A 138,771-nucleotide genomic window follows, 5' to 3' on the forward strand; every position below is an offset into this window, starting at 1 on the left:
CCCTCAAATCAGTGCAGCATGGTGATTCTGATCATCTCATGCACAAAAAACATCACAAAAAAAGGTTCAGAGGTAATAGCATGGCTCTGTCGACCACACACACACAGGCGCGCACGCGCACACACACACACAGCAGTCTTTATGCACCATGTGTTGCCACATTTTTTTTTCTTAAACTGAGGTAGACTGAAGTTTATTGTAGAAACTTGAATGTGTCACTATTACCACAATCATCATTCAAATTACATTTGGAAATTTAAAAATTTGGTAACTTTCCTGTTATCCCTGCCTTTTGACATTTTTTTTGTTCTCCTCTAATGGTTGGTTGCAGAACGTGCATAAATCCTGCTGCATCTATTATAAGCCAGGCTAGAGAGGTTGTTGTTTTGTTTTTTTTTTCTTGTAATCATTTTCAAAACCTTCAAAGTGGCTTAGTGTGGCCCATAACAGCGGCTGGATATGTAAACTTAGCCTTTCATTATCTTTCAATGTGATCAAACACTGTTTGACCTTCCCCCATCGTGGTAACTGAAAGCAGTATGATGTGATCTGCAGACAGCAGAGACCCTCCTGGCCTCAAAAAATGCTCCAGCAGATCAAGTGTTCTATCAAACTGAAGATGAAGCTTGCTCTTTGAACAAAATGGCAAAGTCCAAATGGGCTGCAAATGGTTAAATGTAGCATTATTAGGTAGTGATGGTCAAAGGCACAAAGGGTTCATGCATTCAATCAAGTAGCACAAAAAAAAAATTCAGCCTCTTGCAGCCTTCTAAATTTTTCCCCCAACCCCAGCCTCTTGCCATCACTTCCTTGTCCTGTTCCCAAAAAAGTACCGTCACAAACTTTTTCATCCCATCTTAAAAGAAAACTAAACGGCATTGCTGCTATCAGAATGTTGGCATCATTCACTATCTTTTGAACATTCATTGAATTTTTTTTTTAAACAAATGATGGTGTTGAAGCCCTCAGGAAATCTGAGGCTGTGTTTTTTTTACCCACCTTACTCCCATCAGCCAGCAGCTAGAAGTGCTCTACTATATTTTTCCCCGATAAGTCTGTAGTACTCCTGGCTGGTGGCTGATCAAATTTTAATTTTTTTTAAAAAAATAAAATGCTCAAGAACTATTAGCTTTATAAAGTATACAAAATACCAAAAAAAAAAAGCAAAAAAGGAACAATTTCTCATTGAGGTACTAAATGCCTGAGGTAGTTTAGTAAAATGCATATTTATCTTTTTATGCCCTGGCCAACACCATTCAACACTTCCCTTAGGTTATTCATGGCAGTGTTATGTAAAAATGCAACCAAATTCTTTTTAAAAAATGCCACTTGTTTCAACATTGGGACTAACACTTAAACTCTTGTCAATACCCTTGCTCTAACCCTAGCCCACCCACAATCCCACCCTCCAAATGTGTTTATTCTTTTACAACTGGACCTATAAGAGCAATGCCTTTTCTTTTTTTTTTTTTTTGTTGGTTTTTCTTTTCTTTTTTTTTTAACCAGTGAACTCAGAAGAGAAAGCTTCATTAAACCAAGTTCTAAAGTTGTTGGGGAATAATAAGAACAATAAAAAAGACTAACGAGTTTATGTTAAATTGTGAGAATAGAACAAAAGGGAAGTGAAGGGGTCCTTATTTTAAAGCTGGGTTTCAAAAGTTTGAGAGAGCCTAAAGAATACATTCTCAGAGACAGCGTTCAACGGTTGCCTGGTCCTCGAACAGGTGATTGGCTTGGTGGATCTTCTGCATAAAACTTCAACAGGTGCTCACCACCTGTCTCTCTGTCACACAGTCTGTCTTTGGTCTGGCATCTGTCTCTGATGGGCCATTTCCTAAACCTTTATTTTCGTCTTGGCTGAGGCTGTCCGCTTTGCAATGTTTTTTGCTGTTGCTGCTGCCTTCTTACCTGAGCCAGTATTTCCTGAATTTTTCTCTGAGCAAGCTGAAGGACACAAAGAAGAAGAAACAACCCATCATGATGCCATGCTGCAGTGACTGCTGTTTACAACCAACAAGAGATGCTACTGGGATTAAGAAAATCTGGAATGACTAAATTTCTAGTACTGACTAGATTACTTGTTAATTAAAATGCACTTGAGATTAATCATGATGTACAGCCTAAATTTTCATTTTTCTCCTCTTTTTGACCTACCACAACTACTTTCTTGGTTAGTTTTCTCATCTGTAATACAGAAAGCATGAGAATAGGAAGATGACTACCTATGTTGAGATTATCGAAGATACAGCCTTCGTTTTACTCCTCTGGAAATACAAATGTTTTATAAGAACCACTGTTGTAATAAAGAGGGTACAATTTTTTTTATACACTAGAGTAACCAGAAGGTCAGACTTGCAGGACTTCCCAGCCCCGCCCCCCCCTTTCTGAACTACAAGTCACCTGCAGCAAAGTATCAAAAGGAATGAGTGTGAGTTAAGTGAAGGAAGGAATCTTGTGATCCTTTTCTTCATGATATTATATCAACAGGTTGGGCAGTGTGGATGAATTACATATCTGGGTGTATTCTTTCCAGATACTATGGTATGGCTTGTGTCTCTGCTCCTTCTGAATTTCAGCCCAATCACAACTTGGGTTTTCTTTTGCTTTTAGCAAAGTTTTAGCAGTGCCAGAGCCTGCATAAATTGACAGAAGAATTTAAGAGACTGTTTTGCATATGTGAACGTGCAGTATTGTTATAAATCTCTCTCACAGGCATGAGGAAAGTTTATTGCAGCAAGACAACCAGAGGAGCCTGGAAAGCAGTGCTTTCTGTATCCTGAAAAAGTCTTCCATCCCTTGGCTCCTGCACATGGCTATGAAAGAAAAACCATGGAAACATCAAGGCAAATACAGAAAATCATTGCAGTCCTCCTACCTGGCATGCATAGAAGTGACCAGTTATTTTCACAACCACCTGATCATTTTCATCAGGTGTCTGGTCACGAGGGACTACAACTTCTGCACTTGTCAAGTTTTGAAGCTCATTTACCTATAAACAGATAGTAGAAGTCAGACAACTTTAAACTAACAAATGTTATGCAACCACCAAGCCTCAAAACCACCGACCATTGAAATATCATCCTCTAAGCTACATTTTTTTAAACCCCTCACTAACAGAAAGCATCTTTATGCAGCAGTGTGCACTCTGCAAGCTGAGCCTCTTGTGTCTCTTAACATAAATTAGCACCAAGTCCTCTGGGTTTGTAGAAGTGTTTTAAATACCAAATACAACACACAGAAGGTGTTAAATACACGACTTAAAAAAAGCAAACAGATGCTACAGTATTTACAGTTGAGTTGAAAAGTGTAAGGTCAGAAAAATCATATAATATAGGGAAGAAAAATGCCTGAGTATTTATACACTTTTCCTTCAAAAACCTATGCAAGATAGAGAACTTTAGAGAAGTTCTGTTAATTCAAATTATTTTCAGCAGCTTATCAGGCTTCCATCATGTTAAGTAGAGGTAAGGTTAGGGTCTTTGTCTCATGAAAATTAATTTTATTTTAGAAATGCTTATCATTGTGTAATTAAAGTTTTAGATGAGCAGCTTCACAGACATGTTTGTCCTTAAACCTCTGGCCACTGCAAGTAATGGAAGAAGCCACAGTGCCTCCTGACACATGACCTAGAGACCCCGTTGCACTCAGGATGGACACCCAAGACTGAATCTTGTCTTTGCAAATATCATCCAGCTCCTGACTTAACACCATATGAAAATACCTGAGCACCAGCAGAGCAACAGCACCTTTTTAGCATTGGAAAATCGCAGTGGTGTTATTTTATACAACAAACTGAGCCTAAGAAATGCCATCAATTTAATTGAAACAAATATAGGTATGCTTTTTTTTGTAATATTGAGGTCTGAACATGTCTTACATTCCTACCCCTTATTTAGAAATTAAATAAATCTTTCTAATATTGGCTTCAACTCCACAGTAGAAGAAAGGAAAATGGGAAAATGTACCAAGTACAGCTAAGAAAATAGCTCCTGCTTGAATGTAACATCAAAGAATTAGTTTAGCTAAAAGTTTAAGCATTATGTGTATATACACACTGAATATGAAACATAACTGAGCAACACTAAGGGTTTTATTCCAGCTACTTACTGTTTTGCCTCCTTTACCAATAACTCTACCAGCAGCATAGGATGGCACTTTTATGTGAGCCTCAAGTTTCACTTCTTCTTTAGGTCCAAAGAAATTTTCTTCTTTAAGTTTTCCATAGATTCTCCCTTGAGCCTGAAAAATTGCTTTCAGTTAGAGAATGTTCTCCTTGGAATCTAGTTAACATCAAAAAATTCCACAGAAAGGTGAATTCTTAGTACGTAATCTTGACAAAGTGTTTTTCCTAATAAATACACTACTTTTCTAAAAAGTCTTTGTACCAAACTAGGAAGTACCAGTGTCCAGCTTCAAGGATTGCTTGACAAACCTGGGAACCACACAGCAATTTAACAGAGATCATTATTATTATTATTATGCTTTTCAGTAGACATATTGCTTTTAAAAGAAACTACCACATTTCTGTAGAGGTAAAGAGTGGTGGAGAGAAGAACTGTCAGGCAGTCCAACAAACCCAAATGTTTTATTACACCCAGAAACATAAAATGCAACTAATTGATTCAGAAACCCATTTTTTTAAGATGCTAAACTAAAAAAGCCACAACACCCCCAACAAGTCATGGTCTAAAGACTCCAACTGAAGCAAAGAGCTTGCTTTTACAATCCATTACAATATATTGTTTAAAAATAAATAAATGTGCGCTTGCTCAAATTTCCAAAATAAAGAATCAAACTGCCCAGATCTAAATAGTTCCCTGGAAACAGTATTATTCCATCCAGCACACAGTTCCTTTTTCTGGGAAACACACAAGTGCCAGATAGCAAGAAGAATGTCCACTGAGAGTAAAGTTGTAAATTTGCTGATTTTTAAACACATTTATTTCCTTATTCACAGCCATTTATCAGCGAATTTGTGAGAAATGATAACCAAATCTTCTACTCTTTGGCTCCTAGATGCTTCAAAAGAACATACATTACTGCCAAATTATAAAGAAAGATGGGATGTGGATTTCTTTAAAAAAAAGAGATTGTATATGGTCTTCCAACATCTCCAGTTTTTCAGTTCTTGAAAAAGTCTTTAGGAAAGGAAACAACCTAACTGGGCTGCAAGCCCCTACATGGTAAAATGGTGGCTGAAATGTGTTGTCTATCCTAGATTCCACTTCACTTTTGCATATCCCAGGTCCAAGGCAACACAGCCATGCACGAATAGTGGTGTCACAGGAATGCCTGAACTCTAGGGAGCACTGCAGCAGAGGCTCTGAAGAGTGGCATGTTCCCTTCCCACTGCCTTGCTAACAACTAGTCCTGCACACTGCAACATCCTCAGGCTGCAGCAGCAGAGGAAGAAAGGGATGCAGCCACTGCAGCTCCTGGGGACATGAATCACAGACAGCAGAGCACAATGGAAGAGCGAGGAAAGGATGCTGAAGTCACGGGCTCTGGGATAACACTGCCTCTTTCCAGAGCTCATTACTCATCTGAGCAGCAGCTATTCCCTCTCCAAGTTGTTGAGCGCTAGTTTATATTCTTGGTGCCCCAACAAGCACTGTCCCAGGAGAGGAGACCCTTCTTAATCAGAGTTTAAGGAGAGCACTAATGAAGTGTGAACCTGGCCCTAAGGCCAGCTTCAGGTTAACAGTAGTGATAAAAGCAAGCACTCAGCTTTGCCTCTGCCCATCCCAGTCAAGAGGGCTTGCTCAAAGAGAAGCTAAAAGACTCGAAGGTCTGGAGCTGAATAAAGTCCCAAGGGATAATCCCTTTCCTTCATAAAACCAGCGTACCCCAGGAGCTTTGACTGTGCTACTACACTGATGCACCTTCGCAAGCAGAGCTCGAGTGTAAAGTAGTGACTGACTGATGCAGTGTCAAACTGCATATGAGGTGCAGAAAAGGGACGTTTTCCTCAGGTTGGAGAGAAGAGCTTCCAGAAGAACCCTGTGGGATTCCCAGTTTATCTTGGGGAGGAAACCTGAGGACAAGCCTTCGCCTACATGAAAAGTCAGGATAAGGGGTGCCCAAATTTCCTGTGGCATGCTACTCCTTGAGGGTAAGTCCACTGATATCTGATGAAAAGAAAGAGTAGCCAGTATCTGACCTTGTGCTGACACCAGACCCTAAGAGTACATGTGGCCAAGCCCACATGCACACAGAAAATATCAAGGAGACAGAGCTTCCTAGTCATGCTTTGCCTTCAATGGCATCTCAAATGAATGTGGTAACTGGGCAACAATCCCAAACACATCTAAGTTTGTAATTACCACTGCAAAATACCTGCCCTGACAGTTTTCCAAAAATCCTAAAGGCATTAATGAAACTGATATCCCTGAAGTTTGTACACCTCCTTCTTGCAAGATGCCCTGAAGCAGAAATACAAAGTCAAAAATGAGAACAGGCAAGAAAACTATGCCAGGATACAAACTCTCAAGTGACTTTCTACATACTCCACTCCACATCTGTGATGATGCCAGGCTGCTGCACTGAGCTGCCTGCATCACTCCTAGCACAGTCAACTCCTTTTGGGGTAACTAGATTTATCCTTTGACATTTAAGGTAGAAGGCCACTCTGGAACTTAATTTGAACACAGATGGGATAATCAGGTTGAGTATCTCCTTGTAGTTGCAGTGCAAATACAGTTAGAAATCTTGCATTTATCTGTAGAACTACCCAAAAAGCATTTTCCATTTGGCACAAAACAGCAACCTGGGAAGACTCAATTTTGTCTTGTCAGCTTTGTTATTTCAATTAAGCACACAAAACTCTTGCACATACCAAGACAGATTAAAAGACTCAACTTAAAGGTGCTTGTAGATAGAAGAGACATTTAGGAGCATAATATGGCCATATTTTTATGCTAGATTTGATTCTTATTTACATGAAACACACAAGTTTTCAGGTGACCAGAATGTGGCCTCTAATAGTATTGTACTACTCATATTCCTATGAGACACCTTTCAGCAGAAGGAAAGCAAAACTCAAGTATTTACTAAAATTCTGAATAAAGCATGCTTGGAACCAAGAGTTTTGTTTTCAATATTGTCCCTTAGGATCCAAAGGCCACTACATACTGACAAGTTTTTGTATGTTGTACCTTGAACTGAGCTTCTGGAGGTCCAGTGATGATAACCATTCTCAGCTTAGCATCTGGTCCTTCAGCAGGGGCAATCTGGAATGGATAAACATAGCTATTGGTAACTGTCTTTTGAAGGAATAGTTTAAAGCCACCTCCTCCCCATTTCAGTCTCACATTCTGTTCAGGAGTGAAAAATTATTCGTTACAGCAGCAGCATCACACTTCAGTCATGACGGGTTTGTTCTCTTTAAAGTGCATTAATTAGCTGTAATGAAATATGGAGAAACTGGCTAAACCACCATGAGCAAATTTACTTCTGAAAATTAAAGACACAGCTACTCATCCACACATGGCAGAATCCCACACAGCGTTTTCATGTGGCTATGAGTGATGTAAGACATGTAGCCTTCAAAAAGACAAATCTGGTTAATAAACTGAGATTCTCATCCCTACCCACTAGCTTGAATAGTCTTTCTAACAAGTTTTGCTCATTAGCAAAAGCTCTCATCCATTCCCCTGAGAACAGAAGATCACTTTACTGTTGTAACTAATCAGATCCAAAACATTCCTCTATATTGGACAATGTGTGACCCAAATAAAAATTAAGCTCCACCAGAGCTGAGACAGAGATGCCTGTAGGGTCTTTAGCAGTTCATGTCACCACAACAGTAAGATTTCTGTGGGTGTTTTTCTCAGACTCCAGTGGCATTGAATAATTCAAGCTAGCCTCTGACATTCCGAATGAATCTTTTGTTTATCACAACTGACATTTCCATTGTTGCATCTTGTATTACATAGCTGCTGTTGAATGAGCAATATATTAAACACTACAGAATTTCATCTCAGCTGTTGGCATAGGGATGTTATTCATATTTAACAGCTGTAGTTTATTTCAGACAAATTACCAGTCACCAGGCATCATTTTCACTAAAGAATTTTGCTAAGGAAAGTTTATAACATTATTCATATTGTACCCTAAGATGGAGAAGGCATTACATACTAGTTATCTGGTTTGCATATCTATTTTTCATTATTTATGATTTCCAATTGGATAGATCTAAAAACACACATTAATTTTACAGCAGTACATTTATATGACATGACGTTGTGAGAACAAGCACAGACTAAATCCATTCATTCTTTGGAAAAAGTATTTCAGAGGGGCAAAATTTCAGGGCACATTTACAGGCAGTTGACTGAACAGAGTTCAGCCTGGCAATTGTCATTCATGTAAAGTGGACAGGTTTGTCTCTCAGTCACCTCTAGCTTTCTTAGTGAACACCAGCACCTTCATTAAAATATTAGGAAAAATATCTTCCATAAAGCCTTCATTACATCCTACGTGTGTCTAAATGTTCTGGGACATATCTTGCTTTGATTTTATCCTAGAATATTCTGTTCTCAGAAGCTGGGGTAAAACATGGCTGAGGGCTGCAAAAGAAACCTATAACTAACATTTCAATGCCTGAAGGGGTAACCTAAGAGAATTCTGTGTCAATTTTGTCTGTCTGCCCTTGGAAAAAGTAGTTGTATACATACAAATAGTATACAAGTGGTGAATTTAACTTCTGAGATTAAACAACTTTACATTCCTAACCAGAAAACAATCTTTTATATGCCAAGCCACAAACTGACAACTTTATACACCCAAACTCAGGAAGGGCTGCTCTGCAAGGAATTTATAACCAAGGAGATGACAATTGTTCACAACAGGTACCAGCAGCACAGGGTGGGCAACAGAAAACCCAAATCTCTGCCTGGCTCTTTTGCTGAATAATTGAGTCTGCTGGAGTCCCACACTGAGCCTGCATTGCCAAGCAGCACTGGAATACAACCTGAGCTCAGCAAGAGCCATGTTCACCTCTGAGGGGACAGCCTGAACACTGCAGCCTCGTACAGAACCCCAGTGCATCTGCAGTTTAGTCTTACATCCTGGGTTATGAGTTTCACCAGATCTACAAAGCTCAGCATGAGCACAGAGGAGATGCAGGAGGATGCAAAAGGCTTTCAGCTGTAACAAGCTGAAAGCACAACTCAAAACAAGCATTATGCACAGACTGACTTCCTCCACAAAAGTATGGTTACTGCAGTTTGGCAAGTTAGAAGTTACTCAGGCTGCACTTCCTCCAGCTCTTAGCTAAAAGCACAGATTCCTTGACTCACAATTTATTATTTCATTCCAAAGTTATGACAGAGGGCAAGTTGAAGTGGTCCTATTTCAACATGCGGGAAGTTTAGAAGTTTCGAATATTTTACCAGTCGCCATATTTAATACATTCACACAGAAGCAAGCCTGATGCTCCCTGTTGCTCTACCAGATCACAGGTTAAGTTGCATTATTTTAATAGATAAGTACACATGCAGCATCCCAATTTTGCAAGCACACCCTTAATCTGTATACTTTTGTTAAGATTTAATCATATTTTCACAAAAAAAGCGTCTTTACTTTATTCTTACTGAAGGAACAAAAGACCAGAGCTTGAGAAAACTTTTATCTGAATTTAAATTAAGATAGAAATGTTAAATGCATGGGGTAGAGGGGTGCCAGCCAGTAGAGGAAGCCTGAGGCCACTGTTAGCCAGATGCATGAGAAATACTGGAAACTCCCTTTCCACTAAACTCTCTTCCAAGGACCAACTGAAGAACTAGTTTGGACGGGTTCTTGGAGGTCCAGGTTGTTCCACATTTCTCTCTCCACCTAGCAGTACCTTCCACGCACTGCTTAAACTTCAGATACAAGCTGCAGGAATGGAGAGGGGAAGAGGAAATACATGTGATGCATCACAGCCCCATGCAACACAGATTTGATAAAGAATTATTGACATCTCTCACTTCCTCCTGTTTCATTTTCCCCCTAAAAATATGGTTATTAGTGCTCAATTAATATAAACGATCTGGGTAGTATAACTATTTAACTTTCTGCTCAAAAAAGGATGGAGTTGGGCAGCGTGTCATTGGTTGACTGGCCAGTAAACAGACCAGCACTAGGCAAACCACACACAAGACTCATTCATCAGGATTCCCCAATTATTTTGCTCTGTATACTTGAATGAACACCTTCCAAGCCAAGCTCAGCTTCACCAAATGCAACTCAGCATAGCCAGCTCCTGCCCTGTGCCCCAGACTTCTGGCAGATCCCTGCCATAGCATTCACTAAACACATCACTCCTCTGAAACAAAAATAAAGGGGGCTGAGAAAAAAACATTTGTTTTATCTGTGCAGTAAAATGTCCATCTAAGAGCATACTAAAGCTACACACTGTACTTTAAATGCACTATTGTCTAAACTTTTCTTTTTTCTTTTTTTTTTTTAATTTAGGCCGAAACATTATCTTTACAGCATAAAACAGCAGAAAAGATTATTTGTAAGAAAAAAAGTGCTCAAGCTTCTAGAGAAGATACTTCTGGTTACAAGGGCATTAGTGACCAAAAGCCAAGGCCTTCCTATGACTGCAACTGGTACTAACCCCTATAGACAGCCAAGAAAGATTTCACCAAACTGACTAAAACTCAAGCTTCTGTTAGAGGTCAGCCTCTGCAAACCATCTTGTTCTTAGCTACACTGAGGTGGTCAATACACAAACAGCTGGATGTTAAACCTGATAACAAGAAGGTTAATGTGCTATTTAAGACCTGACTGGCCCCAGGAGCTTGGAGCAGCACATGGGTGAAGTTACACCACCAACAATTCAGCATGGAGCCGTTTGAGCTTGACAGCCCAGACCAATCCATCTGGCACAGACCAAGGGCCACAAGAGCAGGGACTTCAACTGGGCTGCTGTGTTTAGAAGGGGAATTTACCCCACCAATTTTCACTTTACCTAAAGCAAGGAGAAAGCCTTTAAGCAGTGCATCATTAAGGCACAAGTCTGTTTCTAAGACCACCAAAGTAGTTTTCTTTGCAGCTTATATTTCACACCTCAGGAGACGTCTGAAAACATGCTTCTAATTATCTTGTCTCAGGGAAGATTAAAAGATGATTTATAAACAAATGTACTATTTATCACATCATATTCTAAGCATGGAGTGGAGGAGGATGTTCAGGAAAGCACGGCTTGTGCAAACTTGCTGAAAGTGTCACGTAGAATAGGCAGAAAGTTATAGTTGGTGTAATAATACCTTAATAGATGCGCCTGCAAAACGAGAAAGTTGTTTGATGTGCTGTCCCTGCTTGCCAATAATAGCTCCAACTGCCAAGGCTGGGATGAACAGATGAACAGTTTCAGACTCGGGCTGTTGCTGTGGGGAAGAAGAAAAAATGCAGTGAATGTTTTTGAACATTATGAATCAGACTGACAGGAAAATGGGTGCAGAACAGGCATGCATGGAAATGAGGGGGAAATAAGATTTCCCCCTGTGATGTCTGAGTATTAAGGGTCTGGCTTTTTTTGGGAATCACAAAATCCACAGAACAAGAAAACCAGTTTGAGCCAAAAGAGGATTCTTTCATCTTGTGTAAAATACTCACAATTTTAATGCATAAAACTTTAAAAAACAATTGAGGAGTTGCGTCTTTGTGAGGCTTTCACTCTTACCTGTAGCTGTCTGGATTCGCTTCCACCTGCAAAACCCTGCAGATGAGGCTACTACAAGCAGAAAGAGACTACTACAGCCTGAGCAGGTAAACTCTTTCTAGTTTCCCAGTTATATTTTTAATTTTAGATTGTGCTGAGAGCAGTACAAAAAGCCTCAGAGTTACATATATGCTACAATTTCCTTTGTGTGGGAGTGATCTGGAATGATAGCCAGCTTGAAATCTGCCAGTGATTCCTCCTTTGTAACTTTATGCTACAGTTGGAGCCCTGGCAGCGTTCCTCACACAGGCTAGTAAATTAAACACCGTGTTTCTGAAAAGTGAGAGGACCCCAGCATTGCACCCACTGGATATCAGGCATCACTGCATCTTCCAATTGCTTTCAAGCAGACACCCCAGCTGGAGAGCATGACATAATGCTCCAGATCCTCTCTACGTGCTGCGTAGCAATGATCAAACTGCAGGGTTGCATCTGCCACAGTAAGTCACAGCTATGTTAGCAGCCTCAGAAGAGCCTGTCTCAGAGGAAGGGAGCACCATCAAGTGTCGTAATACGACACGAAAAGACGACACGGACACTGCTGCTCTCCAGGTGAACAAAAAAGGGGCCTTTTATTTTCTGACTCCAACATTTATAGTTTTCCAAAAGTGACAGTGGATTGGAGGGTGACAGTGCCACCTCTCCAATGACACTGGACAGACCAAGAGTCCATCAATTCTCTCCTCCTCCATGAAAGAATGCAAAACATAAGTTGTTTACAGAACTGTGTGTGAGAAAGTTCGTTACAAGAATGAAAACATCAGAAGGCTTAGCAAAGTCTTAGAAAATCAGGGTGACAATCAAGTACACACCATGCTACTGGACCATTGATCCATCCACTTCCATCAGGGCTACCCCTAAAAAGCATTTCACACAAACCTCTCCTTGAACTAGGAGGTATTTAAGACACTACACACCTCTCCTTCTAAAGTTTTTTTTCGTCTGTGTACCCCTCTCATGTATTTTTGAAACCTGTTTTGCTCATCCTCAATAAGACAAGCCAACAAGCCCTTTTCATGTGGAGGTATTCTGAGATAACACAGACATCCTTGTCCTTGCTTTCTCAGTACCCACCATGCACACCAGCACCGAGCACCAGCAAGCAGAGCACGTGGGACCAGCCAAGCTCATTGAGCTTTGCTCAGCTGTGTATTTTGATAGGGATACAGGCACATAGAGAAGCTCACCTAAACAGCTTTTTCTATAATATTTTCAGAAAAAGCCCCACACCACTATATGCAACACAAAGCAAAAAAAGCAGATGCAATCCTAAAAACAACACCCGCAGCTTATTTTTAAATTCCAGTAACTCCTTTCAAGGTTAGGTCTTTCAAGGCAAAGTCCCACTGCATTAACCATAAACAAATTGAACAAAATGCTCGTTTCCAAGTTTTACCACTTCATTTTCAGTAAACACAAGTCAACTGTAACCTCAGGGGATACGAATTCCAGGCACAGCTCCATGTACCAGGTGAAGAAACCCCAAAATAGGATATTGGGAACAGAAACACTTTAGGCTATTGCAACAGTTGCACAGTTTACCCTGTGTTTTCACACATACAAGGCATTAGGATTCAGAGGCATTTCATGCTGGTTTAAACCCACATGGATGCAGCCCTCCACTCCCAGCCTCCCCACTGCCTTGTATGCTTTGAGGCCAGCAGGTTTGCAGATCCAGCTGATTTTTAAGGCAGGCAGTAAGTCCCTGACCCAAATAACCAGAGCAACACACAAGTGGCAGTCTGTGATCAAGGGAGAAAGTAACAACAATTAGAGAATGGGAAAAGGTAGGAGCACCCCTTTTAATCTGCCTACAGATCAGTTTAAAATGACCTCAAAACTGCACCCTAAAACTACGTATTTGTAATGAAAGATACAGTCACTTCAGTATATATGTTAAACCAGTTTCCAGAAGATTACTCATATTCTCCTCCTATTATTACAAACATCCTGAGTGTTGTCATAGTAAGTCCTTTTACATTTTCACTGTGAATCCAGCAAGATTTCCAGCAATTTGGAAATGCCAGTGTAGGTACTTACTTGATCTTAGCACTTCAAAAAACTCTTTCTAAATGCTTGCAAGTTCATGAAGCATTTGGGTTTTTCCGGTTTTGTTGCAAGGACCCATTGCACTGGGTTTAGAGGCAACCTCTCATTCCAATCCTCACAGTTTATCCACCCCCTTGCTTGTTCCTCTTCTTGACCCCTACATTCAATTGCCCACACGTGCTCCAGTTCCTGCAAAAATTCACTGCTGAAGTTTTCCTTTCACATGCTTCTCCAGCTAGCTTCTTCCAGCTAATTACTGCAACACTGCAGCTAAGCAAACGTGTAACTTGACTTGGTTTTCAAGAATTTACACAGCTTCTACCTAAACCCACCTCCAGACACATATCTGTACCATAGAAACAAATCAGACTTCATTATTTTTGTTTGCATATATTTCCTGCCATCCCTCTGTTGCCCATCTGCCTGCTGAGCAGTTTTCCCCTCTCCTACCCAAAGCTTGATTTCAAGCCACTTTCTTGGCTGGATTAAATCCACCACTGAAATTCCTTTTTGCTGCCTCACCCTCAAACATGAAACATGAGCAGCAAAGGCAACAGAAGACAGAAGATGTACATGTGCCTTTCCAACTGTACAATCATCTCACTGTAGCACCTTCCTCCCATCCTTCCTCATAGTTGTGACTTTTTTGATGCATTTCAACTTATTTTTTTCCTAAAGGAAAAAATTTTTTAAAAATAAGTCCTTTTCTGTGAGTTACTGAGGTTGTTTAATACTTAACTTGTATTTTGGTGTAATAGTGATACGTGTTTAAGGAATAGTGGAGAATCTGTCAATTTGCAACTGTTCATACATTGAATTTTTAAAATTCTTGTCTGGAATACCACATTGGCATATACATGTAAGCAAATTAATCTCCAGTATAACATCACACAAGATTTAGAGAAATTATGTTATACACACTGATTTTTAACCACTCAAAAACCAAACTCCTTTTTCTTTTTTTCTTCTGGCAGAAATCAAGTCTAACTAAGGCTTTTGAGAGTATCACAACACCAGCTTCAAATTGCTATCTGTCCATCTCCTTACCCACAATAATTTTTAAATCCTTTTGTATTTACTGGAAACCTAGCCTGCAAAAGAAACACATCAAAACATAATGCAATGACTACACCACCCATCAATCTTACAGATGCTTCTGGGGATCTCAGGATGGAAGAAAATCAGCTATAATTTAATCTTACCCATGCCACGCCACATAAGTCATAGAGCTTTCCAGGAACTCCTAACATGAGTTATATCAGAAATAGATTCCTAGACCTTAAACATATGTTAGAAGCACTAAATTTAGGGAACTGATTTCCCACTCAGTGAAATCTGAGCTTCAACGTTCACTCCCTTATAGCCAAGTCTGCTTAAATATATACTTACAATTTAAAAGGAAAAATATGTATGTGTATATATTTTTGACAGGAGTAAGGTCTCCTGGACAATTTTCTCTTCTTCTCCATTCAGTTTATTTTTCCCCCTACATAAGAAAATATTTTATTCAAAGTCAGCCCAGCCCTGGGAGCTGACAGGAATGAAGAAAGAAAATCTTTTAGAGTAGCAGCCTAAGTTCACTAAGATTTATAGTCCATACATCCTAATTTGCAAGTAACCATCTGCAGTATCTGTGATGCACAGACCACCTCTTCTGCCTCAGCAATATTTGCAGTATGTGCTCATGGCTAGTCCACCCGAGTAAGAGAAGTTTGTCTTGTGCAGCTGTGGCACACATACCACTGAGATATTTACTTCAATGGAGAATCTGGGTTGTTTTGGGGTTCTGTGGGTTTTTTTTCCAGGGGTTTTGTGTTTTAAGAGAGGAGCTCCAGAAGCCAAGATTCTTAGATATAAGAAACAGATTCTTCAAAAGCATGGTGACCAGAAACAATTAGTTCAGCTCATAAATAGCTGAAAATATTTGCTTTGTTTCTGCAAAACTCAGTCTGCTTTAGTCACAAAACAGGGCTGATAAGGAATTTTTGTCTATATCCAGCACACTGAACTAATGAAAACAATTTTAAATGCTGGTTTTGTTCATTAATTGGATTCCAATTTCCATCCAAATGTTGCCTGATGAAAATCAGAAGTTAAAATTAATCAAGCAAATAAGAAAAGCACCATTCATCCTTTTTTAACAGAAAATGGAAAAAATACATTACCCAAAGCAAATGGCAAATTGCATACTTGTATAAATAGAAAGATATATTCAGTGTAAGCAAAGGTACACACTACTCTAAGGCTTTCAGAAAGGTAACTCAAGTACACATATAAAATTTGATAAGTCAACTTAAATCAGATTTCCTGCTTGCTCATTTAAATCATGATTGAAAATGGTGATCTAACACAGAGATGGAAATTAATCTATCCCACTGAATGACACTAAGCAACTGCTGCAGCACTCTATTAGCTCTGACTTTTTACACTGACACAACTCTTTCCTGGAGCAGCTTGGATACCCCTCCTTCCATACCTCCTGCAAGTCCCTGAGCTTCAGCCATCTGTCCCTAGCCTAACAGTACATACCAACTATTTATTTTCTTTTTTTTAATATTTCTCTTTCAAATTCCCACCATCACCATCCTAGACAAACTCATCTGTTGGTAAATCCTGTAACCCCTGGCTGCTTCCCCATTACCGCTGGGCTCACCTGGAGCCCCTGCACTGCATGTAGCATCAGGATTATCCCCTTCACTCCAGCCAGACCCTGCAGCCCTACAGGAGATTTTTTGTTCTGCTGCCAACCCTACCACATTAACTCTTAGGAAACTGACTTAGCACAGCCATCATTTCCTGGTTTCCAGAGCCTCAGCAGGAGTGAGGTTCTTCCTCTCCTTGGGATATTGCCACTAGTCCTTCAGCATGAGGGCTACTGCTCCACACCAGAGCTAGAAGCTGAGGAGTCCCAGCCAAGAATATTTGCAGATTCACTCTTCTTTCTGCAATTCTTGCCTGCAGGGTTAGAAAAATTTGTAGAGACCATCTGCCCTTAGGATAAGGTTGTTATTCTTCTCTCTGCCTACTCCTGGTGCTTTAGTCCTACAAACTGCAGAAAGCCACACAGGAGGAGAGCTTTTCCCTTACCTGCTAGATTGTCAGAAGGAAAAGCATTGCTCCTCATCTCACACATGGGTAACAGAGCCATAGCACAGCCAGGCAAGAATGAGAACTCAGAAAAAGTAAGCTATGACCCTCCAGAGTAGAGGGTGGTAGGTAAAAAAGCAGGTTCCAGGTCACTACAGCTGGGGGAATGGACATCCTATTTTGAAAATGGCATTTGAAAAACAAAATAAAGAACACAGAAAAACAAATAATACACAGAAAAGCCAACAGAGGTTTGCCTCCTCGGTTCTTCCCCAAGACGACCCCTCCTCTTTTGATTTTGGCTGATGATGCTGCTAGGTCAGTCCACAGCTCCCTCAGTCAGCATGAGTCGGGGCTCATAAGGGGGGATGTTTGTTATTTATGTCCCTCAAGTTAATTTGAGCATTAATCTCAGTCTTTTTCTGCAAGCCTGCCAACAGTACAAAATTTTTTCCAGTCGTGTGCGTAAGTGTCTCCATAGACCCTTTGCTCCATCAAATGCATGTGGTTGGTAAATCCTTGGCAACATTTGGGATAATGCTGTAAATCTTTAAAAATATTGTACCCACTGAAGTAAATAGACTTTTAAGCCAGACATGAATGGGAGAAGAATCAGATATTTTCTGGTTTCTAAGCTTGTTATGTTTCACGTTGCAGATTAATTACCTTAGCCCAAGACATTTATTTTAAGTCACAAAGTCATGTTATCCATTTTGAGTCAGCATCAGGATTTTTAGTTATGAAGGAAATAATTAAGAATTGTTTTAAGACTGCATGGAGCTACCATCTAGCCTAGTGAGATACTGGTTTTGGTTTTTGTTTTTTACATAGTAAACAAATCCACTTAGTAGAAGTAAATGACTACAGACAGTAAATGACTGCATTAAAACTTCCTTTTTTTGCCTTTCTACCCCCTTCCCAACAACTATGATTACCAAGACAAGACAGATTTGCAGACAACTCATTCGGTCTTCAGAATACCCTGAGTTTGTCAGGAAGTGAGGTATCATATTATTCAAACCCTGTACCAGATCCAAAGCCAAAATTTAAACCATGTTTTTGCAATGTACTGTGAAGAATTATCCTGGCCCACAGCTATATTAAATGCTCTTATTTATTTAGTAATAAAAACTTGCAGCAAGGGGAAATGAACATTAAGCCAAGTATCCTTGAAGACATTCTAGTTGGATTCAATGCAATGATAAGAAATAAGCTCGAGATGATGGTGAAAGAAATCCTAGAGTATTCATTTTGCAATACTAGAGCTAAAACTTTAAGCCTTCATTGGAAACAAAGGTCTCATTAAGGAAAACAAAGTTTTAGTAGATAGGTCTAACATGATCCAATGATCCACAGTTTCACAACATCCTTGCAGATACCGTGTGGCACCATCTTGTACAATCACTGAGCTGAAGTGCTGCTGCCAGTACAAATCAACAAACTGCAGCCTGAACTCACTGCACCCTCCAAGCTTTTTAGGTCTGCTTCGAACAGATTTAGGTCCATGCTGAGAATCTAAAGCTTTTTGCCACATTCACTGCCAGAAAAGCCAGGACCACAGTCAGAAGAATTCTGCACTGCTGAATTCAGTCAAGCAGTAGCAAAACCATTTACAAGAAGCAAAGCATATTTTTCACTTTTACCTGCACACTACAGCATTGCTCATGTTGCCATGCATGAACTGTGCAGCCACCATCCAGCCAGGGTTTCACCTTCCCACGAGCCCCAGGTTAATCCAAGATGTCCCCCTTTGTTTCTCACACAATGCAGCAGTTACTACTCATGTCACTAGATGAACCAAGGGCACGACCCTTTCTGGGACACACAGCCCATGGAAAGGCCATGCAGCTCTACCCCTTTTCCCCACAATCAGCCCCAGAAATTGTGTGAGTGTCCTCTGTCCATCTAGCTGAGCTTGTCCTCTCCTCTTGGTTGAAAATCTAAGAATGACCCACCCTGTTTACACTTCCATTTTGGGGACTGCCACATTCTGGTTCTTACACAGTGGTCAGTACCTTAAGTGAGATGCCACTGAAATAATTTCACTTTGTACTACTCATTCCACTTCTTGGCTCTCAAATTTAGTACTTTTCATCACTATCCTCTCCGAACCAGGAATCTTCTTGGACTACTAGAAGTCACTAAAAGGACCACACATAGCATAAGTTTTTCCAACATGACAGCCTAGCTAGCAACAAGGGAGGAAAAATCACGGAAGCAGAGAAGGAACATTTTCTGGCAGGCTGGTTATAAGGCATTTTACAAGCAGGAACTGGTTTGACATATTTCTGAACATGGCCTGAACTTTTTGTTTTTGCAAAATCTGACTGGCCACAATGCCAAAAAAAGCAATCTGCCACCTTTTATTCAGAACAGACAGCCAAAATCAGAAATCAACATAAGGAACAGATTGTGAAACTATGTAAGCAGGAATTTTGCTGGTCATTCACAAGCAGCAAGCATAGGTATTCAGTTTTGCAATACTGTATGACCCCCAAAAAGTATAGGTATATAAACACTTCCACTTCAAAAATAATAGCTGTGACACAGCAGTCACAGGGGTACTCAAAATCCATAGAAGTCACCCATGAAATCAGTGGCTTTGGAAGATGCAGGTACTCATCAGCTCTGGCTTATAAAGGCACTGCTCTCAGATTCCATGACAGCTGCCAGAAAAACAGGTTGTGTAAACACAAAGATCACTTATTTTTCCATCATGTTTAACAAACAAACCAGAGATGGAGCCAGATACAAGAGAATAAGGACTTGACCTACTTTTGTTTCTGGCCTGAAGGAGCTCAGTACACCCTAGAAACAAAATATTTGGCACCTTAAGGAATTAAATTTCCCATTCAATTCAACATTCAGAAGGCTTGGAGCCTGGTACTTAGGGCTTGAGAGACTGAGATGGTCAAGGGGAACTCCAGTTAAATCTTCCCATAAGAATCTAAAGGCAGGGAACCCAACATAAATTCTAATTCTCTTGTTCCAAAAAACTACAAATATCTCTACAAGTATTCAAACCTGCAGCGAAGAAGAAACCACTTTTATTTTAAACAGCATGGATGACTAGTGATGCTACTTGCATTATGACAACCTGGGAACTGTAAAAGAAGCTATTAAGAATAACTAGAGGCTTCAATGCCTAAAAAAACTACCAGTGACTTGCTGGATCTTTGCACATCATCTGGTGCCAGTTGCATTTTTCCTTCCCTCACTGAGGGGTTGGTCCATCTCCAGAGGCAGAATAGTCTGACTGCTCTGGACACATGTCCCTGCCAACACAGCATGGCAGAAGCAGGAGACTTTCAACACAGTGGGAAGACCAACCATTTTCTCCACAGGGCCAAGCAATCCCACAATGTTACGCACCATGAAGTCAATTTTTTAGTTGTCAAAAACCACATCATTAATGAATGTAAGAAATTAAGCATCAGTAAAGGTGCATTTCGAGGCACTGAGGTTACAATCTTCAAAAGGAGTCTGATTAGCAGGTAGATTTTTTTTCAGACGGTGCTGTTGTCCTACAGTGCCCTCCTCAAGATTGCATGTGCTGCACATGTATGGTTCTAATTTCACCAATGTAAAATCATTTTGTAAAAACACTGGCAAATCCTTCCTCACCCCCCAAAACCACATCCTCTTTTGGCTGCAGGACAGCTTCTCAAAAATCATCTACTGCTTAACAAGCTGGGCAAATTAGAGCAAAGCCACTTGCAACTACACACATCATAGATGTACAGACATTACTGCCTCTGGGTAGATCAGACATAACAGTTGCACGAGCTAATCCTATCAAACCCAGACATCCAAAGGAGCCGAACTTCACCAAGTAAGAGTCAAAGTACCTGGAAACATAGGACAGTTTTTCCTCTTCCTTGTGTTTCTCATCTATGCTCAGGGCATCAAATGAAGGCCCTCAATGAAGCAATTTTTCATTTTAAATTACTTTTCTTTCCTGCCAAAAGCACAATACAGTTATTTCTTCTCTTACTTCTATTCAATATAGAAGATGTCTTCTTTACTATTATTATTTAGGAAAATGACTGGAGAATAAAGAAGGAATCTTTCTCTTGACCACAACATCTTCTAAGGAGAAAGTTTTCCATTGGCATCTTTCTTACCTGCAATAAAAAGCTTAAAGAGATGGCAAAAAAGAATAAAGGAAAGCAACCTATCAGCCTAACTGTACAAGACTTTTTTTTTTTTGTAATCAGAAAAAGGTGGTTTGATTTCTTGGTTTTGTTTACTGTATGAAACTACCTCTTTGTTTTTGTTGGTTTTGTGGGTTTTTTTTATTTTCCTTTTCCCCCTGCCTCTTCCTAGAAGCTCATACGCATATCACATAATCTGAAAGTTCACTGTGAGGCTAAAGAAAAGGTTAGAAAGAGTGCTTTTTGAAGGCAGAGCTTCAAGGAGCCACAACAGGTGTCCAAAAAGGCCAGCAGAGAAAGCGGTCCCACTGCAAGCAGAGGAGCATCTCTTCACTCTAGCCAAGTTTCACTGGGCAGAAGTTCATGTATCTCTTCCATGACCTTACAGAAGAAGGAGAGCAGCTGGTGTGAACTTCTCTTATGGAGAAAAGCTCTCTACTTCTCACCTTGCTTTATGTTTGAGTTTACCTGCCATGAGACAGAATTTATTCTACTACCCTGTTTCAGGGCATTCAAGGGCAGGATGAGGTCTCCACAGGTTATCCCTTCTTCCCCCATGCCCTCAGGATACCAAATTTCAGATCCAGAGGCTGCAAAAGAAATGCAGTTGGATGTAAAATTAAACATGCAAAGTTCCAATTATAAAAGGAAGGGCGCAACCCACTTAACCCCAGTAGGTGGGCCAGGTGTATTAATTGCATGACTGTACACAGTTGGATTTTAAGATAAGGATTTCTTGTTTGTTTGGAGCTTTAAAGCCTTCAGTGTTGCATGAGAACAAAATTCTATTCTTGAGAGACAAGTATGTGCATATTCTCCCCACAGTTCAGAAGACAGAAGCAACAACTCCATCAAAACAGCTTTGAGCAGTACAACACTACATCTGAAGCAGTTTGGCTGGGATACTTGTTAAAAGTACTTTTTTATTTTTGGTGGCAACATATCTTCTGGAAAACATAAGCATGAGTGATATTCTCTTTTGCAGAACCTTACTCTCCCCTCCTCATAGAAATCCCAGCACTTTGTGCAGGTGCTCAGGTCATGACATTTGTTACAAGTGACAGTGGGCAGACTAACAAAGCTCTTTGCAATCGTGTCAGAGCTGCAACACACACAAGCATTTAAGTGCACAGCTAAGGAGAAAGATTTGAGGATAAACAGAAAGTAGTGTTTTTTCCAGGTCCAAAAGCAGCTGGACAAGACATTGGGTACAAATAGGCACAGAAAGGCTACTGGTCCTTAATATGGTCACACAGGGGCACAGATCAGTCAAAGAAAGACCATTAGCTTGATCTTATCACCAGGATCATAAGAGCAAAATCATGCCCATTTGACAGTAAAAAGAATTTTTTGCTCTTAATACTTTTAACTGAGACATTCAAGTCCTACTTTTTCCTCAAACCATGCAACATTTCAACGATTCTCACATGTTCTGATTTGTTTGTATTTTAGGAGTCCAGGAAAAAACCAAACCAATCTTGGATTTTTGCAGGAAGAGAGAGGAACATTCAAGAACTGAAGCACAATATGCAAATGCATTGCATCCCTTTTCAGCAACTGCACAAAAGGAGTGCTTTGAACAGGCAAACAGAACTTGGACTCTGCAAATAAATTATACTATTTCAATATTAAGAATTGTTGCTAGCAATAGGAAAATTACAAGAAAATGGATGGTTAGCCTGCACTGGTTGTGTTAATCAGACACTGTTAGCCACGTGCAATGGCTATGTGCCCACGTGTGTGTTTGTATCTGTCACCAGACAAGTACCAAGGACAACTTGTGCCTTCCTATGGGGGCTCCACTGCCAGGACAAAGAGTAAAAGTAACACCCACATTATTAGTGAGATACAATCTGCATCTCATCAGATCAACTTAGATGAGGCTTTGGTGCTGTACATCAGGGTTAACCATGGAGTAAGGTCTCTGAGTCACACGGAAATCATTCTCCTGAGTGTGACCCAGTCCAAGGAACTAAATGCAAACTAGTGTTTGATAACACCACCATTTCCTAAGTTTGTGATACCAGAGTGTACCTGAAGCAGCTGGAGAACAATGTTTATGCTCTTGTCAAATGTCTTAAAGGTTTGCATGAAGAGGGATAGGATGAAGCATCACACACATGTTAACACAGCCAAACCTATTTAACTACTCAGCCCCAAGCTCCTGAGTACAGAATGTTTTAGGAACACTTGGCTCCAGCTGTGTGTATGAGCATTCAGAACTGTTGCTAAGCCCTGGCACTGTAACAAAATCCTAGATCTGTCTATGCAGGTTTTTCCTCTTTATACCCATGTTAAAAAAGCAGCAGCAGGAATGTTACAGATAATTGTTTCAGTAATTAAGATGACACTTCAGCTTCTTTGGGAGCAAGTCCTACGCAAGGTCATAGCCACACCTTGTCACTTGAAAGCAGTAGATATGAGCCATCAGCTGCATATGGAAACCCTGCTGCAAACGCCCAAACTCATCCACCTAATTCTTCTGACCCAAGGGAGAGCCCCAGCCAAGTCCATCCCCACAATAAGGTGAAGAAAAGGCCCATACCAAGATATTACAACAAGAGCTTCAAACCCACCCTCAGACACAGCACAGGGGTGTCCTAAGGCTCCCTGTATGGCTTGTAAGCACAGACTTCAGACACTTGGATGTCAAGAGGCCCCTTGTGATGGTGTAGCTGAAACTGCTGGGGAGCACACCTTACAGGAGACAGGGAAGAGCCAGCCCTGTGCAGCCTTGAGCAGAAGGCAAAACTTGCAGTACACAAAAATAAGCAGGACAGCAGCAGGATACACTTCTTTACACCCTGATGCCAGCAGTGTTTTCATAAAGGATTTCCACTAGCCTGAAAGGGATATCCTCAATATCCGCTAATCTCTGCTCCCAAGCATAAAGGGACATGCACTGAAAACGAGGTAAAGGGACTTGAGTTGTCCAAATGCTTTTGTCAAAATAAGAAACTTGGTAACAAATAGCTCATAGGTAAATGGACATAGAGTCTCTCCAGGAGTTCTTAATTTTTTTTCTAAGACCTTCTTTCCCCAAAGCCTCTTTTTGATACATAGATTTCATTTTAGTTTTTAAATCCCTCATGAGTTCTCCTAGATCTCCCCCTGTGGTTACCTTTAGCCTTTCAAATTGTATCAATTTCTCCTTCAAAGTATAGCCAGACTTTTTTTTCTCTTTCTACTTGTGAATGCCCCAATAACTAATTTAATCAGTGTCTGAAAAACTGTTCTACCAGGGGAAAAAATTAGAGGAGATTAAAACTCAGAAGTTACAGAAAATTAATTCATACACAAGCAAGACTTAAAAGTCTTCAAAATGGAAACTAATGCATCCATTAAAGGAATAGACTCATAGTTTTTCTTTTTTTCTCTCCTCAGAGAGCAACAAGCACTCCAAGTAATTTGAGGGGCTGACTCACCTGAAGCCCACAGAACCACCTGCTCTTTTCCAAATACCAACACATTTAAGTACAAACAGGTGAGATAATTCCCCTTGTTCATACATTTACTTTAGAAGCCCTTAGTATCTGCCTTAGGGGCTGTATCAATACCACCCCCAACCTCCACAAAATCTGTTGGAGTTCATCCTCCCAGTCTGTGAGTTTATCCCTTCTTTCTGCACACCTAGACTGCATGGAATGAGAGCCATTTCAGAGGACTGAGCACAAACAGAAGCAAGAGAGTTCAGACAGTGGTCCTTCCAGCTGCACAGTTTCTACACAATGACATTTGTTTCTTGATGCTTTTTTCCAGATGTTGCCATTATCCTGTTTCCACAAACTTTGATACTGCCAGAGATCTTAGCAGGCCAAAAAAGGTGCATTTGCAGGGTAAAGGTGCACTAGCAACAGAGGGACAGACAGGAGTAACCATCAAATTCAGCACTGTTTAGGTGCATATTTAAAGCAAAAGGAACCACAACAGGAGGGAAAGTGGGAAAGAAATGAAAATAAGCCAAGTGATGAACAGAACTGTGGGCTTACAGTATGAATCTCAAGAATAGCAAAGTAGTCTGCAAATCTGGAGTAAAAAGACAGGAAAAGCCACACTTTTAATTACCAATAAAGTAAGTTATATACTTTTACCAAACCACATCTAGTATCTCTTAAGAAAAAAATTGAGGCAATTCATTGGCAGAGATGATACTTTCTATAATACAGTGAAGCAGAAACCTGTGTTGTTTAGTTTAGTCTGCCAGTCTAATTGAAGTGCAGAAGGACTGTGAGGGAGAGAATTTGCTTGTCATAAATGGAGGCTCTGCTATTGACAGTAAAATAACTGAGTATAAACATATTTCTATTGTAGCTTTCATTGAAGCACATTTTTCTGGAAAAGCCACTATTATACTCAATATAGTTCATAATACATTCATAACACCAAAGTTATTCATTCTTACAAACAATGCTACAAAAGAGGAATTCTTCCTGCTCCTCGCACTGAGTCTCTCTTGGCTTCTTCCTCTGGGAAAAATATTTAGACCACAACTACACTTTAGTACAACATAGCTTGAGTTATTTGATGAAGTGTAGTGTGTTGTGCTGCATTGTCACTTTTCTAGTTCATGAAGAGTCTCAGACTTAGCTCTCTAGATGTCACTGTTGGGCAAAGAAGGGGACGAAGTCAAATACAGCAGAGTTTGTAAAGCTCCGTCATCTACTTCTTAAGAGACTTGTTAGAATTGTTTAGAAAATTCACCTTGCGCTGAGTTGCTAACAACCACCAGCACCAGAAACAGGAAAGAGACGAAAAACATCACCTTCTCCTTGTAATGAGATTGTCTTTTCTTGAAAGCAAAGCACCATCTCAGCTCCAGACAGACTCTGGAGCTTTGTGATTCAATGAATCACCTTCTGCTCCATAGCAAAATCCCTCATTTATGTTTACTAATCAGCACAGAATTTGAGTAAGATTCTATTAAACTTTTTCATATATATTTTTAGACAGCAAAGTATCAAGTAAATCACAGCTTTCTGGAGATCACTCCATGCATTTTACATCCTATGTATTTAGCAGTATTGCATTTCAACAGGGCATTTATAAAACTGCTACATTCAAACACACACTTTAGCTACACATAGATCCCCACTTCATGACAAGAGATCATTTCTTTTCCTTCCATACCACAAGGAATAAAATTGCAGATTAGCATTATTAATTGCAAATTCCAGCAATTTTGAAATGCTATTTTATGTGAGAGTTCTTTCAGCAATAATTCAAATTCTATATAAAATGAAATCTAACACTTTTCTAAGCAGCACTATCTTCCAGTGTCACTGAGCATTTCACTAGAAAAGCAACTGCTCCCAACGACAGCCTCATGAAATACTTTTCAGTGTGCAAACAAGAAGGCAGACAACATTTAGAAAAATGACAGAACACAGCTAGCAAAATATCCTTCCAGATTTTCAGGGGAAAAAAGGCACAATATGCAGCATTCCTTTTAGTTTTGAACTGCAGCATTGCAGAGATTAGTATCACCATCCACTAACCATCCAAAATCAGAGCTTCCCTTACCCCAAAAGGTGGATACGAAGCAGCAGCAGCAGCGGAGGCAACACTCACTGCGGGAGGTGGTATTCCTGAAGAAGAGGGTGGGAACAGACCCAAGGCATTCAGATTTAATCCAGGAATTAAATGTGCTTGAAGCTGCAATGGCAGAAGAGTTAAGATTTAGAGTCCTGGTTATTAACTTTAATAAATTCCTAGCTGGCATATGCTACTAACTTTTTGGGATGTTATTTAAAAAATAATCATTTCTCTTACCCAAAGGACTCTCCTTCAAACCAGTTTCCTAGGCACATGTACAGACCAATAACATTAAAAACACGTAGTAGGAAAGGCAGATGGGGATCACTTGCTACAACTTAGTCATCAAAACACATTTCAAATTTTACAGCAAGATGTTCAGATAATAGTACTATTTCCTTTCAGAGTGAAAATTTATCAGAAAAACAGTAGTTTTGTCCTTATACTAAAAAGACAGCCCTGTAGGAACAGAGAAAGAACAGATCATACACAAAGCTCTGCTTTTCTTACACTAGGGGAACACATATGTGACACTATCACCCCATCTTCCCTCCCTTGCAAAAGGTGAAGTGAGATACTTCCAGCAATTGCTGGGAAAGGATCAACTATAAAGTTGCATGTCCCTTGCTTGACCACACCTGAGAAAAGTGACATCATCATGTGGTAGGAAGCCTTTGTTGTCTGATACAAAACTTGTCAGCACCCTTTTCCAGATTATTATTCAAAAATATGAATATGCTTTAGAAATATTTCAGCTAGAGAGACAGATGCTATCTCAGGCCATTAAGATAGGTCAATCACAAGACACTAAAAAACCTCAAAACTTCTCCACCTCAGAAACTACCTTAATAATCACTACAAACTAGACTCGAAATCTGTATGGTAACAGAGGTAGGTTTTTGACTTTCCATACCTTTGCCAATAGCAATACAGTCTCTAACTCACCCTATGTTCCTGCTTGTTATATGAAACAAAAATGCACCACTATTGAATACTTTATTCCTCACAAGTATCTCATGTATTGCAATTTGCTTTGTGTGGAGAAGGCGGGGGGAAAAGTGGGGAGAATATTCACTTGCTAGGACAAGCATGAACAACAGACATTTCTAGAAAGTCAGGAGTACTGTAAACTGAAAAAATATTTCCATTCTAACTGGAAACCACAAGATTTGGATACACACGCATATACAATGCTTTTTCTAACTATCAAAAATCTCAATCATTTCTCAGTATGCATTAATAATTCTTTGGCAAACTGATGAGGTATGTTGTTTTCATTATATAATCACTAATCATCTTCAAATTGCTAAATGCCTTTATCATCTATATCAAGAAAAAAACCTTAATAAGACCTTCTTAAATAAAATAATTAAAAACAGTAGAGATCTTTCTTCCATACATTATTATGCTATTTATGTGATGAGACTGAATCACTATTTTAAAAAACACGCAAGCCAGAGCACATAAGCCACAACAGCAGAAACACACCCTGCTTCAGGTCCTTGCAACAAGAAAAAAATTAAATGCTCATTAATTCTCAGTCTAAATAAACTGCTCAGTTCCCCCATTCAAAAATAAACCAGAAAAGGCTTCCATTAAAATAGCACACATAAATAAATAACAAAAATGCTTGCCCACACTCCCACAAATAAATGAGGCAACAGAGAGGCTGCAACAGAAAATTCTGATGTGATATTAGGGCAAAAAAGTCATCATGAGAGCAGTGAGACAGGGCACAGGCTGCCCAGAGACACTATGGGTTTTCTATCCATGGAAGTGTTAAGGAGAACACAAGTCCCCACACAACCTGGTTTAACTTTGAAGTGTGGCCCACACGAAGCAAACCCACTGCTGGGCCAGGTGACCTCCAGGGGTCCCTCACACCCCAAATCCTCCTGTGCTTTTAATCCCAGAAAGAGCCCACACTCAAAGGAAACTCACATTCATAGCAGCAATATCATTTTCATAGGACTCCCTGATTTTCTTCATGATTTCTTCCTCAGCCTTGGCACAAGTTTCAATACTGCCTTTGACTGTAATGGTCCTTTCTGGATTATAGAGTGTCAAGTCCTGCAATCTGCAAATGACACAGAAGCACAGTTAATTAGCAAACAAAGAAGATAATCCAGATTTATCATTTGAGTGCAACAACATCCAAGCGTGTCGAGTTTGCCCTCCAAAGATTGTAGTATCAATTCATTACAGGGCTCAAACGCAGAACTCGGAGATTATCTAGGGAAACTCTGTCCTCGTGGGAAACACAACAAAGCCCTCACAGCAAGGTTTGGCATGGGGTGGCTGGGACATATTTAGGTGCTGCACAAAACGGAGGCACCACGCCGTGCATGAACACACAGAGCCGCTGCAGGGCAGCGCAGCAATGTCACACTTCACACTCCACACCCCCACTACCACAGGGAGAGGGCTTCAGCCACTCATTTTAGACATCCCAGAAACACACCATAAAAACATTCTTTCCTTGATAACTATGGTGTATTCCTTAAGGAAACTGGAGCAAGCCCAGCCTCAGTGAAACTGCAGGAGGGCCTCCAAACCCTCAAAATGGGAAAAAGAAAAGCTGTGTGCAAGTCAACATTTGCTGCTCAACACTAGTAACTCCTCAGGGAAAAGGAAAGGGTGACATCATTAAACCAGTGCTCAATTTGGCAATAAATCTAACCCACTGGGATAACATGGATTAAACACACTGGGAAGCCATGGCATAGCCATGTACTGAGAAAAGGTGGAGGGGTGAAGACAAAGTCCAGAGCAGGATGCAGGAGTGAGGAAGCCCATGGCAGGAAGAAGAGAGGAAGCAGCACACGAGGCCTTGCCTTCCTGCACAGCAGGCAGCGTGGCAGCCTGCACAGCTCAGCCAAGCAGCGGCAGGCACAGAACACATCCACTAAGCAGTCCTTAACTCTCCAGTGCATGAGCACCAAAGTGCTGCCTCAGGAAGGAAACTGTTGGGAAACATCCCAGAGACAAGTGGAAACGCTTTCCCAAACCAGCTACCTTACTTTAAATTTATGGACAAGCTTACCAAAAAGCCTGAATGAGGAGATCATGCGAAAGACTAGTTAGAAATAGCAAAATCAATGGGCATATATGCTCTCATTTTTGTATTGATTACACCAGATGACTTCAGGGGGCTATTTTAGGCATAGTATGACAAATATAATCTTGAGGCCAAGATTTTAATGCAAATAAACCTTTAACTCACTAAATTAAAAAATACTCTCTAGCTGTTTACAGACATGTTATTTGTGTCATCATCAATAAAGACAAGTGAGTTTCATGGAATGAAGACCATTTTTTCATGTACTCTGTACACATTTTTTCCCCTTTTAGCATTAATGGTCTGTATACTTTTTGCAGACAAAATGTTTATGCAAACACATTCAAGAGAGCATGCTGGCCTTATAAAATCTGTTATTGAAGCACACTTATTTAGGAGCTTTTTCTCTATTTATTTCTCTTCCTCAGACTAATTCCATAAACACTTACACACCTTTAAGGAAGGCCTCAGGTGCTTTCATCCAAATTTGTTTTCCTCTTTTTGAAGAGCCACATTTACTCCCAGCTTCCTTGTCCTCATTTGAGCTATTTCCTGCACTACTTTTTTTGTCTCCTGCATGTATTCACACCTCTTCATACATCTTCATGTGTCTTCCAAACCTTTTCCCTTTCCTACAGCCTGTAAGCCTAATTCTCACCCTTCCTGGCTAAAGCCAAATCCAGGATGCCTTCAAATGCTTGGAAGTTCATGCCAGAACATTCATTATTCAGAACAGGAGGTTCTCTGAAGATATTACTCCAGGGTAAAACTACTATTGACTGCCAAGCTTCTACAGAGATGTTAATCTAATCAGTGATTTACAGATTTCCAGTAAAGGTGAAAACTCCTGTTTAATCTCAGCTAAATTTGAACAGGTCTCAGTTACCCTCACAAACTCAGAACAAAAAAATCTACTACTTTGCAGCAGACTAGCCAATGTATTGTAATTTGGCTGTTAGTGGTCAAGAGGGACAGAACTGCTACTGAAGATACCCTTTTCAGTATTCATTTGCTCTATTTCTTTCCCTCTAGTCCAAAAATTTAATATATACTGGAAACTAAAACATCACTAATTTCACTCATTTTCACACATAGCTCAGAACTGATCCAGACTTATAGTTTCAAACACTCATCATTACATATGGCATAATATGTTAAAAACAACTGACACTTAAAATATAGTCTAACACAGGCTCCACATAGCCTATGTTATTTTTAGGCTTGCTCTTGACTGAGTTTACAATGAAGATTCACTGTTTACAGAAAATTTAACTGAGCTTAAGTAACAGTTTAATCCATATGATGGAAAGGCCTCTGAAGGGCTGTTATCTCAGCCCTCAGCACACAGAATATTTTTCTAAGAACTCTGTACCTGAATGTCCCACAGCACCATTGCTGCCATTTGACACCTCACTGAAAATTAGACCAGCAAAACTTACGGTGATATTGTGATTTTAGTATCTGTGTCCTGTTCAATTTTCTTCAGGTTTCTTCCTTCTTTGCCAATAAGTCGGCCGACAAAGTTGTTGTGTGCCAGTATCTTCAAGGGAATTTCTTCTGTACTGTAATGGAAGTTATGCCTAGTGAGACTTTTGGAGACCAGAGTACAAGCTTTTATGCGTGTTATGGATGAATTTAATTTTCATAGAAATATCCACAACTCCTGTTCGCATGTTTTCACTGGGTGCAGAACAAGTCCAGGTGCAATGGGCTTTCCAGCACTATCACCTATAGCTAAATTGCAACATACCTTCAACTAAATACAGCTCAGACTGAAGTAACCAGAGCTGTTGGGAGGGAAGAAATAGATCTTAAAACTTTTAGTGAGGGCTCACAACTTGTTATGCTCGCTTGGACTAAGAGCTGTCAGTTGCTCAAGAAACTTCCATATTTGCTCCAGCTCACCTCAAAATCACAGCCAGACAACAACTGAAATCATAGAAGCATGCTGGGGCTAATTAAGCAAGTAGATTGTCCTGTAAGGTAAAATACCTCAGTTCCTTTACCGACTTAGATACGGATAACAGCAAATATTCACTTGTTAACAGCTTTAAAGACTACACTTTTAAATTGAGCTGGTGAGAATTCAGGATTTTTAATGCTTCCACAATGAAATGCTTTTTACTCACAATTTAGTATCTTGAGCTTCCTTTTGCATGATCTCCATAATAATTTTACAAGCTGTTGAGCAGCCTTCAGGAGTTGAGTGGATGGTAATTGGTTTCTCAGCAGCACCTGCATTCTCTTTACGATGAATATCAATTCTTGAAAGAAAGAAAAACACTAACTGTAACCACATACTCTATGGTAAGCCTTGTGTATTTCCAACTGTCATAAAACTAACTTATTTTGAGCTAACAGTGACTATATATTACTGCTTGAATTTTGAAAAGCTTATGACTACTTAAGCATATCATAAACACAAATTTGTGTGTTATCAAGAGCCTCTGCTATCCTGATTTTACCAGCTAAACCCCACCTTTGTGGACACTGGGATCTCTTTTTCTCAGTAAACTCCCATCAAGATGTTCAGGGGAGTTGTTAGACACATAATGTGCTAAATCCCTGAAGACAACATCTCATCAAGTTTTCCCAGTGCCTCATCTCCAGTCCCACTGCTCCACTTAGAAAGACTGTGCAGCTGCAGGACAGTCACACTTTGTCCCATCTTATTTTAAATAACCTCAGCAGCAGAGTTTCCCAGCACTCCTCTGCTAGCACTTTGCATTCATCCACAAGATTAGTTTCTTATACTTTTCCAGCCTGATTTTGTCCTGATATTACCTTTACTCTACCCTCTACCACCCTGAAACTACTAGCCTTGTTCTACAACAGGTTTATGTAGTCTAAGAATTTAACAAAAATGAATTATGACCTGCATAAAGACAATGCCTTGGGTATTACTTTTCCCTGCCAATAACTGCAGCTCACATATTCTTTCCACCTCTGATTTTTGGTTTTGCCCCTCTTCCACCTGTAACACTGTTTTCTGACAGAAACAACCATGCTGCTTTTCAAGAAAACTCTATTTTTGCAATTCTTTCAAGTATTGAGAACTCATTTTGTTCCACAACACAGCATTTTCCAAGAAACCCATCTTGGCAATCCTTGGTGGAACTGAAAGTAGATGAAATTTCCTTTTTTTTTAATCTCCAAACCAATGAAAACATCATTCTTAAAGTCACATATCTGTAAAGTTAGCGACCTGCAATTATTTCTGCTCTACCCACCCTTCTTCTAGATATAAAAGCTTTCCTTATGCCAATCTTCCAGGATTTTTATAGTCCAAGAATTAGGTGTTTTATATATCACCTGAAAAATTGGTTACCCATAGAAAAATTACAACTGAGTCTTATCAGGATGCCACAAATCTCTTAAACCTGTGTTGTTAAACACGCTAAATGGTCTCCTGGGTTACATCGTGGTAATGAGAGGTTGGAAGGAGCATCATGATAATCCTGGGTTTGGGGAGGGGGGTAAGCCTGTTTGTTGGGGGTTGGGGTGTAATTAAAGAGGAGTCCCTTATCCTCATTAACTACTCTCAATACAGAGGCTCGTACCCACCCTCATTCCCCTCACACACAGCTCATTCCCAGGTCCTCCCTGCTGCAACCACGGAGCTGGGGACTCCTACAGTGGGCTGCTGAAGGCAGCATTTTAATTCTCTGCTTTTAGGGGTATCCTAGAAAAACTCTTGGAATAAGAACCCCACCTCCCTCTGCTTCTGTGCTGAGCTCTTCCTTATGGGTAGGATTTAACACTCACTGCATGGAAACAATCTCTTCCAGTGTCTCTAGACCCCAGTGCTCTAAGCTTCTTAGGTCACTTAGCAGCTTGCTTTTTGCCTCTAGTGCATTTCCTTAATCTGTGTTTTGGTGTGGTCTGCAGCTTGATAGCAACAAATGTATTTTCCAGAAACAGAGGGGGGTAAGGTATAAGAAGTAGTGAGGGGAGATAAAAAGGTTCTTGGTTTAGGTTTTTTTCCCCACACATCTTGAATTGACAACATTTACAAATCCTAAAAATGCCCTAATCAAACTAAAACTAGAATAAACACTTGAAGTACACTTGGGACACTTGGGTACCTCACCACACTGACTGTATGTCACCCAGAACAACATATTACAGCTCTTTCAGTTTCACTTTTTGTGCCAGAACCATATGAGTACATCTGTAAGCAGAACTCTCCAACAGAGTACCATCCTTCTAGCACTCCTCTTTTAAAGAGGGATAAAAAAGTCAGCTAGTATTTGAACACATCAAGGACAGAATCTAGCCCTTAAATAAATATTGCAAAATATTTCCTGTTCTGTTATCTTCATTTGCTCTCTGACCATGCAGATTAGTAACGAAGTTTTACAAACTGCTTTTTACACAAGCAACAATGACACAACATTAAAGCTATTAATCAGATTTGTAAAGTAACTTACTTGGACTGTGTCTGCTTGGTAATGTTTCTGATTGTTGCTCCTTCTTTCCCGATAATGGCTCCTACAAACTGTGTGGGAACCAGCATCCGTAGAGGAACATCCGACTGTGGTTTCTGCCGAGTGCTTGCGCCAGGTGACCCTTGCCTAGGAGGACCCCTCTGGCCAAAGCCACGTCTTCCCTGGGGATGTTGTTGTGGAGGTTGCTGGGCTGCCATCTCATCAGGGATGTATGCGACTTTCAAGGAATAGTTTTCAAGCTGAAACCCGTTCAGTTTTTCTATTGCTCTGTTTATTTGGAAAGGGGAGGAGAGAGGAGATTAAGAAAAGCCCCACGAGCACACGCAGGGCTTTATGAAATGACACATTACTCAGACGTAGACTTCTGTCCTTTCTAACTTCTGTGGTGAAACTAAAAACACATTCCAAGATTAAAAGTTACATTTGAAATTCTTCAGCCAAGATTTTGATTACACAAAGCCACCGTATTAAGAACTACAAGTTAGCTCTTGCTTGTCCTGGGCTTCTATGCACTTTAAAGGTTTTGCTGGTCCAACCCTATCAGCAAAACCTCACAGGAGACAGAGCTTAAACACTCAAAAGCATTCTTTTGCCTGATTTAATTTAAATCAATTTCCCAAATAGAATTAAAGCTGCACCAGAGGGAAAACTTTTTAGCTGCTATCACAGCACCTTCATTAGGGTTTTTGCCAGCACAGCTATTTGGCTGGAGCTTTCGCAATAACTGATATAGCTGCGACAGGAATGAAAAAAACCACATTTTTATGAAAGAAGAGAGCACCTTCACCTCAGCAGGAAAGGAAGCACTCAAAGCCTGTCAATGGCATCTGAAATGCCCCTTAGACTGCAACAGCACCTTGCAACTTCCTAATTAGTCTTGTTGTAGGTAGGTTTAAAAGTTAACAAGGAAATTAAAGCCCCATGTCTATGTTAAACTCTCCATGAAAGCAAAGTTGTTAGAAGGCATTTAAAATGTTGTTTCAATTTCTCTTCTTCTTTTAGTAAAGCACCACAGAGGGATACTGCCCAAATGTACACAACCCTCTCTCACCGTGGTCCCTCATGCTGAAAACCTCCAGGTCAGTCAGCATTCTCTCTGCTCTGTCCCTCTTCCTAAATAAGGACAAGTCTGCAGGTGTTCTTGGGTCTCCTCTTCATAGGAGGAACACAATTCAACTCAAAAATTACAGATTTACAGGAGGTACAATACCTTCCACTCACAAACAGAGCAGAGTCAATAAGACTAAATATCTAGCAAACAGTAGGAATAACTAAGCTACATGCAACACATTGATAAACCAGTGGAATAAAATAAATACATTTGTCCCAAAAAGGCATTTTAAGTTTTGCTACAACAAACACTACTATTCAGATTATCAGTAATATACTGATCACTGAAATATGCACTAATATGGGGTAGTTTATAAATGCCAGACTTAATATTGGACCAAAGATTACTGACAGATTTTATTTAAAAACAAAATTTAAATTAAAGGCCATCGTGGGAGGAAGGGAGTCTCCATCTCTCATTAAAGAACTCACCAATATTTTCATTAAAAAGCTCCAACAACCATATGCTCTGGAGCAAGGCCTCTGAATTCAAAAACTTAACCCAGCCCCTCCATTCATACACATTTGCAGGACACTACTGCCAGTTTAACAAACATTAGCAACACTTTTATGCCTGCCTCTACTACGGAGATAAAGGATGATGATAGCCAATTGCCCACATTTTTGAGGGCAGCAAGTGAAAAATACTATTTGTCTCCTGGGTGTCCCATTTGACAGTCTGGGTCACAAGCAGCTGTTGAAGCCCAGTTAAGAAAGAAGTGGTATTTGGATACCAAGGATAACAGGTCCCTCATCTCCCAGGGGTTGAGCCAGCATCCTCAAAATACTCCAGTCTGACAATAAAGAGCTTATGAGAAAACAAGTAATTTGTGTCTTTGGAACAATATTTAATAAGGGCTGATAATAAATAAGGCCCAAGGCAATGCCAATGAACAAAGAAAGCAAAATATTGAATAACTGATCACTGTTCATTAAATACTTCCGTTAACCAAATGAGACACAGGTCCTTTGGGAATTGCCAGGAGTGTAATTACTCCCATAATAGAAGAATCCTTTAAAACAAGTGGCAAATGAGCTGGATTAAAATTTGGTGAGGTTATTTCAGAGCTGACATTTTTAATCTTTTACTCCATGGGCTTTGAAGAGCATTTTGTTACAGAATAAAACATGTTTACAAAACAGGAAGAGCAGTGAGCAGACTAGTGAGACTTGTGTTTCTATGGATTTGTCTCAATTTTTAATTTCTCCATAGATTTCCAATGTCTGAAAGGCATTTCACTGAATTGTCTCTCTCTCTGGACACCCTACTTGGAAAAGGGGTCTGAGACATTTCCTTTCTATACACCCTGAACAAACCAATTTCTCATTGGTAGCAAATATCCATGACCTCTGTTTCTCGGTTGAGTTTCACTGAAATCAACCAGAAAGCTAAATTTCTACCAGGAAGGAAAACGGCACTGCCAGACCATCCAGTTGCACAAACCCTGTTTCTTTTGGAATCAAACATCAGGATGTTGGAGAGATGAACACCAACAATTTTGCAAATGTGCTGATAGGCTCCAGATTAACGTCCACCCCAACTCATTTCCCTCCACGCATTTATTTGACAAGTTCAGGCATTGCTTCTTTCCCAAAATGCGTCAGCCTCCTCCGGCTTTAAAACATCTTTGACCAGAATCCCAGCATTAACACAAAACCTGACAGTAAATCAGTGCAACAGACTTCTCACTCTTCCTTAGAAGTGGTTGGGAAAGGAAAGACAAGGCTTATTGTTTGCAGCCAGGCTTCATACCTATCATGCTTTCACAAAAAACACTTTACAGCAACATGTATATACACACACACACATATATATGTGCACCACACTTTTCCTAGAAAGAAGAATTTTTCTTCTTAATAACAATTTATAAATTGCTAAATGGTCCCATATGTCTGTAAGTACCTTAAATTCAAAGCAAACTGAGAAAAGTTCATTTGCCATTGTGGAAAATTAATTATGTCAGCCGTGAACAATCTCTGGCCACCAAAGCCATATGATGACATGGAAAAATAACACACTAATTCACCCTGTGAGTCACTGAGTTCTCCATATTTTACAGCCTGGCTTGTTTTATAATTTGACTTGTTCAAATGATGGAAAGTCAGAAGAATAATCAGTAATGAAATACTGATCTCTCAAACCTTTTGTGGAACTGGTATTTCCTGGGTACATGGTTCCATATTCTACACTGATTTGAGTACACACAGTGGAATGCCAAGGTAACCGATTTGCAGTGGATGAAGAACATACACTGTTCTAGTGCATTTCTTACAGAGAAAAAAACCCAGCTTTTGAAAGGTCCCTTTGGCTGTTGATTCTGGCCTTCACCTTCCAATATTTGACAATTTTCACTAAGCTTTTAAAGTACTGTCATACACTTCAGCTGTTCTGGACTAATTTTCACCAATTTTGTGGCACAAAACATAGGGCTAGAATTAGGCAATGTGATGATTCAGCAGCCCTTCAGCACCATAACAAGCTCAATTTTAGAGGCATCCAGGCACTGCTTTGGGGGCTGGAGAGACAGATATGGAAGAAAACACAGGAAGAGACAAGTGGTTAAGAACTGTCTTCTAGACGGATGCAAAATTCCTGTAGAACAGCATCTAGGACAGCACTTGCTATCAGGAGAGCCAGCCTTACTCTCAGGGGAAGTCTGAGCCTCTGCTCAAAGCAGGTGACCAGCTCTTCACAGCACTAGGTGCATCTCTTTCAGGCAAAGCTATTGTCATTGCTGCAGTCCATCAAACACAGGTTACATCAAGCTCCTTCTGTAAAGCACACACTCCTCTCACTGACTGACCACCTTGAGAGCTCCAGAACACAGCAACACCACCTCTGCCCTTCACAAAGACCTCTGCCTCCCCAAGTGCTAGTGGGTCTCCTTCCATGAGCACAAGTTAACAAAGGCCATGCAGACTACCTCTGTCAGGGAGCACTGCTGAAACAACCCACAAAACATCTTTTACACAGAGGCTAAAAGCCTAAAGACTCACTCAGTGAGGGCAAAGATGAAGAAAAATTCAGTTACCTGCCCCATTAAGAGGTGCCCTCCTTCCCGAAGTCATCATTTAAAATTTATATTTAGTAGAAATAGAAAATGTTTCCATTTCACATACCAGCGAGAGCTGGTACACAGAAATCTCTTAGCATAGTTCTGAATTTTTTAATAAAATTAATTCATTAAGAGACTGCAGCAACTACTGTCTATGCACTGATAAGATGGATAGCAGCCCGGCTTATGCTTATGTGACACCTGCTCAGAACCAAGAGTTCCTACACAAAAATGAAACCCTTAAACAAGTATTCTGTAAATAAGTCACCTGAGTTTTTCCCATCAAAATGACATCTCACCACTGTCCTCTCAAGAGCTCCCTACAAGAGGATGCTTGCCCAGCCTTCTCCCTTGGATGATACTGGAAGATAAACACCCTAGATAAATTATTACAGTAAAAGCATCAAGTCTTGTGCTGGAAATCATTCTTCCACTGATAGCATGATGACACCAAGCAATAGAAGGAGAACATATTTCACTCGCTCATGCAGCTTTAACATACACCACTTTTTTCTCGTCCCTGAACAGATACAATTGCATATGAGTAGACATACACGGCAAATTTTCTTTAGCATAATTTTTTTTTAAGTTAAATAAAAATATAGGTTTCACCAGTACTTCTGAAAACAAAGCCAAAATGAAACCTAAGCTTATAATACACCACTGAATTTTCAGTATTATCATTCCTATGGCAACATTAGCCCTGACCCACAGTGGCATGTAAAAGTATTAGTTATGTGAACCCTCATTCATTCAAGGATACATGTTGTACATACACACACAGATGTGTGCTTCATTGAAAGGGTAATAAAAAAATTTTTGCAAGTATTCTGATTAAGAGGTGATCACTAGTGGACTTCCAAAATCATGGGTAGAGCTAAACCTTGTAGCCTGTACTAGACTCCTACATACTGGAATCTTTGGGGGAGGGAAAGGGAAGGTGGTATAACTTCTGAAGATAGCAGCCATAATTTAGGTGGCAGCACGTCACAAGGACACAGTCTGCATGTCCTGCTGGTTGCAGTCAGGGATTGATACTGGGAGAATGGGGGTAGTCTTTTGGCAAGCATGTCCCAGGCTGCCTCAGCACCTGCATGCAGCTGGTTGGGTTGTGCAGGGTGAACCACAGGCTCCAGGCTCTGTCCCTCACCCTCTTCTCTCTTCCAAATATTCCACAACTCACCACAACATTCAATCATTGCCTATGCCACAGCAGTGCATGTGCTTTGTAAAGCTCTCTCCAGTTTCTGGGAAGGAGAGCACCAGGGACAGTTTGAGAGCTGGAACAAATCTCTCCTCCTCCCAAGTGTTTGCAGGAGAGGAGAGGAGGGATGTGGTGTCAGACCGGGTAGTGCCACCCTTTTCTTTGCTACTCACAGTGCTAGAGAGTAAAGGGTGGCTTTCCAAGGCCCACACCCTGCTCTGCACATCCCTCCACAATGCTCCTGGGCTGCCAAAAGGTACCTGATCTGCCATGCTGGCTCTCTTGCTCTGGGGTCACAGCAGCAGCATCCTGGTTTTTCTGACAAGACGGGCTGTGCGTCTCCAGTTAGGAAAGAGGCACCGCCACAACAGGTCAAAGACACAGACCTCTGTCCCAGCTAGAAGTAAGGAACTGTGCACACCTCAGATTTTGGGTACTGGGTGCTCTAAGACTTCTTTTTCAAAAAGACTGCAGCAATCTTCAGTGTTTTCATTTTCCAAGTTAATTTTGGGTGCAGACCTGAATAGAACGTGCCACAGCTGTAGTACCAGCCTAGAGGAAAAAACCTCTGCCACAACTACTTAGATTTGCAAGACAGAAGACAGCTTAGTTTCCCAGCTGGGTGGAACAGACAAGTTTTAGTCAAAAGTACCGTCCTCCAAGCAATGCATACCTCACTTGCTTAGAACTGCTTATCAAAAGTATCTCCAGATTGTGTTACAGCACCCTCACCGCACACTGCCAGTACACACTCCAACAGTCATGGCAATGCCATACAGATATCCAGCAAGGAAGTAGCCAACTTTGCATGTTCTGTCAGCCAACACTACTGTGAGCTTAGTGGGTGCATTGCAAAAACTACAGCAGAGGTGCAGTTAGAACTAGGGACCCACTGTATGGGGCAGCATAGATATCTTCATGTCATGGTGTTTGATCCAAAAGCCGTGGCAAAGCACCATTTACCCTAAAGAGCTGAATTCCAAACTACAAAGCTTGTAACCAGCTGCTGACTCTTTGCAGCCCTAAACAGCTTTTGATAGAGTCAGTTCTTGTTACTGCATGTCCTTCATAGGATGACCAGCGCTGCCTTTATCAGCTATCAGCGCTTGCACACTGCTCCCTCTCCACTGCCATCCCCCACGGCCAGTTCCAAGAAGCAAAGCTAGGTCAGGTCTGGGAAAACCATTTCACTGAAACAGCACTGCAGTCACTATGGAAAACCCACACACACGCAGGTCCTATAGTGAGCCTTCATTCCAATTCCTCAGTTTTTCTCCCTAAAATTACCTTGATCTAGACACTCCTCCTAGGGGTTTCTAAACATTTGCAAGGTCACCTCCCAAACTCAGACAATCTGAGCTAATATTTTTTGTACATAATATGGACTCATCTGCTTAGAAAACCTGTGTCATGTGAAACCATTCACAAATGCAAATCAATGCTCCTCCACTTTCCCTACCTGTTCCAGGGAACCAAACTGCCACCATTCAACCTGTATTACTTCAGCTCCCCTACAACATGCATGCTGCATGCCAATTTGCCTGCTACAAAATCAAGAGGTTCTTATTTAGTGTCACACGGTTTCTTATGAAAAAGAAAAAAATATCTTAGACACTTCTTCACGGTCTTTGCTTATCTCAGCATTTCATTGGGATTGACCTTAAAATTTAGCACTTAAAGTTAGGGAATAAACTGTTGTTTTCATCTTCAGAAGGGAGTGCATAAGTCCAGGAACCCACATCACAGATGACAGCTCAAAAAAAATACTACACTTCTTTCCATGGTACTTTTAGTACTTCCTTATATTTTCAAAGGAGAAACCGGCACATGTAGTACTAATCTGTAACATTGCACTGCAAGTTCCTTCAGAACTAGAAATACAGCCTCTCTTAATTGCTATGCAACAGAATCAAAAGCCACAGAAGAACCTGAAGAACTTGTTAGAACAATTCAGGTTTTGAGAAAAGGTAAACAGTGAATTCAAGGAAAACATAGTTTCCTTTTGCTCCAGCATACACAGGAGATACCACTGACACAAGTTTCCCGTCACATTTGTTTGTAATACATTTACAAGTAACCTAATGCTTTGAAAGATTAAATACATGTGTTGCATTCAAGCTATGCACAGATGATAATTACCTAATTATATGTACAAATATTATTTCATTTGTAATTTTGAATTAATGCATACCATAAGCACACTCTGCATCTTAGCTGCTGGTTTTAGTTTGCCACAAGGTGGCAGAAATTTCAAAGTTAAAATAGAAAGATCATTGTAGGCTAGTCCATGAGTGGTTTTGTATGACCTGCTATGACTAGAAAGAGAGGAAGTAAGTTTATGTCACCAGGTTAAAACTTAAGAACCACACAAGTCCTTTTTTGTGGTAGAGAAGCAAAATTAAACCTTTAGCATGGTACATAATACAGATTTTTAAAGGAAAAGTATGCACAAACAATGATTAAGTAAAACATTTTTTAAAAATTAATATCTAGATTTAATGTTCTCAATTACTGAAGATACAGGCAAGAATAAAATAGGTGGCCTAAATTTTAAACTTATCAAATAAATTATTTTAGGTATACAGATTACACCTTTTGTGTGTTTGGAAGCAACATTAAATTTTCTAAGAAAAAAGCCCTGTATTCTGGTTAGAAGCTACATTTTTTTTTTTCTCTGTTATTTTTGCTATGATTGTTTGTTAAGAAACAGACACAAAACAATGAATGCTGCAAGAGGGCATCACTAAAACATGGCTAAAAAGCATCATTAAACAGTAACTCCCATCCTCTTTCACTGGCAAATTAACTTTCTGCCCTCCCCAATAAAGTAAATATCTTAAATTTTCCCATTTTTTGAAATTATTAATTTACTTTTTTTAATGAAAGAAAAGATGGTTAAAAATTGTTAATTAAGGTGAATTTCACGAGACTTTCTTAAAAGTCAAGGCTTAATTTATAGTTAAAATGGTGACGTGATCAGAAGCAAAGTCACAAAAAAGTCACAACAACATGAACTCCAAAATGCAAGTTAGGTGACAGAAACCACTAAATAAGATACTTACTGTCTAGCCTGGTCCTTATTGCCATATGTTACATTTACAACTGCAGTCTCCGTGTCAGTGTTCACTAGAAAGGAAAATGCAACAAAAGAAGGGTAAGTTCAATGTGCACTCACTTCCTACTACAGTTTTAAAAGCAAATTGAGAGTAGAAACAGTACCTTGCTCACAGTTCTCCACAGTTCCATACTGAGCTAACAAACTATCCAGCACCTATAAGAGGTAAAAGAAATGAGAGATTTGAATTTCAAAGCAGATTAACAAAACAAAAAAGCCTCTAAAAACCACCAGAATTTTTTAAATTATTGTAGGAGAATACAGATCATTTAAGACATCCATTCCAACAAAGAAAAAAGTATTATTCCAGGAAGAAGAAGCATACATTTCTTGTTTGCTCTCTCATGTCAGAAAATCTGCATTTAAAATTTCACTAATGTGAAAAAACAAAGTATAACTTCAGGAAGGCACACCTCACTGTATATTCCAAACTTTGAAAATAAGCCTTCAATAAAAATAAACCTTAAAAAAAAAAAGTCACCTGTGCAGAGGCAGAAAGAATTAGACAACAGCAAATCCAAAATAAAACTTTCTCCATGTATTCCAAGAACATATATCTAACTTTGTCCCTGTTTGGAGTTACTGGGGTTTTTCCTCCCAGCACACTTAGGTTGTACATAAAAGTGTTTTTCTCTTCCTTAGCGGGGAATTGTCTGTGTGGAGAAGGTAACAAGAATAACCAGCACATGAAGAGCTGTTTCACAATTATTTTGACAGATTTCTCAAAGATCACCATGCCAGGGGAACCACTCACAACAGTATCTTCACCATTATTTGAAAGTCACAACTAATTTTTCAGTAGAAAGCTAGAAAGAAACAGGTAAATGTACGTGACGAGAGGCCAAAGAAATCTAAATTAAGTAGCTGTATTTCACATAGTTTTATTCTTGCCAAATGGAGGATGAAGAAGGGGGAAATACACAAGCTTCTGGGGAAAAATCAGGGTGTCAGAGTATTCCAGTAAAAGCATTAACACACCCACAGTTGTACCACATCTAAAATTCACATGGTATAGAGCTTATTTTCTTCCTGGTGAGAAATAATGTTGCAGAAAATTGTGACTCTGGCAACAACTAGCACAGAGATAAGTGCAGCATTGTGGTGTATTGCATCCTAACATTTTTTCTCAAATTTAACTGATGCTGGAAAAGTTCACAATTTACACCAAGAAGTGAAAAAGTAAGCTTTCACTCCCTTCTGTAAGCAAAATGACATTTCTTCATTTAATCTCTTAAGGGGAAATGTAAGTAAGAAAGGGAGGAAACCCCTTAGGGTGAGGAAGAAAAGAAGGAAGCAAAAATAAAAGGAAGGCAGTAGGCATAAAAAAAGCATCTGTGCCACTTCCCTTTGCTATAACCAGCAATCAAGTGTGCACAAAACCCCAGCCTCTAAAAATGTAAAATTCAATCTATATCTTCATAAGATTAAAATGCCTAAATTATAATCTATCGATCTACCACACACTTTTACTACAATGTAAAAGACATTTCTATGTGCCAAACCTGAAGACAACTTCTAACAGTGCAATTTCCACTCTTTACCACCACTTTACTAAAGTTTAAACAGCACATAGATGTTTCAAAGGTAACATTTCAAACCAGGTATTTAAAAGGCAATTCATTGCTCACCAAGTTTGAGCAATGCATTACTGCTCCTAACTGCAGAATTTCCCCATCCTTCTTGTAGAGACTCTAGTAAGTTTTCTTGGCAAGAGTTTTGTTTTCATAGACAAGTTGTTAATTGTCCTCTCATTCTACAAGTAGAGATTAGCCTAGTCTGAGAGTTTCTCTTTTCAATCCCCTAAAACATAATTTTTCTGCTGCTCCTCGGATCTGACAATTGCAATCTAAGTGAATGTTAGCTCTGAAATTTGCTAAATGTTACTGAAGCAGAGATGCTCCAGGGGATTAAAATAAATTAAAAGTCCCTGGAAGATCCTTTTAAGACAATTAAAACATTGGCACAGATGAGTGGGAGAGTTGTGAGGTCTTGCAGGTCTGCAGCTGTACCTCACACAAGCCAAGAGAACCACAGGATGAGATTAGTGGAAAACCTCCTTCCATAGACTGCTTAAGGGATCCACTGAAACCGGTGGGTGAACAGAGTATCAGGTGGGGTCGGGGATTTAAAACAAGAAAAGCAAAGCTTTTCCTGGCTTAGAGATCCTTTCTGAGATGTTTGGTTGAAATAAGATACCAAAGAGTTCATTAGTCTGATAAAGCTATTCCTTTGTCCCTACAGTATGCCAACACCTGTGCTGCTCTACACCACAGACCGTGCCACAACATGAGCAAATGTGCTTAGCTGTTATGATGTTTGAACTGTGCAGACCAGCTCATGGCCACTCTGCCCCCAAAGCTGAATTGCATTTTCATCCTTATTCATACAGGCAAAGAACAGTGTTAGAATACTAAATGTACCACAACAGTTTGCTTGGTAATAATGAATCGATATGTTGTAAGGTATTTCTATATTTAATTTATATTCTGGGCTAAGCATACTTTTATATTGCAATGCACATATTAAAGTCACCATCTTCACTAAGAAAAGAAATACTTTAAAGCTGAATCCACACTACTTTTAAAAGACACATTTTATCTAAAAATGTTTGTGGATCAGCCATCAGAAACTTTTCAACACACTATCCCTTGCATCTGCTCCCAGGAACCTAAGAACTCAAGGACTGCTTCTCAGTTAAAGCTGAGGAGCAGCCCAGAATGGCCCGTACATCACACCCCTCTCCACCAGGAGTTCTCCACTTATGCTGCTCCTTAATCCTCTTCTGATCCATTTCGGTCAGAGACAGTGTCCATCTGGGCTTTAATCCAAGTGATTTGGGTTCCCACGTTTTTAAAAGAGTTGCTTTACTGAACAGACTTATGAAAAGTTTCCTCAAAGGATTGGAGCTTGCTTTAACCAAAATGAGAAACAATCTTCTTTGGTCAAAGACACTTATTCTCTACAGCACTGTCTTCAGGAGAAACTTGAATTTTCATCACCATCAGCCTCATGCAGCAGGATTTTAAGTGTGATCAACACTGCAGAGGCAGCCTTTTAACTAAAAATGCCCTAGAGTATAAAAGTTTTAGCAGCAGCTGGGGTTATGTGTGAGTGAGTATGAGGAGCAAGCTTCATGGGTGAGAACACTTTTAACTGAACCAGCTGATCCAGTTGGGGAAAGTAATTTCTGTCATATTCAAAGCCAGATCCTCTATTGTAACTCACTTTCAAAACACAGAACTCAATTCCTGCACGTGTTTCTTGATTTACATGTATTTACTGCAACAGTCAGTTTCTAGTCATGTCTTTCACTTCTTCATACGTCCCTCACTATCTTTTCCCTCTCCCCAAATTTTTCTCTCTAGCCCAAAGCCCATAGTTCTGCTGCAAAACAAACATGTTTTGTTTGAGCTGCTCTTCCGTAACACTCTTCATGTACAGCCTTGTTGGGCAATCAGAACAAAATTCAAAGCCAAGTTGGTGGTGCAGCAGCAATTCTGATGAGCAGCTGAAAAGTTTATTTGTACAAATATTTAATCTAAGCTAGAAAAAAAAAGGTCTTTCCTTTTCTTGAGCTCTCCTTCTAGCAGTTGTCTAAATTGGGTCTCCTGCTCTTGTTATAGCACAGATGTCTCTCTCACAAAAAGCTGCAGTCTTATACTGTGGACTTTCATTCATCAGGCTCTAAAAGCCAATTCTGACTTCATTATAAACAGCATTACCCTACACCAAGCCCCACAAATCAACGCTCCTTTACATGGAAAAAAAAAGGAAGGAAACATTACTCTTCAGTGAAACCGAGAGCTTGATGCACACGTTAAAATACCGCAGTTCTCGTACAGATTTCACAGGTTTAGTAGTAGCACTTTGAACAAATCAGAGCAGTTTTCTGCACTTTCAGAACAGACTATTTTATACACATTATCTTTTAGTGCTGTAGGACTTCTGCTGTACACTGTAAGGAAATTAGTCTCAAGACATCTGGTCTGTAAGCACAGTTATCCATACTGTTTCTCTCTCACACACGCACTTAGCGACAGGAATGTCAGAGTGGTGCTGGAGAACCTGAAGTTATTTTCTCCACTCATGTAGACCAAATCCATTAGACCACCACCACCCCCTTGTTTCCATGACTCCTGTGTCATGTTGACAAGGAATTAAAATTAGACAACGCAACTGAAATCATGAATAGCAGAGGCTAAAAGAGACAAAAGTATAAGTGTAATTCTGTTGAAAAACCACATAGAAATGTTTGGCTGCAAAGACTTTGAGTGTACAATGTGATTTAATAAACAAACAATTTTGATTTATTGGGGGGGAGGGGGTGAAAGAAAACAAAAGAGCCAGGTAAGGAAAGGAGGATGTGGGTGGGTAAAGAGTAGTGCTGATATCACAGATACTGAGCCTGGCTGAACCTCGAATGCCAGCTGCATACTTTCTTAATAACTAAGTCCACAAAAAAAAAAAACAAACCACCAAGCAAAAAACCAAAACAAACAAAAAAAACCCCACCATAATGCCATTTTCCATTAATTATATTAATTGAGTCTACCTAGTCTGATGTGGCCCCCACCAGGCCCTGGCGTACTAGAATCTGCAGTGCAGCAGGAGCAGACCTGGCATTTTGTGACTTGCAGGTATGACATTACCTTGGCAGAGGTGCCACTCCTTTCACAACCACACCAGCTGCCAACAACTGACCACAGCAAAAAGGCTCCTCAAAGCACCTTCAGAGTTTGGCATAATTTTTGGTTGGTAACAAGAAACAGTATCCCCAACCATGGTCCCAGCTAGCATGGCTTAACAAGAAAAATAAATTGAAGAAGCCCCTAATAAATTCCTGAAGGTTATTTTTGAAAGGTGGAATTTGGATAACACTGCATTGCCTGAATGGAGGCTGCAGTGGACAGGTGAACTCAGCTCCAGGTCACCCAGCGCATCTCCCAGCCTGGGCAGCCTCTCTGCACCACTGCCACCCCTCCACAGCCCAAACATAGCAACTTTGCCCATTTTCACCAAAGAGGTCAGAGCATGCTGGTTCCTTGTAAAGGCAAAGCAGCATGGACATACCCAATTCAGTCTGCCAGGACACAGTTATTTTTCCAAAACCTCATGAAGGCATTTGAATAGGCAAAGCCAGTCTGCAATGGCTCAATGCGCTGCAGCGTGTGGTGATGGTGTTTTTCATCTTGTAGGCCCTCCAAAACCAGTTTACTGTCTCATGAAACCATGACCCTAGTCTGGAAGAATCAGAAAAATAAGCCTGGAAGCTGCTGAAGTCATTGTTTGCACACACCAGAAAGGCAGCGCCTGAAAACAATAACTCTGGCTTATTTACCACATCCCATACAAACCCTGGAGTGAATTCTTCTCCTGGGAACTTACAGTTATATCCAAATGTTCAAAACTAATAATAAGTTTACCCTATAATACAATTCTGTTTAGGTGGCATTACCAGGGTTTTAAGAATGTAATGCTGAACCACAGAGAACAAAGACAAAATTGTCAAAGGAACTACTAATTGAGTGACCAATTTGGACACCAAGGGCTTGATTTTCCATAGTGCTCAGCACGTCTGTGTGTTCAAAGGGCAGCTTCAAAGCCACTTCTGGTAGTAAGGGGAACACGGCACTTCTGCAAGAAAGACCTCAGGCTCATCACAAGACAAGCTGAAGGCACTGTTAGCAACTAATAGCAACTTCTGCTTAGGGAGGTTAGCTCAGCACCAGAGACCAGAACGTGCAGGATTCAGTTTGCCATGGCAACAAATTCAATTCCCCTAACCAAAAGGGTTTGTCTTCCTCAAATTCCTCGACTTGCTACCAAATTAAGAAAGTGTGTGGTGAATAACTGGGTCACAACTCTGACGGACTGCTCAGGCTGGACTTGTTGGTGGCAGCAGAGCCACCCTCTGGTCCCAGCCAACGTCCCTCCCTATAGTGCTAAGAGCAAACACTAGGTCCCCATTTACCTTGCTGTCACTGCAGGACTTCTGAAATGCTCAATTAAAAGAAATAAGGAGGTAAAGGATGTTGTGGACTATTTCCATTTTGGTGTTTTGAATTAAGCAAAACATAGAAAGCAACTGAAAATAGGTCTCAGGTAGAGCATCATATGTATACAAGTATTATTACTAACTCCACATACCACATGTGTTTAACTATTTCCAGATAATACTGCTAGACCATTTACATTTTTATATATATACACAGACACAACCATGTGTATATTAAAAAAGGTAAAGGAAAGAGAGGGCTAAATGCCTTAAAACCACACTAATATGAAATAACATAAATAACACCTAAAAGTACCTGCCTTGAATCTGCTAAGTCAGAAGTTGCTTAACATATAATTACTATGATGTACCAAGAGAAGGTTGGTTTCTATAAAAAAAAAAGGAATCCAACAAGTATAAGCAGCATGATAAATCATTACAGATAACATCAGCATCAAAACTCCCTCCCTCTCCTTTTTTGTAAAAAAATAACTCATACAATAGAAAAATCCACTGAGAGAATATTCTAATAAAGCTCTGAAAATAGAAGAAATTTTAAAAGAAATTTTTGGGCTACAAAATTAGCCCAGGTGCTGAATACAGCACACAAAAAGTTCTCATGTGCTTTCATGTTCCCACATTATACCCTAAGCTGGAAATAGTCTCTTTAATGTCTGATGAAGAAGAAAGATTAGTGTACATTATGCTAAGGATGCATGAGATGGAGAAAAAAATCATAGTATCAAGGCTGACAAATGGCATTAAATGGTCTGCAAGGCTAAAAAAAGTACTTGAGAAATGTTTAAGAGAAAAGAAAAAAAAACCTCACTTATTAGATGCATGGGTGGCCTCCTTCACAAAGAGATTAAAGGGAGCAGGATAATTCAGTTTGGAAAGGAGTGAGAGGGAATATGATACAGGTATTATGAAATAACGAATCATGTAGTGGTGGCCAAATTGGCAGCTTCTATTCACCCTTCATCTAAATTAAATGAAAACAAGTTTGAAAACACAGAGAATAAGTATTTATGCGACATTATCTGAATACAATTAAGCATCTCACAATATCTGCTACAATACTTCATTAATCTCCCCTCTCTTCACACTAAAGGTGTAACTTCAAGAGCAGTTTCAGATAACACTGGAGTTTATGAACCAGGTTAACACTAACACTCCTGATTCAGTACCCACCCTAATTTCCAGAAAATTAAAAAGCACTGTCACACTGATTGGTCCTTAAAGGCAGGAACTGCTGTTTTATGGAGCTAATTCCCATTCCCAGTAGCTCCTTGTGGGCACTGTTGGGGCCCCCTCCTCCTCAGGCAGACGGGCTACCAGGACATTTCTGCAGCTCGGCATGAGGGAAGGATCACATGCCGGGCTGGCAGATGGGTGTTGTGAAACGTAGTAGGATGCAGCAGCAACACTAGCTCGTGTTCATCTGCCTCCTCTCCAACTGAGGAGGCCAGCTTAAGTGGAAACACTCTTCGCTACTTCTACGATGTCATTTGTAGTTTGCCAAAGGGAAAGAGAAAAAAAAAAGTTTTTAAAGCATTACTATCCCCTGAACACTCATTACCCAACTCCGATTAAATGATAGACTTCACAAAAGCAAGGGAACCAGCAAATCTTAAAAGAATGTTTGGAAAAGACACTGGGATAAAGGATGATTTTTCTGCTTTGCTCACAGGGCTATACCAAGATACAGTCGGTGCCTTATTGGCAGTTTTGACGCTTTCCTGTGGAGGCACCGAGCGCTGGTCTCCATCAGGAAGGCTGTGGCTCAGCCTGACAGCACAAGCTGCCATGCCCTGCTCCGGGCAATGAAGACTAGAACAGAAACATCTATGTTTTTTCCTTTCCCCTTCAACCTTTCAGTCCTCTGAATTTTGCTACCTCCATATCATTACAGAAAATGTGTTCTTTTTAATTGCGAGCTTTATCAGGGAAAAGTGTATTTCTCCTATACACTTTTCTCTCTTTTGTCTGTATGTGCAAAAATAGCACTTTTAAAAGCTATTTTCTGTAGCTATTTAAAAGTCTTGATGCCACTTCATTACTGCTCTGCAAGGCTGGTGCTAGCCTGATATTTTTAGTTTCAGCACAATAATAGTTTGTGCATTCAAAAAAATGCCTTCTGTAAAGCTGGAATCCTGCAATTACAACAAATATCTGTCAGACTAAAAAAAAAAAAAAAATCAATTTTCAAATCATCTTTTGGAACCTATAAACAATTACAAATTCCGAGAAATCTCTCCACAAGGGCAAGGGCACAGGCATAATTTCAAGAAGGGGCCACATGTATGAGAAGTGTTCCCTCTGGTACAGATATGACTGTGCTTTGTAGAAACAGAGCCAAGTCAGAGTTTGATACCAGGGAAATCTTTCCTGGGAAGGCTGTCCCATATTTTATCATGAAGAATTTCTGCTAAGATCTGCTTGCAACTATCCAAAAATGATAGAGGGAATCACAGAGGAAAATCCTGTAAAATTGATTTAGTTCACAGATTAATGCAGATAGAAAGGAAGTATATTATAACTCAGATGGAGATCACGTCTGAGACATTCCCTCTATTGTGCACAAGATGCAAAATGACAAGCTTTCAGGAAAAAGATAAGTCCTTAACAACCACTTCATGAATATCTCAAATCTCTTTATAACCAGGAAACACTATAAAAAGATTGGAAGCATTTTTCTGGAGCGGTAAGATTCCCCTTCTCCCTTTTTGAAATGGTCATCCATAGGATGCATGCTGTGTCTTTGGCTTCCCAGCAGTTCTACTAAGGACAGCACTGCTGTGGACCAGAGGTTTCAGGTTTGGCCTCTAAGCAATGAGGCTCTGACATACAAGAGACTGCTGAAGGGATGGAGTTGTTATTTGCATTTACAGAGGCTTACAGGCACATGGGTGCTCAATGTCCTCATCCAAAACTTTCCCTGAAGCCATCAGTAACACACCATGTACTTCACCTCCCTAGACAGGCTGGCATGACAAAACTCCTACCCCTGAGTGCAGACCATTAGTAGCTGTCCTGTAACTCACAGGGCAGCCCAGTTACTCAAGCAGTTGTAACAGCTATATCTGACATTACACAAGTCAATCCCCACAGCTAGAGAAGACTTTTCCCCTTTTTTTTAACCCACCTCTCCTCATTTTTGTGGCTGTTTCCAGGGAAAAGGGAGGAAAGAGGGCAACCTTACCTAGTCCCTACTGTGAGGACTGGGCGCTGAAAAAAGTAAGTGGAGAGGAGTTGTAGGGAAGACTCAAGAACTGAAGCCTGGGATCAAACAGAAGCAATTATACACACTTTATAACGAGGACTGATCCTGGTGGAGCAAGTACACCACCTTCAAGTGCTTGAGTTACTTGAGCTGCAAAACTCAATTGAAATAAAATCCACAGTAAAGGTTTCCACAGAGCTAACACAGAGATGAAAGCTTTGCAAACAGCAACAATTACATGCTGTCAAAGCCTTCAGACCTCAAAAACATGAGCCTTGGAGCAAAGGGGAAACATAGATTTTTTGAATGCAGAAAATTTCTCTAGTAAAACACGTAATCCAGTGGCTACCTAATCATTTAGTCATAAAAATTAGGGTGCACATATTTTAAACACTCAAAACCACTGTACTAAAATCCGCCTTAAAGTTAGAGAAATATTATAATGAAATTCTGTTAGAGACAAATTTACCGAGATCTGTGAGATTTTCCAGTCTACCTTAAAGAACCCCAGTATTAAGGCCAACTCATGCACTAATCTGACAGGTAAGGTTTACAAATAGCCACAAATTTTTGAATGCAATTATCTAGACTAGAAATTAAGACTTCAAGAGATGCATTATGTTAATAGCATTTCACCTATATGTAGCAAAAGAAAACAATTCAGAGTGTGAATGCTGAGTATTACCTGACAGCTTATGAACTATAAATTACTTCTAAGAGTCAGTTTTGAAGGAGCAATCAAATGAAGAGTAAGATCACTGGAACAATTCAAGGAAAAGGGCCACAATTAAATTAGTTAATTATACCTAGGGTGTAAGAGTGATCTTCACTTCCATCCACTTGCATTCACGGCCTTCTACAAAGTAGTGAGTTTTCCATTTGCAGAAGGTATTCAGTCCCCAGCAAGCTCTCAAACATTGAAGCTTATTGTTCAACCACATTATCAATAAAATTAGAATATTTTCCATAATTTTAAAGGGGAAACAAAAGAAATACAATCACAAAGGAGGCAAGTTTACACTGTTGCACTCACTCTGTAGTAATTATTACTCTACAGTTGTACAGATTTGAAAAAAATCTACCCTCATTCCTTGCATGCATTAGGATTCATAGAGAAAAGAGGGAACATTAAATAATGTGGATGATATAAGGTTTTGAGGTGTTTGCTGTTCTTTTATACACAGAGCTGTCCTTTGCAAAAGTCATCCTTGTGCAAGGATCTGAGCAGTTTGGTTACACCAGACTAGACTGATGCACTTGGTCTTAAGAAAAAAGAAAAACCTATCAACACAAACCTGCTGTTTTCTAGAAGCCTAGACTCAGTTTTGATGCAATCTCTTTCTTCTGCTCGGAACAGACACCACAAATATTTGAATAAGTAGCTCAAGTTGTGTTTCATTGCTGCTCCATAAGTAGCTGCACAAGCCATCCTCTGCTGAAAGTACTACAGCTCTCTACAGCAATGTTTCGCTGAACATTAATAAAAATAATCTGTAGCAGTAAAATTTAAGAGTAAAGGTGAAGAATACTGCAGAGCATAGAAAAGTTGTATGCCATTTACCACTTTCACATTTACTGTACAATAAACTATGTTCCCTTGTCAAAACAACTCCTTCTCCTTAAAAAAAAGCTTAAAATTTAAATTTTTTGACATTTAAAAAGCCAGCACTATTTAAAATAAGGGAAGTAGGAGTGTAAATCCCAGTATACGCCTGTATGAATGCACACTTCATTCTGATTTTTCACTGATTCATAGCTAAATACTCAGCTCAACAGAAGGGGAATTAGATTTTTAGGCACTGAGAGAAAGAGTACTTCAGTGCTTTGCTCTTGACATGGAAAGAAAGAGGAGGCGGTGTAAGAGGAACCAAGAAATCTTGGTTATTCGCCTGTTGAATATTTAGGGAACCACAGATCTTGAAATCCTTGCTCATGGCATCTGGGTAAAAATGAACGTCCTATTCTGAGCTAAGGATAGAAAGTAGATGCAAGGAGCAGTAGTAGAAGACTGCTAGAACAGGGGAAAGCTTTATTTTGAAGCATTAGAGGCATGCATGAGATCAGCAGACCTGTGTGACAAGCAGCACCAAACCAGGGTGGCCCAGAGAGCCTGCAGGTGTAGCCAAGGGCTGCCTGGACATCAAAATGCAGAACAGGCAGCTGAAGGAAGTGCTGCCTGGCTGGGAGGCTGGATGGACACAAGGACCAGTGGCCAGCCATTGTCAGGTCTCCTGGGGATGGAGGCAGGAGTGATCGGGAGAGATTTCTGAGGGAACTTGATCTGTGCCTTGTAGGAAGGGACATTGATGAAGTCTCCAGCTGTTGTGGAAGCAATAAGTTCTAGAGGTGCTTGCAAAATGAGGGGCGTAATGAAAGCCATCCAAAAAAATCTCAACAACAGCTTTTAGGGACAAGCTGCATCATAACCAGGTCAGAGAAGGGAGCAAATAGGAAGACCACAATGCCAGGTCAGTGGCCACACAAGAGCAGCTTACCAGTGCTAGGAACATAGGATGAACAAAAATGAGAAGGATGGAGAAACACAGTAGCAGAAGCCTTAGAAGTCACCTAATACGCACTCCCTTATAACTACATACCCTTACACATACCATATCCCCTGATGCTTGGTTTCAGGGAGATAGAAATAGCTCAGCATGCTTAAACAGTCATATACCAGAAGCCATGAAGCCAGAAAACACAAGACAACACTGACAACATGATTTTCATCACCCAGATATTTGAAAGCCGGGGAGCAGGATGGAGAATCAGAAGCATGACAGCCCAGATCCTCTTATAAACACAGCAGAGCTGTGCTCAGCACACAGGTAACTCCAAGATGGTCTTCAGACCATCAACTGAATAAAGGTGGGCCTGGTTGCACATATTATACTGTAAAGAAAGGTTCCTAAATTATTAATAAAGACCACAAGACACTGAGCACAGCATTCCCAGAGGAGATGAGAGATATTTAAATGTCAAGAAAATAAATACAAAAGCCCAAACCATCCTCTTCCCCTGTGCAACTAGAAGCAAACTTCCCAATAAGCAATGAGAATGTGTCAGAAGCTAAACAAACATGGACACTTTCTGCACCAGCACAGCTCCTGGAACCACTACAAATGGCACCTTTCTGCTGGCTTACTGCTCCAAACTGCAAGGCAGGAGAAGCTGAGGACCTCACAGGGTTTCTTTACTTTAAAAAGAGAAAATGCTCCACACATTGGGGACCTTTTACCAACATTGAATGTCTTCAACTTTAAATGAATGCAAGAGTTTCAGACTAACAGGCTGCCATATTGTCCCCTCCAGGACATCACAACATCCCTGGCAGCAGGGCTGACAACACTAGAGGAGCTGCTGCCAGGCACAGAGGCAAGCTTAGAAACCTGAACACCCTTGGCTAGAATTTAAAGTCTAAACACTCTGTACCACCCCAAAAATACATGCAAGCATTTGGCCATTCTGCCACATAGCAACAGTAAAATCACTTTTCCCTTTTCTCACGCTTGAGAGCATGGTAAACTTCCAAATCAGCACAAATAGTAAGCTCCGTTATGGCAGAAAAAAATTATGGGATGGGGTAACATGGCCGAATGTGCTGCAGCAGCCTGTGGAAAGCAATACCCCATGAGGTCTGGCAGCAGATCAAGAGCAGTCACTTCAGTTGCTTTTCAGATTATATAGCTTTGTGAAATTATTTTGGTAATATTCAGCCTTCTAAAAACCTCTCTATGGAAAGTGGTCTTTTCCAGTCCCTTATTGTTGAGCTCTTACCCACCAATGCACAATGTGCTACTGTAGTTGTGCTGGCTACCATGCCAGCAGCACAGTAGTGGTACATGCTGCTGAACCAATGAGACCAGCCCAGAACACAAGGAATGTCTCCCTTTCCAGCCTCCTCTTTAATTTTAGTGCACACACAGCTCTGCTGCCAGGGCAGGCCATATTTGATTTGTAAACAGACACTCCAACATGCTCATCTTAGCTGCAGGCTCAAACTTATCTGCTGTTATTCCTAACTAGCATGCAGTAAAATTTCTGCATGCAGCCTTATCTGCAATAGTGAACTTTCACAAGAAATAGGCAGATAGTTCAATACATGTTGATGACCATATTAGTTTTTCCTTGAAGAAGCAGGGGAAAACTCAACTCAGACTTTCCCCTTGTCACTCTCCAGCCCAGTTCTGGGGTGTCCAGGAACAAAAAGCACAATTAAGGCAGACACACTTTGCCCCTGCACACTACAACATGCACAGGGTGTGCCCTCTTTGTGGTTAATGAAGGCTTTCATGCCTTCCAATATGATAAAGGAATCACCTCAGGGTTAACGCTCTGAAAAATATGAATAGATGGTGACAAGGAACCATGCAAGCTTTATTCCTTTCATTGTCTCCCATCAGGACAATGCAGGGCACTCCTTAACCTCTATCAGTAGTGACCATCATAGAACAGCTCCTAAAGCACACACCAGGTGTTATCACAGACAGACTTAACTCAGAGATATCACCTTAGACCCTCCTTTTTCTGGCAGCCATTTCAATACGCAGTCTAAGATATCCAATTTCAGTCAACTGGCGTCTTCTAAGGTTAAATTTTGGTTCATTTAACGTTCATTTCTACATGCTCAGAGGCAGACAAGACAGATTTCACTTTCAGTTTGCCTAGAATTTTTTTCCTTGACCCTTTCAGTGGAATCCTCACAAGAATGGACATTCACAAAAACATCAGCAACCTACTTCTAGATGAGAAAATGACCAAGCCTTCTGGACTGATGGACCAACTGCTCCACTCTCAATCTTTCCCTTGAAGCCATCTCAATGCTAACTTACATGCTTACATACTTAAATGCTTTTCTTAATGGGTTTTTTCCTTCCATGAGTCTTGACTAAAACTAGAGGACAAAATTTCCCCTCAGTACATATATAAGAACAGGGCATCGTATGTAAAGGGATCTAACACGAGACAACCAAGCAGCGGGCTTTCCAGAGGGAATTCAAAATCACTTCGACCCTTGTCCTCCACCTCACCCTTATCCATTTTGGACTTTTTAATGTAGGAAAGTTACCTCTGTAAGTCATTTTCTTCCCAGTATCTAGCTAACAAAGAAATTCTGACGTGACAATGATGCAGAACCCAAGTCTCTGAATGACAATGCCTGTATGAGATGATGTTTCTTACTGTTTTGGCTGCATTAAAACTCCCGTTAAAATCTTCAGTGCTTGCGGTATTTTTATATCTTCAGACAAGAAATGAGGAAATAACTCAAGAGATCTCTGTTCAAATTCTGGGAAAAGGAAGCCTGATTTATCTGCACTCTTGACTACATCTGTGACTACATGTTACATAAATACTTGGTATAATTTTTTAAAAAGCCAACAAATAACCATTACCCACTTCCTCTCATCTGTTTCTTGTTATGGTACAGGTAACACCTTCAGCTGGCTTCTCATCACAGGAGAAATGCTAAAAGCAAGCTTTAACAAGAAAAACATGAAGCTAGTGAAGATACTTGTCATATTAACGTGTTAGTACATTCTCCGAAGTAATATTGTAATATGTAATATTGTTCTCCTAGAAATCTCTTAGAAAAACATTCAAATTAGTTTTGGCAGTTGGCAGATATAAGCCTAAGCAAATCCGTCCTTGGGATAACTTAAATTTGTTCACAGAAGCGGTTCAGCCCCCCATTTCTCTGCACACTCCTGCACAGGTCTTCATTGCCATTGCCACAGATGTGGATGGCAGCTGCTAGTGCTTCAATGCATGCAGCTGACTATATACTTTTTCTAGAAGTTAAAATAGCGTCCTTCCACTGTGTACAAATGCATATCCACACACACAACATACTATACATATTCATTCATACCCCTCCCACTTGCAGGGTAGCAGGACTCAGCTTGGAAGAGCGAGCTGACTCAAGAAGCTGCTTGAGGCGTAAGAACACAGGTTGTGGGATGTGCTCATAGCACACACATTTCAAAGAACTTTGCACAGCGTTAGCATAGGATGAATATTGGTCACTTCACTCACAACTGGTTCATTTTTAAAATGACATCTCAGTCTGGTAGGACATGTGGAATATTGTTTACTGAATTCAGCATCTTGTCATAGCATTGTGTTTATTATTATAAACACAGTTCAAGTAGCCTCCTAAAGGTATTAATAGCTAAATATTGCTCAGGCAAAACAGAGAAAATATGACTAGAACTCACATCAGCAGCTGAGAGCAGGACTATCGAGGACAGTTTTACAGCATCAAAAATTACTAATTTAGGAAGAGATGTACAGCAGCTGTACAGTACACAGTAGGCTTTGTGCACATCTTTTTGTAAGACAGAAACACTGTACTCTGAGACCTGAATACCGTACTTTGGACATGTACACACCCTCTACTTGTGTTCCCTTATCTCAATATTGAAGCACCTGTGGTGCTTTCCCCACACACACTATTTCAAAGAGAACAATGCCAACGTGGACACGCAGAAAGCTGCACGCACAGAACATTGGCTTAAAGTTCAAATGCTTTTACTGGCCTTCAGTCTCTGCTGAAGTCCAGTCAACCCAAGCAGCAGTGCTCATGTCACAGTAGGACTGCAGCTGAGGACCAACTCTAGACCTTGCCCCATGACAATTGCAGCTACCTGGTGTCAGAACCAAGACTAGTCTGATGCATTAGGCTGAAGTTGGGTTTGGCTTTTGGTGGGGCTCCCAAATTTTGTAAACAGGTATATGAAACACCACGACTAGAGTTATTCAAGGTCTGAACACCGGGTCATTTCAAGTCAACCTTCGAATATCTACAGAGGGACTATGGGTGAATTTTAGATACTCACCACTCCAGATAGCCTTCCCATATCACCATGGATTTTATACTTATTAAGACATCTACCCTTTCACAACAGGTATTGAAACATTTGATGCACTTGAAGACTTTCATCTTCATGAAAGGCAGTAGAAAGACTTAACACCCTTAGGTCTTTCTTGGTCAGGTTTTATTTCTCCTGCTGGAGATACCCTCAAAGTTGTCCACATACATCTTACAATGGCACACAAAGAGCAAACCCAGGCCTCAAGAGAGACACTTGGGTAAAGAGACTAACAAGACAGAAATAGCAGAGAAGAGGATGTTCTTCTCAAAGGAGGTGGCAGTGTGAAGTAAATGGAAATACCTACAGCCATTCCACTCACAGCGGGAAAATATCATCTGTTAAAACTCTTGTCTCTACAAATATAATTTGATATATCAGTAACTGGCATAGAGTAAGCCTATATTCATCAAATCCTTGAATAAATTTCACTTTTAAATCATCCAAGATACTCCAGAAAAATGAATGCTTAAATTCTGCACTTCATCATTCTCTATTGCTTAGAAACAGTATCAAGGTGTTTGCAAGCTCCTTAGTTTTGTTCTCAGTTTGAGCCAACTATGAAGTGCAAGTTATGCAGCATTAAAAGGCAGAAATGGTGTCATTAAGCAAAACATCATTTGTTAATATAAATCTGTACATGAGTCCATAGGCACAAAACATTATCATCCATCTTTTGTACAGTTGACATACTAGGGGAGCAAATAAGTACAGCTGTGTAACACATTTGCCCTTTAAATACAAAATATGTAAACAAAAAAGCAATATTACAAGGATTTGGGGTTTTTTTCCCTTTATTTTTTCCAAATCTACTTTCTATTGTGTTCTTAAATGGAAATTAAAAGCATTGTACAAGTATCAAATAGGTGTGCAGTGATTTGAAAAAAAAGGGAAAAAGTTCTAGAGCTGGTGGTTGTTAAGGGTACATGGAGCTGATTGCAGCTGTAAATAGAAAAGATAGCAAAGGTTTGGTTTGGGGGTTTGAAGGCTGATATTTTTTACATATGATTTTTGCTTTAAAATAAAAAGCCTCTGAATATGGCCGTGGAAGCCAACCATGAAAAGCAGAGTAGTGGAGAACAAGTGACAACACAAGAACTCCTTACCAATCACAGAAGTGCCATGAGCATTACAGACAACAACCTGAGTTGGTAACAGAGGTGCATCAAGATGCAACAGCACAAACTACATAACCTCTTAATTCTTAGCCATAATCAGCTTTGGAAAATAAAGTTCTTAATAAATTTTATTGTAAAAGTTTGAGGAAACAATTGCAATTTCAGCTTCAAAGCTCTGAAAAGGTTTAACAGCAATATGTAAGTACACATCACCAGCACATGAGCCCCAAGAAGTGCCATGAGCATACCAGGCAGGAAACCATCTGTATGCCTGTCCTTCATTTGTTACACCACGAAGAAAGAGCAGCCATCGGTCACCCCAAACCTTTCAATAAAAGCTCATTTTCTAACCATTAGAGAGAAGGCAAACGGTTCAAGTTCTGGAGTTACCAACTGCAAGCTCAACTAGAACCATAATTAGAAAATTCCAAGTGGTAAATTATGTATGGAGAGGCTGAAATATTCTGGGTTTTTGTGTAAAATACAATCACCTCTTGGCACTGGCCAATAATAATAAAAACTGAATAAATGCCTCATTGTATATACCTCCAAACTATCCCATGAAAGTATGTGTTGTACTGTTGCAGTGGTTCCAAACCACCAATCAGCTGCAAAAAAAAACCACGCAGTTTTCTAACTTGGATGTCAAAACTTAAATTCCATAATCCAGAACAAGCCAACTAGGAGAAGAGCTCAGCACCCCTGCCCTTTCCCAGCAGAGATAGCAAATATTCTAGATGCTCAAAAGTGTGTTCAATCTTACTGATTTGGCTTCAGAAAAATCAAACCCTCACAACAAGTATATTGGGTTTTTTTTTTCTTAGTATCAGCTGCTAAGCAAAGAAAGCATCACCGTTCTCTACCAGGCATCACCAAGAAGAATTGTATCTGTGCAAACTTTAAATGTGCAGGCAACTATACAAACAGCACTCACACACAGCTCCAAATCTAATAATGAGCACGCAGTTGTAAATCTGGTATGAACCAGACCCCACGAGGATACGGCCATCTGTGTGAGGACTTCAACGCACGGTACTGCTGCAGCGTGTCATGTTCCTCCCTCGTCAAAAACACCAGCACAAAACCACGTATGTGGAGCACATGCCTGTTTACAACAATAACTTCCCAAGAAAAGCCCAAAAGACTGCAAAGCTGGCAACACAATCATGTAGTTCAGCCCCACATAGCTGTGTGAAGTGTCGTGGAAATGAGCTCATGGCCTGCAATGCTTGTCCCTACATATGAGCAGAGCCAGACCCCCAGGGCTTCCATGCAGGAATGGCTGGGAGTGGCTGCAGCAGGCAGAGCTGCCCTTTGCACTGCACCTCCAAGCACGTGAGCAGCAAGAGCAGAGAGCCTTGCCTTCTAACCAAGAGAGGAGGGATAAAGGTGGGAGCCAGATGTGCACCTGGCAGCTTCACCAGCAGCAGCCCACATTCTGCTGCACTACCAAGAGCCATTGCAGATGGTGACAATGGGGTGAGAGGCTGGAGAGGGTGGCTGGCCACAAACCTCACAAAGTGAGATTGGGCACAGCTTACAAAGCTGTTCAGCCACTCCACCAAGGGTGTCAACCTGTTGGATGCCAACAGAGGAAGTCCTTTCATGCTTAGAATTTTTTTTAAGCTGTGTTTCTTCTCTTCTTAGATTGTTGCTTATGAGCTGTGAAAGACTTCAGTGAATTATATATTTTCATGCATCATGAGTCACGTTCCTCCCCTTTTCTTTGTCCCAACCATACACTGTTTCTGCAACTGATTCAAAAATGCAGGGACATGCATTTCTCTCATACAACAGGGTTTTCAGAATTATTCATGATTTAGAAATGCACAGCTTAATTTGTACTGCTTTACAGCCTGGTCTCTGTCTTTTAATGCCGTGTAACTTGTTCTTTATAGTGGCTCAAGCTGGGAAAGAAACTAAGCGCAGCTTGCAAACTCCTCAGTTCTGCTTCTAAAGCAATAGAGAATGATGAAGTACAGAGACTAAACATTCATTTTCTCAAGGATCTCAGATTATTTTAAAGTGAAAGTCACTCAAGAGTTTCATGGATATAAGCACCAAGGAATTCCATGCAACACTAAGTGTTGCTTTAAGGCAGGATACAGTGCAAGCCCTAGGAGCTATTCTGTTTGAAAGGGTAATCATTTTGGCATAAACCAAATTATGTGTCTTCCCTCTACCTGGCTACTGCCATCAGGCTTTTTCCCCACAGCACTGGTCACTCTCCACGTGCCACCACTTGAAAAAACACACAAACTGCTCTGAAGGCATCAGCAGCACAGGAGCGAGAGCCCTCCAAAACCCACAAAACATGACCTCCAAGGAACAGCTGAAAGACTTGCAGTCATACCAGCTACAAGAGACAGGCCTGAGGGAAGTCTTGAGCCTGTGGATGGTATATGAGGAAGTGGAGAGAGAGGGGGCATAGGGAATTTCTCCACCTAGAGCAGCAGATCTGCTGAGTTGTAAGCTGGCTACAACCACACCAAGAGAGCGGGAGGCTGATTAGCAAGGCCATATGAGGACGCCATGAGATAGACCACTGCTCTCTCATCAGCACCAACCTAGCAGAGCAAAGCCCTGCCCTACCAAAATCAGTGCTTGCTCACATCTCTTACACTTTCACAGCCTGTCCCTGGCCCACGGATGCTGCTTGCTCAGCCAGCCCCGCTCCCCACACACCACATTTCCGCTGCTGCAGAATTTTCAGGGCTGCCAGACCAAGATGTTTCCACTGCCTGGGCTGGGGGGTGAACAGAGTCCTTCCTCACACAGCAACCACTCCCAGTGCTGTCCCCTGCTCAGAGCCTGCTTTGCCTGTGCCATCCTCACACCACTGCCACACCACATGGCACAGGCACACTGAGAGGACAGTCTGGGGCAAACCCACCCATTTCTTTTGGGCAGCAGATATAAAGACACACAGACTATTGTATGCTCTTACTGTAAAGGTAAAGCAGGGGGCAAAGGAAGCAGGGAAGGAAGGAAGCTACATTAAGCTTTCAGTTAGTTAAAATAAATCTCTCTTCCCCTCCCCTTCCCCCTGGCCTCACATACCCAGCTCTAAACATCCCCCTTCCCACCCCCAGCACAGAGAGTTGTCTCTCAGGATCAGGCTCCAAATGCAAGCTTTGTGCTTCAACCAGGCTGTGCTCTGAGGAATTGCTTCCTGAATGACCAGAGGGAAACACCACATGGTGTCACAGCACACGGGTCCAAAGCACAAGTTTTGTGGAACATATCTGAGGGAAGTACAGCAACCTTCACATGGTGCACACCCAGTGTCACGCCAGTAAAACAGCATGAAATGCTTTCAGGGGCTTAACTAGTTCAGCTTTTTTGGAAGAAAGGTATGACAAAAGCACAGTCAAAAATAGACCAGCTTTGGCTAATATAACTGATTATTCTTTTAACAAGGTCTCAACCACATCTGAAGTGGTTTCAGTAATGGTGACAACAACCAGGACAAAAGACAGCAACATGACTTCACAAGCGAAACGAGTGCTTAAAATACTCAATAAAGCACAAATATCATAAAGTGTACAGATGCCTTATAGAGGCTGAAAACCACCTCTGCTCTCTTTCAGTGACATTATAAAAAGTTACTGAGAGCATTACAGATATGCTGCCCAACTTTGCTCGTACACAGAAGAAATAAAATTGGAAGTTCTATGTATTAGATTAGGACACAAAAAACCCCACCCCAGAACACCTCTTGAGTGAAAACGTGCCTATTCAAACAACTGCTTAAATAAGGGAGTGACTCTTTAGACAGCTAGGAAGCCTGCGAGTTTGTAGCAATGTCAAACTGCCCTATTTTTAGCATTGTGTGTCAAGGGCACATGCCTAGAAAGCGCTTTCACTGCTTCAGCAGTTTACAGGAAAAACAAGGTAGACAAGCACATGCTTATTTACAGACAGATGAGCCCAAATCTTGTGTGTGAATAATCACATGGGACTGCTTCGGTTTTACAGGGTGACTCACCGGGGCAGCATCAGGGCTCCTGACACAGCCCCGGAGCTCAGTGCTAGTGGAAGGAAATGGCTGCATAGCACTCAAAAATCCTGAAGCAGCACGAGAGGGGCTGGGCAGTAAACTGAAAGCTAATGGACTACATTAATGTCTTTCAAGTGAAAAGAAAGTCTTTCAGATAGACAAGAATGATGAAGGGTCTGCCAAAAAAATACCAAGTGAACTGTTGTCAAAGACCTTACATTCCCCACTGGTTTTCTATTTTAGGTTCTACATATGACTAATTTTCAAACTTTTCAGTACCTCTAGCATCATCTGCTCAAAAAACCCCAGAAAAATATTTCATCACTGGATGAAAGCCTGTACAGTCATCTAAGGAAGCAAGAAGCCTTAACCCTGACCACCATTTCTACTGGTATTCAATGCTTCCAAAACTCTAACAATGTGTGTAACACCATAAAGTCACGCTTTACCAGGTAGCTCTCATTTTTTAATAGGAAAAATTATCAAACGAAACAGGTTTTGCCAATACATGTAACACTTGACCCTCTGCTTTCAATTAATATTTATACACCCACTACTGTCTCTAGCCACTGTCACAGACAAGTCTGCCGCATTTTCCACTATCAAGTGTCCTTTATTTGAAATCTCAGCTGAGTCATTTCAAGCAAATTCTTTACTGTGAGGCTCTGACAGACTCACTGAGCATCTTTACACTTAGGTAATAAGCTTTGCAGTGAGGAAGACAACAAGGACTAAAAGATGCACAGTTCCAGAAAACTGAATATAAACTCCTCCTTTCTCCACTGTAGTGGCATGGGGGCACCACAAGAGCTGTGCTTAGGCCATCTACAAGCAATTAAACAAATCTTTGGTCAGCAGCAAGGTCAGATCTCCAAACCTTCACCAACTGCGTCAGAAAGCTAACACAGACGTATTTAAATGAACAGAACAACTATGAAGCACTGCATTGCCTGAAAACATGGCAATAACCAAATAACATAAGATTTTAAAAGGACAAATGTATGTACAAGACAAACAGCATTCTACCTAAGGTTACAGAAGGGTTTCTGTACCCAAGAGTTTTATTCTTCAAAGTTATGTGCATGCCTATCCCACCAAAAAACCTTACAACTTGGTATGTGGTCGGCAACATCCTCATCAGGTTTGGAAGGAGCAGAAATACTAGAGCAGGTAACTAATTAACAGCCCATGGTATGCTCTGCTCATTCTGAACACAAATATGAAAATTATCTGCCACATGCTCTCCAGAGTTCTAGTGGAAGCCATTCAGCTGTTACAGGACTGAAAGTTAGAAACTGGAAGAAAAACAACTTAGGTCAGTTTACTTGAGTTTTTTAACTGCATAGAAAAATCATCACAGGTATGCTGACTTCAACACCCATTTTCACTAGTTTGAGAGACTACTTTAAGTTCTGTTCAAGAGAAGTTAGCAGAACTTTCAAGGGTATCTTCTTTTCAAACTCTCATAGACAATGAAACACTTAAGTGCTGTGTGCTGATCAGCATGGTCCACAGACTACAGATACTCCAACAGCAAGTACACATGACAGCTACATCCAGTGCTATCCATACGGAGTTCAGGAAGGAAGACAAGGTCAACTAGCAAAGAGGTCAAAGGCAGGAGCAGATGGCACAAGATGTGGTCAGACATTGCTCTGAAGGGTTAACAGAATGACAGTGTTGCTGTAATGGCCTCACACGGCCTTGGCTGCTGTGGCTGATGTGCAAACTGCGCTGTTCTTAGGACAGTAAATAAGGACAGCACAGGACCACTGTGTAAAATTCCTGTTACTAGCAAAGAAGAAATATAAAGAAAACAAATACAACTTGGGACTAGGGGGGCTGGGGGGGGAGGAACAGAGTGGAGAGATATTTACATCTCTTTTTGGCTGCATTAGTAAATAAGGTGTTGAGAAACAGAGATCCCACTAATTTTCCATAGGAACAGATGTTTGCTTAACACTACCTCACTTTCAACACTTGCTCATACAGAATACATCACACAAAATATGCTGCTAAAAAATAAGGGAAAACCAAATTAAACAAAAGACAGTTCCAAGTTACTGTGTTGGAATAAGCAAAGTAGGACTTGGATCTAATCCCCATATTGCAGCTTCTCTCTTAAATACGATCATACGCCTGTGCTACTATTCAGGTGATCTGTATAAACCACAGGTGACATGCTCACAAACTAGCCCAGCACAACTGCTGGGTGAGCATCCACACTGCTGAAGTTTAGAGAGCTTAACTGCAAAGATTTGTGGCTGTTCTACTGCTGAAAAATTACCCAGCTAAACCCTACAGCCCAGGGGTGAAGGGTGCAGGTAATCTGCCCTCTAAGCCCAAGCAATTACTAACTGGGTTGCTGCACGTTGACCTCAAAACCTTGATCTCAGGTATGGCATGTGGCTACCTTTGTCCTTCCCCCACTCTCCCCCTCATGCAAAGCACAAATTGTGTCACTCCAGGCCACCTTTAACCCTCAGTTCCAACCAAAGTCTGCCTGCACCACCAGCCCTTCAGCTCTGACCCTCTGGGACTGCCTCATCCAGATGGGATTTTGTACACAGGATCCAAACTGGTCAGTCAGTGCAGCACTCTGTTGGGAAGGGGACCAGGGAGAGCAGGTGAGACTCAGGGAAGAGAAGCAGCAGCAAAGTGGAAAAGCATGAGGAAAGTAAAAGAAAAAAACAGAAAGAGGAAATAGGTATATAACCACATAAATCTGAAGGCATCAAGGTTATGCTCAGGGTTGTTTTTTACCACTTTGTCTCAAACTATTAAGTAAAATTCTCCATTCTGAAATAACTTGCCTAAAATGAAAGCAAATAACTGTTTTAAAAATTTTGTCTTAATACAAAATGCAAAAACCTTTCACTGGCATCTGTTAAAACTGTGTCACACCAAGTGTCCACCAAGTCAATAGCTTGCTTAAAAATCATAGATCAGTGTTTCTAATCTAATAGTAATAATATGCACAGTGTTTTCAAGGCAACTGTTTTATTTTAAAACTTCAGTTAATAATTCTAACTCTTCATTTGAAGTGTTCTGAAAGTGTGGTTGCCTTTTTTTTCTTTCAGATGAGCAGAGGGTCTGACAGAAGGTTAATCCAAAATCACGTACATCGTTTAGATAATGGAAAAGAACTATGGATTTCAAGACCTGATTATACGTACATGAATAGGCAAGGCTGAGAAATGCAGACTGGTTTAGAACCTCCCACAAGACACTGAATTTGGAGTTCCCATTACTTTAAACCCAGACTATCTTTAGAATTAAGTTCTGCTAATTGGAAGATGTAAAAGCAACAATATTACTAAGAGACACATTGCTCAAGTGCAGAATACACCTCGATTAGTTGGTTTTCCTGCAACTCCGTGCATAGACAAGTTTTTGTAGTAAAACACAGGAAATGACACTTCTTTGACATTTAAATGCATTACTTTATCGGTGTAACTTAGTTCTCATATTTATGCATATTTTAGGAGGCATGCATACTGTTCTTAAGTCCAATACGCAGTAAAGTGCTAAGTAAAACACAGTGATTTATATAATGAATCATAAAAAGAAGCCTCTCTCTGAAGAACTAGTATATAAGAAAAGATACAGAGTTCTAAGTATTCTAAAACTTAATGACTGTGAAATTTTTTCTTAAGATTACTACCAGTGTTCAAGAAGAGGAATTTTCTTGCATATAATGCAATTGGCCAGCCAAGAACCACTGAGGTGGCACACTTAAAAATAAGTTAGAATTACACTGGGTTTTAACCCTAACTTCAATACAGTAGGAGGATATGATCTGGTACTGAAACAAGTATCAAAATTTACCATCATTTTAACATCATCTTCATTGCAGCCCTTCTTTAAAGCTGTACCTTTAGTTAACTTTCCTGGCATCAATGTTTCCCAGTTTGTTGCCACTGTGTTAAAGGCAAAACCAAAACCAGCGAGGTAGTCAATCTCAGTTGCACTGCAGAGAACTCTTAGGATTTCACTGAAAGTTACTCCCAAAATAACTTTTAAAAAAAACCAAACCGCACACATAAAAATAGCTCTCACACAAACAACCACGTTTCATTTTTACTATACTTTTAAACCATTAATGAGTCATCACTTAAATCACTAGCTATGTTTATAAAGAATTATTCACACAGTAAACTAGAATTCATAAAATGAAACTGTATACATTTCATATACCATCTTTTTTTCTCCATTAAACTAATTAGAGACACAGGAATTCACTGATTTGCAGGAGGGGGTGTTGAATTTTTTTTTTTTTTTTTTTTTTTTTTTTTTTTAAGATTAGCATTTTGAAGTGTATTTACCACAGAAGTTGTGTTTCACCCTATGGCAAAAGCTCAATGTCTCCTACTTACTTAGCCTACACAAAATTTTCCTCTTTACCAGAAGGGTTTTCCACCAAAAATGAGACCAAGAAAGATTGTGGTGTAGCTGAACAACATAAAATGTAATTAGTGGTAAAGTCTTTGTAGGTTGTGTCATTTCATATTCTTTCCGTGCCTTCATGGGGCAGCAAAGGCTTCATTAGAACACACTCCAAGCAAAGACTGACTCCTGCAATCACTGCCCACTTTGATTAGTCTTAATCTTAGTGGAAGCTCAGCAATTTTCACTGATTGCTTGTTTGAGGGACTCGCGATTTGCGCAATGTTTATTTTGGGCCGTCGCTGAGGGAGGGGTGCAGCCAAATGGGCAGTCTCCCAACCCAGATCACACAAAATCCGGCACTCGCACTCTAGGAACATCTCAGCCTCAGCCAAACGCAGGGAGCCTGCCTGTGTCAGGAAGGGTTGCGCTCGGCAGGACCCACCCAGAGGACTCCTGCGAGATGGAAACTGCCTCTCCACGCCCTGGCAAGACCCACCAGCTGAAGCACAGCCCAGGGAAAGCAGGAGAGGGCGGTGGTGACAAATTTTGTAATGGGGTATCACAGGTTACAAAGTGAGGAGCACAGATGTCCCCCAAGTACTGTAAGAAGCACCTATGAAGAACAGTGCAACACAAAGCGGACTCATCATGAACAAGAGGGAACAGTGCACAACACAATCCAGGAATATTTAAAAAAACCTGTATTCCTCCCCTAAACCAAACTAGAAAATCCAAATGACAAATACCTTTACTTATGGTGGACTTCCATCCGCACATAAACCTCAATTTTGTTAAATTAGTGAAATATGCAGGACACACATTAAAGAAAGAGCAAGTGACCTGCTCATTCAAATGCCTCTGATGATCCCAAAACAGACTTTAACATGGAGAACACCTCTTCCAGTGCAAGTGGTATACATCATGGTACCTGCATCCAATAGAGTCAGTGTCACCTTGCCAGTTGTGCATTTTAGGTAATAGCACATGTTCAATGTTGTCACATTACTCAGTGAACAGTTTGATAAAGTAGCCATTAGAAATAAGAAACACATACAACATTCAGATACACTCCAAAGTTATTCTGTATATCTTATGTCAAGAAAACAGGAAGAAATCATGCCTTTTAGTTTCCCACATTTCTCTCTAATGTTCTGTTTTCTTGCTTCCTGGAGTAAAGATCTTACTGATAGATTGTGAAAGGCTGGGCTGATAAATAAATTTGACAGGTACACGGCAGAGGAGACAACAGCTACAATAGCATGGGACTGCAGGAAAGAGCAAATACCATGTTAATGACCCCTTTTGACTGCAGCTGGAGTCAAGCAGCAGGATTTCCTCAGACAGCATTGCTACATCTGGATAGCTCTCTAAGGGAAATGAAAAGCAATGCTTCTACAAGATATTCTGCCAGATATGCCAAAGCTACAAAAGCATGCAAAAGGCAATGATGATATGAATTGAAATGCCAGCAAAAATAAAGGAGAAGTTAATGCAGCCTGGCACAGTAGTTGCCTCCGTTTCAGGTGACCATCATAACTTGGCAAGGAAAAACAGAAGCATCACATAACATGATCACTAGAAATTAATTACTAGGTAGATGCTAGGTAGTTAAGCAAAACAAGCAGTGAGGTGAAAAAAGCAGTTTCATGAACTCAACAAGGCATGGGAGATCTTAAAAAGTGTGAACAAGCAAAATGTTGAGTGCAGAACTGCAAACTAATACCTTCAGAACTTGGTTCCAGAAGTGATTTGCAGACAACACAATCCACAATCAGTTCTGTACGAGACATTTGCTGTGCTGATAATGTTTAAATCTGTCCTTCCCAAATTCAACTAATGTTCTTCTAAAATCCTAGGAGACTATGACTTGATAGCAATGGATAAGGAATAAGAGTTCTAAGCTTACTTACGGTAATTTCCCTGCTGAATATTTCATTTGGCAGATTTTTGCATTCATAATGACCACAAACAGCTGAAGGAAGCTGAGTATTCTATGGGTTATAGCTTTATACACAAGATAGTCACAACAAAGTCTTACTTTAGGATCTCGTGTTCATGTGATGCTGACTTGCGGCCATTTATCAAAGGTACAAAGATTCCTATTATAGGCTACCACAGAATATGAAGGCTTTATATTGAGAATACCTCCTTGAGCTAGCCCAATATACAACTTCCTGGCAGTTCTGGTTATACAGATTTTTATTTTTTTTTAAGAAAATTACTTCCAGTTTTCCTTAAAATTAAATAGAAGCAGAGATTTTAGACAGAATTCATAGAAGGTATCCATGAAGTTGCAAGTGGTGAAGTAATATATTAGTTCTAAATTAATGTTTGCCACATCACCCACCAGGTATTTCTTATGCCTCCAAACAACTGCAGTGTTTCTGCAATGTTAATTTTCTCACTAGAACAAGAAAAAACAAATGGATCTGAAAATCTATTTCTTTTGGTGAAAGAAATACTCAGTTTTATAATTTCAACTACTTATTCCTCAAAATCTCCGAAAAGAATAGGTTTAAGATTTCCCACCCCTTCGCTTTGGGCATCTTCAAGCACTGCTGGAATGCTAACTGCCTCTGTATCCTCCAAATTTTGGTTATCAAATTATTTGGAAAGAATGACATCTTCAGCTACAGGACAACATGAAAACTGTGGGAAAAAAATCTACACACAGAGATTCAAAACTATTTAGTTCAAGTTCATAAAAGACCTTCTCCATACCAATGTAACCAGGCACTGGTCTCTGGCAAGGAGGATAAAACGCCCTATGTCCTCACCCTGTCCTGATCTTTGAGGGAAGCAAAAGGCCCAGGAAAGCTGTGTGTCCTGCAACTCCCAGGAGGCCCTCTAGCATCCATGGAATACAGCATAAGGAAGTTACCATATAGCTGCTGTGGTTAGAGAGCATGGAGTATCAGGAGGTGGGAGTCAAGAAAATAAAAGCAACTTCCAACAGTTTGTTGAAATGAAAATAAGAGGGAATTGCAGAGGACTCTTATTTGCCAAACAGGACAGGACCCTTGGCTCACAGACTAGGAGACCTTCGCTTTTGGGGCAGTAAGCCACAGGTATGAAGCCTCACCCAATATTTTGCAAGGCTAGAAAGCCATTGGGTAAAGTGCCTGCTGAGAAACACATCCCAGTGTGCACCAGGATGGCTCACAGCACCTACACTTTTCTGCTAACACCAGCATCAGAAAGGTTACCAAGCAGGTAAGATGACAGAATCTTATTTTTTAGCTCACTTTTTGCTCAACCCAGAGAAAGAAACCAAACTGGTGAAAAGCAAATATTTTTCAAGGAGGAAGATGAGGACTTCAAATGAGAGCATAATACATGGACAACCACAGTGGGGTTTTTTCCAGGTAAGGTTATGAAAATGCTTACTTAGCAGGTTTTAAATACAAACAGAGGAAGGGTTGAGTTTGTAGTTGTTGTTGGATTATTTGGGCTTTATTTTTTTACTTTTCTTCTTCACAGACAAAAATTGGGATTTAGCTCATGGTAAAATTTTCCTTTGCTCATTTGTAGAAATACCCCATAACTGTTCATCTGGCATCAGCCTAACAGTCTGGGAAGATCTATCTAAAAGCATTTTGTAAAGTTTAACTGTGCATGAGATGTTAGAACTCAGCTAGAGACTTTAATTTTCAACCTTTTTGTGATCTACATTTTTCTTTTGCCAAGTTTAAGATGTCAAAAAGAAAAGCAGAAACTAATATTCAGTATCTATAATTAACTTCCTAGACACAAATTGAATGTGATTATATCAATGTCCTGAAACCTAGTAGTCAAACGATCCCTCACTTGATTATAAATTTACCATTGCCTGAATGAGAGAAAACTCTTGTGAAAGGAAGTGTGTACCTTTATCTGCCCTATTTAGATGACAAAAGATAAACACTCTTGAGAAGTATTTCTTTTTCCACATTTTCAAAAAAAAAAAAAAAAAATTCAAAGTCTTAACTTTTACAACTAAGAAGCTTTTGCCATGACCCAAGGAAGTGACAGTGAACCAAGTCAGTCAACATGCTGCAGAAGTCAGTCAGCCTTTTGAGGGGCTTCCCCCCTGCACAGATCTCTCTGGCAGAAAAAGTCAGCAGGGCCCACTCTTATGCTTTAGACATTAGCTTTATCATAATTCATTGAAAATTTCCCATTTAGACTGAAGGTAACTTTTTCTCTTATTTGCAAAATGGAAATTTCTTCTGTCTCAAACGCAATCACATGAACTTGGTTAGATATAAGGAGGCAGGAGAGATCATATTTTCTATCACATACAGAGTAGAAAACCATTGAAGTTCTGCTGGAACAGCTGTTTATCATTTCTGGTTGTACTTACTTCTACTAAAACTAGAAATCTAAAGAGAAAAAACTGTCAAACATCACTGTACCATGAAGATTTTTCATTCCACTAATTACAGGGCAGTATACAACTTGCTTACTCCTCAAATGTGACCTTTTTTTTGAATCAATACAGAAAACAGCGTATTACTTGACTTCCAGTCCACCTTTTCATACAACCTGTACCACCTGCTTCTCTGAAAGGGGCAAATTCTACTGCAAGTCAGAAGCTCTGTAGTCTTTTCACTTACGTATTTGATCCGATGGTGTTCATGTTTATTAATAATATTTTAAAGGCCTTAAACACTGCAGAGGTCCACATCTGTGATTGCATTAGCAAGGTAATGCATGTGGGCACCCTTCCTGGTGCCAAGCACTGCAAGGGATGGGCTTCAGGAGCAGCAGCAGGGATCTCCAACAGAATCTCCTGCGCTCTACCACCACAAACCTGCTGCCCCTCAGCCCAGCACAAACACCTCCTGCCTTGCAGAATCCTAGGGTCACCTCCAAGCACCTTTGCAACGGCAGCCTGGCATTGCCAGGAAAAGATTTTCAAGTTTGCCATCACCCCAGCACAGCAAAGATCATATGACCAAACAGACCTTGCTCTTTAATGTCAAGGTCTGCAGGTCTCCCCTGCATTTGGGAAGCTCCCATCAGCTACTACAACAGCTGGTCTCATTGCATCAAAAATGCAAGCAAAAGACTGCATTGTACCTTCCTTGCCAAGCAGAAAGACATCTTACAAGTTCCAAGTAGGAGGCAATGCTTTTAATCCCACAAGGCTCAGAAGATAATACCCGCAGAAGAATCAGGAGCAATGCAGAGTAGTCAATGTAATCCCAGGATGCTGGAGGCTGCAACCCTAACACCCCTTACACTAACACCCTAACTACCTAACACCCCTTACGTTGCAGACTCAGTGACCCATTCCTTGCCTCACCTCTGTGAGGCTGCATTACCTCACTGTCTAAACCATGGAGTAATTAACAGCCACTCCATGGAAACATGAACAATGGAACACAAGGGTGGCCACAAAACAGGTTGGTTATGGCAAATTAGTTGGAACTGTTGACATGCACAAACTCAAAATTAAGTATTCCTACTGCAAGAACAAAATTAATTGTTCCTGTCTTTGCTTTGCAGACAATAATGTTCCAAAGGGATGGAGGAGGTGATTGCCTGCAGACTTTAAACAGGAAGGCACACAGGGCAGTTGCAAGCACATCAATGCTTCATGCATCCCAGGGAAGCTGCAAGATCACTTTGACAAGCTGAAACAAAGCATTGCATAGCTTATATCTATTTTGGAAACAAACCCACACTTCCATGTTGAAGCAAGTTAAGATATTTCATTAGTCAGGTGAGGACACCACTTTGAGAGTTCTTCTATTTGTTTTACAAAGGCAGAGGCTACTTTTAGAACATATAGAGTTTAGTTACATTTAGAACATGACCCAAGAGAGTCACCAGCACGTGCCTTTCCATGGGGTCCAGAGGCACTGTGAGACATTGGTTGAGACTGGAAGCTGTCATGTAGTGAAGTGGTGGAAGTCATGGGCACTTACCTCTAGTATTAGTTAGCAACACCTGATTTTTTTCTTCCTCACAGCCACTGAGCTGGCAAAAGCTTATGCTCTCTTCTGATATATTTTGTAGTCCTTCCACCCTCCTCCTAGATCTCAGAATGAATTCTACAGCCAGTGAGCTCATATACCTGAAGGCTGGCTTTAGTGTGTATACTACCAAAATATTCATACCTTTTATACAGCCACCTGCATATGCTAAAGGTGTTCAGAGTCCATCACAATTCACAGAAGATTGCACAGGTGGGAGAGTCCCAATCACTGATCTATCATGAATCCCCTCTGCACACTCCCACTGCAGTCCCAGGCACAAAGCCATGTTTTCAAGTATTCCCACCACTGTGCTGTTTCTTCTACTACATGTTTGAAAAAAAATGGGACATCACCAGAAAGAGATTACCTCCTGGGTATGAAACCCAAACCTGCTGATGGGTTACACACATGCTAATTACTGAACATTAGCAAGAGGCTGAAATTAAATGGCAACAAGCAAGTCTATAAGGTTGCAGTCACTAAAGTACTTAAGTCATCCCAGCTTGTGATAGCAACCTAAAACAGCAACCATTAGGGCTGCAACAACCAATACCTACAAATCATAAAGTTAGGGATAATGAACTGAGCCTACACTGCCTGCGAGAATACTGCAGGTCCACATGAATCCTGTACCCAAAAAGAAGAAACAAAACTATTCCTGTAGTTGGGGTGTAATACACATCATTTCATTGTTAGCTTGTATGGATGCTTCCCATATATTTCTGTCCAAATCTTCCCATAGATTTGGACAGAACATCAGAGATACCAGAAAACAACATGCCAGAAAAGGAAACAAGTGCTGAGAAGATAGGATGTAAGATTTGCCCAGACCAGAACTTTGCTGAATCTCCACAACGACACCAGCACACGCTAATGGGCAGCAGATTAATAACCACAGCCAAAAGGGCAACAGCTGCTATATGCAATCATGAAGGCTACAGGTTTAATTAAAAATCCAATGCAAAGGGCTGAGCAACACCTTCCTAGAAGCCACTGGCACATCATTATAACCCCTCCACCTCAAAGTACATAGTTGAGGTTGGCCTCCTAGTTGCTGCTCACACTGGGTAACTATAAGTTCAGTAAGGGAAGTATGCGAGCAAATAAGTGACATTGTTGCATGAACAGCTATCTACTACTCACATAACAGCAGCCTGATTTTATTACTAAGAGCAACAAAAAAACCCCAGCACCCAATAAAAGGTGTTGATTTGGATTCATTTCTTACACATGCATTCAATCCTCTATTAGGTTTTATAACAAAGCAGCTGTTTGCAAGGATAGTTTTAATTTGTCTTCCCTTCCCCCAGCAAGTTACTGGTGGGCTACAGTTTTCAGAGTGATTTCCTGTTTGCATTATATCCTAAAAATCCTGCTCATTTGCTTCACTAAAAGGCATGTGCTTGGAAGTGGTTTTGATGGCTTTTAGTCACATCCCCCCTTTTTGATTGCCACAACACTCAATGTCTGAAAATAAGGGAGCTATTTCAAGTTACATTCCCTTCCCTCCCTGCCCACATGTACTTGGCTACCAGTTTGGGACACAGGATCAGAGGGAGCTTCGGGCTTTAGAATAACACAAGATTAACAGACCTTTACCTCTCTTCCCCCTGCTCAGCAGATTTGACTCTGTTGGTGTTCACCTACCTCTTAGAGACTTCCTGCCTATTCTTCATGTCCTTGTTGCAAGTTTTGAAGGCTTCAGCCCAGCAGCCAGAACCCAAATCAGCCATCTCCTGGAGTGAGCACTAGCTGCTGGATGAAATGGGATTGTGCAGCTGCAGGTTGTGTTGGTATGTCTTGCTTTCCTGTAAGACTGTGACATTTTCCTGCGCTTGACACAACAGCTTCACTGCTTGCCTCAGTTGTAGGTCTCCTTTTTTTTCTGCAGGAGATTCTGCAGCTGAGCTCATTTTCTTCCTTTATCCCCCTCATCCAAGAAATAACTCAAAATTTTCCTGTAGCACTGGATGAAAGCAAATAGGAGCTGCAAGAAGGGACACAGATGGGGCCTCAGTCTTAAATGGTCAAGTTCAAGGCTACAACCAAAACTGACTGTGGGAGCGAGTGCAGAGGCAATCCAGCAGTGTACTTGTAACAAGCAGCAATGAAATAGGTTTGTGCCAGGAGCAGCCCCACAACAGACTTGGGTCACTGGAGAGATAGCCCAAGAGCCAGTTTCTACTTGGCTAGCAAATGAGACAAAAATCCCACATGCCTGAGCACAACTATGAGCAGAGAGAGAAGTGCTCACTACCATTGCATTATAGCATCAATACAACTGGAACTAGCCAGACCCTTGGATATAATCACATTTTGTTTCCCTCCCTCCGCAAAAGAGTCAGTTACATAAAGTTAGGTCAACATGTGGTACACATATGATTCAAATGTAACATTTCCTGGCAACCAGCAGCATGCCCAAAGGAGGATCTGCACCACTGGTGATAATGCCGATTTTTGCCATGGCCATCATAAAAAAGAAAAGTCTGCTAATCTCTCGAGACATAAGAAGAAAGCCTTATTCCACTTATTAGCTTTCCACAGGTTTTACTGCAGGTTTTTATTGGTTGGTTGGTTTGAGGGGGGAGGGAAGGGGTTTGTTGTTATTTAAAGGAGCAAAGCCCAACACATACACAGAGGTGTCTGGCAACAACTACCTTCATAAAGTGAAACAATCTAAAATGAATAACGTGCAGATTTCATTTCTCAATTCCAAAACAATAAAAATTTCCAAGAATGGACAAAGATAATCAAAGAATGGGAAACAGCTTCCAAAAAACAGCTAAGCATGCTCTACCTCTTCAGCATGAAAAAGAAAGGACTGAGCAATAAAGGCCATTAAAACAGTAAGGAAAATAGAGAAGTTAACAGAGCTATTTGTATTCACCCTTCCTTCCAATACAGGAGCTGGGAGATAGGCGGAAGTTGAAAGCGTGTGAAATGGGATCGTTCTTCCTTCAACATGTCTTGTGGATGTCATGTTGGCATGGCTCAACAACATGCTTGCCAGAAACTCTGGATTAATTTCTAAAATACGAACTCACTCGGTTTAGGTCAATAGGCTTCAGGGCTGTAAAATGCCAAAAGTCAGTAGATTGCTCTGGTGAACTATCACCATATTCCTGCCCTTATTCCTGTAGCCCTCCCAAGGCACAGCAAAGGTGGGTTACATGACTGTACATTAACCTCTTTTCTGACCCAGTGTTGCCGATTTCCTGGTTTTTATACATAAACTGAGTAGAGTGGATTAAGAATCATTAAGGCCACTTGAAGTTAACATTTTTCTATTCCTTTGGCTACTGTGAACAAGAGCTCAAAGTTTCTTGTACTATTGCCTGAGGAACAACTCTTCTAAATGTTTCCTTCAATTCTTTTTCAAATTATACAATAGGTAAGCCTGAAGCAGCAATCCCTGCTAGTGGCCTCTTCTTTCAAGGCAGGTAACTGAAATTAGTTCAGAACTTCCCTAAGAGCAGGACAGGAATCACTACTCTCTTAATGACACCAATTTTACAACATTTGAAGGGCATTTTTTTTATAAAAACATGTAGCTTTACCAGCAGCTTCATATCAACAGAAAAGGTATGGATGTCTAATTACTTCAGGAGTTTTTGGGCTGCACTTTCAGCATCTAAAACCAGCATTTCAGCAGAAGACTCAACACCAATAGGAACTATTGGTTCCTTATTTGACAGAGAGAAAACTGACTAAGATTTGGATATCCGACAGCATGAATAATTAATTAGGAAACAGTACATTTCCATGAGAAAGACATGGAAAAACTATGTCAATAGCTTTGACAGAGATAAGTAAATTTTTCTCATTAAAAAAGTGTATTACTTTGTGGACCAAAAACTTACTCTGGGACTTTTGCTATGAGGTTGCAAGTTTCAGAACCTACAATTTTCACCAAGCAGTCTCTTGGCAGTTTGGGTTTTACGCTGTTGGAGTACCAGTGGTAAACAAGATCATGCAATTATGTGTGAAATGCAGCTCTTCTCAGCAGTGTGGTGGTGCTACTCACTTGATTTCCAGGCTGCCTCACTTAAGGGTGGTTTGAACAACGGCTTAATTTATCATTGTATTTAAGGAAATTTACTCAGCAATGGCATACAACCTCTAAGATCTATCTGCAGAGATGCAATACCATTTCCAGGCAGGTTTCCCTGCTATATATACAGGTGACAGGCTTGCAGAGGTTCCACACCCAGCCTAAGTTCCAGTAATGATGCTGTACTAAACAATATTAGGGCTCAGAGGATGGTACCCTGCGTGGCCCCTTTCTACCTGCAGGGAAGAAACAAGTGTCTGTGACCTGGCAGCAGAGAAGGTCAACAACAACCTGCATTAACAAGAACACAGGCAATGGATGGAGTAAACTTAATGAATACTGAGTAAAAGGGGATAACCAGACACATGCAAATAAATACTTCTTCCAGTTTTGGGACCTCCAGGGCAAGACACCCATTAAGAATCTGGAATGAACTCAGTGAAGGGTCACCAAGGTGACTGGAGACTGGAACACCTCTCCAGTCGAGGAAAATGGGCATGCTGAGCCCAAAAATGGACAGCTTTGGGGGAAGCATAGCAGCAGCCTGCCCCAGAGGTCACTGAGTAGATAGATCCAGGCTCTCCACAGAGGTGGAGGGTGGGAGAGCAGGAGACTCCAGGCTTAAGCTGGCACAACAGATGTCCTCACCAGGTATAAGGAAAATAGTTCACACCAACAGGATAATTAATCCTTTGAACTGGTCACCCAGAGAGGTTGCATGAACTGCATTTCTAGAGATCTCCTAGAGGGGATGAATCCTTAAACAATATGGCTCAAATTCAATACAGAGTGCTGATTTGAGCAGAAAGTTGAGCTTTAGACCTCCTGAGACCCCAAAACATTAATGGGTTTGTAATTCTCAGGACAAACATATCACAATGTTGGATAAAGTGGTTGCATCATGATTAAAGTGACTCCTTAAGTAGAAATTATAGCTAAGGAGTGCAACACCTTAACGACTGAGTCCTTGAACAAAGGTCTTCACCAACACCTTCCTAGAACTGCAAATAAAAAGGAAAGATTGGTGGCTGGTTTCCCAAAAAGTTTTGAACCAAGAAAATTTTGTATGTCTGTTAAGATTTCTCAAGTTTTGGAGTCACTGTTAGTGACAGGGTAAACAAGTAACTATTATTCTAGGCTTGTGACCAACACATTGTTTTAACAGTACCAAGCAACCCTGTGGTGACAATGCCAAAATTCTTGCACACTAACAGCTGTTTTAGGTATTAGAACTCTTCTGAAAAGTTAAGACACGACAAGTTGTGATTTCCTTTATCACAGAAGACTAAAAACCAGTAAGTTTCAGTAATGAAAACACACTTTTTCTCATCTCAGTCACAGGACACTGGAGCAAATTTGGAGGGGGGAGAGTTTTTGGTCGAACAGTTGCCCTGAAACATTTCTTCCTTTCCTATACCGTTCACTTGGCTATTTCTACAATTGAATTCTGAAAGGGAAGTAAGACTAGTAAGAACAGGCTATAAAAGCAGTCTCAAAAGACAAATATTATGCATATATTAGCTAGAATTTAACACTTAAAACTCACCAGTTTGCTGTGTTTTGACAATTGGAGCCCATCACAACCAAAAGCAGCTTAGACTCTTAAAACCGATATACGGACAACTCACCGAATCACAAAGTTGTGTGGCCCAGCTTAAAAGTCTCAGGTCCAAGTGGAAGCTTTTCTCCACTCCTTGTCCCCTCCACAGCATCTCACAAACCTTGCTCCAAAGTCACTGTAACTTACTGCTCAGTTTGCTCAAGATCATGGTCAAAAAGCTGAGACACCTCACGGCACAGTTTAAAACTTGTTCAGCCAAATGACTTGCCTCTGCCACATGAGTCCTGTGGCTTCCTGAACATCCCCAACACCACATTTCCTGCAGCACAGCCCAAAATCTTCTACTTCCTCCTCTTTTGGCTTAATTAACTAGGCCACCTGGAGTAAGAAGAGCAACTTGCACACCTCTGAATTAGGTCAGTCAATCAGCTCTGATCCCATGAGTCTTCTGATTTCTCTGAAACAGGGTTTTAACACTATGTCTCGTTCCTCTGGTAGGAAAACCAGCTTCTATATCTTCTACGTGCATAGTGCAACAGAGCCCTAACCTCACATCTAACTTCCCTACTCACTACTTAAGCTACTACAATACAAGTTTCCTAGAGAAACCTCTGTGCTAACTAATGCAATGTGACTTTTCTAATCCTACAACTATAACAGAAGAAAAACAAAATACCCTCATTAGGGACTTCTAGGACATTAAGTCTTACAGAGGGGCAGATGTTTGATAAAAGTATCACTATCAACTGTTTTTAGTAGGACTCTGATTTACGTGAAAAAATGCTGTAGCCCAAATCTCAAAGAAAAGTAACTTTCCTCACTGGATTTTTTCCCCTTGTTTATAACAAATGTATGACAATTATCAGCAGTGCTGTAACCAACACATCTGTATGAATAAATCAACCTAAGTGAGAACAATGCTAATTGCATATTTATCCCAGGACCTCCACTCCCTCACTGTATTTTAAACACCTGCAAGTGGTGTTGATTACCTCACATATACCTGTAAATATCACCCTCTATAATTAAGCCAGGCAATTAAAATCCCAACATAAGCCAGTATGTAATCTGAAGTGAAAACTGGGTGGTCTGCCATGGTCCCTTTCATGTATCAGATTGCCTCACCTGCAGCTAAGTCCAGCCAGATAATGGGAAATATATGTGGATCAGGAAAAACAGTTAATTCAGAGTGTGTGTCCCAGGTCAGATAAGAAAGGAAAAATGAATCACCCTCTCTTTTCCTCTTGTCAGAGGAGGAGCAAAGGCAGCCCCCCGTGCTCCCCTGGGTATAGATCCAAGCCAAGGAGGAGGCAGTGCCTTTCTGAGGTTCGGCACTGCCCCAGAAGCTACTCTGCCCTCTATCCTGTAGTTAGAAATCAAATTAAGCATGTGCTCAAGATTCAAATTTTGTTTGATGTACATAATTCTTGATAAATCTCTCCAGTTTCTCATTATAACAGAATTAATTGGGGAAAGGAAGAGAATCTCCCTTCCAAAGGCTTTTCACACTGTCCCCTACAACAAGCTCATAAGGCAAACACTGACAACAGTACAAGAGCAGGTGAGAGGCTGACCTTGGGATCCCTGTCAGGTAACAGTCACTACCAGCCTACTGCCAAACTAAAAGGCTCAATTTCACAGGGTTTGCAGGGAATACACCATCTAGTGTTGTATCAGGTTTCTGCTCACTAAATTTGAAGATGGCACAAAGCTGAAATGGAGTGACAAAATACCTGGTGCCAAGAGCTCAAAGCAATCCTAAACTACAGAAATTACTCTGGAGAAGCCTCATGGGACATTCCCAGGTAAGAGACTTCACAACAATCAATAGCCTAGAAATAAGAGTCTTGAAGACGTTGAAAGAACTTCAACTCTCTCCTTTACCCTCCCAAAGCATCATAGGTCTCCCAAAATGTAAGAGCGCTGCAGAGAGCAGAATAACATGTTCTCCATCCACCGGCTGAGTAGGACAAGTAGCAATTGACAAGAAATACAGCTTAGTGCCTGATGCGGCACACTGTTTTCTGTTTCCTTCTCAAAGATCCCTACCAGAGATTCCCAGACCTAGCAGGCAGCAGCAGATTTGTGCATGCTTAGCTTTCTGCTAGTGTTTTTATAGCTAAACATTCTTTTTAGAGCACTACTTCAAGTTAGGATCCTTACAGGAAGCTTGAGATGAGAGACCCTATTTCGATATATATTGTATACATCTTTACGGTTGAGTCACCTTAGTTCTAGAGTTCTTTTCATTGTACCTACAGCTAATTCCTGCATCTCCTATTTACATCTTGGTTTTATGAGAAATATCTGCTTTATATAATCATAACTTATTCTTTATTGCTATAGTTTCATTGGTTTTCTTTTCCTAAAACCCAGAAGAACCCCACCTGTCCTCTTCGTATCCTGCATCTTAAGCAGGTACAGTTCATCAAGATTAGTTTTCACACTGCATCTCTGAAGAACAATTGATCCACCCCACAGAGCTTAGCTGCTTCATTCAAAGCAGTGATACAAGCTACTACAGATCCTCAGGACAGTTACTCAGTGCACTGTAAGACTCACAAACATTTGCCCAGTGAGAATCAGCCTCCATAATTTTAGTGATACTCAAAGTTGTCTTACAAAACATGGAGATAGGTTTGAGACATCTCCACCTTCCTCGCACGGTCAGAAATCTCCATGCGGAACCCAGACTCACTTTGCAGCTCTAGAAATCCTTCTCCATTACTACTTCTCCTTGGGGAATCTGAAACACTGGAGGTCTCAACATAACTATGAGACTTCATTTTTCATTTCCACGAAAAATTGAGGAAAAGCAAGCCCTGTTTAGTAACATTCTTTTGCTTTCAGAAGAGCTAAATCAGACCTTCCTTCCCACACATTTCTGTCCCTGAAAGCAACCTGCAAGTCTCACAGCAAAGCTAGGAATACACATTCACAGCATTTTTCTTGCTTTCTTTGCTCACTCAACAGGTTCACACTTCACAGGCTCGGCTTTTAGTCTACCTTTTTTGTTACCAAGTTCATCAACACTATCTGTTTATCTGCTCCATCCAAACAGATAAGGAAATAAGCCCACAGAAGATAAGTAGGAACTCTTCAACAGCTACCTTCCTGCTGAGCCAGCAAGTGCCATTTCTGGCACCATCTGTGTCCTGAAAGTCTGTTCTCTAGTGTTTTATTCACTAAACATGGAAAAAATATTTGGAGAGAAAATCTCTCGAAGCATCTTCTACACCCATAGATGCTAGCTTTAAAATGTTTTAAAAGAGAGATAAAAGGGGCTTGCATTGCACAGTTCCTTCTCAGAACTCTGCTCAAATCCCCATTGTGTTAACACCAGAAACAAACTCTAGGTACTTCAGTTTTAAATCACCATACCTTTATCTCCTTCCAGAGGGCCTATAATTTTGTCTTGTAAATACATCTCCAGTGCTGAATGCACACAAGCTAAGAGAGAGAGTACTTGCCATTACAAATTAGAAGTCAAATCAGCTACAGACTGCAGTTCAGGAAAGAGTAAAAAGAGATCTATTTACTTTTCTGCAACAGCCACAGAGCCAGGGTACTTGTTTCCAGTGAGTAAGAGATAAGACTGGTATATGTGGAGAATAGGAAACAAATCCTTCACTGGTCATAATTCTCAGCATCAGTCTGGGCTCTGTACTTCAAGAGTGAGGACAGAAAAGGGGAAGAATACTGCCACTACATATTACACTGTTACTACCCACATACTACCTCTAAAAATGATGCACTAACTGTTTGAGAGCTTGCTTCACAAAGCAGACATTGTTTAAATAAATCATTTTATCTTTTTGCAACAAGATCTGATCGTGCATGAGTTCTCCAAATTACAAATTATGGATACAATAACCTCTATAGACAAATTATGTGTAAGCAGCAGAAAAGGAAGATTATGCATGCAGAAGTCATGATGCTTCTATGGAACTGGTCACTGATCCAGAATCCTCAGAAACAGCCCAGTGAGGGTAGGGGCAAAATGCAAGTGAACTCATGGATGACTAGAAAACTTGACCCTGGCTAATCCTTTGTCAGTCCAGACCCCAACTACAGTCTAAGGTGACTTCTAAATTTTCTTAGCTCATACAGAGATGCTGTCTTCCCTCCACCTCCAGTTTCTCCTATCTGAGCAAGGAGCACAAGAGTACCCAACCCACACATACAGAAACCTACAGAACCTTGCCAAAAATCTTGTGAAGTTTAAATTAATTACCAGACAAGTTTTGTACAAACTTAACCTTGAATGACTTGGAATAAATTAGAATTTTATCTTTTACAGCTGCACTTTTCAAGTGAGCTCTTCAGGATAGCAACCTTAGGGTTTTGCTTCACAGTAGTAACTCAGCAGATTATAGCAGTTCATTATCTGCCCTTTTCTCCACCACTTAGCTCTGAATATGGTCTAAAAGGGTTATCTTACCTTTTTTGCTTATACCATGATGGTCTGATAAGTGCATAGTGAGGTCTTACATAACATAGAGGAAACAAGCCAAATTGCTATGGCTGGTTTTAAGAGTCAGTATTTTAATCAACAATGTCAACCTACATGGAGGAGAACACTAGTTGGAATGTTTTTGTCAAAAGGGGCAGCCAGAAAAGCAAATAGCTACTCTGAATTTCAGGACTGACAAGTCTTGCTAATAAATGCCTGTTACTCTGTGGCCATTTATACCCACTGTTTCCCAATTTGTATGGAATAACTGTGGGCCAGGTGTCTTACCACGAGTTTTCAGGACATGCAGCTACATCCAAAGGGAAGTCAAAATTTCCTTATCACTAAAGTTCAATGTTTTCTCTCTTTTCTTCTACTAAAGGCACAAAATGTTACTAAATAGACATGTATATCTCTTAGAAAGATAAGGGGGTACACCAGTGAAACAGTTTCTCAGTTTTCACCAGAAACGGATTTACTCCAGCATTCCACGAATCTCAAAAGCCAGCTTCTACCTACACGGAAAACAAAGGCCCTATATCAACAGTCAAGGGGCACCTTCCTCAGGTGATGGATCTCAAAACATTCTCAGTTCAAATTAACCTTCAATATTCCCTGAAAAATTTTCTGGTTTTGGAAACCAGGAGGCAAAACTCATCTGTGGTGCTCAGAAGTGGGAGCTGCTACCAAACTCTGTTTCAGATGAGCTGTATTTAAGAATGTTATAGATGCCTTCCTTTTAGGAGGGCCCTGTAGGTGTTTTGCTATGAGCCAAGGGCCATCTCTGTGCACCAGAGGTCCTCGCTGGTCCCAGGCCCACATAGCCCAAGGCATACAGGGACCACAGTGTGACACGCTGGCAACAAGAGCAGCTGAGAATCTCTGAACTAGAGACAAGCACACTGACTTCTAGGGGCACTCCCATGGGCTTTCTATAAAGAGCTTGTTTTTTATAAAGAAAAAAAAAATGAAAACAAGATAGTTACTACAGCTTTTGCAAAGAATGGCACCAGAACCTTTCGAATAGTGGCTATACCAGGAGAAAAACAGTTTACAGGAATCTTAATCTGCTGTTCTTCTCACATATCCTGCGTCACAGTAAAAGGAAAGGTGTTGCAGAGTACAAAGTGTGTTTTGTATTTCAGTATGGAGCGTACATGAGGGCTGGACTAACTAACCTAAGACCTCTTTCATCAGTTGTTTCGCTCTGGTTTTAAGGATTTCACAGCTATTAGAAGTCAGTCTTGATTCAAGTAATTAACAAAGGGGTGGTGAGGCAAGCAAATTGGCACAGAGGGACTATAAAACACAATCTAAGTAAAATCACTCCAGCTGCTACACATGCACACTCACATACTATCCACTCAGAAAATATTCTGCAAGAACATTGCCTCAATAGAAATACCTCTCTGAATACATACATTTCTACTCTTCCCACTATGAAAGACTTGTTTTAAGGGGGAATCATCAAAAACCTTCTTACAGAGTTCAAAGGAAGTTTTTTCAAGGATTTTAACACCAAAAATTAAGATATCAGAACTCAAGGTAAACTGACATAAGACAATTCTCTGATGAATTTAATCACCAGTAACTGTACTTTATCAGCACTGTTTTAAGGACAGACAAAGCTTACCTGCTTAAGTGCAGAGGTGCCAGACCATCAGCACTTACAAAGAAAAGCTTTAAGAAGTTAGTGGACAAACTGTACTTGCCAGACAACCCTGATGTTGGAAGAGAATGCAAAAAAAGTATTGTAGAAACTTTTGTGTCTATAAAATCTGTGCTCAAAGTGTCAGGTCTGTAAAAGTAACTTTAGAGCATGTAGGAAATGCTGAGATGATTTTAACAGGGACAAATTTGACTCTTCCTTGGGAACTTCAAGAAGGCAGTGTTTTAAAAAGATGGGCAGAAAAAATATCTGTCCGAGACCAGGTGTCACAACAGAAACTGCAACAACAGAGAAGAGGGATCATTAAAGTCAGAAATCAGATGGGAAACAGGGTAGATACAATTACAAACTGGTAATCTACAAGCAGTGTTAGCTACATGTGTAAGAAGTCATGAGCAGGTAAAAGCATTTTTAAGTACTCTACTCAACAGCACTTCTGGTAAACTTCTGTTTATTCACATCTCTGAGTTGTATGCCTCTGCTCTGATACTTACTATTCCTACACAAAATCCTCAGAGGAATTTTGTACCAAAAAATAACTCGATTTTCAAATTAGTGAGCCTCAACCATTTCTATTACTATGCTTCCCAGAAGTTTGACATAAAAAAGCAGTTATGAAATTGAAATAAGAGATAACAAGTGGATACTTTTAAGCTGAGGGGTATGCAAGTCTTGGGAAGAGCAGAGGAAAAGCTCTCATGGACAGCTGGCACCAGAAAGACAGGCTGGAGCAGTGAGAGATGGTGTGATACCTGACAGAGACCCTGTGGGTGACAGCCTTGATTCAACAGACCAATGCCTCCATTTCCCTTCAAAGCTAGGGGGCAATCAGGCAGTGCAAACAAAGAAGTAGCTGCAGATGGAAAATCAGATGAAGGCAACAGACCAAGCCCACTGGAGAACAATGCTACCGGAGCTTTATCCCCAAAACCACCACCCTCTAAATTCCCTCGGGCAAGAGGATGATTTAACACTAATAAAACATGAAAAAAACATTTTAAACATATACAAGGCAGAAAAACAGTAAAGAAAACTTATTTATCTGTTCTCACCGTTGGCGATCTACTGCAAAAATTAGAACACTATTTGTGGAGTGTAAATAGCAAGTACATATTATACTGGTGAGAGCCAATAATCAGAATACTGTGAACAAACAATTCACCATAACACCACCAATGCAGAGGAGCAAGGAAAACAAAAGCCCTCAAAAAAAAAACCCCACACCCAAAAAAGGACCAGAAATAAATTTCTGCTTCTGTAAAGGTTTTTGACCAAGTATTTAAATAAGAACTTTTATTGAGTTTGCTGAACTCATACACCAAACACCAGCAAGGTCCAAAATGGATGAGCTTTCAGTCAAAGAGAGTGAGTGCATCAGGAAGTCGGCATTCACCAAGGAATCCATTTCAACATTTTTTATGGTTAACTTGGAAAACAGAAATGAAGGCAGATATCTGAATTGCTTAGAAGGCTCTATTGTTCCCTCTTCCAAAGGATTTTTCCCCAGAACAGAATGGGTGGTGTGTGCAAAACAAGTGAAAGGTGGGGGAAGGGGAAAAGTCCTGTGGATAAAGAGAGAAACAGAAGCATAGTTTTTAAGCAAAAATAAATTTTTTTTTTAGTAACTTCCTACCTCCCACTGCAAGTGAGGCGGGATATTCCTGATCTGAAGCTTCCGACTCCTGCAGATAAATTAAAGAAAATAGTTTAAAAAAAAACCCAGAGAAAACATTATTGCAAGATAGACTATACATAGCAGTGTCATACATTTAAGCATCTGTCATACTAAAAGGGGCAAAAGCAAATACAGAATTCAAAAAAACCAACAGATCGCCGAGGGGGGAATGTCAGGTCAAAACCATTTCAAGTCCAAAGAACTGTTACAGAAATACTTGTTACACATTTGACAGCTGTTACATTTCATGAAGCCTCCACTTTTCTTGAAGAGTATTTCTATTTTAGCTTTAAGGCCTTCAGTATCTAATTCTGTGTTATAAATGGGTGTGATGATCCCATGCATTTGTGCTGGGTTCTCCTTTACACACTTTAAGAGTTTTTTGTTGTTATTTTGTTTTTAGTAATTCAACAAGACAATACATCACAATGTTACAATCCTTCAAGGTAAGGAATATAAATTTGAATAAATACATTTGGTTTAATATTAAGCTTTTCATTAATCTAATGATGGACTATTTTCTAATATTTACATGATTAACATTCTTCGTTCCTTGTTGGGAGGAGAGGGTAAGAATCAGTAAATTTATTGCATCTTCACCCCAAATTTGCATCGGTTTTCACTTATCTACTAAACAAAACATTCACTTTGAAGTGCTACTGCAAAGCCTGGCAGTGTGCTGGCTGCCTTCACAGCCAAGTCCTTTGTCTTCTCCCTTCCCCCAAAGTGAGAGAACAAATAAATGCCAGAGATGCCACAAACCCCTTGGGATTTACAAGAATGTGTAGATTAACAGAGTTTCGGCTAGGCTCAGGTATGTTGAGCTAGTAGGGTCAGCCTGGCCATCCTGGGGAGCTCTGGGGAAGGGAGAGGGGACAAGAGAGAGCAGTCGAGACTTCAAAAGTCTCAACTGCATTTTGGTACACCAAGCAGCTAAAATAAGTGTCTTGTGTTGAAACACTTAGTTCTACCTCCCATTTTAATTGTTCAATAATGGCCTCTATCAGGGAAAAAAATGCTTAACATTTTAAGGATATTTTTATAACAGTTAAATTTATACAAGCCAGTGAAGTCTTCAAGCAAAACAAGTTTTAGGGACGTTCCTGTCTAGCAATAAAATCAAAAGCTTTCCTTTTCGCCCCCAAATCCTTTTAAAATACACTCCTTTCCCTAACACCACCACCTACCCAGGCCTGCAGTGAGTGTTTTACATCTTAAAATGCTCTTCCCAACAGGCTTTGTTCGAGACATAAGCAGAGGTTACAACACAAAGCCACTTGCCCAAACTGCTCCTCATGTGGAGGTGTCATCCCCAACACTGCAGTGACCATGGATCAAACAACAAACATGATTTGGACAGAAAACAGAAACAGGCCTTAGTTTTGAAGCATTTCTCAGCTGTTTTCACTCCTTCTCAAGCAAGTAGGAGCAGATTTCAGCATTTGATCATATAAATAGGCAAGGAAGGGAGAACGAAAGCCCAAACCACATGCAGCCCTGTTAAGGTTTCATTTTCAGTAAAGCAGGGAAAGTCAGGATCTGCCTCACTGTAATAGGGAGAGCAAAAAATTTCCTTGAAGCCTGCAAAGTTTCCCTCAGACCATCATCTCAGCTAGTGATACTGCTGCAAAACAGTCACCCTAAGGTAGTGATATACTGCTCTGAAACACCAAAATAATCTCACACAGCAACCTGGAACTTGGAAGTTGAGTCCTGAGGTAGAACACAAAAGGGGATGTTCATACAACATTAAAAATACTGGGCAATTTTAATACAGCAAAACCCCAAACCACAAAATTGGCAGCCAATACACTATTCAATGTGCTTCAAACCGTGTTGTGCCATCACCCTCTCACAGTTGTAGATCCAAATTAAAATTCATGAGTTTCATAGCAAGGAGCACCATTCACAGAAGGATCGGAGCCCGACAGCCCCCACAGCAATAGCAGGGCTCACCCCAGCCCCACACCCAAGTCTGGCCACCAATGCTCCCGCTGAACAGGGTACATCCGCTGCTGAGAAGGGGGCTGGAGGGGAGGAAGTCCTTTCCAGAAACAATTACACAAGTCTAACAAAGCTACCACCTCACATTTCATTTCAGAAGGAAATCCTTCTGAAAATCTTCTCTACCGCTCAACACCATTTTTTTTGGCCAAAAAAATGCAATTTGTGCTTTTAATCATCTAATGCTGAGGACTGGCACACGGTTTGGTGCTGGGTTTTTTCCTTCCCCTTGTGACTTGAAGGGACTGAAAAAGTTTGATACAATCTAAAACTTTAGCCAGCCAACATTTGTAGCGCAGAAATAACTTGAACATTCTGAAAAGGAGAAGGAAAGGAGACGAGCAAGGAAGAAATGCCACCTTAAAATTGCTAGTTCCCCTGCAACACTCACAAACAGCAAAAGAAAATGGCAAGTAAAGTACAAAACAGGTACAGTCCTGTTGTGCACCTCAATTTATGGCAATAGTGAGACACCTATTGTACAAAACTGAAAAGTCACTTCAAAAGTACAATAGTAGCTATAAACACACCATTTAATTTGGAGCTATTGGCACCTTCATAATCAGTTTCTTGGCTGCAAGTGATTTTAACTTGTCACCTAGCACACAAGTTTGAAATTTGGTGCTTACTGATGCGTGTGAATTTTTTTTTTTTTTCAGTATTTCTGTATTGCAATTAGCCTGGGGGGAAAAAAATAACTGAATAGAGTTTTGCATGGCCAAGAGAGGAATCACACAGAACCAGCATAAGAGATCATGGACACATTTGAGATTTTGCCATTTCATTTGCTATTAGCCCCTGTCGAAGAAGTCCTAATACATTCCTTAAGAATGCCTACAAGTCCACAATTCTTGTACCTCTTTCCCCCTCTACCCGCAGGAAGTAGAGCTAGAAATGACCTAGCTGTTTTTTTGAGCTCGCAGGAGCAGAACGAGCAGAGAGCGATCGTCTCCCACGTGCTGCCAGGACTTGCGGATGCAGCTCCTGCTCGGAGATCGCTCCTCCCGCTCTCTCCCGGGCAGGGCAGCACGAGTGATTCCAGGGATTTCGCAGGCACCCGCTCTGCTGCCTGCGCGTGAGCCCGCAGAAAACCGGCTCTCAAACTCAAGAAAAATCCCAAACCAAATGCAAAAGTGTAGCAAAGGGTAAGGGACGAAGCTGACAAGTCCTGACTGAATTTAACAGAGCAGCAACTGCTTCCACGAGGACGCGTTCTGACTTCAGCAAGCACTCTTTTGCACAGGATCAAAATGCCACACAATAGGTGGGGAAAGGAAAGAGAAAAGTATAGAGGATCTTCCTGGAAAAACACTCCCTTCTCAGGCAGTTAGCCCTTTTAGGATGCTTTCAATCTTCCTCATAACCCTGTTTCCTCCAGAAAGTAAAAATATGCAAAGATTCTACAGCTTTCTTATCCCAGGCAGCGGAACCCTACAGAGGGTTTTGTAATGTTCTGCTTTGAAATAATCTCAAGTTTTATTACTTCATGACTACTTGCACTCACACCAAGTGGGTAAAAATAAAAACCCAGTCCTTTCTCATCCCATGAAGGTATTTTATTACACTAGTTTCATTCAATATTTAGCCCATCTAGTCTTAAATTATTAGTAAAACCCTGCCCGCACCTCTCATCAATGTGGCTCACGTAAGCCTTGTGTACGTACTTTTTCCAGTTTAAGCAGATTTCTTAATTCATTTCTCCCATTCTAAATAAGCATTGCAAATAGATGTCAGCTGAAAAAAAAAAAAAAGTCTGGGCAAATTAAGTTTGTGCTCTGTATAATACTAAGGTTTTGGAAAGCTACTTACGTTCACAGCATGTGAACAGCTATTCCCACTCATTTTTCTTTTTCAAAGATACCCAATAAAAAGTGGTTTGGGTAAGAAAAGAGACTTCTCTGGTTTCTGTACAAGGTTAGTCCATAAGCAATTGTTTGGCAATAATTTACTTTCCTTAAAGAGGAATTGCACACATTCTGATTCTTCTTTTCAGGTACTATCCAGGTAAGAGAATTCAGTTACTTTAAGCCACTGCTGACATCCATATGCCAACATATTTCTTCTGGAGCTTCATATTAGGGGGACACAAATATCTCTGCAACACTGAAAGCAAGTAAAACAAGCAGCCACCATTGTGCCCTTTCACCAGGCAAGCAGCATATTTGTGCTACACGTGTGTGCAGAGACAGAAAGGGCAAAGTGCCATAAAAATGGATAATTTACTAAAAGCCATTTTAGTGATCTCTCAAGAGGTCACCTCTCTTACATCAATACACAGAACAAACATGCACAGGGACACCCGTTGCTCCCAACCCACAAGAACCCTCCACACATATGAAACAATACTAAATATGTCTTAGGAAGAGGGTGGTGGGAGAAAGAAAATGCTGAAATTGTGGCTTTTCTTCTTCATTATTTTTATGCACACCCTTTCATTCTCTCTCTGCCCTCAATATATACACCAGGATTTTTTCCTTCAATAGATCAAGTTCCCCTTTAGTTAAAAGGGTGTCAAAATTGTCTATTTTTGCATCCCTGTATTAAATCTCACTATACACTTTCACTAATACAATCCCACTCTATATTTTATATGACACTTAGCAAAGGCAAATCACATCAGATTGCACCCCCCCGTAGGGGAAAATAATTTTAAACAAGAGAAGATAGACAATTATAAGCAAAGAACAATAAAGTATCATGCTCACAGTCACATTTTTTTATATATCTCACAGATGTGTCAAAGTTTTACAGAGGGAAACAAATTTCAGAGGGAAACAAATGCAAGTATCAAAGTGACTGCACTTACACACAGTTGTACCTACACTATCACCAGACCCCTTCTCACCCTCCTCCCTCCCCCCCAGAGACATACTGCCTCCTACTCCTTAATTCCCATTTCTCAACAATAACACCACTTAATGGTCTCTTATTTCAGCAGCCATATGAACTACACACAACATTAATGCCTTAAACCCACAGAGCACAAATATACTCCTTTCAAACAAGAGCCTATGGAAAAAGACTTAAACATGTTTGAAAGCAGATCAAGTGAACATCGACAATCTTAGTCCATTCAACTGTTTGAACTCAATACCTATGGGATAGAAAGCAAATGGTCTACCTTTGCCACTCTTAAGAACATGCAAAGAGCAAATGCTTGTTCATTTCCTGCGTTCTAGGTCTGTACTGGCATGCTGGTTACCTGGAACAAGTCACACCACAGGTGCAGAGTGTGCCATTACCCCCCAGCACTGCCTCCCAGCTTATGGTGCCCCAGCTCTGACAGCTACACGTGATGCCACTGCAAACCCACTCACCAAAACAACCCCTCTTCTCTCTGAGCTCCAAAGAATGGCACAAAAATTGTCAGTTCTCAGCCTTACTTCACTGACAACCCAAACTGAACATAGACAGCTGGAGATGAAATGTTAAAAAAACACCACACAGCAAAAAACCTTCCATGGAGTATGGGTAACGCCATACGGTAAGAAACGAGTTCTGTATAAAAAGTCCTGACAGGAACAGCCATAGGAACAAAGTTAGCAACCCTTCTATCCAAATGGAAAACTGCTGGTAATCAACTGAATTTATAGGGGAAGGGAAAGAGGTGTCTTATTGTTTACTCTGCAGCCAGCAAAACGAAAACAGGCAGGGAAAATCCCACACAAAAGCTACCCCCACACAGAGTTCATTAGTTTCTCCCCCTCAGATTGCTTCAAGTAGCTGATGCTTGGGCACAACAGAGTGAATCAGTGTTTTTAATGCTCTTCTAGTGGGGAGAAAGAAAAAAAAAAGCCAAATTTACAGGACAAAATAAATAATCCTTAACTCTCAATTCAGATCAGTGTGGTTGGGGGAAAAAACAGTAATTTTCTAGTTACAGGGTGTGGGAGGGGGAATTGTCATTATTTTCTTTATGGTAAATGGAGGTAATGATACAGACTGAGCCACTGGAGTGGCTTGCTTGTCCTGCAAGAGGTGCTGCAGTCTCTGCCTGCCCCCCCTATTCACACTGAAATTTCTTGGACTTAAGCAATCTTTTCACCCCTAAATTGTTCACATTTCATTCCTGAAAGTACCTCACAAACAGCAGTAATTCCATTCAATAAAAGCTTATTGAATGAACATTCTAAGCCATCTTTATCTGTAAAATTCTGTATGCATATACTCATGCAGTTTTATATCTCAATGTGCTTTTACCTAAAAAGTAGTTCTGATAAATACAAAACCAAAGGGTCACTTCCTACCTAAAATGAAGGTACTCTGAATTTCTTTCAAAAACAAACTCAGGTTCAGTTAACTCATAAACAGAGGTGTTTGTATCACTTATATTAAAAGGTATTTAACTTCTAGTATATGTTACAAGGCACCCTGATGGCAATATTACTACATTTTGTCAAATCAAGCCACTAGCTTGTGAAACATCCAGTTCATCTTCAACTTACCTAGAAGAAGAAAGGAGGAGGGTTTCAAATACTGACTAGTTAAGAAACACCACCGCTTTTTATTTCTACACACTGATTTGGTCAGCACAATACTTGAAGAGGAAACGTTATTGCTCCAATTTCAGACCCAATTCAGCAATTGAAGGGGACAAAACTTGGCTAAACCACAGGCAAACTGCAGCAATACTTCTCTTTGTGTTGACTCATTTAATCCCAGACCCAGATTTAAAAGCAGTCTGTACTACCACTCAGAATAAGGATTTTCCATAAAATTCAGACAAAGAAAATTTTTTCTCAAAGGTCATGCAAGACATAATAGTTGGCTCCTAACTACACTTTTCCCCTTTCATCTTGCACGTACAGCCCAGCAAAGCGGCCGCTTTGGAGAGGTGCATTATCTCAGCATTCAGAATGAAAATATGACTCTTGGATTACCTCACAGATCCCTCTGCGCTGACGATCAAATTTCCTACCACTGCCTGCAAAACATGGGGTTTGTTTACTACCTCTCCCCGGGGCGAGCCGGCAGAGAGCCGCGCACGGGGCCAGCACAGCCGCGCAGCTCCGCGCCCAAAGCCGCCGGCCCACCGAGCTGCGCTCTCCTGGCACGAGGAACTCGCACACTCTGAAAGAATCTGCAGCTTTGTGAATGGACTGATGGCTCCACAAGTACAGCCAGAAGATTTATATGGGCACATCCAAGTCACATCATGTAAAACAGGCAAGCTGTAAGCCCAGCTGTAGCTCTTGTGTTTATGTGGATTACCTGGATAGTAGGTTCTCACCTGTTATCATCTGCTTTTGGATTTTAGCCCAACAATTCTTCACATCTCTAATTAGACTAGAAGCTTATATTAATTATTTGTGAATTCCCTTGAGTGGACCATAAAGGCATTTTTAAAAGAAAATTCTGAAGATTCTGCCATCACCATATTAATGTTGAATTTCTCATTAAAAAATGAAAAAACATTTCATTTTTCAGGTGTTGTTAACAGAAAAGGCTGTTAGGATATATATATATATATATATATATTTTAGTAAAGAATTAAACACTGCTGTACATCTAATGGGAAGTTTTAATGTCCTTCAGCAAAATGGGCCTGCCTTTGTGGCTTGTGACATTTATTGTTGGGTTGGTTTTGTTTGGTTCCTCTCCCTCTTTTTGGGGTGGGGTGGGGGTGTATGTTGTTTTTTCTACATGTCACATTCTCTTTCCCTCCTCCACTGAGCAGGGGTCTCTATTCCTTAAACAACTGTACTATGGAGCTGATTTTGTTCACCAAACTTTTTCAAGTTATGGTCACTTGCCATTTATTCTCTCACCACGCAACTAACTGGGATGTGGATAAAAGTGAAAACACTCATGAGGTGCATAAAAGATTGAAAATAATCATCTTTAAAAGCAAAAAGACTTCTACACATGCAAAAATATTTTGTTTACTTAATATCCTTAATGGAACACTGCACTCAGCTTTTATCTTACTTCTCCCCATCCCTTGTTTTCTTCAGCCACCAAAATAGCCAAAGGCTTCTTCTCTCCCATCACCTGTTTTCCCCGTGCCCACAGGGCTCTGCTACTTGGAGCAGTCACTGCTTCCATTATGAACCAGCTATGAAAATCTACATCAGCTGTAAGAAGCAGCCCCAGACTGAAATTTGCATAGGGTTCCCCTGCAGTATGTGGCCACACAAGGGGCTAGGGAGCAGTAGAATACAAAAAAAAATTCAAAATTCTTTTTTTTTTTTTTTTTTTGTAATTTACAGCAAATACAGCTCCCATCAAAGAACCCAAGCAGCAAAAGGAATGGTGAAGGATACTTCAGAGTCATTTCTGAAGCAAAAAAAGATACCTGGACTGCAATAATTAAAAACCCAACAAGATACTTTGTTCTAAGTAGCTGCTGGGTAAAGCCTCACAGTGCTTTTATTTTGCACCTCTACCCTACTACCATCTCTTACTCAGCAAGAGTTTGCAAACCAGTTAGAAATTCAATGGAAATAAGTAACTCATAGCACATACTATGTAAAATTTTGGCAACTTTTTTTTGGTATGGGAGGTATGGCACCAGATTAGATCTCATCTAACAATAACTCAGTGATTCACTCTTCTCAGACTGAAATATCCAAATAAAATTAGCAGCACTCGTAGACGAATTCAGTAGCCACCATGCTGCTGAGACCAACTGCTCAACCACGAGCTGTGTGCACAGAGAACATCGGAAATGCTTCCCAGATTCCTTACACCACAGCGATAGACAGGGAGTCCAACCTATTTTGGTCTCCTTCAGGTCACACTTAAGTGAAACTACAGTTGCTCATACTCAATTTGAGTTCACTGTACGCTCCAGATTAAACAAATTCAGTTGTGGTGAGGGGGGAGGGAGTGGAGGGGAAACAAAATAGCAAGAGTTGCTCCTCCTATACACTTATTTAATTCCAAGACCCCTGATACACAATCTCAGCATTTGCTACTTTTTTTTTCTTTACTATCAAATATCAAATTTAAAGCATTCAGGTTGAGAACAAGCTATTTCAGAATTTAAACTGAGCGTGGCATTAGGGTAGTTGAGGGACTCATCCCACTCGACCACCATTTCACTGTTCCACCCCACACATGCAATTTTTAAAGAAAAGCCTGTTTGCTGCCTTTCTCAGGCTATTCTGCAAAAACTGATGCAAATTAATGTCCAATTCCTAAAAAAGAATCTCAGTAAACAAAGATCCCTGTGGGGTCTAGAAAATGGAAACACAAACACTCATGCTGCTGAAAACACCATCTAATTTCCAAAAGCTTATAAGCTATAACAAGAATAAGTGAAACATCCTCTTAGTCTGGTTTTAAGTGCATATGTGAACTTCAGCTACCATACTGGCTCCCTGACATTTTCAAGTCTCTTCCACTATATAAAAGGATAGCAACAAGGGCAAACTTCTTCATTTAGGCAACTGTATATATGATAATATCTAAAAATATTACTAGTCCTCGTGCTTAAAAGAACAAAATAAACTAAAAGTAAAATTAACAAATGCACAGAGCAAATCAACACTTCCAAATGTACAGCCACAGGTTTCAGGCTCTTTCCAGTGTTTAGAACCACTCAAAGCATTTAGAGAGTGTGTGTGTGCGCGTGTGCACATGCACACATGTCTTTCCCTCTGCATCCACACTGAAACTTCTATTTTTATTCCTCTTTTTCAGAAATACATATATTAATCAACTTTGCAAGAGGACAGTTTAGACTGACGTGATAATTGAGCATTTGAAAGATACTATGCTCATCATCTGATGTTCCAACAAAGCCTAACAATGACCTGCAGGTAATTTGCTCACACAACAAAACTCTTTTTTTTTTTTAATTAAAAATAATTTCTACCTTTCAATCTCAAGACAAATCAGGAAAAATTTTAAAAGCGCTGGAAAGACAAACTGTTTCTTCTAAATCTTCTAGACCACACTAACAGGAAAAAAAGTGGAATACTCCACCAGCTTTACATCAGACATTTCAAGTTTACTGTACATTTCCCATTACCTTTAAAATAAGTGAGTTCTTCTGTCTCAATAGTTTCAGTACAATAAGCCTTATTAACACAAGTTTAAAACAAACTTTTAAAGTATAAATTGATGCACGTTGTAGCCAAGACTGCACGGATACCAATTCTCACTTTGATGCTCTAGTCATCATTTCACTGATACACTTAGTTCAACTAATGGAATACCAGCAAGAAGAGCACTCGAGTGCTGTCCCTCACTAGTGGCAATTCCACGTGGTCTTAAACTGATTAAGTGACCTAAATCAGATGAGATATAGCACCTTCACTAGCAGAGTGCTAGAACCCTTAGAGTTTGCACTATCACCACCAAACAGCTTTCCTTCCTTTCTCTTGCCCTGGCAATACCCAAAAGTCATCAGAAGTAACAACTCTGCTGTTTGACTTGTCATTTTTATGCTGAGTGTCAATGGATACAGAAATTTCTTTTTCAAATGCCTTTGCTTCTTCTGTATTTCTGTTACTTCTTACTTCTATTATTTGTTACTTGCAAAGAGAAACAAATTTGGTGGATGGCTTCCAAACATTATTTTCACTTTTTCAGTAATTTTTTCTGAAGAATTCTCCTCCACAAATTCAATGCCATTCACGTGCACAAATAATTTGTGGAGAGAGGACCACCAATGAAATTATTTCATAGCTATACTTTCAGAAAAATGTAACATGTTATTTAGAAGACCTGCACAGTCTCCCATCAAAAAATTTTATACCCTTGATGTATAGAATGTGTAATCCTTCAGCTGGTACATGGAACTAAAGAGACACATTTTGCACACATAAGCAATATTTTTTACATTAAGGTGTGATCTAAAGACTGGTAAGTGAAAAAATAATTATTTAATTGACATATTTTAAGAAGTTGTTACACTAGTAAATCCTCATGCACAGTAAATAATTTGTACTGCCATAGTTAAAGCATCACAGATTGTGTGTAGAGTCTCTTGCAATATTTTATATTGACTTAATAGAAATGCTGTTAATTATATCTTGCATTAAACTTCATTTTTAAGAATTACCAAAACAATCTTCTGTGCTTTTGTCATAGCAGCTTTGATTAGTGCACACAGGCTTACATAGTATAATATATGAAAGCAATCCCTGAGCTTTCATACCAGGGCTTGATTAAAGCCTTAGAGTATCATTTCATTCTGTTCAACTGGAAAAGTCAACAACTAAAATTCAATTGTTCACTGACTTTAAATTACGCAACATTTCAATTCTACAATTTCTTTCAAAGGGAAGTTATTCTGAAAAATTGTTTGTATACAAGAGGTGTCAGTGTAGTTTCTTTAGCAATCTTTACAGTTAATATACATTAATTTCCTCCACATCAGTAATACTATTAAAAAATCCACCCTGACTTTAGGTAGTGGTATATATAGCAATTACAGGATAATTTCATCACCTTGCAAATAATTTCACTTTTTTAAAATTTATTTTTCACAGAAAACAGGATACAACACCAGGTTTTGAGGATGAATATCACAGACAGCACTGACTTTTTCACTGTCATTGTAGATTGAATATGCTGCCACGACCAGAGAACAAAACATAGAGTTTACATTTCTGCACTGGAAAGTACACACTTTACATAGCATTTAACATTGACATTGTTTTAGTTCACTTCACATTAAACTAAGCAAAATTGTAATTTTTGATTAGTTACTTTTAAAGAAGAGAAAAGGCTTATATCATGCTACAGCTAACCAGTTAAATCATAAGTATAATTTATAAGTTAATCATCATTAACATCAAGATTATTTACATTTAGCAAGTTGCAGTTTTTTAAACACATGGCATTTTGCTGAGTATTTAAATTAAGATTATGAGCAAAGTTCACATGAACGAAGATGATAATTTTGACCGCATTTAATAAATTATTTAGCAGATAATTAGTTTGAATTTAGTTTGTATACAGATGTGCAAACTTATTATCACAAAAGACAGTAATTACTATCTTATTTTTACAATCAAATGGTACTGATTCATAAACAGAGATACCCAAATTAGGTGGTACTTGCTCCCACAAACAGACTGAGTTGCTTTTACCTGAGAGCACGGTTTAGCATAGTTTAAATACACCTCTCAAAGCTTCTAAATTCAGCCATTCCACCTGGATCTAGATATACCCAACAACTGAGGATTTTAGAACATTTTTTTAAAGACCTGGAGAAAGTTAAAATAGCAAATATAAAAAAAAACTCAAGGAAGACTGTGGTGTTGTAAGGTATTTAACCACAGATATAAGTCATCCTTCTTTGGGGGTTACTAACCACTTTTTGCTAACACTACTTCTTGTTCATCTTTACTCCCCACCATCATCCCCCAAAAATTCAGCTTATTTCAAACGATGCTGGCACCAGCTTCGTGCCTAGAGCTGGACTATGCAATGAGACAAAACTACCAGTAACAACCAGAACCCGAACTACCAAAAACCCCAAAACAAAGCCATCACTGCCTCCTCCTCCAAACCTCAAAAACATGCTTTAGTGCTTCACAACCACATTCACGTTATACACAGAGAGCCAAGGAAGTTCACAGAGCTCAATGTTAGAGGGAAGAGAGATCAGGACACCTCCTCAGCCCCCCCAAACCAGGCCAACCTCTCCTTATCTCGCCCCAGTCTTAACAGATAAGTGACACACCACAGCCACCTCCAGAAAACTATCACTGCTCTAATGCCATTTGTTCCCCTGGAATTTGCAGGCTTTCATCGTGGTAAAACATGGTTGAGTTTTGGACAGACTTTTCCATGCTTTGCCCTTCTTTTTTAACTTGTACTGCCCTTTTCTCCCAAAGGTACCACCCGAAATGATACATCCAGTGTCACAAGTGTGAACTATGTCAAAGAGAGGCTTTCTGGAATACAAAATCACATGTGATTTCTACCAGCAGTCTCTAGCTTAAAAAGTTAATCTTAACTTCAACTTTCATTTGAAAAACCATTTTTTGAAGAGTTCCAGCACCAAGCACAGCACTGCTATACAGCAGGAGACAGAAATAATCACATGTGTGGTGCTGGATCTGAACAGAAGTCTCAGTTTCACGTTAAGATGCTGAGCTTAGCATGTGCAAAACCAGTAACAGTCATTCTGGGTGAACTCTGTGGATCAGGTGACGTGAGCCCACGGGCCAGGAAGAAAAGCAATATACATAAGCTTATTATTTGCCACAGAGGCAGGCAAAACCCAACCGTGGCCAGTGAATGAAATTCTGTGATTTGAGCAAAGCTAGTCAAACACAAAGGTAGAGCAATCCTTATAATTTCAAGACTTCAGTTAATGACAAGTCTTCAAACTCTTTTCCCAAGACTACTTTCAAGAAAAATTGGTAGCTTCAACTATAAATAGGTTAAACACAATTCTGCTCGTGCTTTGAGTTCAATTGAACAATTGTCATAAAGTCCAGTTGTACAAAGGGTGTGTACACCACTTTTATCTAAAGCTTACCATTTCTATGTTGAATGCAGAATTTGGGACATATTTACATGTCAACAATCACTTCTTGTTTAAGACTAGCCAGTGCAAAAGAATGGGTAGAAATCACATTATTTATAAAAATCCTCTCTCAAGTTCATGACAGAAAAAAAAAAAATTGTGAATAGAGGTATATAATATATTCTAAATAAATACAATAAACAGCAACCCTGAGCAAGGCATCAAATAAAACAGGAACTCACCATTTGCTATTAGGACTCAGACCATCACTGAGGAAAAAAATCTTAGTACTTGATTAAAAAGTATCCTCTACTTTTTGACTATTACAACAATGTGGGGTGTTTGATTGCTTTAGGGGGCAGATTTTTTTAAAGTATTTTAGCAGAACAAGCATTGATCTTCAAATGAACTAGTATTAGCAGGACAAAAACAATTTTACACCACTCCTACTGAGTTCCAGAATTAAACTCTGAAAAGAAATTTAGTAATGACTACATAGTATTTTTTTTAAAAAACCAACAATAAGAGCTGTCCATTTCTTAATTATTTCTCATCCTATGTTAAAAGTTTCTGTGCATGTAGAAAATTCATACCATCAGGTGACAAACAAATACTGAGATACTGCAGCGCTTCTCTCGGGTTAGTAGTAGTGCCTCCTGATCAGCAACGGCAAGTTTTAACACTTTTGGTTAGCATAACACCGAGTTAGGCTGCTGCCCACCACCATCTAGAACTTGTTTAAATAATCAAGCTCCTATTAACACACATCTCACTGTGTGAGAGCTCTTGCTGCTGATCAGCACCAGCACCCACTGAGATCGATACTGCTAAGAGACACTTAGCATCAAATCCCTCCCGCTTGACCCTGGTGAACAGCTCCCTCTGTACACCAGAGCGCTGGTTTTCCGTGAAGAAACATGTGGTTCATTCAGGAATCCTGTTGCCTTGGTAGGAAAGACCCCGGTGCTCTCTACAGCACAGAAGCACAGAACTCTAACAAACTAGCAGCTCAATGGCGAGGGGAGCCTGCGCAAGCTGGTGTACAGTTCACAAAGTCACTTGAAAAATTATTTCTAAATTAGCTGCAATAGTCCAAGATAGACAATTTTTTCCCCTAGCCATTGCCTGCACAAGTTTGCCACCAAACTTTCACCAGAAAATCATTTAAAGCATGTATAACAGAATTCATATTAAAAAAGGATAATATTTACATTATAAATATATCTATTGTCATAGGTTAAACTACTGCCTAAATTCTTCTAGCATCTCACAAATTATGTTTTCCAAGCACCGTCCTAAAAAGACTCTTCTTTGAAATTTTTATTTTAGATGTAGGAGGAAAAATTGAACTATTCTTCCATGATAACTAGGAAGCCACCATCGCAAAGAATTTCCCCAATGCATATAAACCAAACAATCCACTCTATCACCAAAAATGAATTTCTGGGTTATCTTTTCTGTAATTGCTTTAGAACTACTGTTTAAAAAACCCAAACAAACAAACAACCAACTGGTGTCTTTTGCCTTTGCTAGATACATGCATTTTCCCTTTCAATTTTGTAAACTCTGTTTCCCAGGAGTCTCCCTGCTGCACTCTGGGGATTCAGGATTCCCTCTGATGGCAAGGGAGAGGGGGCAGAGAGAGTGCAGGATCAGGCCCTGGGGTGAAAGCCGTGCGGAGCACCCGCACAGCACAACTCACCCGAGACAGGGATTGCCTCACCCCTCCCCTTGCTCCTAGCCAGCCCTCCTGCCCTGATTGTTCCTAGAAAATTAGGACCCGACCTTGATCAATGCATGCTAGATATTTAATGAATAATTCCAAATCCAAGCCCAACAAGGTTTTTACTCCATCTCTGACTGCTCTTTAATGTGAAATTTCAGGAAAATAAGTAACTGTAAATCCAACTAATAACTTAAGCTTATTATTTTTTCCAACAGAAATTTTTGTTCACACACACTAGAGTTCCCTTTATTGGGAATTCTGATTTCTGCACTACAATTTTTAAGGTTCCATTAAGGTGAAGTGAGCTCCATTTTTGAGGGAAAACATATAGAACGTGTACATTTAACATTTAAAAATTAGAAAACAATTTACCAAAACAATAGAACACTTATACTTTCAAAAAGGAAAAATGTATTCGACACATGGTGTAGACTACATATTTTAAAATAACATTCCTAAAGTTCAGCTGAGCATGAAAGTTAATCTTTCAAAAGTGAACATTCAGCTCCAGTTGTGTTCAAGGGTACTGGTACTATGAAAAAAAGAACAACCCAAAAAACCCCCCAACCTTACTATTTTTATAAATTCTACAGATATTTTTAGCTGGTCCCTTCTTAAACTGCAAATTATTTTATGGTAATACAATCTTTTAAAATGCATATGTGGCTATATATATACACACACACACACACAGACACACATATACATATACATTCTCTTAGAAACTACTGATTGGTGAGAAATAATGCAGAGGCTACAGCCACAAGATAATCAAGACACCAAAAAATTTAAAATGGAGTAAAGCCCTTCCCAGCTGAAGATCCTCTATTTCAAGGCGTTTTCATTTCTGTACTTAGCCCCATACCCAAGAAGAGTCAGATCCTTCTTTGACTCTTTATTTGTGATCTTATCTAAATTTTAACTTAATTAAAAGCACAGAGCACCTCATTTTGCATGTTAGTGGCAGTTTTTCATTCATTCAGCCCTGCAAAAGGACAGTTTGAGTAGATGCTGATTCCCCTGCACAATGGAGAGGCAGGCTATAGGGGAAGCACATGGCTGCTGGGGCTCTGTTGAACAGGAGACATTTTATACTATAGGTTCCTCTTGTGCCAGCTGTCACAGTAATACAAGTCAGCAAAACAACAATTAATATTGTAATTTTTCATTTTGAAATTTCAATGCACTGGCAGAAAAAAAATGGAAAACCACCTTTTTTGGCTCTGCTCTTTTTAGTGCCTTTACACATACAGTTTTTTAAGGTTTACTAGGGTCAATTAATATTGATTAATATACACTTCATTAGCTAAGTGTCCCATGACAAGATTTATATATATATAAATATCAAGATATATATATATATATATATATCAAGATTTTCTTCTCTGTTAAAAATATCCATCTTTGAAAACACACTCACAAACCAATATTGCAGATCTGGAAAGAAGCAAAACCAGGAGATAATACAAAATTATCATTTTTTTATACTTACCACAAAAACACGGGAGCTCTTGCTCCCACACAGAAATTTTTCAAAGCCAAATCACATATTCCAGTTGATGACAAGGAACAACTATCACTGAAGTATCCAGATGGACAGACATGCCCAGAGAGGCTGGGTAGCAACCAGCAAGCACTGGACTAACTAGTCTCCCCAGCATACCCCAAACACAGACACACAGGAAGATTTTTGGATGGCACATCCAAGATATTGTCCTCATTTGGACAGCAGAGACAACACTCACTCAGCAAAGATGCAGGGTGAAAAGGAATTCAAGTGCCTACATTTGACATGCCCAGGAAAAAAAAAGAAAGGAAAAAGTATGGAAGCCTGAGACTAAAACTAAAAAATAATGCCCAAGTATTTGATTCCATCATGATTCTAGACAAAATAGCAGAAAGTTATGGTTTTATCTTACCTTTCAACAGCAATTAGCATATAACTTTACATCATTCTATATTCTGCATCATTAGAGATGAAGAATGGACAAACGTGGAGATAGACATTTTGCATATGAAAATAAAAGTGCCTTAAAATATAATGGTCTTGAAGCACTCTCAAACTACATAAAGCACTTTGATATTCCTAAATATATCAAACCTATTCAAACTTTCTAATCCATCCCCTTCTATATACAAATTATGAAGTTGTCATCTGCACTTAGATTTTGGAGCATTCCATTTTTGCAGGTGCTCTCTGTCCATTTACTGATTCTGAACAATCAAATTCCAATAACAAATTTTATTCTTAAATTGCAAGAAAAAAGGTCCCACATCAATGTCGTCTTGTGCCTATCTCACTGGGCTCATGTAAGGATGAACTCACCAGAAGAAAGAGTGTCTTTAGCTGTGGTCCATGCCACTATGTACTTTTTACCAAAATCCCAGGACCATAAAATACTTAAAGGTGAGATGACCCTAAGGAGAGGAACAGGTTCAAGGAGCAAAGAATCTTTTTTATGAGGCTCCCTGAAGGGCTAGCCCTGTTCATGGCTAAGTATTAGGTGTATTTTAATTCTGTCTGAGTCCCTCTCTCACAGGCATTATGGGAAGCATCACATTTGCTGTTAGGTAGGTAAATCTCAGGCCATTTTAAATTTTTCAGGTCAAAACTAAGCATTTGAAGTCCACCCAGTAGCTAGCCAGAAGCCATAAAAGGACTCCAGCACTGTAGAGTCCTATGCTCTGCACTTAAAAGAGTGACTGAAATGAACACAGCCCTATTTTATAAAAATGCCACCTTTAAGGTCTCAAAAATGTGGAAATATTATTACCCCATGCTTGAAGGGAAAAAAAGGAGAAATTAAAAAAAAATCTTAAATATTTCCTGATCATATTTTTACTACCCTTGAATTACACTTCCAAAATGTTATTTTTCATTCCACTCCTTTAAAATTTACCATATCTATGCACAATTTAAAGTCCACTACAAGTACATTTCTCAAGGTACCTTCTGTAAAGGCAAGTGAGCAAAACGAGAACAGCACCAACCTTTCAGGACACACATTTACAGCTGTGTTTCTTGTGTTCCACCTGATTTTTAAAAACTGTAGCAAGAAGGGGTTATTTCTTAATTAATGATCAAACAGCATGAGGAACTATAAAAACTAAATTTCCCACAATGTAACAGCACGGTTGGTGAAGATTATCTGGTTTTGTCATAACAACTCATTGTCTGTATAGGAATAATCACAAGTGGTGTTTCCACTCCAGTTGTAAAATTTCAACAATTAAAACAAAAAAAATATTCTGTTTGTATCAGCAAAGACAAATGTGGAAATGGAATAAAAATTTTTAATCACTATGTGAAGTTTTGGCCCTGCACTGTCAAAAACACTAAGTTTGCACACAGAAAAGAGAGCAGACACAGCTAAGAAATGGCGTATTTTCTAACATGTCTTCTTTCAGCATATTTCTACCTACTTGATATTTACAGAAGCAAAACTAAAAATCAATGCCACTATTTCTTTTTAGTAACTATGACCATTGCAGGCACCATGCATACTTTAGCTTCACAAAACCATTTCCCACTTTCCTGTGCAAATGGGACACAAACCCTCATTATGCTGGAAATTAGCAGCACAATCCAGGTCCCATCTAATGGTCACTGTGGAACACAGGTGGCTGCATAAGAGGAACTTGGGGCCTGTTTTCCTCAAATCAGCCTTTGGACACCTCAGCATCAGAGGTGAAGCCCAGCTGGCAGGCCATCGCTCCCCTATAGAGCAGCATTACCTACAAGGTGCAGCTCTGTTACCCTCTTCTCCTGCTCCCTTTCCCAAACAAATCCCCCAGGAGAGACACAGCGAATTTATTTTCTCAACAAAGAGCCCTAGAGGTGGGGGGAAAAAATAATTAACTTTCCAACTGGAAAAACACCTCGTCATTAGCACAACTGAGGTGTTGGGGAGCATTTTAGGTACCTGAGGGCCCCAGGAGCAGGCAGAGTGGATCGGGACTGGGTGAGAAGCCCACCTGGACGTGAGGCCCAGAGGCTGCGCCAAGCACATCCCCAGGTGCCCGGAGTTAGCACCTGCCCTCCCCCCTCATTACGCACAAGTGACATCAGGGCCATTTGAATAATCAGATTGCAGCCTACATCGCCTTGTGAGATACCAGCTGCTCTTGGATTGCGGCGAGGTAGTGCCCAAAGCCTCGCACCACAAGTTCCACGTACGCCATGGGCAGCCACCGTCCTCCTCCTGCACTGCCGCTTCCCCAGGAGAAAACTCATCCAAGTGGTGGATGTGACTAATGGTGCCCTGCCTTCCCTCGCTGAGTGCGACTGCAGTCAAAAATCATTACAATGCCTCCTCTTAACTTTTGCATGAAGTGACCTAAACCCTTCAATATTGCAGTAGCCTTCTTCCACACCAAGGGGTCTGAATGCAGAAATGCTGCATTCCTTTGGCATTCCCTTGAGATTTCAATAGTAAGTCAGGAATCTGCTCCTGAGCTTATTAAATGCTTTGCACCTCCCCCAAAGTAATTCCCCACCCTTCCATCAAGAAAACCTTGACCAGGGCTCTTTTTTCAACCACAGCCTATCTCCTGGTCTGTTTTTAAATACTTCCAGGGAAGTGGTGTGGGGGGAGGAAAGCCACACACAGCCTCTCTCCTTACTTCCTTCCACAGCAGGTAGGAAGGCAATTTTGCAAACCTGGGTGTGCCCACTTCAAATCAGAAGATCCAGCAAAGGCTGGAATGCAGTGACTACTGGGCCCAAGAATTTCGCCCTGAATAGCAAGCCAGGCACACTCCATGTCTTCCAGATTCAGCTCAACTTTATGGCAACCCTAGCTGACACCACCTCTTGACCTTCCTTTATGTGACAAGGATATGGATTACCAAACCCTTACCCTTTCCTCTTGTGCACCTCAGCTGTCTCTGGAAAAGGATACCCACAAACTACCTTTGTGAGCAATAATGTACACACTCTAGTTTAAAAAAAAAAAAAAATTAAAAATAAAACAACAGAAACCCCCATAAAATCGTGTTTAAGGAAGCTGTGAGGAGGGGAGTTAGGAGTCTCCATGAAGCAGCCTCAAAGCAGCAGAGGTCAATACAATGTATTGAATAATTCCGTTGCACTACAAAACAACTTTTGCTCTTACGAAGTAGTAATTTGACCAAACTATTAATTGTATTCTCATGCTGAAAGACGGACTTGACGCATCCACTTTTTTTTTTTTAATGGCGTCACTTCTCCAGCCATATCTCGCCTGCTGGAGAGCAGGGGGCTCTTTGGGAAGCGCTTCCCGGCCTTACAGCACGCAAACACACTGGGTGGGCCTGGCGAGCAACACCCCCCGCCACACCCCAGCTGCTCCTACACCTTTCCCTGCTGCAAAATGATACAAAGACTTCAAATAAGTTACTTTGAAACCACCTCAACCACTTTCACCAACAATACTCAACATTTGAAAACTGCGCTTTTACACGTAACTAACAACTCTGAATATGCGCCCAGTAAGCAAGGTTTAGAAAAAGAAGGGAAAAAAAGTCTCCAATTTTTTTGACACACTCCCCACCCTCCAAAAAAAAAAATTAGTCATCTATAAAAGGAACAAGAGAGTCACTATTACTTATGGAGGCCACTGGATGAATTTTAAGTGGTTCTCTATGTTAGATTTTGGGAGAGGGGGAGCAGAAACAAAGGGGAAGGAAGTACAGTCGTGAGAAATACAATTTAATTTTCTGTTAAACAGTAGTATAAATCTGAACTATATCTAATGCATTCCAACAAGATAATGCACGATGAAACAGTGTTTCAACAAATAAGGGCTTTGGGAGAAGCAACACGGGTATGCTGATAAAATTACATCTGCAATTTTTTCAATATGCCTATATGCAGGCAACGCATGCCTAGAAAAGTGCTTGAAGTTCAGTGCAGAATCCTTTTCAACAAGTTACAGACAGATAAATGTTTCTGATAATTGCTAATTCACAAATAGGACACAGTACCCAATACAAAGAATGGACTTTTACACCATTTCAGCTGGCAGCTGAAAGAACAGAAAAAAATGCTTTAAAACACATTAAACAATGATTTTTAAAACAAACAAAAAAAAAAGTTGGGAAGCACCAGTGATTTTAAATTTACCATTATATGAGTGTAATGAATTTATTTTCAAAAGCATAAATAGAATGCTCTTTGTACAAGCTTAAGATTAACAAGTGCAAGAGTAAATTAAATAGACTAATAGGAAATCATCAATTTTTATATGTCCCATGGAATTTTCTTCTTAAATCTGAAAGTATATTCCATCTACAACAGTATTTTTCTATACAAAATCTATTAAATGCAGGCTACTGTAACTCAAAACTATATGCATTGCATATTAAAGGAGAAAGAGCACGTACACCATTTTAATTTTCAATTAAAAGTGTCAAACAAATTCAACCATAAAGAGTCACATGCAATGAATTTGTCCAGAGAGGGATTACCCCTTTCCTTAACTAGAGCAAAAAAGCCTCCATACTTTCTCAAGTGAAGCTTTCTTCTAACACTGAACAGATGATCAAACTTCTAATTCTCAAAATACCATGATACAATGCCCGTCGAAACAGATAAACCATCTTTTCCAATCTACTATCTTAAAAAGTCTGCAATTTTAAAAATAATCCTGAAATAGTAGAAGTCCCCTATAATAAAGTTTCACAGACAGACATACTTCCCAGATTGAATAATGGAGTGCAGGAACAAGCACGTGGAAAGTTTGATCTATTTTTTTTTTTTTTTTTTACTCTCTAGTGCATGCCAGGTTTTCTATCATATAAATATTTGTGAAAGAAGCAGGCTGAATTGCTATAGGCAGCATAAAAATACTACTGCTTTATTGCAAATATTGCTTCTTTACGTGAGGCCCAACAAAATTACTGCTTTGCAAAAATTAAACGTATGTTTAGAAATTAAAGATGCATAAATCCTGTCCTTACTGGGAAGGAATCCTCCTCCTGCTGCTTCTATAGACCAGCTCAAAATAGCGATGATAAAATCCTCTCAAATACAGATGAGACTTCTACTATGTGCCTGTAAAATGCTGCAGATTCCAACATGGCAGGATCAAAAAAATATAACCACCAGTGTATTTACAAGGTGCTTTTTGTTGCTGAAGCAGAGTTCACGTGCTTGCCCGTTATACAGTGCACAACACCACATTTCATTTCCTGCTAGCACACAGATTTTAACTCTTCTCAGGGAACTTTAAATTTTAAAATCTACACAATCATTTCCCATCAGACCATAATAATTTGCGTCTCCCACAGAAAAGTGCCTTTATAAAAAAATAAATTAAATAGTACCAATGCTGCCCGGCCAAGACACTACATTATAAATACATGGGGTGATTCTAGAAAACCTCTCGGACCGCACTGAGTGCACGCCTGTGGGTTTAAGAAAGCGGTCCATTTACTACAGGGAAGAGAAACACAAACCTAAGCATTTTTCAAATTGCTTCTCACTGGATAACTAAGGGCAAGGGGCGGTGCGGGGAGGGGGGGCTGGGGGGTGTGGATAAAAATAAATTACCTTTGTCTTTTCGGGACCGAATGTTCAACTTCTATGAGTTTCCCATGCAGCTCCACTTTACCTGCCGAGATAAACAGAAAGGGGAAAATATTCGAGCGCGGCTGTGCGTCCCCGTCTCCAGGAGCGGGCTCGCAGGGGTGCGAAGCAGGAAACGGGAGCGCAACACGTTAGCCCATTCATCGGCAGCCCGGGCAGCGGCGGAGCGGGGCCGCGGCGCCCGGGAAGGCGGCAGAGCCCGGCGCCCGGGGCCGCGCCGCTGCCGCGGGGGAGCCGCGCTGCCCTCGGCGGGGCCCCTTCCCCCGCCCCGCGCTGCGAACAGCCCGCGAAACGCCGTGTGCGGGAGCCGGGCTCGGCCCCGTCTCGGGGAGGGGGAGCGGGGGCTCCGCCACCCCCCGTGCCGCCAACTTCGAGCGATTTTCCGCGCGGAAGCGGGCGGGAAGGGAGCCGAAGGGAGGCGCGGAGCGCAGCCCGAGCCCATCTCCTCCGAAGCAGCCTCTCCCAGCAGACCTGAGCCCATCTCCTCCGAGGCAGCCTCTCTCGGCAGACCTCCGCAAAGCCGCTTCACGCGAAATTTTTTTTTTTTTTTTTAAGCACACAAAAACAGGATGTCGGGCCGGGAGCCGGCGCTGCTGGAGGCGGTGATGGGTGCGTGAGAGCAGCGAAGAGAAACCGAAATAAATAGCAGGGCAGCGCGGGGCGGGGGGGCAGGCAGGGCTGCCCCCTCCCAAGTTTGGAGCAATTCTGCGGCTCGCCCCCAGCCCCGCGGCCTAAGCCGAGCCGAAAGGAGCCTCAGCCCGCTCCGGGGGGAGGCGGCCCCTGCGAGGGGCTGCGGGGGAGTCCAGCTGCGCCCGGGGGGGTGTGTGCAGCCGCTGCCCCGCGCAGGGCTTCGCGCCCGCAGCCCGCCTCCGCCTCACTGCACTCACCGCCTCCCCCCGCCAACCCCCGCCCCAATGCAGCGAGGGCCCCCGGGCGGGCAGGGCTGGCCGTAGGGCTTGGAAAAACATGGGAACCGCCGCGCCGCGGGTCCCTGGGCCCAGGCTCCCGCCCCTCCCCGGCCACTCCCGGGGGCCGCCGCCGCGTAAGCCCCGCGCCAAGGCTCCACGGGAAGGCCGGGCGGCTCCGGCCGTGCTCGGGAAAAAACAGTTCCCACCTCACCTGAGGGCGGAGGGAACAGGAACCCCCCCGGCCCCCCTCAGCACCCCCCAGACCAGCGGCGCGGCCCAGGCCGCCGCTGCAGCCGCTCCGCGGCCGCGGAAGAGCTCGAGAGGCGGGAGCCGTCGGGGCTGCGGGGAGAGGGCGGGGGTGGTGGAAGGGGCCGCTCACCTGAAAGTGCCTCGATGGCCTTCATGGCCCAGCTCTCGTCGGGGCAGTCCACGAAGGCGTACCCCGTCTTCACCAGGAACTGGCCCGAGAAGGGTATCTTGGAGTCCTTAAAGAGACTTTCCAGGTCGAGAGGGCTGACGTTCTCGCCGAGGTTGCCGATGTAGAGCTTGTTCATCTTCCTGGCGGCTCGGGGAGGCGCGCACCGCGGGCTGCAACCCTCGTCTTGCGAGAGGAGGTGGGGAGGAAGGGGGAAATAAAACAAAATGCGATGGAGGAAGGAGAGAGCGAGAGAGAGAGACAGGGAGAGGGGAAAAAAAAAAATCAGATCTGCAGCTTGTGTCCCTCCCTCTCTCTCTCTCTCGGGGTAAAAAAAAAAAAAAAAAAAAAAAAAAAAAAAAAAAAGGAAAAAAAAAAGAAAAAAAAAAAAAAAAAAGCGTGGCCAAACGGGAGCCCTAAGTGCCTGCCGTGCTACCCGGGCGCATGGGGGGCACGGGGGAAACACCCAGCGCCGGGGCCGCGGATGGCGGGCTGAGAAGAGGAAAAGGAGGAGGGGAGGGGAAAAAAAAAACTACTTTTTTTGTCTTGCCCCCAAGCCCCTTTGGCAGCAGCAGGCGGACTATGAAAATGTCACACTACGTGCATGCAGGCGCCGCCTCTCCGTATTAAAAAAAAAAAAAAAAAAAAAAAAAAAAAAAAAAAAAAGAGAGAGAGAGAGAGAAGAGAGCGAGAGAGAAGGGGAGGGGGAGGGAAGGACGGAGAGAGAGAAAAAAATTACTTGAATATTCCGGCTTTTTGAATGAGCCACGTGTTCAAACTACAAATCAACTTCTCACGTGAGGAATCCCAGCTCTTCAATTAGCGAGTGGATGGGGCGCACACACACTCACGGAGGAGGAGGATGGCTGGGGTGAAGGACGGGGAGAGGGGTGGGGGGAGGCTGGACAGGACAGGACAAGTTTAGAGAGGGCCGAAGGGCGGGGGAAATGGAAACCGGAGTTGGGTGGGCTCCGGTCTGCGCCGCCTCTGCCCTTCCGCGGGGGGAGTTCACTCTGCGCACCCCCTCCGCCCAAAAACGGCTGGGCGGCCGCACCTCCCCCCGTGTGAGCGGGGTGTGATCCCGGCGAGGGAGGGGAAAAGGCACCGCAATGCCCGCCCCCCGTCCCGCTCCTCCCCCGCCGTGCCAGGCGGTGGGGATTATTCATCGGGGTCGTGCCTGGGCGATCCCGCTCCCCGGCAGTATGGGTTGGGGGGAGGAGGAAAAGAGAGAGGAAAAAGAGGGGGTGCGATGGCGGGGGGAGGCGGCCGGCGAGAGAGCGGGATCCGCTCCCGCGCAGCGCCGCCGCGGCTGCGTGCTGGGGGGCTGCGGGGCGGGGGCGGGGGGTCCCTCCAGCCCCGGAGGAGCCCCATATGGTAATGATCCCGCATTACTCGCGGTGCCCCTTGCGCTGAGTCTTACGGAAAGGAGAAAGAGGGGAAGAGGGAAAAGGGAAAAAAAAAAAAAAGACAAAGGGGTGGAGGAGAGTTGGGGGATGATGAAGAAGAGAGTCCTGGGGCGAGGGAGCTGCCCGGCCCGGGGAGGGGCGGGGGGGCCGCGCTCCCTTCCCATCTGGGCAATGGTGGACGGCGTGGGGGGATACGCGAAGGCACCGTTGCCCTCGGCTGCTAACGGCACACAAAGGGATTTGGCGACCCCCCCCTCTTTTCCTCCCCCCCTCCCCCTGCCCGGTCTAAGGAACCATTCATAATTCTCCACATTCGTGCAGATACAATGGTGGGCTTGTGGGGGAGGGGTTTGGGGGTGTGGAGCCTTTCCAGTGCAAACAAAACGTTGCCTGAAGATGAAGAAAGGATACGGAAATGAAAGCCAGCACTGTGTTTAATATAGCGATCTAGTAGGTTTTGTTTAATAATTCAACGCACTTTAGCCGAAGGTTTCATTTATTCCGTGGTAGGCTTCTTGTGGTACGTTTTAATAGGTATATCCATGGAAAATGGTTAAATAGTTTTATTAGTGAGCAGTGACTGGATTTCCACATGTCCTGTAGTATGTCTGGAAATCTCTAGTAAAGAGGAACGCTTCCTAGCTTTGTGCCGAACTTCTAACAAGTACACAATTAAAGAGGGGTGGTTTAAATCTCCTTGGAAGCCGTGCAGGGGTCAGGCTTTTGTTACGCACGCTGCGGCCGCCGCAGCTCGGCGATGGTGGTGGTGGTACCCAGCGCTCAGGGGGTGAGTCAGCCGCTGAAGATTTCTCTTGTGGTGGTATGATGATGCAAGGAGACATGGCTCACCATGAGGCTGGAGCCCCAGACCATTGTGAAATCGTCAGGGGCTGGGGGAATGCTGCAGTAAGTTGGAAACACGGCCCTTTTGTTGTGCGCATCCAAGCGGTTGGTTGACCAAAACCCTAATATTTGTAATTTCAACCCATTGTTTAATCTCAGGGTTATTTTAATGAACTTTTAATTGTCAGGTTGTGACTGAGGAAATCAAGTGTTTTGTGTCTCACTAATCAGAATTTAATCACAACTTCCATTTTGTAGGAAATTAGCAAATAATTATCTTGGGGATAGAGAGAAATTTTTTTTTCCTAGGGATTTAACCTGTTTATGACTTTTTGATGTTGCGTGTAGAATTCTTTCCTAAATGAATTTGTATTTCATAACCCCACTCTGTATAGTCTGCTTAAAATAAATAATTGCTTATCTAAGTTAAAAACAGCCCCCTCCAAACAGCTGAATTCTTAGTTAAACTTGTGAAAGGAATTAGTCACTGTGCCTGCAGATTAATTGCATTCTTTAAAAATTTGATTTGTACTGCAGCTATAAGGCAAGCTGCATGTGGTCATTTCTACGTGGTTGGTGTATAGCATTATCTGGTATTTCCTCTTAAATTGCTAAACAGGGTGCATATATTTCATTTAATATTCTGGTCTGAAAATCTGTTTAGTTAGAAGATTTCTTTAAGAAATGAAGATTGAATGTTCATGATAACACTATGCATCTGTTGTCCAACAACATCATAAACCGCTTTGTAATCAGATGGTTGGGGGGAAAAAAACACCTTACTTATTAGCAATCCCCCCCTCTTTTTTTTTTTAAAATATTCTGAAAACCTCTTGCTAATTAGCTGAAATATTTTCTGTGGATCTAAATAATGTATAGCTTTGTTTGTTAAGAAGTGTAGGTTGGTTAGTGGTTTCAAGAGTAATTCCAAATCTTGAATGCCAAAAAAGGCAATTCAACAACAAAAATTGGTTCATGTTGCCTGACAAATCTCCACTTCCCTGCACAGATGAATACAGTTCAGACCAGTTGGGCACCCCCAAATGTTAACGTTGTTGAGAATACAGCTTTAAAATTTGAGATGTAATTTATTTTGGCAGTCACAAATCAAATGCGTGAGCACACAACAGAGCATTCCCACATGTTAATGTATTTTTTGATTTACTTCTGTAAGAAAAGGCACTATTAAAAATTTTATTTTTTTTCCCTGTATTTCATTTGTTTGTGTTTATTGCCCGCAGAAGCCAAGAAGAAGTTGAAATACTTACATAAATATTGCACACAAGGAAGCACAGCCAATCTTTAATTAGCAAGGGCTTTTACGACATTCTGCCGTTTAGAATTAAAACTCAACCATGTGCTTCTCCCCACCTCCGGCTGAGAATCCGAGGGCCTCCGCCGTGTCCGTCCCCCCCTCTCGCACGGCCAGGGGCGGGCAGGGCGCTCCCTCTCTGCCCCCTCCCGAGGCCCGAAGCCCCCCCGCTCGGCTGCTCTCGGCGCACGGTGGGTGGGTAGCACGTCGGACCGCCCGCAAGCCCAAATATTTCCCATTGCATTTATTTTTTTGGGCTCGGCTGGGTTTTGGTTTCGTGGGGATTTTTTGACTGCCGCCGCCCACCCAAGGCTCCCGCGTGGGCCGGTGGCCGAGGCGCGATGGGCGGCGGGGGCCGGGCGGCCGGCGCGGGGCGCGGCGGCGGCGGGCGCTCCCCGCGGGCTCCGGGCGGCCGCCGCCACGACGGCGGGGACGCCGCCGCCCCTGCCTCCGCCACGGCGGCGCGGCCGCGGAGCCGCCGCTCCTCGCGGGGCGGACACCCGCGCCGACGGGACGGGAGCGGACAACCGCGCTGACCCTCCCGGCCCCCGGCCCGGCCCTGCCGCGCCCCCCGCCTCCTCCGTCCGTCCATCTGTCCGTCCGTCAGCCCGTCCCCCCGCCCGCCATCCCCGGGGCGCGCAGCCCCCGCGGGCGGCCATAGCCGCTCGTAGTAAAGCGGCGCGGCGGCGCCGCCTCCCATTGGCTGCGCCCTGCGCCTACCAGCGCCGCCCGCCGCCGCGGCGCGGCCGCCCATTGGCTCCCGCGCCGGCCCCCGGGGCGCGTGGCGCGAAAGCGGCGGCGGGGGCGGCGGGGGCGGGGAGGGGAGGCGAGAGCGGCCCGCGGCAGACGAGACGGGCGGGGGGCGCGGCGCCGCCGGCCGGGGCAGGGCCGGGCCGGGATGGGACGGGAGAGCCAGCCCGCTCCCGCCCTCCTTCCCTCCCGGCGGCGGCCCGGGGCTTTGTAAGGCGGTAAGTGGGTGCCACGCCGCAGAGGTGCCGGTTCCGGGGGCCGCCCTGCCGCAGCCGCGCCGGGAGGACCGGCGAACAAAGGAGCGGCGGCGCGCGGCTTCCTACGGGCACGGGGAGCGCGGCCGGCGCCGCGGGATGCTCGCACCGGGAGCCGCGGGATGCCCGCACCGGGAGCGGCGCGGTCTCCCCGGCCCGGGGGCGGCGGCGGCTCCTCGCTCCCGGGGGTCCCGCCGCCCTCCCCGAGGCGCGCACCGCCAGCCCGCCCGGGCAGCTCGTGGAGGCGGCGGCGGCTCGGTGCCGGCGGCTGGTTCCGCTGCCGGGGCCGGGAGCGGCTCGGTTCGGCTCGGCTCGGCTCCCCGGACACCGGGGAGGCTGCCGGGGCGCGGCGCAGCGCCTGCGGGAGCACCGGGGTCCCGTCCCGCTCCGCTCCGGCTTGGAAGTTTTGATCATAAAATGCTACAAAACTCGATGAATCGGCGACGGAGAGCGCGGCGGTGCCGGCGTGGAATGAAACAAATAAACCGCACGATGCATCGGAAGTTTTAGAGCTTGAGATAAAACAATGTAGCCAGCTCTGTTCGAGTTTCTTTCCAATAAAAAAAGAATTACAAAGAGGTTAGCTGTCTGTGCTCTTTTGCTGACCGGAAAGTTGCAGTTCTTCTTGATTTTGTAATGCAATGTGATCACAGTGTTACTGCAGTGAAATAATACAATTTCTAAATAAGTAGTCCGGTATATGAAAGGTAGTGACTGTGGCTTAGAACGAATCTCTACATGCTGATTTGAAAGTAAGTAATTTTTTTTTCCCATTTTGTCCAGGGATCTCTTTATTCAAGTACTGAATGCTCGGTGTATCTTGTTTTCATCTTCCAAACAGATCTTTGCAAATAGATCTTGCTAAATAAAAATCTGATCACCTACATTTTGATTACATGGAAATAATTAACAGTCTTCATATATATTGTATATAATACATAAACTTTTCACCAGTGTTCACTTCACTTGGCACAGCTGGATTTAAAATGGGATTTTCAGAGGAGTGCTTAACCATATTTCGGGTCGATATCTGAAATCTGAGATCTTTGCAATTGGGTTGGAAGGAGCACGTAGAAAAAATGTGAATATATCATATATATTACAGGCAGACAAAATCACAACTTTATTTGATCAAGTGACAGGAATAATTGCCAATATGGCTTCCTCTAGCTAAAGAATATTTTGTGGGGCTTTTACAAGGAGTGAAGAACTGAAAATGAAGACGCTATTTAAGAAGTAGAAGTGTTTCTCACTAGTGAAGTGTGTTTTAACTTGTTTCAGATGGGGTTTTGTTCTGGTTTTGTTTTCTTACAATTTAGGGAAATCAGAATATATTTCTTGTTTGCTCCTCCTTTCAACAAGGAGATCTTTTGCCAAGAGGAAAAAAATATCAAGTAAGGGAGTAAAATGGGGCAGCAACCCAAGCATGAAATCCCTTTGGCGAGAACAATGAGACCCTCCTCTCCAGAATCTGTTTTGCCTTACTGGTATGATAACGGTGTTTTCAGCTAACATTATCGTAGATCTATTGTGAATTCAGCCCCAGGACCTTCCATATCTTAAAATTATAGAGAAGGAATGTTAAATTTGCTTTTTAATACCTGGTATTGGTTAGCTTTTGATGCCCAGATTTCCTTCCAAGTAGCCATTATTTTTTAATAAGGATATATCCCTTCCCTTTCTCTAAAAAACGCTAGTGTAGTGTTGGCCTTTGAAGACACTCTGCAACAATTTGGTTTTAATATTTTAAAATATCCTAATTTGGATACAAATTAGTTATTTTGTTATATTTAGGAAAAATTTAATATGGTAGCTGCTGAAGTTTCGTACTTTACTTTTTTTGTTTTGTTTTAATTTGTTTTAATAACTTAAAATACCTTTGTTTTGTTGCTGGATCCAGTTCACACAATCGTTTGGTCTTTTACAAATTTCACCAGGAATAAGCATTCCAATTTCAATGTTACATTCATGAAAAGAGCTGTTTAAATTGGCCATTAATATGTATATCCTTTGAAGAATGTGGTCATGAATGTTTGTATTTAAAGCGTGTTTTCCCACTACAATATCTGTTCTGTCATTTGCTATGTATTATTTTTCTCAAGATCAGAAACCATCCTAATGTTAATTATAGTCATGTTTTTGTTTCCGGTCTGTTTCTTAAGAAGACTGAATACTTGAGTCTGTGAATTATGGATTATATGGCAATTTAAAACTACCTGTGAAAGTGAAGGCTGAGCTTGTGGGATTGTTGGCCCCTCCTGCAGACATTATGCTTAGATATGAATGATTTCGTTAGGTCATTTCAGTTATTGTTTATCTGCTCTAAAATAAATTAGGTTCAGTCTTCTGTGTTTCTCATGAAAGCTACACCATGTAACTATTTCCTTTGCTGTGGATTACCTTAATATATTGTACATGGTTTTGGTATTAAATGCTAGGGAACTTTGATTGCAAGAGATCTATTTGGGTAGGTGTTGTCACTATAATAAAATGGCTGGCACAATCTTTTTTTTTTTTTTTTTTTTTTTTTTGTAAGGAAATCTCCATATTTCCCCCCCCCCAGTTTATGGTTTTCTGACAGTTAAATGGTCAATGAAGCTTGACTGTATTATTTCTAAAACATTTTGTGCAGAGTCTAGTGATTTCCCACAGTAAGGTGAAGAACTAAAAGTTCTACCAAAAAAGAGTATTTAAGTAGTGGAAGAGAAATCTGTAAAACAAAAATGCACTGCAACCCCATAAGGCAAAAGCTGTGAAAATAAATAGAAGCCTTAGTCTGAAAAAATTAAAGTGCATACATATAGCATTAGTTTCATGCTAATTAATTCCTGTTTTAAAGCTCAATTTACATCTCAATTGAGCAATCCTTGATACAACTGGAGGCACACAAACATATCTTAGACTAAGTAGTTGTTTCTACAAATTTCAGATTCAAGTTTTCCTTCTGGAAATGTTTTCGGTTTCTTTAAAGTTTTGCAACAGTAAACGGTTTATCTGAGCTTTTAAATGCTCTTAAAATACTACTCAAACCAAAGTTAGGAAATCAAGTAGGAGAACATGAAAAAAGTGATTTATTTAGGTAAACCCAAGCCTGCAAGGCTAGTTTGAGGCTGTTTTTTGCAAGCCTGTTTTGAGCCCATTGTTTGAACGTATAGTCATGCTGTAGGAGTGGGGCTGAGCTCACAGAATGCACACTAACAAAGTACCGTAATGGGGTCACAGAGGCCAGAGAAAAAATTCAGCTTTCTTGCATCAGACCTGTGATAAAGCCCCAGCCTGTATGTAAACAGTGAAACATTCTCACAGGCAACAGCTAGAGGCAAGGCTAATACCTGCCTTATTTGCCATAAGTTAGCAATGTAAAAAAATATACTCAAAGCTGCATGACCAAAGAAATGACAAAATGTGTTTCTTTTCGTTCTCTGAGTGGAAAAAAAAAAAAAAGTCAATTGCATGCTTCAATCCACTTTCTTACACTGAATGATGGCTGCAGGAAAATTCAAAAGTATTTGTGCTCCTTGGTTTTAGTCATGTGTGGATTTCAAATGTTAATATTCAATGCTGAAATGCTAATTTTGAACTGAAATATGGTTTTAGTCAAAATATGATCTTAATTTCTTTCAAAACAAAAATCTCCAAATATCTGTTTTATTATCAATGAAACGTAGATACAAAGAAACTTAATTGAATTCTGTGTTCAAATTGCTGAAGTAAACCCTGAAATTTACACAATTTTACTTAAAGTTCCTGCAGCTTTGACAAATTCGTAAAAACAGAGCTTTCTCTCCTGGAATTGAAATAAAAATAATCAAAATGATTAAATCCCTGTTTGTAAAAAGATAATAACAAAGGGGGACATTTCATATCAGTCATATAATCTAATTATTTGATTAAATATAACTTTTTAATTTTAATTGCACCCTTTTAATACTGCCCTAAGATTTAAGAGTCTAAAACTCACCCAGGAACTGCCAGTTTTGGAAGTGCAGGTTTTGAGCAAGTTGTGGTTATTTACTTAGAGAAAAAGTGTGGGCAGGGGGAGTTAAGCAGGGGAAGTAACAAGACAAGAGTGTTTCCTGGCTCCACCAAGTCAAAGGCCAACAGGTGCCCCCTCAGTTCCTTAGGAAATCTCTCCCTGGCCTGGCTAAAGGTTACACTCCTGAGCTGCAAAGGGGATTTTCAGTTGCTGGCTTTTGAAGAAAGAGAACAAACCAGATCATCTTTCTGGATGCAAAAGCTGTCAACCTAATTTATGGTTTTCCCCGTGTCCTGTAAATAACTTTCAGAAGTTCAAAACAAACTTCAAAGTAGTTCATGGGTGTATTCCAATGAGAAGCAGCAAAATGTCAAGTTTCAAAGTTCAGTTGTCTTAATAATTAGAAAAGAGGGAACAACTCTTTCTTTTCCCATAGAAAAATAAAGTTTACCCCATACGTATTTCCAGAGAGCTTAGAAACTCTTTTGAGCAAAAAGAAGGGAAAAAACCCCAAAAACCTTGACAAACTGAAGCCTGAGGGAATATTTTGTTTTATCTATAAATTATGACTGAAAAAAATGAGTGAAAAAGAGATGAGATTTTTATACCTGAAATCCCTACAAAAACCCTACTGTTTTTTGCCAGCCACCGTTTCCATCTGCTGCAGATAAAGTTGTGATTGACTTAGTTTTAGTCTTGTACAAAATGCTGGGTGTTTTTTTGTTGGTTTGGGTTTTTTTCTTTCACGTTGGACATCTTGTTGCAAACCTATAGCATGAGACATATCTGTGCAGGCATAGTCTCATCCTAAAGCTTCTGTGGAGCCTGGTGAAAGCAAGCCAGGACACGCTTTGCAGTTCTGAAGTTGTAGGTCAAGCAGCAGAAAGCTCTGAACACCTTTGAGTTCTGGTTATCAAATGACTACTTCTGGTTGTAAACATCATGCTTGAAAAACTCATATTCAAATTCTAAAAACATACACAAAATTGAGAATTTTTTTTTCAAAACTGCTGAATTTCTAAGCTAACAATCCTACAATTTTGTTTTGTATCTGCATTATATTTCAGAAGTGTATAGTTTTTCTTCTATACCAATGTTCTTGCTGAAGTGTTAGTTTTCTAATTTTTTTAACAAATACATTTTCTGGTAAGTTGGTTTTTTTAAGATTTTGTTGCACCCAAACCAACTTAATTGATTATATCTTTATTATTTTTAATTATTTTCTTTGTATACACTTTAGGGATACAAACAATTTAAAGTCCTGAAGAAGTATATCCTAGATTAGGAAACAACCTTAAAAAATCAAGAAATACCAACAATATATTACAATAAAAATGATGTTTGGTTGTTTTAGTGTGAGAGGTGAAGACTTCCTTGCAGTTAAATACTGAACACAACACTTAGCCTTTCCAGGGTATTTATTATTTTCCATAACTATTTTTTTGTACATGATCCCTGGAATAAATTTGGAATAAGCTGTAGATATGTGAAAACACTATACCCCTGACTGCATTAGAAATCCCTACCCATGACTAACCAAGTAACAGATGAAAACCTTTCCTTGTCTTAGAATGAGGACCTGCACAATGGTTAGTTGCTATTTTAAACTCTGATCTAGGTGTAACAGATCTAAACAGAAAACAACACTGAGAGAGAATATTTTACCACAATTTTTAAAACTCGCTCCAGCTCTGGCCAATGTTGTCTCCTAACAGTAAGGAGTTGTCCTAAAATAAGAATGGGATCCTTTCTAGCAAAATTCTTCTCTGAAGAAGTTCAACAATTCTCAAGGAAAAAACTCAACAGGGTAATGTGGTGAGAGATACCCTGGAGGGAAGTGGTGGGGCTGCCCTTGACTGCAGCCATCAAGTCCTAAAGGAAAAACAGAGCAATAGTGGCCAGTGAAGCTCATTAGCATCACAGAAATGCTGCCTTTTCTTTGACACATCCTAAAACACTTGCATGTGGGCACAGAGAACTGTCCTTTGGGAATGGGGGAAATGATCATTTTTCCACTCATCATGTAGTATTTCTTCAAACAGGACATCCATGCCCCACCAAAGGAGTCAAATCCACACTGGTGTTGTGGGTACTAGGTGCCTCCAGATACGCCATGCCATTTTAGTTTTAAAATGTAAATTTTTTTTCTATTCCTGGTTTACTTTGGAATTCCCTGATTGGGTGCTAGGTAGAAACATGCACTACTTGCTGAAACCAAACACATTTAATGGCACTGACAGGATCATAAAATAGGTTCTGCAAACACGTGGCCAAACAAAGAGATAATGTAAGGACAGCAGTAGAGCTTGGGGTTACATGGACACTGTTCCCTTACAGCGGGGAGCTCGAATGGAAAACTCGGGGGTGCATCGAGTTCACCTACGTCCAGTGGAGCGTAAACAGCAAGGACTCTGTGATGTACCCAAAACACGAGTGGGGAGGCTCAAAAAATTCATAGAAGATGCTCTCCCCTCTCTTTTTTTCCTTTGCAACAGTTGCCGCCTAACCATTAAATGAGGAGCCTGTCAACGCGTGGAGGACAGGCTCATCTGGGAGTCGAGCAGGGAGGACATCTGCCTGGGGAAGGGGCTTGGGCTGGCGAGCCTGGGCTGAGCCTGGGCTGAGGCGCGGAAGAGGCAGGGCTGAGCCAGCCGGTGCCGGGGCTTGACGCCGCTCTGGACTCCTCGGGAATGCGGGAGCGGTGGGTGGGCAGCAGCGGAGAGCGGGCGCGAAGGCGGCCTGATGGCTTCGGGGTGTCGGGCTCACCTCCCGGCTCCCTCCCCTCCGACAGCCGCTTCCGTCGGATGCTTTCTCTGGGTGGGGTTCCCGCACTGGCGGGACGCGTGCGGCTCGGCCGCGGGCGCGGATGCGCGGCGGAGCCGGGGGCGCTGGGGAAGCCCCGGCCGCCCCGCCGCCCGCAGCCCCGGAGCCCGCTCGGCCGGGAGCGCGGGGCGCGCCCGCTCCAAACCGGGAGCCCCCGCCTCGAACCGGGGCGGTGCGGCTGCGGGCGGCCCGGGGCTGCCCCCGCTCGAGGGGCAGCGGCGAGAGCGCCGGCACCGGGAGCCCCCCGGGAGGCGCCGGCGCGGCCCCCGCCGCCTCTCCTTCCCCGCTGCCGGCCGCTGCTCTCCCAGCCCCCCTCGCCCGCCCCGTGTTCCTTCACACCCCGCAGAAATCCCTCCCCAGCCCCGTCCGCCCCCGCCCCCAGCCCCTGCCCGCGCCGGGGTCGCGGAGTGCCGGCAGATTGCGGCGGGGGGCCCCCGGCTGGAAAAGGGCCGGGAGGGCAGCAGCCACTGCAGGACGAGCCCGCGGTGCCTTCTGGAAGATGCTCCTTTGCAGTAGCCACAAAAGACGAGGGATAAAGACAACAGAGATCTCGGTTTCCAAGCAGTGGGGAAAGGGAAGACGCCAATATTTTCCTTTGCACTGACCTCGCACAAGATGCCCCAACCTCACTGCCAAGGAAAAGCCAAACCACCCCAAAATGTTTGAGCATGTGCAGGCTTTTACATTAACAATTCACACTTGGCTCTATACATATTTAAATTGGGACATCATTAAGCTTGTGCCTATTCAGACATATGCCCCTAGCAGGGATGATGGCTCCTCACATTTTCTTTGTGGTGTTGAAGATGGTGGAGACAGAAGAAGAAGAGTGTGTACATGTGTGGTTCCAAAGAAAGTGGATTTCACATCCCTGTGTAGCTAAAACACACCATTCTTCCCAAGAGCTGTAGGTAAATCTCATCTCAGAAAGACTGATGTTTTAGGCAATGATTTTCAAATGTTTCCTTTTCTGCCAGAAAAAGCCAAAGGGAAAAAGGTAGCAAGCTCTAAGCCAGAGTGCAAGTTGCCCTGTGGGAGCTGTATCCCACAAACAGGCTGGATTCAGCCCTACCAGGGTAGTGGCAAAGTCCCTGCAGACCTGTTCAGAACCTCTTATTTTAATGAAATACAGTCCTATCCTTCCTGGTGCCTTCACATTCTCATTTTCAGGGCGACAGGATCCTTGCTGTTCAACAGAGGCAGCTAGTCGTGAAGTTTGATGTGTATTTACACAGGAAAAGCGTGACAAACCTCTGGTGCTGCTTATTTTCCTACTCTGTCTCTACTCTCCTTTGCCCGACTTGTAGCCATGCCTTTTCTGATTTATCCATGTTTCTTTCCTACCCCTTCCTTCCCTTTACAACTCTTGACCTTACTATTCCACCCAATTTTCTTTCCCCAGCTGTTATTCTCTGCCTTCCTGTCTCTCTACCTTCCTCCTTCCCCTCTTCTCCTTATTGAATGGTTTTTGGTGCCTCTATCCCTCTGGAAGCCCATTTAGGCAATGAACTATGGGATGATGTACTCCTCATGTAGGTTTCCCCATTTGCAGGGTTCCCACTTGCCCCTGAGAACAGATTTGGTGAGTGTCAGGCTTTGCTGGAGCTTTACTGCTGCTTTAGGGAATCCCTGTGAGTGCCAGCTGGGTTTTGGAGGGGGCAGAAAAGAAGCAGCCCCAAGGGGCAGTGGAAGACTGGTTCAATATAATATGCTTGAGCAGTTCCTTCAGGGGATTGTTCTTGAAAAACAGTGCTCAGATATCTTACAATTCTATTTTGACGAGTGATCTCCCATGAGTAGGACTTTGGTGGTGGAAATGTCCCATCAGATGTATGGCTGGAGCAGCTGTGGGCTTGGAAAGCTGCTGCTGGTGGAAATGCTGGGGTCAGCATGCTCTGAAGCTCTGGCAGACACTGGCTACAGCAGAGGCAGTTTCTGCCAAGAGAGTGGCACTATGCTGAAGAAGAAGAAGCACAGACCCTGAGCTGAGAGGAGGAAGTTAAAAGCAGAGGAGATCTTTGTGGGTTTGCAGTAACCAATGTCTGACAGGAAGAGAAAACTCATGCCGGCATAAAGGACAGCAAAAAAAAGCAGGAGAGCGGTAGTCAAAAATCCATATTGTTCACTCAGTGACTAAAGACTTGTCTGTCTCCAGAAGAAAAACAGTGTATTAGCTGCAAGAAGAGAAATAAAACTCTTTCTGTAGCTCACTCTGAAACTGAAGTTTTGCTTTTTTATTAATGACTTTTCGGACTGTAAACATCACCTTCTCCTCCCTGTAAATCTCTCTGCTGTTTATGTAATTTTACAAGTTCCATGGTTATTGATTCAAATGTTAATAGTTTGTACTCAGCAATTTACCATATAAATGGATTCATCACAAATCAACTTTCTGTAATAAGAACCTTCACTGCAGCTGGAAGTGAGGAGGTGACAGTGTTGCAGAGAGATGAGGTAACAGAGAGGGATTGGCAGGAGGAAAAGTCTTAGCACTGGTTCAGAAAGTGGATAAAACACTAAACTCCAGGTAGTGTCATCCACTGCCAGAAGTGATTTCTTGGACAATCATAATTTCTTCTTCATTTTCATCTTCATCTTGCTCGGTCCCACTCTTCTCCACAGGCAGAAATCACAACATTTCCACAGCCACCTGCTCCACAGTGTGTTTGTCCCATGGTGTGTCCCAGAATGTCCTCTTTCCACAAATTGTTTCTCTCCAAATTCTTGATCCCTTCCCTTCCCTTCCCTTCCCTTCCCTTCCCTTCCCTTCCCTTCCCTTCCCTTCCCTTCCCTTCCCTTCCCTTCCCTCTGTAACTTCCTGAGCAATTTCTGAATTTTCCAGTTTGCACTTCTGTCCTCAGCCTTGTACCTTGTTTTCCCCTCTCCTTGCCCACATTCCAGTGTGGTTTAGCAAAGCAACAGGAAATTACTTCCTTATACCTCCTTTCTCTCTTCACTTGTGGTGCATTCATAATTCCTGCTGCTGAAACTCACAAATGCCATTTAGCTTTTGCCACACACCCAAATGACTGGCAAATCCCTCCTCTCTCTCTCTTACACGACAGTTTTCTTCTTCCATCTCTGCCAAGGAGGAGCTGTATTTGATTATAAAGGTGATGCTGGTTTAGGTTAGAGGGGAAGACCACCTTCCCAGCACAGGAAGAGAATCAAAGCAGAGCCTTTCCTGATTAAGCCTGATCCAATGCACCTGGTGAATTTTGGAAATTCTTGGGTACCTCCTAAGAGTTCTACCCACATTCCTCCTGATTAGTAGAAGATTATGGGAAGTTTTTGCATGGATATCACCATCAAGAAAGTAAGCTGGCAGCATGTTTCAATGAGCCGTTGTCATGCTGATATTTAAGAAGCTAACTCATAAAATTATCACTATTGCCATGGAGGCTCATCTTTCTTACTCCAAACAAGTTTGAAATCATAGAATCATAAAATATCCTGAGTTGGAAGGGACCCACAAGGATCAACAAATCCAACTTTTAGAAAGGAGAGTGTGACAAAAAGACCTTGGCAGTGTCTGGAGCTGTCAGAGTTTTTGGGGCTGCTTCTTCCCTGGGGCTGTTATTAATTAGGGACTCAGCACTGGTCCGTGCTGATTTTCAGCAGCGAGCGGGTCAAACAGCTGCTCAGATACATTCAGTTGCCTGTGACGTGCCTTCAGCAAAAGGCAGTGAGACAGCAGAGTGTAGTCACAGTGGAACTAATGAGCTAAAAGTAGAAAGCAGGAGGGGACAAGAGCAGGTGGCTTTAGCAGGCGGGAAAAGGAAGGTTTATATTTCCACATGCCACAGAGGAGGATTTTAGCTATCCGGGTAGGTATTCAAGTAGAAATCCTCTCTGCTGCTAGCCAGGCTCAGCAAGAGATGAGCAGAGATGCTGCTCTTAGACCCTTGTTACCTCCCCATATCCATTTCATCAGTCCCAACGGGGTAAATGGGTGCTGAAGCCCAGAACTGGATACATCGACAGCTGCTCTTGGTTCAACCACTGACTATAGCAACTCCCTTCCTTGGATTTGCTAAGCTTCCCCATGCGGTGTGCTGCCACGGAGGCAGCAGCCGCCATTTACTTTTTCCTTGAGAGGTTGTAGAGGGAATGAATTTCATCTTTGGGACACAGGCTTTGCCAGAGACAGGCATAATTTATCACCTGCAGCCTCAGGACGATGCGCTGGGCTGGCTCACAGGCTCGTGCTGGTGGGGGACACAGCTCCTCCCTTGGCACCGTGAGGCTGGGCAAGCTGGGAGGGCAGGGGGGGAAGCCAGATGCTTCTCCTGGGTGAGACAGGGATCATCGTGACACACACCACAGGTGCTGGAGGGTTGTGACTGTAGGTCTGTCCCAGGCAAACAGGAATCCCATCAGGACAGGAACCATGAGCTTTCTGCTGTGATTCCAGGGACATTTTCCCTATGCTCTCTCCTCTGTGCGCTTTACAGGACAAGTAGGGAAGGGGTAAGAAGTCAGGTGTTGCAGAAAAATTCATCCAGACCAATCCACAAAAGAAAGCAAGCTCTTATAGAAGCTGAAGAGGTTTTTATAGTGTCCCTGTGAAGAGCATAGCTCTGCTGCACATCAAACACCTTAATAACTTCGTGCTCATGAGACATCCCAGTTACACCTCCGGAAACACTGTTCCTGTAAGAGTGCATGAACTAAAGGGTGCATCCTGTACTCAAATCACCTTCAAGCAACAAGTGTTTCCAAACTTGTGAAGGTTGCAAGGGTACCTTCGCAGAGCTCAGCAGCTAGAGCACTCCTGAGGCTCTTTTCTACTTCTTCAGCCTTCTGCCTATAGATTAACACAGGGAATGGTTTTCTTAATGTAAAAATACATGGCTATCCAAAAAAGTTACCTTAAATGCTTGGAGTGTCAGAGGTTTTGCTTAACTTCACATATCCAGTGGCTGAACCAGGCGCAGAAGCCATTGGACCTCCTCTGCTTATTCTCTGCTAATGCAGCCCAGCTCATCCTCAGGGCAGCACAGACCATCTGCATGGAGAGACAGAGTGAGACTTTCTCAAAGGGGATATTTGGTCATTTGGGTTGCTTACTTTAGAGGGTAACACCTGTGACACCTTGGAAGCTTGCAGTTTAAAAATGGAATTCAGTGCTTTTTCAGGGCAGAGGAGGGAAAAGCAGATGAGTGTCTATGAGTGATTAGTCCAGGCAGCGTGGACTTGGAACCAAGCATTGTCATTTAGAAGGTTACTACACTCTATATAAATAAAAATTGTCTGTTGAGGACGGCTAAACCTCACTAGTTCTGTTTAAAAATAAGAACATAAATAAACATTACATGCTGTTTTGCTATTGTTCCCTGTCTATTTCTCGAGCGAGTCAGAAGAAGCTGCAGTTTTCTCCAGGAAACAAGTTGTGGAGCGGATACATTCCTGCTCCCATTTTCCTCTTCCCCATCCTGCTCTTCCTCCTGCTTTCTCATTATATCTCCTCTGTTTCAGCAAACTAACAGTTGCCACAGGAATTGAAGAATCTGCACCTATCCCAAGACAAAGGGACTTGCCATTAAAGTGTCCTTAAAAAACACTTATTACCAGGAGTTCTGGTCCAGAAAAAGAGATGAAGATGTGTTTTGAAAGATCAGAGAGGTTGGATCCAGGCTGGAGCAGATTTTGGTCCTATTCAGAGAAGCAAAAGCTGAGGTCTTGCCCCTGGTGACACAAGGAGTTACTCTCCCACTCACTTTTGCTGTCTCCTGCCAGGAAGGAGGAGTCGGGATTGCTATAGTTTGTGAGTGGGTTTCTGACCACACGATAGGGGAAAGGAGTAATTGTTTTTCTCCTTGTGCCAAAGTGGAGCAATAAGAAAAAAATTTCAGTCACTTATATCCCCAAGGGCAGGACATGAGAGTTCATGTATTTCTGTCAATAAGCCAGCTCTCATCTCCAGCCTTTCTGCAGGAGTCTTCTCCGTGGCATTGCCTGTAGATCTGCCTCCTTCAGATCTCTGTGGTGCCTATCTCATTAAACAACACCTTTCTCTGACAGTGGATTTCTTCCCTTGCTAAGCTCCAAAGCTTAGATGTTAAAGCTCTCCATCTCCTCAAAGACACATTTCAGCATGGGAACCCAAATTTTCTGAGGCAGATTAGTGCAAAAACATCAGCTCTTCTACTCATTCCTCCATGGTGTTAGAGCTCAAGATCCCTTGCAGAGGGATAGGTCCATGCTTAGAAAACAAAGGTTTTGCTTTTAGATAAGTTTTGGTTTGCCCATTTTGCTGCAAATTTTAGCAAAGTTTTCATTTGACTGGTTCCTCCACACTTCCCCCACTCTGGATACTCCAGCCCTATTATCTACTTAATTCTCATTATATTTGCTTACTCGCCCCTTGTATGCATTAGGGATCTCTTGCCCACTTTCTCCTTTCCTACGCAGCTTGCAATACCCCAGAAAGTCAGACACTAGTGGCCACAACAAGAATTGGAAAAACTGAGAACTGTAAAATGTTCACTTGTGAAAAAATATTTTGAAGATGCTAAAGGAAGAAATAAGCAAGTAATCTACCCACTCTGGGGAGTTCATTTAAAAAACGGGCATATCCTTTACAGGTATAGCAATTTCCCAGCCACCTGCTTCTATTAGTTAATTAAACTGATTAATTATATTCTTAGTCAAAGAAGAATTGCAACAGTCACAAAGAAAAAGACAAAGAAGCAAGCAGACGCTGCTTTTGCATTTCTGGTTGTGCAGTTCCAACAGACAAGGAAGATTGCCTCTCTGTGAGTAGCTGGAAATCCACTGTTTCCCAGAGAAGTTGTTTCTTTTTGCAGTTTGGGAACTTGAGTAAAATGATTTCATTCGAAGTTTTCCCAGTTTTAGGCTTTGATAGATTCCAGCCAGGTATCAGCCTCTTGATTTCACTCTTCTTGTCTCTCCCTTCAGGATTTCATGTGTGCTGTCTGAGCAGAATTTAACCCGGCTGTGTTAGCACGCCAGGGTTTGAGTGAACGCCTCTGCCTTTGGAGACAGCTGAGATGCACACAGGCACGGAGAGCCAGCAGCACCTTGCTCACCTCCAGGTACACCTGGGTGCCAAACTGTCACCCAGTGTTTCACCTGGACACAGCCCAGTGTTTCACCTGGACACAGCCCAGAGGAGAAGTGCCCAGGTTGGGGGTCCAAGCCCCCATTCTGGCTGACCACTGTGCAGGCTTGCCTGGAGCCACTGCTGGGCTGTAGCATGGCTGGGACTTGGATGAAGGCTCCACTGAGTCTTCCTCACAGGTGCAACACAGAAATATCTTTCTCAAACTGAAAAGACGAGGTTGGAGGCATGGCAAGACAGGGGTTAAGCACAGATGGAAGGGGATAGAAGCAGACATAGATTCTCTGTACTCCCCTGAAAGAGATGGGCACCAGGGACCCTCATGAGGACAAAATTAACTTTTTTGTTCATTCATTTCTGGACTCCTCTGGCCATTTAAAAAGAAATTAAAATGTGGAGCAGAAGTAGCACCTTCTTCCCAAAGGATTCCAATAACAGGAGCGTCACAATTCAAACTTTCTAAATACTTCTGCTTCCCACAGCCCAAACCCAATACCAGTTACTTCCAATCCTTCCTGCTCAGCCAGCCACTGGAGCAGCTGGGCTTGCAGCACAGTGTGGCTGGTGGATTTGGAAGATGCCCTAGAGCAGGTGATGGAGCTGCTGAGTCTCTGACCAAGCACATTTCTCTCCCTCTTCACTTGGGCCTGGCAGGGCAAAGGATGGGGAATCCCCAAGCTGCTCCTGGCTTGCATCAGTCAGTGCTCAGCTGCAGGAGGTCTTCCAGCTTCAACCCCCAATTTTGGCAGAAGTGAAATGGGAGAATATTTTGGCAGCAGAGAACTGAGAGAATGTTTTGTCCTTCCCAGGGCTGGGGGTGGGTAGAAGAGCCCCCAGGTTCTGCCCACAGCAGTCCCCCAGATTTCAAGGTGGGGAACAGCTGCAGCCCAGGGACCCCTGTTTGGCAGTGGGGAGTTGGGTGTTGTTGGTAGGGGAGAGTGAGCCAAAATCCACTTGGGTGCTATTGGTGGAAGGTTTAGGCTGTATGGTCAGCCTCTGGACTGGGCTGTACAACTGCTTTTTGATTAAACCAGGGATAACCACTGTCCTGAGTGACTCTGATTTCTGTGGTTAATATCTCAGGTGTCTCTGGCTTTGAAGACCTAAATTAACTCTGTGGTACAATTAAAGATGTGCTAAACTGCAGAAGTTTAAGGGAATATTAAAATGTGGATTCTGTAATATTTTTAGAATGTCTTGGTGTTTGAGCCTGCGTTTCAAACTGCTCTGCAATGTGCAGCTTGCAGGCACTGCGTGAGTGCTCAGCAAGGAGGGGCATCCCCACCAGCCCTGGGCTGGGGACATCACAGGTGGGGTGGGATAAGCGTGGACTGATACAGGAGGCTCAACCCCTTCCTCAAACTGAAGAAAGCTCTCTCAATCATCTCAATCCACATGAGAAAGAAATCTCTTGTAATTTTTAGTTCCAGAACTGGATCCTCTGAAAACTCATCTCCTGTGACATCTACTTGGGACCAGACAGCCCAGTCCTTAAGGCTGTCCCCGTGCACGAGGCCACACTTACGTGTTCTGCATCTGTCAGTACTAGCTTAGACTTTATAAACTTATTTTTCGATTATATCACGTTGTTTAATCATCTTTCACAGATCCTCTTGCAAATCACCCACCATCTTCCAAAGCTGGAATAGACAAAATAAAAAAAACATTGGAAGAAGAACATTTATTAACTTCATACATGGAAAATTGAAAGCAAATCTTCTCTCCAAGGTTATCCATGCACCCATCCAGTTCCCCTGCATTCCCACCACATCACATGACTCAATCTCAGTATGAATTTTCCTTTCCAGGGAATATTTTCAGCTATGTCAATATTTAGTCCAGCTGCTAATTTCCATAAGATTTTGTCTTTTTATATTTTGAAGATCTATTGTTCTTAACTCCTTTCTATGAAATTCACAGGTGAGTTGCTGCACAGTCTCCCTTTTAACCTCCAGTAGATGGAAATTAAACACACTGTATATAAAACAGTCTGGAAATCTAGACTTCAATAGAGTGTTTAACTTCAAAACAATAAAAACGCCTGCTCTCTATGTTCTACTCTGCATGTGAGTCCAGCACTAGGGATTTTTAGGGTTTTTAGTGAAGTTTTACCCTTGCTACCTTTTCTCTCGAGTGCCAGCAGTGGATGTGATGGTATCACACACACCCTTGGCAGAGCTAGCTGCATTGGAGGGATATTCAGGGCTACCCTGGCTGCACAGCAAGAGCCATGATTATTTGTGCTACTGTCACTGCTCGAGCAGAAGATTTGGCATCAGCCACTTTAAATATTACTTGTATTTGTTGTAAACATATTAAAGACACTTGGACACAAGCAAGAATCTGGTCTTCAGCTTGGCAAATAACCCTGCTTTACCTGCTCTAAAGAGGCAGCAGGTCTGCTAGATGTTCCTTTGGACATGGCCCAGTGGGATGAGGCTGGCATGTTCCCTGATCAGATGTCCGCTGATACATGAAGGAGAAAGGCCTTGGAATGTGAAATGCAGGTTAGGACCTGTTATCTCTGCTTTTCTTCCCCTCTCTGCCAAGGAGAACAGAGCATTCAGCACACTTTCCTATGCTTGACACCTTGTGGGGGGGAGAAGAGAGCCAGTGAGAGCAAGAGGTGCTGAGCAGCAACCCCGCACCGGGCTAGGGGCAGCAGCTGGGGAAGTCAGTGTTTAGCTAATGGGAAACTTGGCTAATTAACCTTCCTCCAAAGTTAATTAATTGCTCTGAAGGAAGAAAAATATTCATGCCTTCTAGAACTATAAATTGTCAGACTGAAGTTGTATTTGATGCACTGTTAAAATCTTTGGGGCTTGGGGTAGTTTTTTCTTGTGGGAGTGAGGATAATTGTTTTGGGGGATTTTTGAGTTTGGGTTGTTTGTTTGTTTGTTTATTTGTTGGTGTTTGTGGGGTTTTGGAGGGGTTTTGGGGGGTGGGTTTGGTGGTTTCCTTGGTGTTTTTTGGTTTTTTTTTTTTTTTTTTTTTTTTTTTTTGTTTTTTTTTTTTTTTTTAAGGAACCAGTTCCTAAGCATTTACCACACAAAACTCTTAAAGATACATCACAGAAATCCAAATTAGCACCTCTGCCTGGAAGTAAATATCATCAACCAGACAGAATTCAGCTGTAAAATAACTATGGGATTTGACATCTGGGATTTTTCAGTGTGAAAGAGATCACGTTTTTGTTCCCTAGATGATACTCCTCTCTGCCCAATCCTGCACTGAATCCAGTGGTCTGGAGAAAGGGGAAAGCTGACATCTAGATCAAGGAGGAGACAAGAAATAGGAGCACTAGGAAAGCATGTTAGACTGTGAAAGGTGAGAAGCAGGAGACAGCTGCTGGCTGGCAAAGTCCTCCATTCTGTTGCCATCCTACCACAGTTCAGATCACACCAAAATATCCCAGCAGTGCATGTGAGAGTCATCAACCAGTTGAATGTTCCCTGGTGAAGGCAGTCTGTGTGTTTATTGTGAGATTAGATACTAGACAATATTTGTAATGATGTGTGTTGTTAGTGTAGTGGAATCATGTATCATCAACAGTGATTTAGTAATCAATGCTCCATGGCTCCTCTCTCCCGCACTGCTGTGGGATTTAGGCATCTGCTTCCACAGAGCCTGTAAAAGACAGTAGAGTCACTGCAAATTATTAAATCCCAATATCATATAGGATATGATACCCTACCCATCAGCTACCTTTAGCCATCCATCAGGTTATCTTTATCTCCATGACTTACAGGATTCCTACCACGAGACAAAGAGGGCCGTCTTAAAATTGTTGAGGTAGTACTGCAAATACACATCTCCCTCATAACCTTGGATCCAGAAACCAAACTGGCAAAAGACTGGCTACTTATCATGCTGAGAACAGGAGCAAAAACGGAACAGTGAGAAAAAGGGGTCCAGGCAGCCCATGGTTCCTCCGTCCAGGGAGTTGCGAGGCTGCACTTCACACAGAACTGATCCACTGTTCTAAAGTTAGTTTTTAGATTTTATTTATTTATTTTAAAGCAAATATAAAGGTCTATAAAGCCCCTGTGATACACCTGAAAGCTACTCGAGGAGTTCTCTGTCTGTACTTTCCTTTGGGGTAAATCCTGAAAGACAAGGAAGCATGGTGGAAGATTACCTTGTGCCTGCGCTGCTTACCACTGCTGCTATAATCCAAGTATAACGGGACTGGCTCAGCATGAGAAAATTGAGCCTGGAAATTTTGGCAGATTCTAAATTACTGAACTTGAGATGCTGTACAGAGTTCATCCTGGTCCTAATGCAGTAGTGGAAGAAGAACAAGGGTGGAATCACAGATCAGAACTGGTGGAACTGTTACACCAACATTGGCTCTTGGTAACCACAACTCTCCATTCTTGATCCCTAACATATTAGACACCTTCACAGTTGGAAGGCTCCACCAGAAACAAAGGAAAAAGAGAGAAAAAGAGTAGTACAGAGAAACAACTATGTTTTAAGCTTAAAAAATAATCTCACACGGGAAGCACCACTAGCCTTTTGCACAGCGGGACAATTATTTGCTCCATAGCATTTGCACATAGACCTAAAGAAAGGTTTGCAGACCTTTGTTAACAAAGATCTTCTTTCATGTTTTGCCAAAACAATTTAGTTGCTATTTGAATGTGAAAGAGATCTACCATTAGATATCAAAAATGTAGCCTCAGTTGCTACCACAAAGGTTAAGAAATAATTCTGTATAAGGTGGTCTCTCACTTCCTCAGGAAATTCAGCAACAGACCCGCTGAAGGGGCTTGTAGCCTTTCCAAGGCTATTAGTGTATCTGCCAGTTTTAATGAATGTTTCAACTTCTGTATCTAAAGAGAAGGAGAAGCATTAGGGTTTATTTGTTCCAGTTTAAGAACAAGATACTTCAAACTGAGAAAGTGTGATGATGTTATTTTTTGTGCTCTCTGGACATACTGACCTACTTAAGGCAAACTGTTTTCTACCTTTACTTGATCAAAGTGTTGTATTTATAAATGCAAGGGTATGACAGACAGAAAAACATTCCTCTGATGAGCCTAACAGTCCCTACCTGTCTATGTACAGATGCAGTGAAAGATTTTATGCAGAAGTAAAATGTCAGCAAGCAAGAAATTGTCTACAGGCACTGCAGGTGAGGTGGCTTAAGTGCATTTTGTGTTCTCCTTTATGCCGCTGTTTAAAAGGCAAGGGCAGTGACTGTGAGAATGAGGGAAATTCATTCACATCATTTGCCCAGCCAAAAAACCAAATTGATTTTGTAGAAAGCAATTGAAAATGTTTACCCCAGATTGTTTTTCTTTGGTTATTCATATTGGCTCTAGAGGACTGCAGCAGCTTAGTGGACTGATAGTAAAAGGTGGCAATGGTGCTTAGTCTGCCTGACCTGCTGTTACTTTGTGAAGCCATGCAGCAGAAGGTGCTTTCCCAAAAAGCATGCTCTAGCTGCCTGGGCCTCACCATTTCCACATCATGCAGCACCACAGTCAAATGCTTTGCTGAGTACTGCAATACCAAGTCTTAATATCATTTGAAGATTTGACGTATAGTTGCACAGGACAAATGGCTAAACAACAGTCTTAATAAACTTCCTCTCATGTACATTGTTTTTATACACACACCCCCTCTTGGAAGGTTTTCTGTCTCCACATGTAAACCAGTATGTCTCTTAACTGTTGCCATTGGGTGCAAATTTTCCATTACATACCCAGTCTCGGACTAGCCTGGGTAGCAGCTGTTGTGAACTTCTTGTGGCCACTTCTTGGAAGCATTTGGGAGCACGGCATATTTAAGAGCAAGTGTTATCTTGCATTCTCTAGGCTACGCCTAGAATAGAGGCTATACATAAACCCAGATAAACGTCAGGTTTGTCTAAAGTCAGTATTTAAATATTCCCTGCAGCTCATTCTGAACTTCAGCTTCTTGGGTACTAGCACAGAGTAACATCAAGTTTTTTTTTACTTAGGTTGACTTTTTGTCACTCTGTTGCAAAAGTGTAGTATTTGTTCAGAGTTCTGACTACACTAACAACTCACCTAGGACTAGAAGTACAAAAATGGCTAAAGTATGTATGTTTCAGTAGCTATGTTTGCAGAAACAGTGCAAAAATTACTTTGGCTAATTAATTTCATACACAGAACCTGGAGCTTAAAGAAACAGTGTTCCTAAATCCATTCTCAACAAAGCAGAGATGAGACTCCCATTCCTGGGGAGAATGCGAGCCACAAAAGTTAAAAAAACCCCCTGCTAACCCAGAGATCTCTGCCCTAGTGATCTCAGTCAAAAAACCCCAACTAACCAACAAACCAACCAACCAAAAAAACCCCACCCACAAATGAGGAAACAGCTGCAAATTACCCTTTCCTTTTCAGGACTGCCAGTTTTAGAGATGGCCAATTAAGTCCAGCAATTATTCATCCATTTCAGACATCTACAAGTATGTCCAGGACAGTAAGAATTACCACTTTCACCTGTTCTTCAAGAGGACTGCCTTACATCACTGAACATGAAGCACAAAATGAACCATGTAATACAATGCTGCTACCACTGATAACTTTATATGGACTTGTGCTAAGTAGGATGTTTAGGTCGACAGATCTATCTGTTGGAAGCAACAATCTCCAAGCTAAGTATCGCAACACTCCTTCAGCTTCCAGGCAACATATTTGCTGAGCAGCTCCCTAGCTGGCAAATACAACTTCTCAAGCCTGGACAATTGGAGGCCACAAATACCTTAAACTGCAGGAAGTAGCCACCTCTCTCTCTCTCTCTCGCTTCCTGTTATCTTAATTCCCTGAGTCCAAATGCCTCCCTCAACCTGCACTGCAGCTATTCCCCATGCTTTTGCATCTGGCAGCCTCACTGTTTCTGCACACTGCTTTCCATAATCCACACGGAATGATCCAGGCTGGAAAAGACCTCTGAGATCAAGTCCAGCCTTTGACCATGGTATCACCACCTCGGCACTAAGTGCCACATTGGAACACATCACCTTCAGGGATGGTTACTCCACCACCTCCCTGGGCAGGGAATCCATTCCAACGTTTAACCCTTTTTGTCAAGAGATGAGAATGTCTGATCTGAATCGCCGGAGGCACAGCTTGAGGCCACGGACCTCTTGCTGTATCACTTATTGTCTGGAAGAGGAGACTAACCCCCAGTCTTCTACAGCCTCATTCAGGAACTTGTAGAGCAATGCAGTCACCCCTGCGCCTCCTTTTCTCCAGGCTAAACCCCCTCAGCTCCCTCTGACATTCCACACTGGACTTGTGCTCCAGATCCTTCCCCAGCTCCGTTGCCCTTGTCTGAACACACTCCAGTGCCTCAATGTCTTTCTTGAACTCACAAGCCCAAAACTTGACACAGGATTTGAGGTGTGGCTCTCCAGTGCTGAGTAGAGCGGAACAATCACTGATCTTGCTGGCCACACTATCCTTGATCCAAGCCAGGCTGCTGCTGGCTTTCTTGGCCACATGGGCTCACACTCAGCCAGCCTGTGGACCAGCATCCCCAGGTCCTTTTCTGCCAGGCAACTTTCTGGCCACTCTGCCCCAGCCTGTAGCACTGTCTGGGGTTGCTGTGACCCAAGTGCAGGACTTTACATTTGACCTTATTGAACCTCAGCCCATCGATCCAGCCTGTCCAGACCCCTCAGCAGAACCTTCCTACCCTCCTACAGATCAATGCTCCCACCCATCCTGCCATCATCTGCGAGCTTGCTGAGGGCGCACTCAAATCCCCTCACCCAGATCACTGATGAAGATATGGAAAGGATTAGCCCCAGTGCTGAGCCTGGGGAATCTTCTTGAGACCTCCTGAGACAGCTGCAAGTGGCATCATTCCTCTCCACCCTCAGGGGCCATATATCCAGACTGGATTTTTATTCAGTGAAGAGTGCACCAGTCCAAACCATGGGGCTGCCAGCTTTCCCAGGAGAATGCCATGGGAGACAGTATCTTTCCAAGGCCTTGCTGCAGTCCAGGCAGACAAGATCCACAGCCTTTCCCTCTCCCACTAAGTGGGTCACTGGGTCATAGGATGAGGTGAGGTTAGTCAGGCAGGACTTGCCTTTCCTAAACCCATGCTGGTAGGGCCTGATCCCTTGGTTGTCCTGTATGTGTGGTGGCACTTAAGATAACTCCAAAACCATCCTGGGCACCCAGGTCAGGCCAATAGGCCTATACTCCCTGGATCCTCCTTGCACCTGGGTGTCACACTGGCTAACTCACTATTTCTGCACACTGCTTTCTATGTTTTGGAAGAACATGTTTCCATGTTTTGAAAGAACAAAACCAAAATTAAATATACCAACAGTTCTTTATCTTGAGATATTGGGACTTCGGTTTAGAGAGAACAATCTTAACATTTCCTAATTTGTCTGGATCACCAATAAATACTGGTAAACGCGTAAGAGTTGAAAGATTTGGCTTCAGTGTTTCAGCTACTCTGCTTTCATTTTACTAAGAATTTTCAACTGCAATTTATGGTAAGACATCATGGATTCAAAGGTATTGAGCAATTACCAGTTAGAACTTGTTTTGTCACCAATTTTTCCTGGCATATTCTATCAAGTTTTAAAGATGTGCGCTGGTGTTTCTTGCAACTACTTGTTAATAGCTCCTGGCACCAACACTCAGAAACAGCTAACACAATTACATTTCATACACTTACCCTCTTAAAATCATGACAAACTCTTTTGGTGGCCCTCCCTGACAATCAGGATGAAAATTTGCTGCAGGGCTTTAAAGTTGTATTCCTTTTGCTGTGGCAACATCAACATTCAA

General features: G+C 41.6%; 1 protein-coding gene across 3 annotated transcripts; it reads right to left on the bottom strand.

Moving 5' to 3' along the window:
• Positions 1-1,459: 1,459 nt before the first annotated feature.
• On the bottom strand, positions 1,460-112,413 carry IGF2BP3 (insulin like growth factor 2 mRNA binding protein 3). Of its 3 annotated transcripts, XM_038128091.1 has the most exons (16): positions 112,277-112,413; positions 111,502-111,723; positions 110,179-110,239; positions 87,445-87,493; positions 42,628-42,679; positions 42,471-42,534; positions 34,021-34,305; positions 31,720-31,854; positions 31,030-31,152; positions 28,474-28,609; positions 26,521-26,652; positions 11,256-11,375; positions 7,155-7,229; positions 4,108-4,239; positions 2,876-2,989; positions 1,460-1,944 (listed from the first exon to the last, which is right to left on the bottom strand). In XM_038128091.1, the coding sequence occupies exons 2-16, from the start codon at positions 111,674-111,676 to the stop codon at positions 1,843-1,845; spliced, it is 1,755 nt and encodes a 584-aa protein (XP_037984019.1). In that variant the 5' UTR covers positions 111,677-111,723; positions 112,277-112,413; the 3' UTR covers positions 1,460-1,842. The 3 variants fall into 3 exon arrangements, with proteins under 3 accessions (XP_037984019.1, XP_037984021.1, XP_037984020.1); XM_038128093.1 differs by lacking the exon at positions 112,277-112,413 and having other exon boundaries at positions 111,502-111,840; XM_038128092.1 differs by lacking the exons at positions 111,502-111,723; positions 112,277-112,413 and adding an exon at positions 110,686-111,484.
• Between the last annotated feature and the right edge of the window lie 26,358 nt (positions 112,414-138,771).

This window comes from Motacilla alba, chromosome 2, assembly GCF_015832195.1.
Source record: "Motacilla alba alba isolate MOTALB_02 chromosome 2, Motacilla_alba_V1.0_pri, whole genome shotgun sequence".
NCBI lineage: Eukaryota > Metazoa > Chordata > Aves > Passeriformes > Motacillidae > Motacilla > Motacilla alba.

Excerpts from the sequence above, each read along its gene's own strand:
- IGF2BP3 (XM_038128091.1), bottom strand. The coding sequence starts at position 111,676 with ATGAACAAGCTCTACATCGGCAACCTCGGCGAGAACGTCAGCCCTCTC. Across the intron at positions 42,535-42,627 it reads TGTGGAGAACTGTGAGCAAG|TGAACACTGACACGGAGACT; the intron begins GTACTGTTTCTA and ends TTTCCTTTCTAG. Across the intron at positions 11,376-26,520 it reads CTTCGTATCCACCTTTTGGG|CAACAGCCCGAGTCTGAAAC; the intron begins GTAAGGGAAGCT and ends TCTTCCCCACAG.